Source organism: Ambystoma mexicanum, chromosome 12, assembly GCF_040938575.1.
Source record: "Ambystoma mexicanum isolate Mex_15411 chromosome 12, UKY_AmexF1_1, whole genome shotgun sequence".
NCBI lineage: Eukaryota > Metazoa > Chordata > Amphibia > Caudata > Ambystomatidae > Ambystoma > Ambystoma mexicanum.
The window spans coordinates 41,300,398-41,444,576 of NC_090936.1; the positions used below are offsets into that span (position 1 = coordinate 41,300,398).

The window sequence follows — 144,179 nt, forward strand, 5'->3', positions numbered from 1 at the left end:
AAAAACATCTAGAAATGTTGTAGATGTGGCGGACGCTTCAGCATCTCCCTGAAAGACACTACTTGCATTAGTATGGATAACACTAATTATAACTGAAAACAAACACCAGTGGACGATAACTAAGGTGTATATCAATTGGAAAGCAGTAACCAAACATTCGATAAAATAATTACACGATAGAATAAAACTATTACTTGACAAAGTATGTAGCGGATTAGCCTAGCAAGATTACCTGATAGTTGCTAGAAGTGGTTGATAACTGCGACCACATCAAGGATGTAGAATGTTCTTGCTTCAGATTCAAGGGATAGTCAAGAAGTTGTAAAGGTCAATTAATGTTTGATAATGAAATGCCAATATTAAAAATAGCCATGTAAGCCGACAGAATACTTGAAAAATGCTCAATACAGCACAGTTCCCTGTCCCCATATATATATATATATATACACATTGTGTTTGTGGGTTATGAAATCGAAAAAGAAATATTGATAAATGTCATTATTCAAAAAACTATACACTCATATCAATATCGAAATTATTACAAGGGATAGAACACCTACAATATCTATTAATCCATTCGGCTACACACTACCGCAAGGCCAAAAGCTAAATCCGGACACTTGACTCACCAGTGGCGGAATGTGGACGAATAGAGTGGGAATAGCGTTTTCGCGCAATTTCCGTGTCGTTCGCCGTTTATTCTTCTTCGTTACCCAAGAAGTTGTGTACATGTCCAAGGAAAAGTGCCGGCTGTAGATGCGGTATCGATCACCCCTCTTGTCCTCTAAGACTTGTTGGACTCTACTTTCCAGCTCATCCAGTGGATATCCGCAATGTCTGACCCATTCTCTTATTCGATCAACAGTTTTCGGGAATACATGCATTGTAGTTCCTTCAGATTTCGCATGGGTCTTCGAAGGGCAACCGCTAATCGAACAGGCAGGCATTGTTGATAAATCTGAAAAGTAAATATCGACATTATTATACAATCTTCAAGAGTAAAGATTTGATACAAAAGTAAATGAATCATACAATGATCAATGCAAGGTTTGTTTTGGTCGCAGGAACTATACCAGTTCATTATGTGCTGCTTAGTATTTGCATAAGTTGCAGAAATGTATAATCGATGTGACTGAAATCTGAACATGTGACTCGTCCCTTGGATGTTCTGTCTTGCACGAGAAGGAAACATGCTTACATTATTGACTGGACCCCCGAAGGATGCAATTCAATCACAATAGTCACAGATGAAAATAAATAGATCTATTGATAGCATAGCAATGGAAACTGAAGTCAAGACCAATGAACATCGCACTATTGTGTACTCTACTCGAAAATATATAGAAATTTAAAAATCTGCGAAATATGACTAGGATACATGGCCTTACCTTGACCAACAAACAGTTGGATTCAGCAAGCAGAGCAGTGTGTTGCAGGAGAATAGGTGGATGGCCACAGGTAGCGCACTGATGGGTATGCTCGAAGCGGTCACAGAAGTTAACGGATAGCACGACGACGAGCAGATTAGCATAGATGTCAGTGGTTCCCAGGTAGCACTTTCAAGAGTTGACTTGCAAAGCACAAAGATGTTCTCATGAGACAGAGTGGTTTTTAAAGTATTAGAAACTGGGGTGTGTTTGTGAATGAATGACGTATGTATGTCGTGGTATTAGGGGGGCAGCCTGCTTGAAGGGGAGGCCTGCCTGGAGACACGGGGTCTGAGGAGGCCATGTGAGCGATGGCCCCTTGGCGTGGGATACCTTTTGAAGTGTACATGCAGTTTGGCACCTTGGCCGTTTGCGCCCGTCACAGCCCCCCATGCCAGCGCTCATCCACTGGCGCGAACCACCTTTGATAGAGGGGGGTGGGATGGATGGGCCTGGGGCGTGCAGATAAGGCACAGGAAGACTGCTGAATGGAGACACTTATGTGGATTGCAGGGGGACGGCCTGCTTCAAGGGGAGGCCTGGCTGGAGACACGGGGTCTGAGGAGGCCATGTGACCGATCGCCCCTTGGCGTGGGATACCTTTTGACGTGTACATGCAGTTTGGCACCTTGGCCGTTTGCGCCCGTTACAGCCCCCCATGCCAGCGCTCATCAACTGGCGCGAACCGCCTTTGATACAAGGGGGTCGGATGGATGGCCCTGGGGCGTGCAGATAAGGCACATGAAGACTGCTGAATGGAGACACTTATGTGGATTGCAGGGGGGCGGCCTGCCTCAGGGGAGGCCTCCCTGGAGACACGGGGTCTGAGGAGGCCATGTGAACGATGGCCCCTTGGCGTGGGACACCTTTTGAAGTGTACATGTAGTTTGGCACCTTGGCCGTTTGCGCCCGTCACAGCCCCCCATGCCAGCGCGCATCCACCGGCGCGAACCGCCTTTATATCAATTTACAGTATATGAATGATAGTATATTGTTGCTTATCATTAACAAATGCCACATACCGGAGATTCTTGTGAGCACAGACCCACACTTCCACCGGTGTATTATAGTGGTCAAGACTGTATAATCCAATGGTAAATGTTAGTATAGATATATGTGTGACTTTTATTTAGACATAACCTACTGAAAGACTTTGAACAAGTGTGTTTTAGTGCATGCTTTATCGAGAATATGTTATGTTAGCTTAGATAGATAGTGACCACCCTGCTTCACAGCAACCAGACCTTTACCCATTCGGAGCACAGATGTCTGACGTCCATCCTTGAATGGAGACACACTTGATTCATTTAAAAAATCGAGACAACCGTTGTTAAAATATATGTGGTGTTTTATTTTGTATCTTATTTTCATGACACAAAAATACAAGACTTTAAAGATTATACAGGTCAGGTTGCAGCACAGCGAGAGAAAATCCCCTGTACTGACCGCTGTCACTCGGGAACGTTTCTCTAATGGCACGAACGGCACAGGCGGGTATCACTCTTCGAACGCGGTGTCCAAGCCTCCCGTGGAGCCACCATGTAAAGGAACGATAGGCCACCAGCCTGTACCACCTGTGAAAAGGAATGAAACAAACTGTTTTTAAATGACCAAGATAAGTTTATTAAACGTTTGTTGTCAATGACAATTCTTGTAACTAATGGCATTTTACACGGGCAAATGCTATCTAGACAATGCACACTATTCAACGACTTACATGCGTTACAATGATATGTAGATGTCATTTTGGATATAGTAGAAGTCCATGAAATAGGAGTGGCATGACAAGCAGAGTATACTTACTCGTTACTCGGATTACGAGGACGAACAGTTGCTCGAAGTTCGTGCATAAGCACCATCATTATTCTCAACACGGCCCGTGTGAGGCAGGCTGCCCTGAAGTCTGGCAGCTCGGTGATGCATTGCGGTCGTGGCTCGCCTTCCGAAATGTAGGCCAGGCATCCAGAGTTTTCTCGGCAGCAGCAGTTCTCGTCCTCAGTTTGCATTAGCTCTCATCGATTGCATGTGCACCAGGTGGAGACGCCGTCCATTCGACTAGGCCCAGGCTCTTCATCTGTTGATTCGTCCTGCCAACTGCCGTCCGAATCCCCATCATTTTCGCGTGCTTCCCTTTCCAGTAGTTCCTCCTCAGTATACTCGGGCTCGTACATGTAGGGCATTATTGTAGCCATTGTGTGTTAAACAAACCAAAATAATTTATAGCGGTGGTACTGGTATCTGTTCACCCGGGCTACAAGCAGCGAAGGTAGCTGACCAGAGCACTGAAACGAGTCACAGAATACTCAAAGTAACACAGAGAGAGGAATGGAATCGAAAATCTGCTGCTGTGTGTTGTGAAAAGGTCTGTTTATACTTATTGAGGAGAGAGGCGTCCTGCCATTTCCATGGCAACACGTCATTAGCTGAAGCGCAGCGAATGTTGACACGAGACGTGCTTTGGCGTTGGGAAATGGGCGGTACGAGTCTGCTGATGACAGGCTCAGGGGCGGGGGAATTGATTTAGTGCCGCAAAAGCAGGTCAGCCAGGGCGATCGGGGAAAAGATAGGATTATCAGAAAATGGCGGCTCCCTGGTGCTTGTTTTCACGTGCGTTTAATGGACGAAAACTCGGGTAAGGTCCATAGGAAAGTTTTCAAAAATCGAGCCACTTAGGCTTAAAAAAACATGGCCAACCCGTAGGGACAATACCATTTTTTACTAGACCATGCCTTTAATGAATATATAGCTGTCATTGCCTCTATGTCTACTCAAGGACAATCATTTCAGAAACATAACAGCCACCATAGAAGTAACTACCTCAATAGATCTCACTAGACCTCTCCTCTTTCCCAATGTGATTAATAAAGGGTAAAATAGGTTCTCATCTTTGCTACTATCCCAGAAGTTAGGGAGATGAGAGATGGAAGGTGGATGCCTGGAGCCTTGGTGGTCTACACAATCCAAAGATCTAAAAAAAATAAATCAACTGGAAAAAAACTATCAAATCCCCATAGCTTCTTTTATGAAAAGCAACAATAGGACAACATACTTCAAAAAGAGTCATTGTCAAATGGGATTGACCATGGTGCCAGAAATAGTCAATTAAGAACATGGTCTGGTCGAAGGTGGTGAATGGATCAACATGGACATGGATGATCCACATACAGCTCAGTCACAAACAGTACTTCCCAAAAGCAAAGCGAATAAGTCCTTCTGAATCTCAAATATCCAAATTCAGAGGCTTCACAAATCAGACAGAAAAAAAGAAAAGACTACCCCCCCTCCCCTCCTAACCATCCTCTATAGGGTTTCCATGGAGAGAGTGATTCCAGTTTGCTCCTGGGCCGAGTGGTCCCCCAGCTTCTGTCTGCCTCCTCCATTCATCAGCTCAGCTCTATCAGAACAGCTCCCAGACCCATCCTGAAGCCAGCCTTTTTTTTTTTTAGTACTGGATTGTCTTGCCTCACTATCAGCAGGAGCAAGTTGCGTGTTTATGTCTAACGCAAGGCCAACAGCAAGTTACCTCAAACTTTAACCCAATGGGGAGTTGCTTTCTTCTCACTATTACTAGCTGCTAAATAACGTATGTCCTACATTTACCCGTTCTCTCTCAAAAGTTATTAGCTACAACATTTAGCTTTACTATAACAAACGGGACTATTGGAACAAGTCACAGATTGTTTGGAGTGCATTCCAAAAGTATTGTTTACGCAATGCGCTCACATGTTCCATAAGGAGCAAGTTACTTATCTGTAACTCTTGTTCTCCAGCATGGGTCTGGCATGGATTCACATGCTCATGAATATTCCCCGTCAGGCCGGGAATCCTCGGAAAAGAAAAAATCAGTATCAGTTTCGTTTCTGATCTGTCTTTCTCAGTAGTAACCAATCACTGGTCTCTGGGTCATACTGCCCCCAGCCAATGAATGCCCTCTCCGTAAACCCCGCCTCTGGCAGCCATCTTCACATTTGGTAGCACGCAAAGTGGCAGTATGACCAAGTGAAGAGCCGTAGAGGGGCAGGAGGGAGGGTTTGCATGTGAATCCATGCCAGACCCATGCGGAGAACAACAGTTACAGGTAAGTAACTTGTTCCTTCTCCAGCTGGGGTCTGGCATGGATTCACATGCTCATGAATAGCAGTACACACATGCACAACCAACGGGAGATGGAAAAAAGGCTCAACATTAAGCATTACATAAAACTCAACATTAAGCAGTTCTTACCTCCTCACCAGGCTCACCTTGAGCGAACAGGTTGCGCAGCACTGCCTGGCCGACTCTTGACTCCTCCCTGGACTCTCGGTCGACGCAGTAGAATCTTGTGAAGGTGTGCGTCGACCTCCACTTAGCAGCCCTGCAGATGTCCAGCGGGGGCACTCCAGACAAGAACGCCATGGTAGCAGCGATCGCTCTGGTCGAGCAGCTGGAGAGCCATTTGGAAATGGAAGCCTTCAAGAGAGCCTTCCCTTGGTTCACAGGTCCAAAGTTCACAAACAGCTGTGATGTCTTCCGAAAACTCTTCGTTCGGTCCACGTAGAACTTCAGTGCTCTAGCCACATCCAGCGAGTGCCAAGTCCTCTCGGCCGGAGACAAAGGCGACGGGAAGAAAACACTTAACACCAAGGGCTTGTTAGGTTGAGGTCCGACAGCACCTTGGGCATAAACGAGGGGTGCGTCCTCAGCACCACCCTCGTGTCGTGAAAAGTTAAGTATGGAGGCTTGCAGGATAGGGCCTGGATCTCTCCCACTCGCCGTGCGGAGGTGATGGCCACAAGAAAGGCAGTCTTTCACGACAGGAATTTCAGCAGCGCCAAATGCAGGGGCTCGAATGGCACCCCTATGAGCCTGGTCAGCACCACGTTGAGTTCCCACGCCGGGGCAGGGGCCTTCACCGGCGGGAATGATCGGAACAGTCCCTTCATAAATTCCTTCACCAGGCGATGGGACCACAAGGACGCCCGTCCTGTGGTTCTGGTGTATCGGGAGATCGCAGCCAGATGTATCTTGGAGGCGTGAGCCAGTCCAGCCTTGGCCAGCGACAGTAGGTACGGCAGCACTTGAGGGGCCGTAATCCGTAGAGGGTCAATCTTCTGTGCACGGCACCAGACAGAGAACCTCTTCCACTTATGTCCACAGCACTTGAGAGTTGAGGACGCCCTGTCTTTTGCAAGGACCTCTCTGCAGTCAGCCGGGATATCGTACCCTCCAAACTCTAGCGCTGCAGGAGCCAGGCCTGCAAGTTCAGCGATTCCGGGTCGTGGTGAAGTATGGCGCCTCCTTCTCTGGAGGGGAAATCCGCGTCCGTCGGCAGCTTGACTGGTGGGGACGCTGACAAGTCCAGGTGGTCCGGGAACCAGATCTGCCTCGGCCACGCCGGTGCGACCAGGATCAATCTGCACTGGGACCTCTTCAGCTGGTTGACGAGTCGGAGCAGCAACGGCAATGCATAAAGGAACAGGCCTTCCCAGGGGAACGAGAAAGCATTGCTTCTGCTCCTCAGCTGGGGAAACCTCCTGGCGAACCTCTGGCACTTGGAGTTCGTCGCCATCGTGAACAGGTCGATCTGGGGTTTTCCCCATCGTCGGAAGAGTCGATCCACTTGATCCTGACGTAGTTCCCACTCATGGCACAAGTGCAGCTCCATGCTGAGTGAGTCGGCGATGGCGTTTTTTATCCCTGCCAGATGAAAGGGCACCAGAAACATCCGTTGGGCAACAGCCCAATGCCACAGATCCTGGGCTTTCTTGGAGAGGGCTGGAGATCTGGTTCCTCCCCGATTCCAGATGTAGAACATCGTGGTGGTGTCAGTGAAAATTCTCACCACCTTGCTCTTGAGGGACAGGAGAAAGGACCCGAGGGCCCAGAACACTGCTCGGAGCTCCAGGATGTTGATGCGGAGCTTCTCCTCTGGGAGCCAAAGGCCTCTTGCGTGAAAATCTCCGGTGTGTGCTCCCCACCCTTCCAGGGAGGCATCCGTCGTCACCGTTATCTGGTAGGATGGGGCCTGAAAGTCTGTGCCCGCCGTCAGATGAGCGCGGGTGCCCCACCACCGTATCGCACGTCGGAAGGTCTCGTCGAGCGGAATCCCGTCCTCGAAGCTGCCCGTTGCTTGGATCCAGTGGGAGTCAAGGAACTCTTGCAGAGGGCGCATCCGAAGCCTGCACAGGCGCACGATATATATGCAGGAGGACATCATCCCGAAGGACTTGGACCTCACCCTGGCAACGTCCGTGGCCAGCAGGCGCTGCACCTTGCCCAGGATGGCCTTCGTCATTTCTTCTGATGGTGAGGCCAGGTGCGCCACTGTGTCGAGCTTTGCTCCCAGAAACAGTGCGACTTGCGACGGGACCAGGTGGGATTTGGGAAAGTTGATGGAGAATCCCAGGTCCGAGAGCAGCTGGACGGTCTTTGCTGTGTGATCCCTTGTCCCTGCTCGGATGAGCCAGTCGTCCAGGTAGGGGTAGACGTGGATCCCCTGCAGGCGCAGACGCGCCGCCACTGGTGCGAGGCACTTGGTGAACACCCTGGGTGCCGACTTCAATCCGAACGGGAGGGCCTTGAACTGGCAGTGCCGTCCTTGGACCACGAACCTGAGGAACTTTCAGAATGGGGATGTGGAAGTACGCATCCTCCAAATCCAACGACGACAGGAAATCGCCCTCCTCCAGCTGTCCCAGCACGTGCTGGAGGGTAACCATCCGGAATTTCTGTGCCTTGATGTATTTGTTCAGCCGTCGCAGGTCCAGGATGGGGCGCCATCCTCCTGTCTTTTTTACTAGGAAGTACCTTGAGTATACTCGAGCCCCGGAGCCTCGTCGAGACAAGCTCGATGGCACCTTTTCTGAGCAACACCCTCACCTTCAAGAGTAGTTGAGGGACGTGATTTACCTTCCTGACCACGGGTGGAATGCGGGGGCACTTTTTTTTAGAAATTCGAGGGCGTGCCCCTGGGCCAGGGCATCCAGCACCCAACGGTCGATGGAGATGGACTCCCACACGCTGACAAACTTCGCCAGCCGGCTTCGGTGGGGGCCCGACCCTGCTGTCGGTTCAATCTTGCTTGGCGGACGCCTTGCCCTCCCTGGCGACGACCGCGGTCCCCCCCTTCCCCTCCAACTTGCCTCGTCCTCTATAGCCTTCATGCGACGAGGAGCGGGCCGCTTGGCGGTACGTAGAGGAGCCACCACCGAATCCCTTGGAGGCACCCTGCTTGCCTCCGGTGCTCCGAAAGGACGGCCTCCGTTGCCGGAGAACGCCTAGGGCCCTAGCAGTCTGTGTCCGCCTTGATGGCTTGGAGGGACTCATCCACCGTTTTCCCAAACAGGTTGTTCCCGTCGAACGGCATGTCCAGCACCTTGGCTTGCACATCCTGGCGGAAATCCGTCGCCTTGAGCCAACCTCGTTGCCTAGTTGGCGGAAACCGGCGTCGACAATGTCCGTTGCTACCGTAATGACGTGATCCAACGCCACTTCGCCTTCTTGCAAGATCTCCAGGGCCTCGGCCCTCTTGTCATCCGGCAGGAAGTCCAACAGTGAGGCGATCTTGAACTATAACTCCCTGTCGTAGCAGGCCACGATCGTGAGGGCGTTAGCCGCCTTAATCGTTGTTGCCGCAGTGATAACTCTTCCCATTGCGTCCAGCTTCTTCCCTTCGACGTCCGGCGGGAAAGTTGACGTTGAGACAGACACCACCCCCCCGCTTTCTTCTTGGCCGCCGCTGAGACGACCGAATCTGGGGTAGGTTGTGCCCTAAGGCACAGAGGGGCTGCGTCGGGGACCTGGTACTACTTCTCGTACCAATCCTTCTTGGCAGGCGTCGTAGAAGTGTTCTTGAGAAGGGTGAGACCCTCGTCCCAGATGTCATGCAGCAGAGGCACGAGAACCGACTTCCTCCTGGCCTTGCGCCGTTGGTAAAGGAAACCTTCCTTCTCGGGGTAGAGCTGAAAAAGCTCGGATGCCCTGGCGATCATTGCGTGGAAAGATCCGATCTCATCGGACGGGGAGGCCCGAGCTGGTGATGGGAGCTCCGTCCCAGTCGTCACCACTGTCGTTGTCGGTACCCGTCGTGGCTGGTACCCATTGTGGCCGTGTCTGTTCCTGTGTCATCCCCAGGGACGGGGGGACGTGGGTAAAGGCCGAGCAGGCCGCGAGGGCCGAGAAGGTGGGGCTGGGTGGATCAGTCTTCTCTTGTTCGGGGGGCTTCCCGCTGGGACCGGCTCTGGTTCCTCCGCCGGACATGGTACCGGGTCCTGTCAGTGGTAAGGGCAATCTTGTCCTTATCTTTGAACGTAAGGATTGTATCGCCAACAAAATGGCCGCCGAGTTATCTTGCGACTCCGGAAGCGGCAGCTGCCTAGGACCCTCGCCAGGGCCGCCGTCACTCATCGTCACCCTCGTCGGGATCCCTCCTGTGCGGACGGGCCTTCGACGCCCTCATCGAGGCCCTCTAGGACTTCTGCCAACTCCTCCTCGGATGTTGTGTCCATGTCCACAATGGCCACCGCCCCCCCCCCCTCTTTCCGCCGGGGTCTTCACGGGGGTCTTTTCGATGGGTCTGAAAGAGGCTTCCCTCGGCGGAGGCAGGGAGACTGGGCCCCGAGGTCGCCGTGACTCCCTCGATAGAGGCCTTGGCTGGGTGAATCAAGGCCTTCACCGCCTTAGGCGCGCTTGAGGCCTTCACCTTGGGGGGAGGGTCAACGCCTCGCTCCCCCTTGGCCGAATCCGTCGAGATCGACTGGGGCCTCTCCAGAGGCTTACCCGGGTTCTCGGATTTCCTCTTCCCCGAACCAGAGCGTTGGCTCGTGGTTGATGGTGCCAGGGAAGGCACGCCCTGCCTGGCAGCCAAAGAGCCTGACCATTCGGCACTCCTGGTGCCTGCGGACTCTGTGCTTTGCCTTCTGTTGGGCCCCCGTCGCCGGGGTGCCCTCACAGGACTTAGAAGACCGCTCCGACTTCTTCTCACCTGACGGACTCCTTCGTTCCAGCCAGTTGGAGAGACGAAGGTGTCCGTCCCTGATGGTCCGTTCCGACATGTTACTGCAAAACGCAGTCCTCCACGTGCGTTTTGTCCTCATGAAGGCAGTAGAGACATTTCGAATGCTTGTCCTCTTTGAACACATTCTGTAGCTGGAATCCAGGGCAGACCCTGAACAACTTTCCGGGCGTCGAGCTTCCTTTCTCCTGGGCCATGTTCGGGTAGGCCGCAGAAACCTCTGGAATCCTCTAAGAAGCGTAACTCGACAATATCTTCACCCTTGAGGGACGTAGAAAAATCCGACACGGATCCCCGTTAATCGGATGTAGAGACGGTGGAGCTTGAGGCTCTTTTTGACCAAAAAATTAGAAATTCTCTTTAAAAATGCGTGAAAACGCAGCAAAAGCTCGAAAGCTAAACACGAGGACACCCAACACTTGAGCGTGCAGTAAAAATCAGAAGATGGCTGCCAGAGGCGGGGCTTAGGGAGAGGGCAGTCATTGGCTGGGGGCAGTATGACCCAGAGACCAGTGATTGGTTACTACTGAGAAAGACAGATCAGAAACGAAACTGATTTTTTCTTTACCGAGGATTCCTGGCCTGATGACGGGGAATATTCATGAGCATGTGAATCCATGCCAGACCCCATGCTGGAGAACAAAGATAAGGTTGGCGCACAGCCCAGACTGTCATGCGTCTCGCCCCGTGGCACTGGTGGCCCTGTGTGAGGTTAGGCAGCCATTCTAAATTCCACCACGTAGCTCTAAGCAGTGGTCTACTGTTTTTTCCCACAGCTTCTCACGAGACTTATTAGCCACGCCTCCCCAGAGCCTGGCGCGTTGCAACCTTTCGCGGTTAGCCTTGCTGCTGCTTGTTTTGGGTCACCAACGCTAGTTTTTCGCTGTCCCGCTTTTCTCGGGACACTCCTCTCCCCTTTTCCTTCCCTCTCCACGACATCCCTTTGCGGTTTCGCCGTGACACCTCCTGCCTTTCCCTTTTCGCACGTTTGTCTGCCACAGACCTTCTGCATCCCCCTCTCTCGCTTTTCCCTGCTACCATGCTCCTACCCTGGTTCTCCAGTGTTCGTTTTCAGTGCTCTGTAGGCAGAGCTCCGTCTTCCGTTACTTTTACAGCGGACTTGTCTCTTTGTGGAACTTTCACCTGAAGCCTCTTTTGGCTCTTCTGCTTGTGTCATTGGTAATTCTGCTTACCGGAGCCTGCGGAACCCATCTTCCAACAACTGCCGTGGGAAGTCGGATCACCACTTCAAATTCAACATCCAGTGTTTTTTGTGCCTAATGAAGGCTTTTTCCCGAAACAGTCCCTCTCGGGAGGGGAGTCCCAGGTTGTGCTGTAATCCACACAATAAAAAAGCAGGATTATCGAGCCCGCAGACGCTCGATACCTGCCAGTTCTGACTTCAGTCTAACAGGTGAGGAGGAGGGGAGCCAACGAACTGGGGAAGATCAGCCACACAGGGTTGACAGTTTGCAACGCCCTACTCCAAGGATGGCTACTGCAGAACAACTGCAAGAATTAGTAGCTGCTGTCCAGAACCTCTCCATGGAGGTGCAAAATCTGAAGACGGACAACAATATGCTGAAACAAATGGTATCAACCAGAGATCCCAGACATGCTGATCTGCCTCCCATGGCTCTTGCCTCAGGTAAATTCGATGGTACTCCAAAAAGATTGAAGTTTTTGGATGCCTGCAGTAGCCATTTCACGTTCCGGGCAAACACGTACACTACGGATCATGCCAGAGTGGGGTTTGTAATCTCTAACAGGATGGGCAATGCCCTGGCCTGGACAACCCATTTGGTCAGAGGTGCTGACCCGGTGCTTCAGGACTATGGGGCCTTTGAAGCCCAGTTGAAGCGAACTTTTGAAAGACCTGAGATCACCTCTGTATGTGAAGACCTTCTGGACATTCGCCAGGGGCAGGCAGATCTTACCTACATATCAACTTTCAAGAGGCTTCCCACAGACTGGATGGCCTGAATAATCTCAGTTTGTCATATTCAGGCGCGGACGCTGTGAAGACAAAGATCAGTTGGCCAGGACTCCTCAGCCTTCCTCCTTTGCAGAGTTGTTGGCAGCGGCCCTCTAGATTGAATTCAGAATGCAGGAAAGACGACATGAGGCGCGACGTTTCTGAAATCCAACGCATACCACAGATGATCCTCCTCTCTTGTCACCTGTTGCGATGCAGATGGACAAACCAATGCAGATTGGCACCGCACGACCCTCTCTAACTTCCGAAGGATGGGAACAAAGAAGCAAGAAAGGGCTATGTGCCTATTGCGGACCGGACCACCATCAGATCAGGAACTGTACAGAACTTCCTCCTGTATGCTCGGGAAACGAGAACCCTCTGTCCTAGAAGGGACGGGTTATCGAGGGCTCTCATTCAGTGTCTCACTCAATTGGTCCTACCAACACACCCGATTCCAGGCTCATGGTACTCAAAGTCCTGCTCAACATGGATCAACGTCAGATTGAAGCTTTGGCTTTATTGGACTGTGGTGCGGCGGGCAACTTCGACAATATGGGACGATAAGGTGGGTCTGCATAGGATCAACCGCAAAGAGGACCAGAAGGTCGACGGAAGTCCTCTTAGTTTTCGACCCATCACACAGACTACAGAAAACTTGAGACCAACTATCCAACAGCATACTAAAGAAATCCAATTTGATATACGCGCTGCACATTTTCCGTTGATTCTGGGAATCACATGGTAGCAGAAGCACAACCCCCAGATCTACTGGACCACCAACCAGTTGGGTTTTGATTCCCTGTTCTGTCAGAAGAACTGTCTTCACTGACTATTCATAGGGCCATAAGGTCACAAATTTCATTGTTGACATTAAGATAGGACCACTAATCTGTTTACAATTTATTTTGCTTTTGGAAACATTGAATACAAGGCACCAATGCACATGTCTACTAATGGGTATTATTTAAAAATTCTTCTTGCAGATATTAATATGGAAACTAATTGTGATTTGCCCCTGAAGAAGTGATTCACGAAACATGTTGGGCCAACAATAAAAGAATCAAGTTTTATTAAATAGTTTGTGCATCTTAAGTCATTTGGATGTACATTACAATTTGCATGTGTATGTGTATTCAGGTTTAACACTATATATTTCTCAAACGACTAGAACTCACATGTGAGCCTTCTGATAGCAGAGGACGGGAGTTCCCATATACAGGAACTTGTTCGTCTGATATGTCACAACCCATATACCAGGGTTGTTTATAATCTCCTCCGCACCTAGAATAAAATAAAAATGCTATGCAAAACCTCAGAATCGCTGAAAATCATATTCACATGGAGTGCCGATCAATGTTATTTCTTTCTTCACTGACTATTTTATCAGGAGGCGCAGGCTCTTCCGGTCTCCTCAGACAACACTGTCTGGGCACATTCCATTCCGTTAGTCCTTACAGACTTCGATGCGGTCTTCGCCGAAAAAACCCTGCTAGAGCTTCCACCTCACTGACCCAAAAACTGTCCGATAGATTTGGTTCCCAATGCATTGGTGCCTTTTGGAAGGAGGTTTGCTTTGTCCCAGGTGGAAAAGGACCCCCGAAACCTACCTAGATGACAATTTACACAACTGACTGATCTGACAGTCAAAATCCCCTGCAGGGGCTCCACTCCACTTTATCTCTGACCCTACATAGACTTGCGAGGATTAAACAAAGTCAACATCTGGGATCGCTTTCCAATATCCCGGACATTCTGGAGGCGATGCAGGGAGCTAAAATTCTCAAAATTGGATCTCCACAGTGCATACCACTTGCTGAAAATCTGCTTGGGCGATGAGTGGTAGACAGCATTTAGAACACCTTTTGTTCTAGTGAACACCCCAGCCGTGTTCGAATGGTTCATGGACTGCATGTTTTCAGCCCTTATGTTCATTTCAGTAACAGTGTATCTGGACGATATACTGGTGTTCTCCCAAAGCCCACAGGAACAGATTCCATCTGACTGAAGTTCTGAACCGTCTCAAGAAACACTGTCTCAGAAATTAATTTTCAGGCTCAGCACTGTACCATACCTCGGGTTCATCTTATCACTACATGGCATACAGATGGTGGCAAGAAGAAAGGCATTATTACATTGGCCCACACCCACATCAGTGAAAGAAGTCCAGAGATTTTTACGTTTTATCCCAAAGTTCTCTGAAGTTGTATTGCCCATCACACACCTACGTAAGAAAACCTTGATGTCCTTCTGGGGCTACCAAGCAGAGGAAAGCTTCAAACACCCAAGAGTACTGTTCTGCAGTACTGCCATATTGCGCCACCTGGATCAGAGGAGACCCCTCCTCCTGGAGACTGACACCTCAGCCGCTGCTATAGGAGCAGTGCTTCTGCAAAACCAAGATCAGGAGGCACCCCATTGCCCGTCAACAGAACTATTCTGTGATAGAAAGAGCTTTTAGCCATGAAACTAGCCTGTGAGGAGTGGAGGCATTTGCTACAAGGGAGCATACACACTTTTACCCATCATAACCTCCAAGTAATCCAAACCAAAGACTGTAAATTCACGTCAGGGGCGATGGGCTCATTTCTTCGCACAATACGATTTTCGCATTACCTATATCCCGGGCAGTCAACTTGGCAGACGACCTGTCGCTCATGTCAGGGTTTCCAGCTCCGTACCTTCCTCTTCCAGAAAGTTTTTTTCAAAGAAAAACTCATCGGCCAGGTGACATCCTTTCCGCAACAAGTCAGAGGCCTTGGTCTCGCAGGGATCACATTAGGAAATGAACTCAAAGCGGGAGGGCCTCTTATTCCACGAACATTGGCTATACATACCCACGGACCCTCTCTGCCATAGGGTTCTGACGTGGTGCCATGACCATAAGACAGTTGGACACCGTGGTCAAGCTGGGATCCTGGACCACCTCAAGAGATCATTCTACTGGCCTGGTCTACAGGTGAACGTTGGACATGTGCAATCCTGCAAGGTCTGCGCGAGGAGCAAACATAAAACCCATAAGCCTGCTTGAACAAGGGCCTGTACCCTACACGCCCCTGGAGTCACATATCCACAGGCTTTATTGTCGCTCTCCCAAATTCGCAAGCATGTACCCGTTTGTTTATTGTGCGCGCCAGATCCAAGGGTATCAGGGCGCAGAAGGTAAGAAGGCATACAACTTATTTACAAAGGTTGAACATATTAAGTAGGTTTTACAGCTTGGTTACAACAGTTGAGGATCAGAACCAGTAAAACAGACATGACATGTGGAAAATAACTGGTAAGGTATGTAGGGAGTTACTTATCCTTCTCTATGAGCCATTCGATCAGATTCTGCCTGAATTTGGTGAAACTTTGGTCCGTACTTAGTGTGGAAGGTAGGGAGTTCCACAGTTGTGCCGATCAGACTGGGAAGCTAGAACCTCCAATAGTGGATAGTTTGAGGCGTGGCACAAAGTCAGTTGGAATAGGCTAGCCTTGTGGGTCCGATTGAGGTCTTTTCTGGAGATTCTTTCTATTAGGTAGCAAGGAGCCTTGTTTAGGCATTTATGGATGAGAGAAGGAACAAGTTACTTACCTGTAATTGTTCTCCAGCATGGGTCTGGCATGGATTCACATGCTCATGAATATTCCCTGTCAGGCTGGGAATCCTGGGTAAAGAAAAATCAGTATCAGTTTCGTTTCTGATCTGTCTTTCGTAGTAGTAACCAATCACTGATCTCTGCGTCATACTGACCACAGCCAATGACTGCCATCTCCCTAAGCCCCGCCTCTGGCAGCAATCTTCAGATTTGGTAGCACGTGAAGTGGCAGTATGACCAAGTGAAGAGCCGTAGATGGGTAGGCGGGAGGGTTTGCATGTGAATCCATGCCAGACCCATGCTGGAGAACAACAGTTACAGGTAAGTAACTTGTTCCTTCTCCAGCATGGGATCTGGCATGGATTCACATGCTCATGAATAAAAGAATACATAGCAGTACACACATGCACAACCACGGGAGGTGGCAACAAGCTCAACATTAAGCAATACAACAACTCAACATTAAGCATCTCTTACCTTCTCACCAGGCTCACCTTAGGCGAACAGGTTGCGCAGCACTGCTTGGCCGACCCTGGACTCCTCCCTGGAATCCCGGTCGACGCAGTAGAATTTCGTGAAGGTGTGCGTCGACCTCCATGTAGCAGCCCTGCAGATGTCCAGCAGGGGCACACCAGATAGGAACGCCGTGGTAGCTGCGATCGCTCTGGTGGAATGGGCTCTCGGACGGCCGGGCAGCAGTTGGTTTGCCAACCGATGACAGTACATGATACAGCCGGAGAGCCATCTGGAAATGGAAGCCTTTGAGAGAGCCTTCCCCTGATTGACAGGTCCAAAGTTCACAAAAAGTTGCGACGTCTTCCGAAAACTCTTCGTGCGGTCCACGTAGAACTTCAGCGCTCTAGCCACATCCAGCGAGTGCAAAGTCCTTTCAGCCTGCGACGAAGGCGACGGGAAGAAAACAGGCAACACCAAGGCTTCGTCGAGGTGGAAGTCCGGCGGCACCTTGGGCATGAAGGAGGGGTGCGTCCTGAGCACTACCCTCGTGTCGTGAAAGGTCAAGTACGGGGGCTTGCAGGAAATGGCCTGGATCTCTCCCACCCGTCGTGCGGAGGTGATGGCCACAAGAAACGCTGTTTTCCACAACAAGAACTTCAACAGAGCTGAGTGCAGAGGCTCGAACGGAGGTCCCATGAGCTTGGTCAGCACCACGTTGAGCTCCCATGCCGGGGCCAGAGCTTTCACAGGCGGGAACGATCTGAACAGTCCCTTCATGAATTCCTTCACCAGACGATGAGACCACAAAGACGTCCGTCCCGTGGTTCTGGTGTATCGGGAGATCGCAGCAAGATGAATCTTGATGGAAGTGTGCGCCAGTCCAGCCTTGGCCAGCGTCAGTAGGTACGGCAGTACTTGAGGAGCCGTAATCCTTAGAGGGTTAATCTTCTGTGCGTGCACCAGACAGAGAACCTCTTCCATTTGTGTCCGTAGCATTTAAGAGTTGAGGACGCCCTGGCCTTTGCAAGAACCTCTCTGCAGTCGGCCGGTATGTCGTATCCTCCAAACTCGAACGCTGCAGGAGCCAGGCCTGCAAGTTCAGCGACTTTGGGTCGTGATGGAGGTTGGCGCCTCCTTCCCTGGAGAGAAGATCCGCGTCCACTGGCAGCTTGATTGACGGGGACGCTGACAAGTCCAGAAGGTTCGGGAACCATATCTGCCTTGGCCACTCAGGTGCGACGAGGATCATCCTGCACCGTGACCTCTTGAGCTGGTTGATGAGCCGGATCAGCAACGGCAATGGAGGGAACGCGTATAGAAACAGGCCCTCCCAGGGGAACGAGAAAGCATCGCCCATGCTCCTCGGCTGGGGAAACCTGCTGGCGAACCTCCGGCACTTGGGAGTTCGTCACCGTCGCGAACAGATCGATCTGGGGTGTGCCCCACCGTCGGAAGAGGTGGTCGACTAGATCCTGTCATAGTTCCCACTCGTGGCACGAGCGCAGCTCTCTGCTGAGAGTCGGCGATGGTGTTTTTTATTCCTGCCAGATGAAACTGCACCAGAAACATCCCTTGGGCGACGGCCCAATGCCACAGATCCTGCGCCTCCCTGGACAGGGCTGGGGATCTGGTACCGCCCTGCTTCCTGATGTAGAACATGGTGGTGGTGTTGTCGGTGAAGATCCTCACCACCTTGCCCTTGAGGGACAGAAGAAATGACCTGAGGGCCCAAAACACTGCACGGAGCTCCAGGACGTTGATAATGGAGGGACTTCTCCGTCGGAAGCCAAAGGCCTGTCGCGTGCAGATTTTCGGTGTGCGCTCCCCTCCCTTCCAGGGAGGCATCCGTGGTCACTGTCTTCTGGTGGCCCGGGGTCTGGAAGTCCATGCCTGCCGTCAGATGCGCGCGGGTGCCCCACCACCGGATCGCTCGTCGGAAGCTCTCGTCGAGTGATCCTGTCCTCGAAGCTGCCTGTCGTCTGGATCCAGCGAGCGTCCAGGAACTCCTGTAACGGGCGCATCTGAAGCCTGCACAGGCGGATGAGATAAATGCAAGAAGACATTCCGAGGAGGGATTTGATGGACCTCACCCTGGCCGCGTCCGCAACCAGCATCCGCTGCACCTTGCCCAAGATGGCCCTCGTCCTTTCCTCCAACGGAGAGGCCAGAAGCGCCACTGTGTCGAGTTTCGCTCCCAAAACAGTGCGTCTTGCGCGGGCACCAGGTGGGACTTGGCGTAGTTTATGGAGAATTCCAGGTCCGTGAGTAGTTGGACGGTCCTCGCTGTGTGCTCCGCGGCGAGCTCCCTTGTCTTTGCACGGATGAACCAGTCGTCCAGGTAGGGGTAGATGTGGATCCCCTCCAGGCGCAGCCGCACCGCCACCGGTGTGAGGCACTTGAACACCCTGGGTGCCGACCTCAATCCGAAGGGAAGGGCTCTGAACTGGCAGTGACGCCCTTGGACCACGAATCTGAGAAACTTTCGGTGTCATTTTAGGATGGGGATATGGAAGTAAGCATCCTCCAAATCCAACGACAGGAAATCGCCCTCCTCCAGCTGACCCAGGACGTGCTGGAGGGTGACCATCCGGAACTTCTGTGCCTTGATGAATTTGTTCAGTCGTCGTAGGCCCAGGATGGGACGCCATCCTCCTGTCTTCTTCACAAGGAAGTATCTTGAGTAAACTCGAGCCCCGAAGCCTCTTTGGGACGAGCTTGATGGCGCCTTTCTTGAGCATCGCCTTTACCTCCAAGAGAAGTTGAGGGACGTGATGTTCCTTCCTGGCCACGGGGGGGACGCGCGGGCACTTTAGAAACTCGAGCGCGTGACCCTGGGCCAGGGCGTCCAGCACCCAACGGTCGGTGGAGATGGACTCCCACAAGCTGACTAAGTTCGCCAGCCGGCCTCCCACCGGGATGCTTCGGTGGGGGCCCGACCCCACGGCCGGTTCAGTCCTGCTTCGACGAGGCTTTGCCGCCTTGTTCTCCCTGGCTGAGGACGGCGGGGTCCGCCCGACTTGCCTCGTCCCCTGTAGGCTTCCTGTGACGACGAACGGGCCGCTTGACGGTAGGTGGAATATCCGCCGCTGGAACCTTTGGAGGCACCCTGCTTGCCTCCGGTGCTCCGAAAGGGAGGCCGTCGTTGCTGGAGAACACCAAGAGCCCGGGTCGTCTCCGTTTTGATGGCTTGTAGGGAATCTTCCACTGTTTTCCCAAACAGGTTGCTCCCGTCGAACGGCATGTCCAAAACTCTGGTCTGCACATCCTGCCGGAAGTCCGTTGCCTTGTGCTATCCACGCCATCTAAGGCACACCCCGTTGCCCAACTGGCGAAACCCAGTGTCAGCGATGTCCGCCGCTATCGTAATGGCGTGGTCCGACGCCACTTCTCCTTCCTGCAAGATCTCTAGGGCCTCTGCCCTCTTGTCGTCCGGTAGGAAGTCCAGCAGGGGGGCGATCTTGTACCACAACTCCCTGTCGTAGCGGGCTAAGATAGCCAAGGCGTTGGCAGCCTTAATCGCCGTCGCTGCCGATGAGATGAGACTGCATCCCACCGTGTCCAATTTCTTTCCCTCGCCGTCCGGGGGGGGGGGGGGGGGGGTTGACGTAGAGGCCGAAGCCCCCCCCGCTTTCTTCCTGGCCACCGCGGAGACGACCGCGTCCGGGACCTGGTACTTCTCGTACCGATCCCTTCTCGCAGGCGTTGTGGATGGGTTCTTGAGGAGGGCGAGACCCTCAACCCAGATATCGTCCAGTAGAGGTACAGCGAGGACCATCTTCCTCTTGGTCTCGCGCCGTTGATAAAGGAAACCTTCCTTCTCTTCCGGGCAGAGCTGGAAAAGCTCGGATGCCCTGGCGATCATGGCATGAAACTATCCAATCTCGTCGGGCGGGGAAGCCCGGGGAGGAGGCGACGACGGAAGATCCTCGTCGTAAACTTCGTCGTCTGTACCCGTCGCGGCGGTGTCCGTCCCCGTATCATCGCCACGGGTCGTGGACGGGGAGGAGGGCTGAGCAGGGCGCGATGGTTGAGGAGGTGGAGGATGAATCCTTCTCTTAGGAGGAGGGCTCCCAGAAGGGCCTGGCTCTGGGTCCCCCGTTGGGAGTAGTTCCTCCGTTGGTGGTAACAGCAATCTCGTCCTCATCTCCGAGCATAAGGACTATATAGCCTACAAAATGGCCGCCGAGTTGTCTTGTGGCACTGGTTGAGGGGGATTCCGACGGGCGGTCAGGAACCTCGTTGGCACCCTCGACGTTCTCGTCTCCTTCGTCGGGGTCCCTCCCGACGGGCTGGTCTTCGATCGCTCCTCTTCAGAGGTTGAGGCCGAATCCACGATGGCCTCCTGACCCCCCTTTTTCTTCTCCATCTGAGGTTTCACGGGGGTCCTGTCGATGGGCTTGAAAGAGGACTCCCTCCGCGGTGGCAGGGAGACTGAGCCCTGAGGTCGCCTCCACTGGTGTAGCCTCCAATGGCTGAGCCAGGGCCGCCGCGACTGTCTCGATAGAGGCCTTGGCAGGGTGGATCAAGGCTTTCACCACCTTAGGTGCACTCACCGCCTTCTCCTTGGGGGGAGGGTCACCGCCTCGCTCCCCCTCTGATGGGGCCTTCGAGCTCGACCGGGGCCTCTCCAGAAGCTTCGCCGGGTGCTCGGACTTCCTCTTACCCGAGCCAGAGCGTTGGCTCGTGGTTGATGGCGCCGGGGAGGTTGCGCCCTGCCTGGCAACCGAAGAGCCTGACCGTTCAGCGCTCCTGGTGACAGCGGACACGCGGTGCTTGGCCTTCTGTTGGGCCCCCGTCGCCGAGGTGCCCTCAAAGGTCTTAGAAGACCGCTCGGACGACTTCTCGCCTGACGGGCTCTTCCCTTCCAGCCAGTTATCGAGACGCAGATGGCGGTCCTTCATGGTCCGCTCCGACATGTTGCCGCAAAACGCACAGTCCTTCTCCACGTGCGTCTTGTCCTCATGCAGGCAGTAGAGGCAAAGGGAGTGTTCGTCCTCCTTGAAGACATTCTGAAGCTGGCATCCAGGGCAGACCCTGAATAGCTTTCCGGGCGTCGAACTTCCCTTCTCCTGGGCCATGTCCGAGATGGGCCTGAGAAACTTCTGGAGTCCTCCAAAAGCATGGCTCGACGAAATCTTCACCCTTGAGGGGCGTAGAAGAATCCGACACGGGTCCCCGTTGATCGGATAAAGAAACGGTGGAGCTTGAGGCACTTGACCGAAAGAATTTTCCTATGAAAAAGCGCGAAAACGCACTAAAGCTCGAGAGCAATAGCACGAGGATCCCAACACTTGAACGTGCTGTAAAAATCTGAAGATGGCTGCCAGAGGCGGGGCTTAGGGAGATGGCAGTCATTGGCTGTGGTCAGTATGACGCAGAGATCAGTGATTGGTTACTACTACGAAAAACAGATCAGAAACTGATACTGATTTTTCTTTACCAAGGATTCCCAGCCTGACGGGGAATATTCATGAGCATGTGAATCCATGCCAGACCCCATGCTGGAGAAGTGGTTTTTAGGCTAATTTTTTCCTGTGTAGATAACCATTTGTTTCTCCTTATTTCAAGTGCGTTATTTTGGAGTATCTATTTTATTGATCAAGTAGTTATTCACACCAATATTTAAGGCCTTGTAGTATTATGGTTACAGTGGATACCCTATCCAAGCATGCCCATTTTTCCCCTCTTCACGGTGTCAATACGGCCGTGGACATGGCAGAAGTCTTCATTAAAGATGTGTTTTGTCTGCACGACCTTCCGGACAAAGTTACCTCCGACAGGGGTAGTCAATACATCTCCCGTTTCTGGAAGTCCCGGTGTCAACTTGTGAATTGAACGTGCTTTGTCGTCTGGGTTTCACCCCCAGACGAATGTGGCTAGGTTATCATTAAAGGGTCAAAGTAGCCCTCCGCATTCCATCTCCATTAAGGTTTAACATGTGCTTCGCATTTCAGGGCGGAGCAGATGCTCTTGGTATAGGGAGGGGATGGTTCATTATGACGTAATAGGTATAGTGTTTGTAGTTCCATATATCCTAGAGTATTTGAGAATTACATAGATTTTATGTCTACTATACAGGTGTGACTGACCTTGCTCTGTTTCTCTTGGTCCATTATTCTCAAGGGATCGGGAGAGAGTCTTGTATGGCGTTCGGCAGGTGGTTTGAGTTGCGGAACCTAATCAAAGCGTGTGGTACATCTGAAGTCAGCAGCGATTATCCCACGCAAGGTTAATTGCCAACCGGATGCTGTCTGCCGCCATAAACTGCACATAAGACGCAGGATGTGGCATAATGCACTCCAGCCTTTTATCGCTTTGATGCATTATGTGGACTGCGAGGTCTCCAAGGGAACTACCATTGAATTAGCCCAAGAGTTTGAAAATTCACAAGGAATAAACAATGTTCCAACTGCACATACAGTGCAGTGCTCCCTCACAATCTTTGCACCCGCACTGCCATTTTTGAGCCAAGGGTAGTTGTGTACTGCCACTAGTGTAGATGGACATTCATTGCTAGGTCAAATGATAAGGAATAGTTTTAAAGCAGGCAGCAACTTGGACAGCTCCCATATAGGCATGATTTAACATCTCATACGTCACACATGATTCACAAAGTACATGGACACTGCAGCCTCGTGGATTTGTATGGTTTATTACAATATAATTCATCCTATACACTGCGTACATCTAATAACGAAATTGCGGCATACACGTTGGTTACAAATTCAAACCCAAAATGGTACTTCAAATAAATACAATTATGTTCCTCTGATCTGTATTCAAATAATTATTTTGCTGAAATTCGCTTAAATGTTTATATACATATATTTTAAAAATTATGAAAATTAGGGTTGTTCATACAAAAATGTATGACTAGAAGAATTCTCCAACGTCTGCTGCTCTCTTATCTCGAAGTTTGCTTCGGGCCTTCGTTCGAGCTTTGAAAGCTGCCGAATTGTACAAGTGCTGAAAAGTAAAAACAGAATCTGATAAGTGTTCAATACTCAAGGCCAATTATTCCATTGGCCAACATCTCTTCTGGTTATAAGCACAATCACTGAATTAAGTGCTCTTCAGCAACAATAATGCTTATGCCCAAATATCAGGAGGCTAGCGATAATGTTGCAAAAGTCTTAACATATTCATGCATGTGACCAACACAGATGTGTATAAGTCCCTTTTCAAAGGCAGATCTGGAACTTGGCTCCAGTTCCTTTGGCCTACGACCCCCATGACACGCCACCATTGAATACACAGGCTAGGGTTAATGGGTGTAGTCCAAAAACATCTACAGAGCTAAAGGATGCATGCCCCTGCTGTAAGGAGTGCAGTGCTGACTTAACAGGTGCCGCGTTGAGGCTGCCACCTCAATATTCCTGTGCCATTTGCTGTACAACCTCAACAATTGCCTCACTGACAGCTGGATTACAATCTTTCCTCACTAACCAAACTGAAAGAACTTACCCAACGCCATTTACTTCTAACAAAAAATCTCCTGTGGTGTACCACAAGGTTCTGCCTCTCACCACTCCTCTTCAACATCTACATGTCCTCAATGAAAATCATTCAAAACCACCTACAACTACGCAGATACGAAAGTCATCGTTAAGATGGCCTCAACCCAAGACCCAAACACCACCCTCAACAAATGCCTCACTGACATACAGCTGGATGACAACCAACCACAAGCTAAACCCCAATAATGATCTCAACCCCAGAGGATAACGCAACAGACAACTGAGCTGGGCAGCTGGCATGAAACCAAACAGGAAGCGACGGCAGAGAAAAAAATCTGGGAATACTCATGGACAACTGACTCCCTAAAATCACAAGTCAACGCTATAGCAAAGAAATGCTTCTACCTCCTGAGACTCCTACGAGGGATGCTCCCCTACCCCTTGTTCCCACACAGAACCATTTCAATCATCTCCCTAATATTATCAAGTATCAACTACACAAATGCTACTTCGGAATGCCGGAACGGCTCACTAAAAAACTCCAACCCATCCAAAACACTGCAGCAAGGATACTATTTAGACTAAACCGAAGAGACCACATCACACCAACCCTGAGAAGCCTAAACTGGCACCCAGTTAAAACAAAAAAACACATTCAATTCAAAGCCCTCTGCATTGCCTACTAAATTACTACACTGACAAGGAGCCGAATTCCTCCAAGCAAAGATCAACCGCTACCAACCAGGAAGAAGCCTAAGATAAGAGACAACCAAACCGAAATACAAAAATGGAAATTCAGGTAGTATGATGTCGAATTGCCAATCTATGGAACTCAGTCCCGAGGAAGATAACACTAGACCACTTCACCTTTAGAAAATGATTTGGCTATTCAACTCACAAGGATTAGCACAAAACACGCACAAACAGCAAGATCACAGGGGACACGAGATAATCCAATGGCAGTACTGCTTCTGTAACCAACAATAAAACAAACTGTACCAACCACTAACTATCCTTGCTGCGCTCCAGCATATCCAACACATACCTCACACGACCTAACAGGCCAGTCTCACCCCACTTAAACACAAAACCCACACCACCATAAGAACTAATGCAAACATCCATCCCAGTCATTAGACGTTGGCCTTCCAGACAAAACCCCAGTGCGCACAATTCCAAACACTCCTTGAAAGCTGACTCGCACAGACGTCAGTTTCTGCTGGTTCTACAAGCACCAACAGAAAAGCACAACCTCCATCCTACACCCTATTCCCTCACTAGCCTACTCAACCCACTTTCTTACAGATCTAGATGAGCGCCCGAAGACCACATTAATGGTAACAGTGTGTCAGCTTAAACATTGCCTAAAAAGCATTTGGTTTTAGGAGGTAATGATGGTAAATTATTCTGTAATTCTATAATGCCGACATAATAGAAAAACACCTGAAGAACAGATCGAAAATACGATTGAAGCAGGGGGAACCAACAGTCTCCCAGCAGGATAGGACAGCAAGGGCCACTGGAGCATAGGGGGCTCCCATAATAGCTGTTCTTTGCACTCTCTAGTTGTCCCTCACCATAGTCAATGGGTTAAAGTTAAGAATGACTCATTACCTTTCGTGATGTAAGTGAACATACATTGCACAATACCACTGACCTGTGGCTATTCCAGGCCATATTTGGCCACTAGTACAATATTTCAGCAACACTTTATGTACTTGTGTGCTGTCGTATGCAGCCTATATAAAGCAGCTGTCTGTACATTTCTTATTTCAGAGCAGCGCTAGAGGACTCATTCGCCACTCATCCACGTCTACCAATCTTTTCTTAGCAATGGCATTCATGTAGCGCAGGACCCAAAGCGGCTCTTCGTTGAAACGTGGATGGATTAGCGAACAAGTTCCTCTAGCGCTGAATGAGATTAGCTGTTGGCTACAGTTTAGTAAATGGCAAGTTGAAGCTAAAGTTTGATTGTAAATCGTAAAGTTCAGCATGTCGCTTACTTTGCCAGATTCTGCCCTGATGAAGGACTTTCCTGTCCCAAATGCATTGGCACACTGGCAATTGCCTCAAACGTTACAAACATTTTACTTTTGATAATATGAATGAGTAGTATAATTGTAGGATTGACAAAGAATTGTTGGCCCAAGATTGAGGTAATGTTATCTCGCTGTCTTAGCTAGATAAAGGGAGTGCAACCCTCACTGCTGGCTTTCGAGCATGGGTCCTGCTGTATGTGTGCTAGTGCCCAGTGCGGAGGAAGATTTAAAGGGTGCGCACACCATGTGTTCACGATTTAAGCATAACCTTGCAAATTGGAACATTCTTGAATTTAGGCGGTGCCCTCAACGTCCATTTTGGAAAACCTCTTTGTGCCAGTGATTACTCCACACCCATCTTTGCAGATGACAGGACAGCAGAAGCCACACGCACACATTTCAACTGCACGATCGCCACAATTATGAGCCACAGTGCGGCCGTTACCACCACAGAAGGGGTAAGGCTCATTTTCTGGCCATTGTTAGGGTCATTCGGAAAGGCAGTGCTGAAGCATCCTGAAGGGCATTGACTGGTGGAAAGGGGATAATGGCGGTCCTACTCCCAATAACACAGTGAGACTGCCAGGCAGTGTCTCGCTAGGAAGGGAACAATGAAAAACAGGTGAGGAACAGCGTTCAACTATACTGGCGGTGTTACAGATGACGCATCGCCATAGACATTAACCATTCAGCCATATTGAACTGATCCGAAGGATGCCCAATAATACAGCTCCCATTATCCACGAGTTAGAACTTCAAGGCACTACACTTGCACAACACGCGAGATGCCATATCATGCTAGTGTGTGGTAGGATACCTGCTGGCATTTTAGTGACACTGCATCTCTCAGTTGTCTTTAGGACTTTGCATTCAATAATATTGCTTTGAACCCTCAAGCTCCAAGGAGAACACAAATCTTACTTAATCCTACGTCAGTGAACGGCTCCCACCAGGGCTGTACCAGTCTGAGGTATGTCTGGAGATGTTTGGCATTGTATGCAGTGTTCATAATCCATGGTATGTCCTCGAGAGCTGCGATCATCCATCAATGTTCTGCAAAGCCTAGAGAAGCACTAATAGAAGCCTGAGCTCAGAGGGCCTCCATGGACTCAGCTGCCCTTCAACTTGCATAAGAAACTCAATGACTTCTAAACAAGGAGCAGGAGGGCGGAGGACTCGTGGTAGTTCAGTGGCAGCTGCGTAAAGTGAACGAGTAATGAAGGGCTTGACAAGTAAAAGCATTGGCTGCCTGTGAGAGGAAAGCTATGGATGAACACCAAGCACACTAGTGAAGGTTACTGCCAAGTACATACCCTTTCAAAACGCGAAATCTTCATGGTTTTCAATGTCGCAGCATCCAGCAGCACCGGTGGTCCAAGTTCAAACACACTTCGAAGAAACTCATTGGTCTACGGAAAGATGTGTATTAGCATTTCAAGCAACAAGCAGGTCACTTTAATTACACATTTATTGAAATCGAATGCTTAGAGCAGACTGGACACAGCCTAAAAGCACTTTTGGTTCAGTTGTTTGCTAAGTGCAAAGGGTGACAGTCCACGGAATCAGAGCAGCTGTCTGAGCACTAGCAAAGAAGCAGAATTGAGAAACCAAATGGACAGCCACCCCAAACAGTATCCAAGACATGGAGACTTGGACATGTCCTGCATATGCCATCAAATCTCAAAGGTAGAGCTTTCATCACAGCCAGCGCCAAGTTCCAGAGGGAGGAGGCGCTTTGGATTCTGTCCATAAGAGAGCACACAACTGCTCCAAGATAGTGGCTGCTAGAATGCATCTTCAAGCTGCTATGCTTGTACATGGGAAAGATTAAAGAGCCACGACCAAGACCATGAGACTACGCCTCAGGCATCTACAACAGAATACTTCAGATGAAGTTACACCCTGAGGCATCTTGCTTTTAGTTGGGTTAAGGAGTGGTCGCAGAAATGAATAGACATACATTAATAAGTAACATTACCATTTACTTGCAAAACGGACTTGCACTGAACTGGAGAATGGTTACGGATCCAATTGAACTTCCACTGGACAAGCAACATAGCTTTAGAATGGCTCATTCAAGTAGTAGGCTATATAGTTTCAAAACTTCCCTACACCTCTCCATTTACAAGGAGGAATGTCTCCAGGTTTTCTCATGGTCACGCTGTGCTCCAGAGAGCCTTCAACTCTGAACAGGGCTACTATGGAGGACTGGACAGCTAACATCTCCCATAAGCAGCTACAGATGGATCCTGGTTGCTCAGCACCCAATGGCCATCTGTCAAGTGTCCTTGGCAACCGCCAGGATACTGTAACATCAAGTTACACTTGGACACAATGCTCCAAGGGATTACATATCTGGGTGGGCCTGCATTAATGGTAGCGGGGCGTTCGGGGGACAGGAAGGAGTGAGCTGGTAGTACCCTGCCCAATTATGGAAAGCACATGATTTGGTGGAAAAACACAATTTTATTCGATCACATGTTTAGAAACGTACATGCATAGCTTGGAATTCACTAAAAGAACTTGCATTCCTGCAGGTTCCATCATTTACATAGTCAGCCTCAAAAAGGCGCCATGTATCAGACACGGACTGCTGGGACCAAAAACATGCACCACACACTTGAGACAGCATTCCCTCCGGTTGGTCTCAATCGTCGTGTGACGCGTTGCTGCCCTCAAAATTGCAGATCAGGTACGAGCATGTGCTGTACAGAGCCCCCCCCACCCCCTTGGACAAACAGTCCACTAAAAGGGAGTGCCTCCACAGAGTCCTAGTACTCTTTCCTGTCCTCGCTCTCCTGGACCACGCCCTCCACTTGTCTGCTCACACCGCGCCTGTCAGCAGCACAGGAAGTGCAGTTTACAGAACCCGCCTCCCCATACATAGCAGCATGCAGGTCGTGCTGCTATTGCATCCAGCAAAGCCTTATTTTCTGCCAACCATATCGGTTTCCAGGCAGCAGCAGACTAGGAGTTGCCTCACCAGGTGTCAAGTTTAAATTAACAGGGGGCAAAAAGGTGGTCCAAACTGTTCCAACCTGCCTACATGGTGGAAAGGATTTCAGGAAGACCTGGCTCATATGGTAGCTGCAGGTCCAGTCTTCATACTCCATCAGCTGTACACCCCAATACTGCCCGTCTGGTCACTTGTTTAGGGTGATTACATCGGCTCTATTTGATCGTAGGAGAATTGGTCTATTTTATTTGACACTTTTACGCATATATATGCAGGTGAGACCCCTGCAGGCCCCCCCCCCCAACCGCCCTAAAAATAATCTAGAAATAATTTCCCTAAGCCCACCCGCACATATGTGCAGCAAAATGTGTCAAACTATCTGCGGAGCATTCTCCTGCTAGCAAACCGGCTGCAGAGCAATCTGCCCCAATGCCTGGTCTTGCCACAAAGCTCTGCAGACAGCAAGTTCCTCCGAGACTAAGCCCTCCATGTCCGACAGCAGCTAGATTTATGGACTACACAAGCGTTTGCCACTCTTTTGGTCCCATGAGCTCATAAAACAGACGACCAACACATACTATCCCCTCCTTCTGATTTATTACAAGTAACTATCTCACGAACATTGTAGCAGTCAGAACCTCAATCACTGCACAAACTATGAATATATCAAAATCCAATTTTTGATCTCATTTTAACTTGCCACTGAGCCAAACTCCCAACAAAGGATGAGTACTACCCTGCCCTTGATCCAAACCATTTCAGAACATTTGCACCCTCCCATAGAGTGCGTATAAGGTCTCATTAGATAACTACATAGCAATGCCAGCAGGTCTCATTAGCTTAACCCATTCTCTACCCCTTTGCGCGCTTTACTTATTCCATCCACTGGTGATCCCAGAACCCATGGCAAGGGTTAAGTCTTGACCACACGTAGCTGAAGGATTACTGGACTATGCATGCCTGACGTCAGCTATAGATTCTGCGCCGATTCCTTGGAGGGAGGGGCAATCTCAATGCACCATAGACCATTTGCTTAAACATTTAGTGGGCATCCAGCAGCCCGATATGACAGGCCTTTTATGCTTTTAACTTCATGTTATGAACTCTCAGCAATTAAAGTGCAATAGAACGTTTCTGCAGTTCACAGGCTGAGCATTACACACTGAACTGAAAAGGCTCTAGTTAGACTTCTCCCCCCCATCCCCAAATAAAACCCACCAAAACAGTGGCATGAAACTAGCATTAAGTGGCTGGGACTCAACAACTAAGACCTTTATAAACTTCAAAGACATTCCGTCAAGTTGGAACATGAACATTCCCATCATTTAGAGGGGATGGGGCCTTTGGCAACACCACCTTCCTCCCAGAGTCCGAGGGTCCCCTAGTTGAAGCTTGTTTTGGCTGTTTGACACTACGCCTGTGGGGGAGGGTGTATAAAGGCACAGTGGCGCGTGGGTGCTTTCTGGGAAGCAAACTCCCACTCACCTGCAAGTGGTACTGCATCCCGGATCCCAGGAGCTCCTTAAACGTGTCATACGTGCGCTTTTTCACCCAGCAGTCAATATACATACGCTCAGGCCCAAATTTAACAGTCTCTGTAGGAAAGTCGCGTTCCTATAGAAAAACATTTGTAGGATGAAAGTAGTATGCATTATTCCCATTTGTCTACAAACACTATGCCTGAAAGTAAATTACCTATTTAAAAAGTGCCAACTACCCCTTGCATAAGCGAAGATCTAGCAAACAGCAAAAATATTTTCATTATTGCATTTATGGCAGCGCACTAAGCCCACGGGCATCCAGGCACTAGTTACAAAGGTTTAGAGCAGTTTAGAGGGGCGCAGAAGTTACGGGAACAAGTGGGTCTTGAGATTTTTTCTGAACGAGCGGGTAGGGAGGGTCAGAGCGAAGGTGAAGTGGTAAGTTGTTCCAGAGGGAAGCAGCGCAGGCTGGGAAATATATGAAATCTAAAAAAGAAACAGGCTCCTTTTTAAGGCATCCTCTGCAGTCACACATGCTTTCAAGCAACATTTCAAAGACTTTGGAATTACATTTTGAGTGCCCAGTGTGCAATGTATCCTGTAAGATTCAAAAGAAAATGTGATGTTCTGATGACTAAGTCCAAGATTTTGAACATGTTCCACAGAACACAGCCGGTCCATGTGTCCAAAACCATGTTTTGACAGAGTCCATGCAAATCCCTTTAAAGTATTTCACTGAATCAAACAAGTTAACACTTAATGCGTTACAAAATATGGACACTAAAGATTAAAGCATAAGTAATACTAAGTCACAAAAAGATGAAGATCAAATTATTCCCAAGTAAAATTCGACCCCAAAGAACTGCAGCAAACGAGTACAGTAAAGGACCATGTAATGTGTTTCATGTAGCCTTGCATGAGATGGCCGCCCAGTCCTGTTTGGGATTCGGGGAATTGTAGCTGGCCTACATTTTAGGATGGGAAGAAAAAAGTCCCAGAAGAGAAAAAGGGAAAAACAATGGCCTAGAAATGAGCGCGGGTGATTTTATTGGCAGCCAGAAGTATTAGAATGGATCACATTTAAACATGGAGGTAGTACGCCATCTGCAAATTACTGCACCCACCTGATCTTAGAATCACAAGCCGCAATAAACCAGCCATTACACTGGGTTTACTATATTTATATCAGAGGGCCAAGCAAGCTCCCTCACTCCCCACCCCAGTCACCCCCCCGATTAACAAACATGAACTTCAGTTAACACAGCAATGGATTTTTCAAGGGAGGGGAATTGCTCTCATAGGTTTACCCTGAAAATTGACCTTTGGTTTGACCCATTCTAGATAATGTGAGGGGGTTGACGACCTTAAAAACACATTGATGAAGAGATGTTTTTTAAACTGCTTAATATATGATGCCAAGTACTCCACGCAACCAAATATGTACCCCGAAAATAATGTTCAAACAATGTGGACGCTGTACACCACTGGCGAAACAAGACTGCATTTTGAAAATATGCAGCGACCTAAACTGTTCCATTTGAAATTAAATTTCTTAAAAAATTGGGCTCTGCATATTGGTCAAGTTTTTAAATCCAAGAGATTTGCAATTGCTGCCTAGATGGGATACAAATATACAAATGACAGGTTTACAATAAATGGACTAATCCCATTACAGAAGCAGAAATATGTGAAGACACAAACTTAATGTCTAGTTTGTGTGAGCACATGGATTTGTGGACAGCTTGGATGAATGCTTAGACTAGGGCAGGTAGATTTCCTTTCTAACCCCTCCCAGCAGCCAAGAAGAACAGTTTTGGGGGATACTAAATGTCCCACAGTTGTAGAATGACTCCGTCCCGGCCCTTTCCTCACCAACACTTCTTTTTGCTGCGTGGAAACACAAGCGAGTCCTTACCCTTCACTACAGTGTGAAGAATTGCACACATTGTTGATGTGATGGGACTAGTGATGGAGAAAGCACCAAGGGGCAGTCTTGGGATCCTCTCGGGTAAGGCGTGCTCTTGGGCACGGTGCACCTTTTAATAGGCACCGCCTGTTCTGTTGATGTGATGGACTAGTGATGGAGGAAGCACCAAGGGGCAGTCTTGGGATCCTCTCGGGTGAGGTGTGCTCTTGGGCACGGTGCACCTTTTAATAGGCACCGCCTGTTCTGTTGATGTGATGGACTAGTGATGGAGGAAGCACCAAGGGGCAGTCTTGGGATCCTCTCGGGTGAGGTGTGCTCTAGGGCACGGTGCACCTTTTAATAGGCACCGCCTGTTCTGTTGATGCGATGTGACTAGTGATGGAGAAAGCACCAAGGGGCAGTCTTGGGATCCTCTCGGGTGAGGTATGCTCTTGGGCACGGTGCACCTTTTAATAGGCACCGCCTGTTCTGTTGATGTGATGGGACTAGTGATGGAGAAAGCACCAAGGGGCAGTCTTGGGATCCTCTCGGGTGAGGTATGCTCTTGGGCACGGTGCACCTTTTAATAGGCACCGCCTGTTCTGTTGATGTGATGGACTAGTGATGGAGGAAGCACCAAGGGGCAGTCTTGGGATCCTCTCGGGTGAGGTGTGCTCTTGGGCACGGTGCACCTTTTAATAGGCACCGCCTGTTCTGTTGATGCGATGTGACTAGTGATGGAGAAAGCACCAAGGGGCAGTCTTGGGATCCTCTCGGGTGAGGACTGCTCTTGGGCACGGTGCACCTTTTAATAGGCACCGCCTTTTCTGTTGATGTGATGGGACTAGTGATGGAGAAAGCACCAAGGGGCAGTCTTGGGATCCTCTCGGGTGAGGTATGCTCTTGGGCACGGTGCACCTTTTAATAGGCACCGCCTGTTCTGTTGATGTGATGGACTAGTGATGGAGGAAGCACCAAGGGGCAGTCTTGGGATCCTCTCGGGTGAGGTGTGCTCTTGGGCACAGTGCACCTTTTAATAGGCACCGCCTGTTCTGTTGATGTGATGTGACTAGTGATGGAGAAAGCACCAAGGGGCAGTCTTGGGATCCTCTCGGGTGAGGCGTGCTCTTGGGCACGGTGCACCTTTTAATAGGCACCGCCTGTTGATGCGATGGACTAGTGATGGAGAAAGCACCAAGGGGCAGTCTTGGGATCCTCTCGGGTGAGGCGGGCTCTTGGGCACGGTACACCTTTTAATAGGCACCGCCTGTTCTGTTGATGTGATGGGACTAGTGATGGAGGAATGCCAAGGGGCAGTCGTGGGATCCTCTCGGGTGAGGCGTGCTCTTGGGCACGGTGCACCTTTTAATAGGCACCGCCTGTTCTGTTGATGTGATGGGACTAGTGATGGAGAAAGCACCAAGGGGCAGTCTTGGGATCCTCTCGGGTGAGGCGTGCTCTTGGGCACGGTGCACCTTTTAAAAGACACTGCCTGTTCTGTTGATGCGATGGACTAGTGATGGAGAAAGCACCAAGGGGCAGTCTTGGGATCCTCTCGGGTGAGGTGTGCTCTTGGGCACGGTGCACCTTTTAATAGGCACCGCCTGTTCTGTTGATGTGATGGGACTAGTGATGGAGGAAGCGCCAAGGGGCAGTCTTGGGATCCTCAAGGGTGAGGTGTGCTCTTGGGCACGGTGCACCTTTTAATAGGCACCGCCTGTTCTGTTGATGCGATGTGACTAGTGATGGAGAAAGCACCAAGGGGCAGTCTTGGGATCCTCTCGGGTGAGGCGTGCTCTTGGGCACGGTGCACCTTTTAATAGGCACCGCCTGTTCTGTTGATGCGATGGACTAGTGATGGAGGAAGCACCAAGGGGCAGTCTTGGGATCCTCTCGGGTTAGGTGTGCTCTTGGGCACGGTGCACCTTTTAATAGGCACCGCCTGTTCTGTTGATGTGACTAGTGATGGAGAAAGCACCAAGGGGCAGTCTTGGGATCCTCTCAGGTAAGGCGTGCTCTTGGGCACGGTGCACCTTTTAATAGGAACCGCCTGTTCTGTTGATGCGATGGACTAGTGATGGAGGAAGCACCAAGGGGCAGTCTTGGGATCCTCTCGGGTGAGGTGTGCTCTTGGGCAAGGTGCACCTTTTAATAGGCACCGCCTGTTCTGTTGATGCGATGGACTAGTGATGGAGGAAGCACCAAGGGGCAGTCTTGGGATCCTCTCGGGTGAGGTGTGCTCTTGGGCACGGTGCACCTTTTAATAGGCACCGCCTGTTCTGTTGATGTGATGGACTAGTGATGGAGGAAGCGCCAAGGGGCAGACTTGGGATCCTCTCGGGTGAGGCGTGCTCTTGGGCACGGTGCACCTTTTAATAGGCACCGCCTGTTCATGTGATGGGACTAGTGATTGAGGAAGCACCAAGGGGCAGACTCGGGTGAGGCGTGCTCTTGGGCACTGTGCACTTTTTAATAGGCACTGCCTGTTTCTGTTGGGGATACAAAGGAACAAGGGCAGATGCTACTCAAAACAACATGTGTGATTGGGTGCTGCCTTCACTCAATGCTTCCCCCTAGGGGCATAAAAGCAAACCCTGCTCGTCTGTTGGAACAATCTTGACTACTCAAGGCCTGCTGCAATCTGGAACGATGGAAGTTCTGCACCAGCATCTTTAATGCACCGCAGAGTTCACTCCAGACAACCACAAGGAACCTACTAGAGCGCTTTTTCCACTAGTCGTGGGGACAACTGATTACTCTCCGGCTTGAAGCCATCATCTCCCTGAAGTCTGATTGTGCCTGCAACACCGAATCCAGAAGCGGTTCCTTCTATCTGAAGCTCCAGTGGCCTGTGCTGCCTTACATGCATCGGGGGATCCAGAAATGGTTCCATTTCCGTATCTGAAGCTCCAGCGGCCTGTGCTGCCTTACATGCATCAGGGGATCCAGAAGAGGTTCCATCTCTCTCTGAAGCTCCAGCGGCCTGTGCTGCCTTACATGCATCGTGGGATCCAGAAGGGGTTCCATTTCCTTATCTGAAGCTCCAGCGGCCTGTGCTGCCTTACATGCATTGGGGGATCCAGAAGTGGTTCCATTTCCGTATCTGAAGCTCCATCGGCCTGTGCTGCCTTACATGCATCAGGGATCCAGAAGTGGTTCCATTTCCGTATCTGAAGCTTCAGCGGCCTGTGTTGCCTTACATGCATCGGGGGATCCAGAAGCGGTTCCATCTCTCTCTGAAGCTCCAGCGGCCTGTGCTGCCTTACATGCATCGGGGGATCCAGAAATGGTTCCATTTCCGTATCTGAAGCTCCAGCGGCCTGTGCTGCCTTACATGCATCGGGGGATCCAGAAGCGGTTCCATCTCTCTGAAGCTCCAGCGGCCTGTGCTGCCTTACATGCATCGTGGGATCCAGAAGGGGTTCCATTTCCGTATCTCAAGCTCCAGTGGCCTGTGCTGCCTTACATGCATCGGGGATCCAGAAGTGGTTCCATTTACGTATCTGAAGCTCCAGCGGCCTGTGCTGCCTTACATGCATGGGGGATCCAGAAATGGTTCCATTTCCGTATCTGAAGCTCCAGCGGCCTGTGCTGCCTTACATGCATCGGGGGATCCAGAAGCGGTTCCATCTCTCTCTGAAGCTCCAGCGGCCTGTGCTGCCTTACATGCATCGTGGGATCCAGAAATGGTTCCATTTCCGTATCTGAAGCTCCAGCGGCCTGTGCTGCCTTACATGCATCGGGGGATCCAGAAGCGGTTCCATCTCTCTGAAGCTCCAGTGGCCTGTGCTGCCTTACATGCATCGTGGGATCCAGAAGGGGTTCCATTTCCGTATCTGAAGCTCCAGCGGCCTGTGCTGCCTTACATGCATGGGGGATCCAGAAATGGTTCCATTTCCGTATCTGAAGCTCCAGCGGCCTGTGCTGCCTTACATGCATCGGGGGATCCAGAAGCGGTTCCATCTCTCTCTGAAGCTCCAGCGGCCTGTGCTGCCTTACATGCATCGTGGGATCCAGAAATGGTTCCATTTCCGTATCTGAAGCTCCAGCGGCCTGTGCTGCCTTACATGCATCGGGGGATCCAGAAGCGGTTCCATCTCTCTGAAGCTCCAGTGGCCTGTGCTGCCTTACATGCATTGGGGATCCAGAAGTGGTTCCATTTCCGTATCTGAAGCTCCAGCGGCCTGTGCTGCCTTACATGCATCGGGGGATCCAGAAGCGGTTCCATCTCTCTCTGAAGCTCCAGCGGCCTGTGCTGCCTTACATGCATCGTGGGATCCAGAAGGGGTTCCATTTCCGTATCTCAAGCTCCAGTGGCCTGTGCTGCCTTACATGCATCGGGGATCCAGAAGTGGTTCCATTTACGTATCTGAAGCTCCAGCGGCCTGTGCTGCCTTACATGCATGGGGGATCCAGAAATGGTTCCATTTCCGTATCTGAAGCTCCAGCGGCCTGTGCTGCCTTACATGCATCGGGGGATCCAGAAGCGGTTCCATCTCTCTCTGAAGCTCCAGCGGCCTGTGCTGCCTTACATGCATCGGGGGATCCAGAAGGGGTTCCATTTCCGTATCTGAAGCTCCATCGGCCTGTGCTGCCTTACATGCATCGGGGATCCAGAAGTGGTTCCATTTCCGTATCTGAAGCTCCAGCGGCCTGTGGGGCCTTTTGATCTTACACCGCACCACCCATCTCTCCTCCAGGTCAGCGTGACCGAGCAAATCCTTCCCTGCAGTCTTTCAGCAGACTCCATCCTCAGGTGCCAAATCTTCACTGCATTGCTAACTTCACCTCTACCCTGTTTTAAACAGTACTTCTGAATCCCTTTGCATTGTGCTCGCCTTTCCTTCTCAACTCTGAGCAGGCTTAGACCCTTGAACAGCAAACTGAATCTTCAATAACCGTTCATCCCAAGGGTACGTAGTTCTTCCTGTAGGCGTGTGTCACAGCTGAAGCCATCTGGATCTTCAACTGTGTGCAGTGACTGCAAATCCACCCGCTGCAGAAATGATTTTAAGGCACAGGATATTGATCTCCTGACTGTCCAGCGCTGCTGGCCAATCCTTTTCTCAATCTCACAGGGGTCCCAGCGTGTCCCCAGAACTCCAGAAACTGCACCTTTAGACAATTTTCCCACAAAGGCCTACCCCAAATCTGTTAAACTAGTTTGCTTTTTCCTCTGTATAACTTTACTGCCCTAAGCAATAAAAACATTTTCCGTACCCGCAATTTAATTTTCTCATCTAGGAAAGATCTTCTACTGAACTGACATTTCTTTAAAATGTTCTGCTTAACTCATAGTTTTGCATGTCATTTGTAAAGTTTATTTACTCATCAATGTAGTGTTCTCTGGTGTGTACTTTCCCTCCTTTAGTGTGTCATATGGGTGTACTGTACATGTTCTGCACCTTCCACCTAGGAGTTGAGCCTGAGCTGCTCCTCCACGCTACCCTCGAGAACCTGGCCAAAACTGGTCCCTAACGAAGGAAGTCATAACCAAAGCCCCTGACTGCCGGGATTAAGGATGTGCAGACTTAACCTTAGAAGGGAGGGTGTCCGAGTTATTGATGGGCTATTGGAGCCATTTGGGTCGTGATTTTGCTTTTTCATTGGCATGCATTCAGAGTCATCCACAAAAATGCACAGTATCAAAATCTCAGCATGGAGAGTTGTGAGGCAACACATGGGTAGGGCAGCGCGGGGGTAAACGGGAAAACGGAAATTGCTATTCTGCATGTCGAGTGCGTAGGTTTAGTTGGCTTGCCCAAAATCTCCTGCAGACATTCTCTAGTTGACAACCAGACGGGGAAGTAATCTCAACATGTGCGTTCACAGCTTTGTCGGAGGACTGTCTACCTGGCCCTTATCACGACTGAGAATTGTACCTCTACGGCAGCCAACACAAGCTTGGTTCCCAGCTTTGCTCAAACTCCCAACCAATTTGCCAGTCAAGCAGAGATTCGCAAAGTTCTGAAGGCCCAGGCGGGGCTCGCTCATCCACGGATACAGAGCAATGGGAAACTGGAGGTTTTCCGGAATCCATGGAGCATAGGAGGTAAATAGACTCATGGGCACAAGCTACTATGGCTGCAACAGGGCGGCGATTCCAATACAGCACTTGTAATCAGGGGAGAGGCTAAAGGGCCATCATATGCAGAGATGCCCCCATTTTAGCGTGGCAGGGCTCTGCAGAAGGGAGACGGCCACAGGACATACATCCAACTGGGCTTGCCAAACTGAGTAGTGACTGCATTACCAATAGCATTTTTACAGCTTGGCCGAGTGAAAAAGAAACCGATTTAACTCCTCCGCATCAGAATCTTGTCTTCCTCTGCTAAGCAGCTGGGCAGTCATTGCATAGTTCTTCACAATAACCAAAATGTATAGATTTTTCACACATTCAGTACTTCAGCAAAAATGTACCTCAACACCTCTAAGAACGTCACGGAAAACAGAGCGCTGCTTTCGTTTGTCCACTTTCGCCCGATGCTTGTTCCCATCGGTTGCCAAAGATTTCAATTTTTCAATTAGGGGCTCCATGTCTTCATATAAAAAATCCTAAAGGCAGAAAATAGACGACAATATATGCTTTCCTTTCAAATGATTAGATCTACAGAAACTTTACAACAGTTAAGGTATTCCATGCATGTTGCCAAGTCACCCACAGATTTCAGAAAGATACCCAAAGAGCTCAGAAGAACTCTGCATGCTCTGGCAGAAAGGACCCATTGGGAACAGTGTTTCCCACTGTCTCTTCATGACCCACTTCTCAGCCATTGCTAGTCTCTGGCCCTCTTCCAGCAGACCCGGCTCTGTAGAATGCTGCATCCATGGCTTTAGATTGGTCAGCGCCCCAACCCAGCACTGCAGGTGTTATTTTATCAAACGGCACCATGGCTCTGCTTGCTGTAACGCCACTGCACTTGCTACCACACTGTACATACTCCAGGTTCCCTAAAAGCTAAACCCGTTACAGTTCAACCCCATCCAATTTCAGGGCCTTTTACCATCTACCAGCACTCCCGAATCAAGAGCAGGGAAAGGTTTCACTTGATGTTGACACCAGCCCGGTCCTCTGCCTTAGGGTCTTTCCCATTGCCAAGGGTGTGTGACCGCTTCCAACAGTGGGTCTAATAGCAATGTTTGCAGAACTACAATCAGTGCTCCAGATAAGCTATGTTGTGGCCTATTTTACTCCCTAAAATCTGAAAAATACCTAATTTACTAACACCGTAGCAATCCCTTTGCAACAAACTTCACAAAACAGAGGTAAGACATGCATTACTCACCGTAATAGCATTTCTGATGTATCTGCTTAGATTCACATGCTGTGCATATGGTCCGACATCCAGTGGTAACCGCGGAGCATTGCGTCTAGTCTTTTGAGGATCGAAAGGGGACATCGCCATAGGTGTGTCTAACACTATCCCCAACGTGATGTGTAGTGTACTCAAAATCGCCAATGCTTGGGGAAATTGGGTGACGAGGCGTGTGGACCGGAGGCTGAGCGGTGGATTTTCGGCGACACCAGGGCTTTGAGCAGCGTCTGCGTTTCCTCCTTGAGTGTGGTTTAGTGCTAGCGCCCTTTACTTTAGAATGCCCAGTCGCTGTCTTCTGCTGCTGAGGTTGCAGGGAAGGCTGCCGATCAAAAAGATCAGTGGATCCCATCGAAGATTGCGATGGGTCTGCTGGCACTTTGGTACACTGACGGTACCACCAAAGCAGAACCTTGGGTTGTTTTCCCCATTGCAAGACTTGCGTCATGACTGTCGGGGCCGGGGACGGACACTGCGGATCGAGAACTCTCCGCCGTTAGGTCAATGGCATCCAAAACAGAGGCCTGGTCATTGCTAGTCCCACCCATCACCATCGGCGGTGGGAGAACAACTTTTGGCCTGTGACATGCTGCAGGCCGCCCACAGCTTCAGACGGCGCTCCTTAATCGTCTTGGGACGCAGGAGTTTACAAGCCGCACACGCTGCTTCATTGTGGTCAAGGGGAAGACAGCTGGTTGCACCTCCGGTGCTAGTCTTTACACGGATATCTGGCCCTACACGATGGGCAAAATCTAAATGGCATCTTGTCCATAGCGCAAGACAGATATAGCGATGACAAAACCCAGAGAGCAGAGGGTGAAAGAGGACAGGCATACTTGTAAAGAATATGGCCACCCCGACCCCACTCTCCCTACCGTTTGGCCCGGCCAGAAGGCCCGGCCATGTGGACGGCAGCGCCGCCGAACAACAGGCATCGAAAGTCCGCAGCAGTCTTCGGCGCTGCACAGGATTCAACCAAAGTGACTTAACGGGAACAACCAAAGTCAATAGGTATGACAATAACGCTCTATGTAAGAGCTCCGCATTAGGGCAAGCAGTAATCGGGGAGGAAAAAATCTGAGGGACCTCGACGCGAGAGGGATTTTGGGTACACTACACGTCAGTTGTGTTAGACACGCCTATGCTGACGTCCCCTTTCGATTCTCGAAAGACAAGATGCAATACTCTGCGGTACCACTGGATGTCCGACCATAGGCACAGCATGCGATTCTGAGCAGATTAACAAGCATCAGAAAATAGGGTTACCTAAAATGTGTGCCTGCAGCCCTAATAGACTTGAACATTACGCTTAGCATAGCCCTTAAACAGGCCATTCTCTGCTAATCTGTCTAGATGCCTGAAATCACACCCATTCTAAAGTGGTTGTCTATATTTAGACGGCCTTTACTTACATCACCACTTTCTCTTGCCAGTTCGAAAAGCAGTGCCATTGTTTCACCAGCAGCAATCCTCATGTTCACATCGTCACAAGACAGCAGGCTTGGAAGCTTGTGTAAATGCCTTCAGGAAAAACAGACCGCAATCACTTTCCACAACTGATGCATCAGCCCCTTCGACATATCAAGAATGAAGAGAACTCCATGAACCCGCAACATACTGCCAAGCTCCTTCAACTACACAGCAGATTCATCTCACATCTGCTAAAAGTGACAGGATTCTAAGGCAACACAGAAAAGTAGACCACTACAATAACCCCCTGAAAACACCTGGGCTCAACTGACGCCATCAAACATGATCAAATAATGCAAGAGTGGACCTTAGTGTGGGATAGACCAGAGTTGCGTGTTAAATAATGGGACACATGGTTGACAGGTCACATCACATGCCCTATTTTGCAAAGGGGGTTGGGCGATCTGAGCCACACTATGTCCAGTTTACTCGTGCCTTTACATTACAATTACAGGCACCCACTTAACATTAGCTACACGTGGGGTCTAGTTGGTAAAGACGTTGCTTTTGCCCTCAAACGAATTACCTCCTGGACACGTACGTGCCTAAGGTATGAGCTATATTTTCTAGTGGAAATTAATATTAAAAAAATTGAGCTACCAAGTGCAAGGGGTGCGCCAAGCAAAGAAAGGGAACTGTTCCGTCGCCATTATTACCAGCCTATGCTTCAACAGCATTCCCTTTTCAATCCTCAAATCTTTAAATTCCTGATAAATCTGCAAGCCGAGTAACAGTTTACCTACTCTAGTGTATAAATGCGATCGGCCCCTGGTGACAAGTGACCCATTTTACCTGCACGCTTTAAAATGGCGCATGTCACCAGAGCCCCACTTCCTACTTTGGCGCACTACTGCCACCTAGAGGCCAGCCAAGCACACACAAACGTGCATTTGTCATTTACTGCAATGTTCGACTATGCGAGTGGTCATGTAGATTTTGCAAGTACGTTTATGTTCATGAAGTCTACCAGTGTTCAACAATTTTGCAAGTAACTCATCCACTTGTTCGCTATTCGCAAAACACCTGTTTCGACAAATGTATCAATCCTTTCCCTCCCACTCGGAGCAAGTTGATAAAATCGCATACTTACAATTTAAACGTATGTAAAACCAAGACACTGTGCTGTTTTGTACAGACCCGATCGCAAGGATCCAATACTGCATTTAATTCACTTGATTGCAACTTCTAACAAAAGATAAAACTACATTTCAGAACCCCCCCCCCCCCTCTATTCTCTCCATGGGCAATGTTGGAGGGGCAAATGCAGGCAATGTCCGAGTGATACGTACATTTCAAGCTTCTTCCTGATTTCCGAGATTGGACAGATGGTGAGCAACAGTGCCCATATCAGGAGAGCGTGAATGTGGAGTGACGTGCTGTTGCTGCCGCTGAAGCCGTTACACCAGGTGTCTTTCTGATAGGATTTGCTGAAGAGGTTTTCTAAACACTCCATGGTTGTATACAAATCCTGGTGCAAAAGAAGATTTCATTAAAGGGACTGAAAGGCGAGCAAAACAATCGTATTTACGGGTTTCTCAGTGAAGGGAGTTCTGTGCAAAATTGTAACTACTAACACCGTCAGGCAAATTATACCAAGGCCAAGCCAAGAGAAAAGTGGGAAAGACTTCAATGGATGTCTGGATGAAAGAATCCAGTGATCCTCTGTCTTGTTGCTAAAAACAAAGGCTACGGGTGAAGGCAGGCAGCAAATGTGCAACTAGTTGTGCTGTGTGTATTGCAAGTGTGCAGAAGTCTGACCGTGCAATGTTTGTTGACAGACTTATTTATGAAAGAAAATCTTGCCCGCTCTATGAATGGCCCTACCTCAAGACTCAGGATGTTGTGCAAAATAAAGTGTCCACCGTCCTGTGTCCAAAACCATTTCCATCGCTTTCATTCTAGACTAGGACAACTGGGTATCTTCTTGATCCAAAAGGAGGCTACGCGCACTCTGGATATGGTTCGACTGTTCAGTTCTTGATGAGAAAACACAAGGAGTGATTCTTTAACTTAAGTTCTTGCTGTTTTTTCAGATGTATAAAAAACAGTGTTCTCAAATGTCAGAAGGGAGTCCCTTCCTCTCCGCTCTTACAAATGTAGCAAAGCCTGCTTCACTGTCCTGTCAAGACTCCACTGTAACACAAAACAGTTCTCAAGTATCCGGGGAAGTCTTTTACTGTTCCTTCTCCAAGTTATAAATGTCACCTCAAGTCTGCTTCACTGTCCTGTCAGACTCCACTGTACAATTCCAGAAATTCTCTTTTACATACACTGGAGCCTTGACTCCTTTCTCTGACCTATTGCACCTTTTAGTTACCATAGAATTCCCAGCTCTCTGGGCAGTTTCAGGGTTTGCCCGATTCACACTGCAGTTTCTCTTCTATGTGGGTCCGAGGCCCCTTTGAGATTATCTCAAAGATTCCCTTCCAATTCTCTTCCCCCTCCCTCTTCTCCACCTTTCATTCACTCCCCCCTCTAATCTTCCTATCTGTCCACGCTCGCAACTTAGGCATTCACTTTGACTCCTTCTCCCATCATATTTCTCTTACCTCTCGCACCCGTCGCTACCACCTCTAACATTCGCAAAGTCCGCTCCTTTCTCACTTTCCATGCTAAACTTTTAATCTCCTCCCTTATCTTCTCTCGCCTCTTCTACTGCTCCTCCTTACTCTTTGGACTACCTACTTCTCACCTCGCCCCCCTCAAATCTATCTACCATTCTGCTGTCCATACGCTCTGTCTCCATACCTCCCAAGACATTTCTACTTCCCTTGGCTGGCTTCCCTTTCACTCCCAACTTAATTTCATTTCCTCTGTTTAGTCTTTAAATCTCTCCATGACCTTGCTCCCCCTTATCTCTCCTCTCTTTCTACACTCCTTCCTGCTCCCTTTGTTCTGCGGACCACTTCGTTCTCACTTACTCCTTCCCCGTGTGCCCTCTCCCGTTTCCGCTCCTTCCACCTCCTAGCCCCCTGCACTGGAACTCCTTACCTCTCAATCCGTTCTATACCTACCTTCTCCTTCTGCACTTCCCTAAAATCTCTCCTTCTCCATCCCCGTCAAGAAACCCTCACCGCCTCTCGCTCCCTCTCCTTACCTTGTCTCTTCCCTATGATCCTCTACCTCCTCTTCCATCCACCCTCCCCCATTCTTGCCCGCATAACCCTTCTGTTTCCCTACTCCGTCCCCTCCCCATCCTTCCCTTACAGTTTAATCGCTCTTACTGTTTTGTTGGTTTGATTCATAATTGTAAATTGCTTCTACTGTTATGTTGTATGTATCCAGTTAAAATGTAAAGCGTTTGTAGTAAAGCGCTATATAAACACAATACAATTTCCGGACCTCCGACTTGGTTTGGGCCTCAGACCTGTAACTTTGCTTCTTCTGGCTTGTGTGGCTCCTTGACCCTTGTGTACTGCTTTGGCGGGCCTCACCAGACTTCATGTGGGTCCCAGATCTGGTTACGCTGTTCTGGTGGGGCTTCCCGGACTTCTTAAGACTCCCAGACCCAGGGGTATTGCTTCTGCAGGACCACCGTCCCAATTTCACCCAATGACCAACTGAACCAACCGGGTGTACTCTCCTGCCAGTCTGTTCCATATAAATTGGGTCTTAAATTTCTTTCCGACTTTTGTAGTTTTCTCCCCTTGTCTCCTGGGATATTGGCATGCGCCTTTCCTTCCTTTGGCCCGTGTCCCACCAGTCGGCCTGACTGTCCCTACATTTGGGAAATGCCGTTGCCATCTCTGGTTTGTCCCGAGAGTAGAGCAGGGTTTTGCTGTGGCTTCCATGGTCAGCTTCCTGTTCTCAGCAGCTATGCAGCAGTAGGCTCTCGCGTCAACTTCCCGGTCTTTCTTCCGTTTCACTGGTCTGGTTTTCTCCTACCCTGCCACTGGACAAGGTCCTGCTCCAAGGACCTAGCAGTGACGCTCGTGTCTCCGCAAGAGTGCCTTGTCCTCTTTTGCATGGGTCTCTTGCCATGGAAACAGTTCTGTTCCTAGCTCCAAGAGGGCTGGCTTGATGAGGTCCTTTGGTTTTTATCACCTGGGCAGCCTCTAGTAACCTACACTGCATATGCTGGTTCCACAATGGGCTTTGGCCTCTCTGGTTGATCATCTTCATGCCAGTGATTGTGTGCACGCCACATAGGTAAGCCTCCTATTCCTCGTCCCAGTATGACTGGAGTGAATAGAGTCCTCTACAGAGAGGTGTAGGGGACCACATGGGACTGGATGGGGGAGAGGCGAGAGGGTACTTAAATGAAGAGGTGAATGCCACGCTCTCCCAATGCCATCACTGGTCCCATGGAGGGCTTCCCTCCACATGAGCCACCCGCTGAATACCACCCAGGTTGCAGCCTCACTTCCCTGACCTCAGGGGAAGGGCTTCCCCCCATGTGTGAAGCGACAACACCCTGACACGGCATAAATTAGTTTTCAAAAATTGATTAGCAGAGTTTGCTAACAAAAATGTTATTGGTTAGCAAACAGACCCATTTGATTAGCAATCTTGTACTAATATTGTTAATGTTAACAGAAGTTATTTGTACTGTATACATGAAAGGAGCAACAATACAGAATGTTTGCAAACAGCTGAAATGTTAGGACTTGCAAATTCATTAAAATTCAGCTAAACCTGCGGGTCGGGTAAATTAGTTTACCTATTCAACTTAAGAGAAATGCACTCAACCCATAGAAACGTATGAACCAATGTGATATCTGTAAAATGGTGCATGTCACTACAAACCCGCTTTATGGTTGGCACACTGCTGCCACCCAGATGCCAGCTATGCACAGAAACTTATTTGACGTTTACTGCAAACAAAGTACATGTTAAATAAAAGTTTCAAACATCCCTTGCAACTCACCCTTCATAAAATCTACCAGACTATGCAAGTGGGCGAAAAGACTTTGCGAGCCGTGGATGAGTTTTTGTAAAGGGTTAGCTGCATAAAGGGACACAGATAATAAAAAAGCTCTGAAAACAGTTTGGCCAGCTGTCTCCTCAAGGTGCTAATATATGTTATCATACTTATAAAGCACATTGAGCTCTGGATGCTTACTATGGTGTATGGTAGTGCAGTATATATGCAGATGTAGCAACTGGACGGAACTACTGATCACTACGTAACATCTAGTTCGCTTTGTGTATTCATTATGTAAGAGAAAAGAAAGTAGGAGACTACGCAGAACGGATGGTGTAGCAAGCAGAGAACTGGGCAAACTAGGTGTAGTATTGTAGTTGGTGGTCGTCTCGCTGGTAAAAAGCAAAAGGCTGATACAACAGAAAGTCAATGAGTATGTATCAGCTCATGGGTCAAGCAGCAATTCACAGATTTACGCAACCAGCAATTTACAGAACTAGGTTTGCCATTAAAAGCATTTGATCATGTGATCATGAAAAACGTGTTCACTTGTCAATAAGATGCATCTTCCATCAACAAAATACAGTATGAGATTTAGATACACTAACCTAATCTTTACTGTAATGCATGGAGACAATGCAGTGTTCAGTGTCAATACTATAATTATGTAACAACTTACATTTTTAGGAATGGAATTGCACGACTGTCTTTTGAAAAACAGTTAACACATACTGGTCTTTGCCAGACATGATATAGTTGGCTTAATAAGTACTACTAAAACTATCATCCAGATTACTTCTGGTTAATTCTTGCCTAGCACTGCCATACAGGCCTTTGGCACGAGTGGAGGTGATGATTACTGCAGCACTTTCTCTCCATTAGCACTTGAAGTGAATGGAGAAAAGGGAGGGGAAAAGAGCACCAAGGGTAATAGAGGAATACTGAGTTAGCTGTGCTTTGAATGAAGATGGCAACTTAAATAGCAAGCTTTGCTACACAAGTGTCAATTTGATTAGCAAACCTAAAGAATTGCATAGCAAATTGCTATGAGACACTGCTCATTTTATGCATTGCCTGGGATTCATCACAGTATGCATGTGGAAAAGGGAGCTATGGACTATGCCTGGTCAGTAAGCCTCTATTGGTGACTAGATCAAACCCTAGCAATGATAATTCAAAATGGAGCAGAGGATTAGAGCACTGCGTATGCTCCGAGACAGCCTACCCAATGTTGTAAAGGAGGTAGAGTAAGGAAGAAACAGGTATTTTATGGGGTCAAATGAAGACCAGGATTCTAGCAAATAGTTGCAGAGAACCTCCTGACCAAAAGCAGTATCCTTTGGAAGATGCTTCGCAGGAAAATTCTCACAAAATTAAAGAGCTTGTCATGTCTAGCCAACAAAGCATAAAAAGCAGTAAATGCAATTTGGCCTGGGCAAGCTAAAAGTCCAAGGACATTTTGCACATCTCGGAACATTTAGAAATTCAGAACACCATGCACCTGGCAATAGCTTTTACATTTGTACCTGCAGGAGCAACTACATTTGTAATATGGCATACATTGCTTACCATAATCTTATTTCCGATGCTTGCATCTGCTTAGATTCACATGCTGTGCATAGGTCACCATCTAGTGGAAGGTGCGTAGTATTGCATGGTTTTTTAGTTTCAAAAAGGGACATTGACTGGGCATGCTCGTGTGACGTGTATTGCGAGGTCCCTCCGATTGACAAGAGGAAGCATGAAGTGATGCGCGAGTACAGAAGGTAAGGTGTAAGACGTCCATGTACCTTCAACTCGAAGAGGGGAGGAAGGCCAGGCACATGTGAATCTAAGCAGATACAAGCATCAGAAATATGATCACAATAATTTATGCCTTTTGAGGCTTGCGGGTCTGCTTAGAATCACATGCTGTGCACAGACTAACAAGCAGTACCAGGAGATGGTGGAATGTTAGGGTACAGCGGCAAAGATGTCTTAGCAACACCTGAACCACATGTGAATCACTCTTAAAAGGTGTACCTAAGCACTAGTGCTGTGTAAAGGTGTGACTAGAACTCCAGTTAACTGCTTTGCAAATGGCATCAAAAGGTACATTTGCAATTAAAGCTAAAGTAGCTCCTGTGCCTCAAGTAGAATGTGCTCTGGGCGTAAAGGGTAACGTTCTCTTTGAAAGCCAAAACACAATTGGATGCATTTCACAATCCAATTTAAAATAGCCGGCAGGATCCCCTTCTCAAGTGGCTATGGAAAAAAAACTGGTCTGTTTTCCGTAGTGGTTAGTTTTATTTAAGTAATACATTACAGCTCTTCTGACATCTAACGTACGGAGGCTTCTCTGCTCAATTTTTAGGGTTCTGAAAGAGAGCCAGATGTAGATTGACATGGAACTTGTAGGAGAGAAGTGTGGATGTGTGTGTAAAACTGTCCTTGTGAATGCTTACAAATGGATCTTGAACTGAGGGCACCTGCAGTTCACGCACCTTTATAGATGTAATGGCCACGAGAAAAGAAGTCTTAGAAGTGAGGCACCCAAGACTGGTTTTATACATTGGCTGAAAGGGGAAATGCGTCCCATCCAGGAGTTGGATTTGAAATGCAGGGTGTCATCTTTTGACCCCTTCCATAAAGGCTTCAATGACAGGGACTTTCCACCAAGAGACTTTTCTGAGAGGTGGTCTAAGCACATTTCCCTAACCAATTCATCCACAGGGCATTCCCCTTGGATTCTGTTTGGCGATACCTGGAGGCAAAGTCTGGGCATTGCACGTTCTCCAGTGTTGCGAAGAGGTCAATAGGTGGATGACCTCATTCTTTTAAGAAGTTGATGTGCAATGTCGAAGTTTAGTAGGTGGATTGTGTACCCTGAGGTGTGTACCAGGAAGAAGACCCTGATGAAAACCCTGTATGAGTGGGTCTGGAAAAGGCTTGGTTACGAAAGCAACAAATGGTGTTGAAAACTACAATGGACATACAGCTTATTCGAAATTTGATTAAGTCTCAAGTGTTGCGTTCCTTCTCGGCCGTATCCAAAGCCTCATTCACAGCCTTGCCAAACAAGACAGATTTTTCAATGGGCTTGTTAATTAAGGTGGCCTGAGTCTGGTTTGAATCCAGAGTTGTGCAGCCAAGAGTGCCTCTTAAGTTACCTGTGAAAGGACTGCCTGCTGTTTCTGCAGAGTCCAGGGTATTCTTTAAGATATTGTGGGTAACTTGCCTACCCTCTAATGTTACGTAGTTGGGACTTGGTTGGCTCAGGGACATCCGTTAAGTTATTTTGGAGTAACCCCCATTGAACATTGCTGTAGCTTGCCATCAGTGTAGTATGAAAGTGTCCAGAAGTGGCTGAAGCAGTGACCCTCTTGCCTAAAGCTTCTTCCATTCTTTGTCTGGAGATGCCTTTGTATTGGAAAGTGGCACTCGAGCAAAGCTTCCAGCAGGAAGTGTTAGTAACTACCAGCGAGACAGGTGTGGCATGATGCCAGGTATATAGCAAATCAGTGGGAGCAGGTTTGAACATTTTCTACACCTGTGGATTAACTGCCCATGTGAGGGAAGGTGTAAGGAGGGAAGGTGCAATCCTTAGAGGGGGATAGACTGGCTAACCGCCTTTTCCTCTTTTAGGATGTCCTCTACAAAGTCAGGATCAGACAGTTTCCCAAGTTTGTATCTAAAAATGCTCTGCCCTTTTCAGTAAATTGGTAAAGTATAATGAGTGGGAGAGGTTGGCCAAAACCCCCGAGCAGCATCCCCTTGCCAAATATTTTGAGCATCATCCCCCTTGTCTGGGATAAAGTCTAGATCATCCTGATCGTCTTGAAAGCCATTTCAGCTGTCTTCAGAGACACCCTGTGGTGGAGAGTGAGGACGTCTAGGACTCTTGGTAGGTGGCTCCCCTCATATGAAGCGATTTTGGTTTAATTGGGTACTTTTTCATAAAGGACAAATTCAGACACCCGATCCATAGTCTTCTCTAACTTCTTTTGTCCATGCCCTGTTCTATGTCTTCAGGAAGGGGAAAGACTATTCGATGGATGTACCGATGTCTTACCCTGCAGGGACTTGGATGTAAAAGATGCTTTACCCCGCAGGGACTTGGATAAAGTATCAGTAGCTGTAATATATGTAGAAGAGGTTACTGATGTAGTGACAGGGATCCTAGACGGCTGTGTAGGTGGCTGTGGTGTTGGTTTGGCAGGTGTTTCCCCATGTTTGTGTTCGGATGTATTTTTCAGCCATTTCAACGTGTATGAATCTGCGGTGGATGGGCGTTTATGGGCGGCAACCGATTTCACTGTGCATTTAGAGCAATGTAGCCAGCACAGATGCGCCGCAGGCTTTATGCAAGGGTTCAATTGCTTTCGACCACATATTTGACAAAGCTTTGGTTGCCGTTGGAGCTCCTTTCGACGATCCAGTCAAAGGTTGGCTTGGGGTTGTGCGCATTTGTGAGAGCACGTGCGCATCTTTTTTCACTGACTACTTCCCCATAGTCTGGTTGGGGATAGGCACGCGGGATTCTACTGACTCCTCCAGTAAGTCTTCAGCCTCCGAAACCAGCGTAGCTGCCGAGGTCTTCCTCATCCGACTAACAGCGGGGGAATGGGATTCGGTTGCACGGCATTATGCTGCCAACCATTGGAGCGCCTGTCTAAGCGTTTTTTGCTTTAAAAGTCAGGAATGCTTTTGGCATTATCATGAGGAAGACAGCTGTTACACTGTGTGCATCTCTCCAGGAAAAGTTGTTGCAGGAGGGACAGAATTTATAGGGTGTCCGTTCCATATTGTATAATTTTAGCTGCAGCTAGACAATTCAGTATAGAAGAATGCAGAAAGGCATTCTATAAAAGGATGTAAACGTAGAGGGCCCCCTCTCACTAGTGCAATGCCAAAGTCTGAAGAAAGCTGCAGCTGGCCCTCAAGGAGAAGTCCATCAAAGCTTCAGATGGTAGTCACCGGATGTAGGAAGAGATAGTTGATAACTGTCTCAATTACAATATTACTATTCTTAAATTGGAATCTCAGTAACAAGGCCAAGAGTTCTGCATATGTGACCAACCATTATAGTGTAAAAAACTATCCGAGGGACCCCGATGCGTGAAGGATCATGGGTAAAATACACAGCGTGCTCACAGGAACAGCATTACATGCACACCAAGTCGACATCCCTTTTTGAAACCTGAAAACAAGAATGCAATACTCCACACCTACCATTAGATGTCGGCCTAAGCACAGCATGTGGTTCTAAGCAGATCCACAAGACTCGGAAATTTCATTTAATAAAGATAGAGGCACCTAAGAAATGCACCTGCCATATCAATAAAGAGAAAATTGTTTTCTACCAAATTGTACAAAAACTCAAGGCGGGTCAGTTACCGTTCCTTGGACGATGCTCAAACAGAGGGCTGAAGTGGGTAGCTCCCAGGAGTGAGTACGCAGCGCAAGTCAACTTTCCACAGGCGATGCAGAGTACGCAGCGCAAGTCAACTTTCCACAGGCGATGCAGAGTACGCAGCGCAAGTCAACTTTCCACAGGCGATGCAGAGTACGCAGCGCAAGTCAACTTTCCACAGGCGATGCAGACCAACCTTTTGCCCATTATCTATGATCCACTGTGCATATGTGTCCCAATTTGTCTTTAAATTAAATTCTCAAATACTCAAGTTAATGTCACATTCGTGTTTATAAGGCACCAATTGGCCTGGGGAGACAAAAGTAGCTCCTGGTTTCAATTTAACCACGCTCTCTCCTACACTAAAAGGCTCCAAGCAATTTTGAGCCCTGCTAAGTAACCAACGGAGTAGTGGGATGCCGAGTTAAGGAATGAGTAGTTAGAAAACTGCACCACTGAAAAAAGAATGGCACAGATCAGGCACATTACATTGGAAAGCCTTATTATGTAGATCAGTAAAGGTATTGGAAATCTTTGTTACCTCTGCTTGTTGCCTAGGGTGAGGAAGGGGTGACTTGTATGGTGGGGGAGGGGGTGGGGGAATTGGGAAGAAAATTGTCTGCAATGATTCATAACATGTTTCACGTAAAGATAAGGACACTTGTTATTGCAATAAAAAAATTTGCAGAAACAAAAAAGCATGGTGAAGCATAATGAAAAAAGCCCTTATACCCAAGAAATAGGGCATAATGACAAATCTAACAACCTGGCCTCCTTCATTCAGCTCCTCAGATTCACAGCACCCTTCCTTTTAAAACTATGGGTGCGTGCAATGTGCACCGCACTTCCTACTATCCATAAAATGACTTCCCCTGGGCTGTTAAATCCCGCCAAGTACCATTTGCCCACTTTTGCAATTAGCTTGTCACGAACCAACTGACAAAAATCACAGTCCGACGTTTCTCCAAGAGCCATCACTTGTAAAACATGAATGACTACATGCAAGTGCAGATGCTAAACAAGTCATGTTGTGATGTGGGCCAGACCAGGAGTAAGAAATAGCCAGAAATATGTATCTGTTTACAGGCCCATGCTATGCATATTCCACCATTTAGTACTAGTTCCAGAGTAGTACACATTCTCTAGAAGTCAAAGTGCAGACAGAAATGCACTATCCATAACTTACTTTTACAGATCCCCATACTGCCCTTCTGCACACCTATGCTCGAGCTTAACGTACCAATCCACAAATCCAATCTTTTTTTCTTCATCAAGTATCACTGAAGCATATAAAAAACAACGTTGTAATGGAGCGGAACAGAATACAGAAATACATGTACTTACGGTGATGTCATCAGTGGCAATAAAACAGCAGAGTCCAAATGTGTGCACGCACTAGAAAGAAAACAAGGTTTAAAACACATTGCATAAAGTAAAACCCTGCAAGTTTATCCCTTTACACTCCCATTTTGAAATCTGCCCACTTGAGCCTTTTTTCAAGTCAGCCCATTTTGTCATTTGAAATCACCCTCGTGCCCCATGGCTAGTTTAGAATATCGAACACATTAGCACACTGTTAAACCCAAATGAATACTCGGTGATTAAATTCATGCTAACAATTGAGAAACGTGGTCTGCGCCACCTTCTCTGAAAAAGAGAAAGGGCTGCACATTCACTCGCCCTTCTAGCCAACAGGCCACTAAAAGCACCCATCAGACAACCCCATTTTAAGTCTGAGCGTGGGCTTGAATGTTCATGAGCAAAGGCCAACAACAAAATGATGACTGCACTGCAGGTAGGACTGTTCCACATGGGAGGCAGTGGACTAATGAGCTAGCTCATTGCAAAGATGCTTAAAAAGGTCAAGCAAACAAAAAAAATCCGGTCCAGTGCAAATAAGCAGCGTGGGCTAAGGTTTGACTGGCAAGCAACGTCAACCCTAAACCTGCCACTTCAGTAGCAGTGATGTTCAATGGGCATGACAGGAAGGCAAAGGTCCAACCTTGCCTCCAGGCGCAGAACACTCTAGTGTTGTCTGTAGTAACCCTAACCAAGGGCCAGCTCATGGGTCACAGTTCACAGATGGAAGCCTGTTGCATGCCAGTTGCCTTTTAAGCTCTGGGGCTGTCCACTGGATCACAAACGGATCCTCATGATTGACGCGATTCCTCCACCAGAGCAGGTGCTTCCTAGGGGTAGTCCAGATGGATCTCTACAATGTGAGGCATACTCAGGTCAGAGCTGACCCCTCTGTGCATTAAGAATAATGGACAGTTGCAGTAGGATCTGAACCTTCCCATCTGCAAGATTAAAATGTTATGGATTGGTGCAAATTTACCAACATAACCAGAAGATTCTGAAAATGTCCAAAGTTCTGAGATGCAGTATGTGATGTGGGTGGGAGCTCGGATCACTAGGGGTAATCAAGAAACCTACTGTGCCTCCTGAAATGAGGAACCTAAAGTGGCATTTAAATAATTAAATCAAGCCTCAAAATGTGCACTCGCCACTAGCCACTGGGTTAGTGATCATGAACGCTACGAGTTTAAGAAATAGTGCGCTATGTACTAGCGGGGAATGCAAGTGGCAAGTTAGTTATGCATGGGCAGTAGCTTGCAAACTCAAACCTTTAGCCCTCATCAAATGTGCAATCAATATTATTGGACCAATGTAATTTGCAAAATATTTTCTGGTAGTTGGAAACACCAATGTCATTTTGAAATAAAGTATTCATTTATTGGGGAGCGTAAAAAAATGTGGGTTGTAGCTAGTGATCAATACAGCATCTGGAGAAAAACCAAACGTTTGTGCCCCCTAGACAATGTGTCAACACCCCAAAATAGGTAGTGTTCCGCAAAAGCGTCAACCTTTTAATACATTTATACACGTGCTAGTGAATACATGAAAAGCATACTTACAGCCTGCCTGGTTTGCATATTAGCTGTTCCATCACAGATTATGGTTTTCAGAAGTGGTTCTAGAGTCCGAAAAACCTCCTCACTTTCTATTCCTGGTCCAAGCTGGGCACAAAGAAGGCACGCCAGTGCAGCCGCCGCACACTGCTCTTCACGCTTGCCTGAAGGTGAACATGGCAAACCAAACCCTGGTTAGCGCAAGTAGGAAAAAGTCAACGAGTAATGGTTTATATACTAAAGCTACGGTTCACGATTTATGCAGCTCGACAAGGTGGCGGGCCGACCCTGTATGTAACGGACCACCGGCCAAGTTAAGTTGTTGTTACCGAAAGGGTCGGCCCACCACTGAGGGGCATAACCCCATTGGCACCCATGCGTTCTCTACACGGGTGCTAATGTTTTTTAATCGTACTTTTCTGGCACGGCCCAGTGCTGCTGTCAGCTAAGTCCAAAACGGACTTCCCCGACAGCAAAACTGTGCAGCAACGGGCCGCAAAACAAAGGTACGTTTGTTTCTTTTATGAGAGAGAGACATCATTAGCACCCATGTGGGAACTAGACAGGTGCTAAGTGGTGGAGGGCGGGAAGGAAGGGAAAGAAAGCACCCCACACCACTGAACCTGCTCGCAGCGCCGGATTTCCTTGGTTAATACAGCCAGCGTTCCAGCATTTTCACTGGTTTGCTAATGAACAATGTCCTGCTTTGTTCATTGCATGAAGTGCGCCAGAGTTTGGCGCACAGTCCAGTAGCTGCCCACAACATTTCAGTCCAGCCAAAACAAAGTTTAGATAAACGTAAAAATATGCTCGTAAAAAAAAAAAACAGCCGAAGAGAGCAAGCCGTTCAAAGTACTGCAGAAGTTCATGTCGTTAATGTAACGTACCCTCCACCTGACAGAGACCTCTTCAACAGCATGGCCGCCATCACAGGTCGCAGAACACTTGCCTGCACAAAAACCCAAGCCGCCGCCCAGAAATGATAAACCCCATTCTCAGACCCAGCAGCCACTGATATCCACCCCACTCCAAGTGGAGCAAAGACTCAGCTGACCTCCGCCCAACAGTTAGTGTACACCAACAGGACAAGTGCCAAAGGCCCTCTAACATTCTATGGTCGCATTACAGCAAAACAAATAGGTAGGATCCCAACAATCCACACTGCATGACGCAGTACACACCGCACAACTCCAGTTATGCAGAAGGAACCGCCACACTAGCCATAGATCAGTCCGGATTCAGCTGCCTTTCTACACTGCGTCAGGAGATATTCTGCGATATGGAACGCTGCAACCAAAACACACTTTACAGCCGATCTGGTGCAGCCTTTAATATTTGCAAATCATCTTTTCACCACGCCCACCCTGCGGTCACCTCTGAAATAGAAGGGTTTCACCCACCGAACCACCTTCAATCCCGCGCCCTCACCCTGCACCAACTGCCCGACCAACCCCTCACACATAAATATACACAATCACTCCCCCCCAGCACCCTCCCCTCCACAAAAGCAGACCACCACTTCACCTCACTGCCAACTTCGTCTTCACAGCGGGTCCCAGCCACGCTCATCAGCCCCTGCGTGTACTCATGTGCGACAGGGGCATGAGAGTTCGATTTAGAAAGACCACTGAGCAGCCTCAGACCAGTCGTTCCAAATCTTTTTTTTTTCCCAGTTAAAAATAAAGTGATTTTCACTCTATACCTTCTACATAGTCTTCAACAAGTATTTCATGCCTTTCCTCAAATAATGAGGTCTGATTACACCCAAAGTGAACAGCTAAGAAACCCATTCTTCAAATTAATTCCCATAGAGAGCAGAGTACTTCAGGGGTCTCCCATATCTACTACACAAACCACTTCAATTCCACTGCTCCATTAATACACAGATCTCCACAGGCAAAGAGCAATTTGGGAGCATGCAACAGACATCCATAACCATAGAGAAGTTGATGCCTGAAAACATCCTCTAGCTCATTGGTGCGCAAGGAAATGAGTCCATGGTCCATCTCACATAAATCCTTTATGCCCCCCATAACGAACCATACGCAGTCAGACTGCAGGATAACATTCAAAGGGTCTTTATTTTAACTCCAAAGGAAAATGCTCATCTGTCCCTCCTGCCAAGAGGGGTTTCCCTGCCTACAAACTAAACTAACGGTGCTGGTCCATTGTCAAAACCAAAAAGTAGTCCTCACTCCAAACCCTATTCACTTTCTGGCCCGACCACCAACCAAAAAACATAATGAGCCAGAGTCGTAACATCTCAGCTCTTGCTTCGTACGGCCAATGATAGTTGGATCTCTCTCAAGTACTGCTCCTAGGACAAATGATTGCTCTCAATCCACAAAAGAAAGGTTTTCAGGTCTCTAAATTCCTCAGGAAAAATTCCAAGTCTTTACATAAACCAAATGTCTCAAGTTCTTCATGAGGAGGGATTATACACTTAGTCCGGTTCCACCAACTTGGTCCTTTTGTTCCCCCAATAGTCGGCCCTGTATAGATTCTTTTAGGGCTCTCCAGGTACCTCTGGATTACTTATTTCTCTCTGAACCTTTAATTTAACTTGCCCCCTTTACCCCTGTGCAACCATGGTACATCTGCCGTCAGGTGTGCTCCGGCCGGGTGGCGTCTCTGGCGTACGTGTTCTCCTGCTGTCTCAGCAGTTTTTGGTGATCCTTGCATGGAGAGCAAAGGATTGGTTGTTCCTCAAAGTTGTTCCTCTGATGTTCCCTGGTGTCTGCATCTGTTTGCGTGCCCCAAAGCCACCACAGCTGCAGCATGATGGTCACGCCACCAGGTAAGAGTCCTTCCGCCCGTCTCAGCAGTTTATGCACTCTCCAAACTACAAGTGGAGGATCCGTTCCTCCATTGTCCCCTGGTCTCAGCGTCTGTTCGTGCGTCCCAGGCCAACCAGAGCTGCAGCGTGAATGAACACATTTTTTGCTAATTGCTCAATACTGGAGACTAGTCTCTAAGCCGTGAGCGGGATTCGAACCTGTGTTGCTCTGCGTTCACTTGCTTCCAAGACAACTGCGTTGCCCCTGTGGTATCCTGCCAACCCGTCCGTTCTTCCCCCGTTTCAGTCTCGGCAATGTCGGCATTCTCAGTGCCAGCCTTCCAGAATCTCGCTTTCCTCTCTTCATAGGGAGTTCCTCATAGGAATGGAAATCACTCCTCAGGTCCCACTTTCAAACCACAACTTTAGGGAGGCTCTTAGCCGGATCGCCTAGCTAGCCTCGCAGGGGGTGGCTCACCCTAAGGGGGAAAGGGACGATTTTCCCAGATTCATCACCACCCCCTACTCTCCTGCCATCACCTTTTGAGATCTCTGTATAAAACCCCTGGATCTAGGCTTCATTAGGGATGTAGTCCTCTGCATGAATTTACACTTCATCTAAAAAGGCCTGAAAAAAATCCTACCGCTAAAAATGGTAGTAGGAGCACTCAAACTCCGGGCTGGAATTCCCCCACCAGCAAGTAACAAGGGTTGCAGAGCCCATCAAATCAAAAGGGTGCAAATAGTCCAGCCGTGCATGTAGGCTTATCCAACATAGGGAGAGGCCAGACGGCAACTATTGGCTTCCAGTGCAGGCCAGGATCGCCAACAACGACCTGCGCCTTTCATTCAAATGCCAGAAGGCTCCACACCATATGCCCAACAGGAAAAGATGCATACCCAGCAGCTCTACACGCTGCACAGGCCAACTAGGCGCTAGTCAAAAACGCAGCATGCAAGACCTGGGTGACGGACGAGTCACTGCAAAGGATTCACTTCAGACAAGCTGCCAGCCCCTTCTTTGAAGTCCAGTCACAAGCAGCCCAAAACAGCCCCCTGTTGGCTGCTGAAAGAGCGAGACTCGGGTATCTGCTGTGTGATTGGCTTGTCTGGTGAACTATGTTACAGTAACAAAGCAAATGACGTTTGTTTGAGGTCGTGCAATTTCACGAACTGTGGCAACAGTGGCCGTTTTCTGTATGGATGAGAAGCTTTGAGGGCACTAGTTAGAAAGCAAGTTCTGCAGCGCTTGCTTAAGGATACAGCTGTGCTCAGAAGGTACAAGCCCAGTAGCTCATGCACAGTATCTTACGAAACCTATGAACCTTTTGAAATAGAAACATTTCTTGTGTTTACTATTTCATAGACTGGCATTTAAAAACGAGTTATATTCACTGTACAGACATCAACTAGAAAACTATTAAAACTAACATTTCAAGAGTACCATCGAGGAAAGTAATGTTGGCAAAAATGAATGTGTGTAAGTCAGCATAGGGTATAAAAAGTGACCAAATGGGGATGGGTTGTTGAGGGTCTGGAGTGGGATTGTGCACGTGAAACCCATTTCCCGCAATTAAAAAAGGCAAAGCCCATTCTCATTAAACAATTCAAATTCATGACAACCCCAGCTACATTTCACAACCTTTGGTGAGATGCACTTGTGAAAAGCTACCCAATTAGTTGATTAGGAGCTGGGAAAAAACCATAAACACCACGAGGCTAAACTGAGATTCACCATCGATCTGGTGATTGCATAGCCCTAGACGTCTGCAGCCAGGCCATTAGGACACTACATCCCTAGCGCGTGTATCGCGACCGCAGACAGCTGTAGCCTGACTGGCCAGCCCACATCAGAACTGCTTTTCTGTCTTAGCCAAAGCTGGTTTTCTGCTGCAGCCCTAGGCCACATTCTCCTCTGTCTACAGCCACTTCTGGCCCAATGTCAGACTGGTTTCCCTGAGGGTACTCTGATCTTCCATGCCCTCAGGTGGTCCTGCCTGCCTCTCCTTCCTGGCTCGCGTCAGGCAATCTTTCCTGCTGGCTCTCCCTTGGCCCCAGTTGTAGATCAGGCCAGCCTCTCACATCCGAGCTTTGCTGGCAATGGAAAGCCAGGATTGGATATCACAAGGCCTGGTCTACATGTGCCTAATGAGTTTGCATTGCTTTCCGTGGTCCGATGGGGAGACTTCGAATGGGGGTCATGCCATCTTGGAATCAGTAGCCCCTTTTGTAGCCACCAGGAGAATCAGTGTTTTCTTGAGCCCGTGTGAATGTCGCCTGCATTGCTGCCTTTGGTCCGCAGCTCCCGTTGCATTCATTTAAGTTTACAGCCACACCACAGTTTGACAAGGGGGCTGCACTAGTTCGGAACCTCCCCCTCCATTCTCTGGACTCTGCGCTATCATGGTATGCAAATATAGGTGGTCTTGGCGAGGCTGTGGGCAAATTCCTGTATATACCACCTCCAGGGTCTACATCAAAGACTGCCTTCGTACCCCAGTTCCCAGAATCCCTCCCCCACAGGTCGAAGCTTCTCACATGGCAATCCGAGGGATGTTGCCAAAGTTCACAGCCAGAGATGACACTATTCTCTCCCGCACCACCACCACCGGTCCCTCAGTAGGTGGATTTGCAGGCATGGCACTCCCGAGTGCCGGCACACATCTCTAGTTCCCGTGTAGCCACCTCTCACTTTGCACACGTCACTGGGAAAAACCAGATCTCTGGGCTCTGTCCGGTTACTAACCCCAGACACAGCCAAGAGTACCCTTCAAGCCCACAACACCGCTTACTGGCTAGTTTCAGTTCCTGCATGCTCGGGAAGCTGCCCACAAGGCTACACGCTCACACTAGCATTAAGCAGCTTTCTTTTCCTGATGAGCTCTCTGATAATTTTACACAAATTATCAAACACCACTCTTAACCCCTCTATTTTCTTGCACAATTGCTGTATGCGCAGTTTAACTTTCCCAGTGTACAGTTCCTCTCCTCTGCTCATTTCTAGTCTCTCAGACCAGGTGTGGAATCCCCTTGGCAGAGGCACAATAGACCACTTTCCCGATAAACCAACACAACAAATGTGACTAGAACCGACCCAGCAGCAGAATCACACACTCACATCCCACCACAGTACATTCCCACAGTTACTCTGTTGGCAAATCCCAGTAACAAAGCAGGACCCTTGGCACAAACTCCATACACTCGCAAACAGACCGTGGGTCAGCTGCGTAGCGAGGATTGTCCAACAGATGGGGCCTGAAGCTAATGTGGTTGGGCCCACCGCAGTGGCATTAACATCTGTAAAGGCCCACACAGGGCTGCAGATTTTGGGTGGGCCTTGCCCCTCAGGCCCTGCCCTGTCTATGCCTCGGACATGGGTAATTCTGATCTTCCCACAACACCTGCTTTCTCAACCTTCCGTTTCCTTTGCTCTCACCAAATGCATCCCCCGCCCCACCTTAAAAAAAAACAAATGACAATAAACCAACAAAATGGGAGAGGTGGTACTATGCATGATCCAGTTAGTTACATTAGAACTGGTTTTCTGTGCCACAAGCAGTCAATGGAACCTGGCACCCGGTATGTTACATAGTCACGAAGTTCTTAGGTACCGGTCAGCAACACAACTTTCCCCTTACCTTTCTTCAGACAGCGCTCAATGCTATCGGTTAAAGTCATTCTTCTTTCCAGAATGAATTCATGAAGTATCTTTGAGGCCAGGGCGCTTCGCAGACCTTCAAGAGCTGCCTGCCTGGTCTTGGTACTGTGGAGATAAATGAACACTTTGAAATCATCTTACCACAACCTGCTGATTCGACAGAAAGGTCTGCTTAAACACGTGGGTGAGAAGGCTACCACAGGGCTCCGGGACACCTGAAGATAAGAGACTGCAATAGGATTTACTAATAGTCAGCAGTTACCCAAGGAACCTGGCGAGACTTACAAATACTTGCAGAAATACCTTGTTTAGGGGGGGCTGGAGTGGGGAGATAGGGATGCATGTGAAGGAATAGCCTTCATGAGGCGAATTGCTAGATCTGCCTTCAACCTAAAAAGCAGATGTAATCTGAACTTTGTGGGACACAGAGCTGTGAATGTTAAGTCGAAGCAGAGGCCACTCCTGGAAACCAAGCCTACAAGTATTGAGGACAGGTTGAAACAGTGCACGTAGGCAGCCACATCAAAGGATTAACTATTTAAAAAAGTAATCAAAATGTACTGTATGAGTTTGTACGTAAATCAGAGACCAATATTTTTGCCAATTTTTTGAAAACCAATTCACAAATTAGATTGATGCTTCTTTAATTGCATTTTAGGCGTCTCCAAAATATACATGTTCCCAATGACTAAGATATCACGTCCTACCGTATGAAATGCAATGACTACGCTATCTCACAGCCTACCGTATGAAATGCAATGACTAAGATATCTCACAGCCTACCGTATGAAATGCAATGACTAAGATCTCACGTCCTACCGTATGAAATGCAATGACTAAGATCTGACAGTCTACCCTATGAAATGCAATGACTAAGATCTCACGTCCTACCGTATGAAAGATATCTCACGTCCTACCGTATGAAATGCAATGACTAAGATCTCATCCTGCCGTATGAAATGCAATGACTAAGATCTCACAGTCTACCCTATGAAATGCAATGACTAAGATCTCACGTCCTACCGTATGAAAGATCTCACGTCCCACCGTATGAAATGCAATGACTAAGATCTCACGTCCTACCGTATGAAATGCAATGACTAAGATCTCACGTCCTACCGTATGAAATGCAATGACTAAGATCTCACGTCCTACCGTATGAAAGATCTCACGTCCTACCGTATGAAATGCAATGACTAAGATCTCACGTCCTACCGTATGAAATGCAATGACTAAGATCTCACGTCCTACCGTATGAAATGCAATGACTACGCTCTCACAGCCTACCGTATGAAAGATATCTCACGTCCTACCGTATGAAATGCAATGACTAAGATCTCACGTCCTACTGTATTAAAAGCAACAGGAACATTTACAATGGGTCAGGGACAATTTCCACCTTCACGACCTTCCCAGAGGTGGTAAAGTCCAGATTAATTTAGGTAGAGTCTAATGCACCAAGTCCAGACAGTTCATGTTTTCCCCAATATAAGATAGCTAGGGGGTGCAGTCAAGTCTTTGGCGAAGGACAAGTGCCCCCTTTAAGAACACTGGTTAACATGTAATCAGCTGCAGCATTTGAATTAATTTCTCTACCACCACCCAATGATCCTACTCTGGTGTTCGGGATAGGAAATCAACTTGCAGCTTAGCACCGACATTTCCCATAACACCAAGCAACTATGCCTGGTAAATAAAGTGGAAAGAACGTTTTGTCCTGACACATTGGATTTGCGGGGTGAAGGGTAGTAGGTACACAGTGTTGAACCGAAATGTGCGTATCTGGAGCGTATGAAAGGAATCAGGTCTCAAAGTACTAACAACAATCTCACCGAAATTGCTTACACAACGGCCAATGTTCTTCATAGAAACGTACAAAGCAATCTTAAATTCTTGTCTGCAGCTACCCAAGGCCATCCAAGTTCTCAGATCCACCAGGAATTGAGCCCCTGAATACCTTGGCAGGATCTAATTTAGGAGGATAAAGCTGCCTTTACCCATAAAGGCTTCTTCACCCATATCACATTAGATTGAAGGTAATTTAATTGGCAGTACGGACCAATTCCATCTACCACGCATCAATATCAGAACTGCACTGAAAGTAGGCAGGTGAACCATTGGACGTGGTCTTGGAAGAGGACAGAGCCAGCTTGATAGTTCAGCATATAAAAACTACTGCATACCTCTTATCAAACGTAAGGTCAATAAATCCTTTCAACCTGTACTCCAAATCCTCTCGAGTTGCTTCTTCGTCAACTTCAGGTCCTGCAAACAAAAAAATTTAAAATTCAATCCGGAGCATCTAAACTACAGCAGATGTTATTAACGCACACAGCTCAGAATCGAAATGATTTGAAGCATGGTTGTCCAACTGAAGGTGTCCAGCAGCTCAACAGAGCTGTGTTGGCTTTTAAAATGTACCCTCCATGTAGAAATAGCTCTGCCATCGTTAGTAGGGTACAGTTTTGAATTACCGAAGCCATCTCTAACAGTAAGTTTAGTCTCATTTAGTATCTGCTCTAGCATCGTAGTTGAGAGCAGTTGCTGGCAAAGTTAGGGACAGGTTTTCCAAGAGGCCACACTGCAGATTTCTGGAATAGAGAAGCTAAGTGGCTGCTGCTGCTTTTTCCGTAAGAAAAAAGCAATAGCTGCTCGGGTACGTGGTGTTTACCTGGGTCGTGCTAAAGCCAGAATGAAGATGCCAGAGGATGCTTTTGTCTAATGCAAGACTGGCATTTCCTTGAGAGGAAGGATAAGCATATGTAAAGCAACCCAGTTCTCATGGATACAGATTAAGGCTCAAGAGCACAGTGTACATCACGCCTGGCTGAAGAAATGGCCACTTTCCAATGCGTGCCCCATGATTTTGATAGAACAAATGAGTGAGGGACTAGGGACACTAAAAAGTCATGCGAGGCCAAATGACGGCTTCAGGAGCGGATGCCAACAGTGATCTACAGTGGAATACAACGCTGCTCATCCTAGATGGATCAGATCTGCAAGGCGAGGCTCTTAGGGCCCATCAGCATCACTGCCACCTGGGCCGTCACATTTAGGGGAAATAGGAAAAGGAGTTCATCAAAGGGCATTGGAGCTCGAGTTTGGATGCCTAGATGCTAAGCCTGATATTTTGCATTGCCCGGGGGGTGCAAAAATACTAGGTCAGGTTTTCCTCATTTGGGGAAGAGTCAGCTTAGGACCCGCTCTTTAGAGAATCTGCACAGTGCATCCGCTGGGACATTTTGCACCCCTTAGCAATGGACTGATGTTAAGTTCCTTGCTACGAGCAAGTGCTTTAATGTCCGACCTTCGCTTGGGAACTTCCCAGGAACTTGTGACACCCTGTTTGGATTAAGCAGCAGTCGTGGGCATTTAAATAACAATGACATTCATTTTAATAGCTGCCAGTCAGGGGTTAATGTTCCATCCCTGCCTAAGCACAAGCAGCAGAGAATAAAGCTTAGTAACGTTGCATTCTATATTAAATGCAGGTGGAGATGCTAATTTGGATGGCATTGTATAATGAAGTACCTCAAAGATGTGTTGGAGGTTCACGCCAACGTAAGCTACAAGGTTGATTGGCTTATGAATACATACCCTAGTTGCCCAAAATGGGTTGGCATTAAGAACTTTAAAAATAGTACAGCCCAGGGGATGGAGAGACACGCTCTCCTGTTTTCTGATGTATGCGCCTCATGAGACAATGCCAACATTTTCAGAAAGTATTGAGCCTCTTGTTATGGGAAGGCAAACACGTATTCATACAATTCCAAGTGTGTTTAGTTATGCAGAGTCATGGGGGCCACAGTTTGCTTCACCCACTGTATGCTGCAATGAGCCAGTCATTGTTCTACATTAATCAGTGCAGCAGACATACATGGGTACACCCCACTATAACTAGCATCTGAGGCAATGATAGGCTAGAAACAGAAGGTTCCTCAGACCGACACTTGGGGCAAAACGAGCCACACATACGTACCCTCCTCCGCAAGGCTGGCAGCATCGCTGAAGCTGCTGCTACAGTGACTCATGGTTTCGATGGAGGCGTCCTCATCGCTGAAAGGTTGCATGTTCCTATGCTGGCCACCTACGAGAGAGATCAGCATGAGTTACTACAATGCGACCGCGGCACTATCCGAGGGTGCTACAGTGAGACGATTACAGATTGCTGAAATTCAAGGACACCCCTTACATTTATTCCAAGAAGAAACGTGTTCAAACAGGCATTCACCCACATGCACAATTAATGGCTCTAGTAGAAAGAAGTTCATACCGAGCAGGTCTTGGTGTAACGCGCCCAACAATGATCCACCCAGACAACATTCGAATATCTTTGAGAGTCTAGGAAGATTAGACTCATTACTATCCTCTTACTAAACTGCCTACTTCAACTGAACACATTGGTTAACTTAGCTCACTCGAAATATTACAGCTAGACAAAATGCGTGTAAGCAGCATGTCCTTATGGGGTAGATTTGAACTAGAACGTGTACGCTACGGTCACCACGTTGTGCATTCAAGGTATTTCTGAAGAATTGGGCTGTAGGTATTATTAATAGGAAACTTAGCTGGCAAAGAAGGATCATGGGAGTTGTAGTCCAAACCATTAAGAGGGACAGATGGTAAGTAACCAATGTCACAATTGCTAAACATTCCTTGGGCAAATAGACGTTTATCCAAATAGGATTGCCCGTGGCCAGTGTCAACTGTGTTCGACGACGACTGCAGCCAACGTGCGAGTCCCTCATCTCATTTAAGGGATTCGTATCTATGCAAGGACCCAAGGTCCGCAGCATCAGCTGGTACTGGAACGTGCCAGATTAGACCAGGAATAAGGAAGCGTGTCTTCCCAAACACTTGGCTACCACCAAGTACAGGGGTACATTGGAGTACGTTCCCACTTTAGGAGGAGCTATAGATGACTTCATTGCATAGATATTCACAGTAAAGGTCATGTCTCATCCCTGGATCAGATCTCCTAGTTTGGGTGGATTCTTAAATGGCCTGCTCCACATATGCTTACAAAGGTATGCAGCCAGCCTTGGAGCCAAATACATGGGGGCCAATACATGCTTTTTCCTAATAATACGAACACGGGTTCAATAGATTTCCACTGACGGTTCCAGAACTTATAGGGTTAGACCTTTCAAGTTGCAAGCTACTAGCCACTCACCAACAGTCAGTAGCCACCTCACTTCTATAAACAGACAGCACACCATTTACTTGCCAAGAGTCTGTTTTCACTAGCCAATGACTTATGCAAATTACTGAAGCAAAGAAGGCCAAGCTAATCTTGCACTCGAGTCCCCAATAGCAGCTCTAACACAGAAACCAATCCAGAAATGAGTAGCTTGGGTCTGCAGTTCAAATAGTCATTGTCAAATTGTAGACAGCTGCAGTAACATACGTCCTTTACAAGACCAGTGTGTGATACGTCGATCGAACTCCACATCCACAGAACAGTGGGCGGAGTTTAGGCAACCGATATTCCTAAATGTTTTCTTGTACATATGGTACATGAAGTTAACGGCCTTCAAACAAGTGCTCAAGGAGTTGCCTGAGCTACTGTCCAGCCGATCCTCTGCCCACCATTTCATTTTCATAGCCAGGACATCTGGGCACTTGCAATTTAGGCTTCACATCTGCTTTCAGGTAACGATTTGCGGGATGGGAAAAGAGACTTTGAGTTAGTGTGGACGCCAGTTCAAGGTTGAAATACTATTCTAGGAATGGAAACATGAACTTAAGGTGGCAGAACAGAAAGAGCTTGCTGCCACTATCATGCACCAAGAGGCCCTCAATGGTGGCGATAGAAGGTACTTTACTCAGAAAGGTATCAAGTCATGAGGTCAGGATAAATCGTGTCACGGTACCTGGAGATCTTGGCAGCCATTTCACGGTCCACGACCAGAAGAATGTTTGGAGGAAGTGTACAGACTTAATGCACAGATGTAATTCGATGTAATTCTGGAAAGTGTACAAGGCTATCAGTGAGTGGTATTTAAGAAGTTATATCCAGTTCAAAGAGCAGTAACCAGGCTCATGTTGATCGAATTTGGTTAAAGGTGGAGCGCGGAGCTTTAAATTTGGTTCCAACGCTAGTAGCGTGAAAGGTGGAGCACCAATCTTTTAACTTTGGCTCCAACGCCACCTCCATTGAGACGAATTCAGAGCACTGTTTTGAGCATCCAACTATTGACACCGAATGCTATGGCAGAAATCACTTGAATTTTGAGAGTTCTACCCACCTACTGAAATGAAGGGATGTTCCAAGTCCTGCGGCTATGGGCAATTCCAGTACTTAAACCATTATTCAAACCATCTTGTTTTTAGGATTGTCCGATTTAAAAGTTAGAATTGTCAATGTTTTACTAAAACACTGAATTTTAAAATGTTGAAATTAACATGAAGCAGACATAAATGCAGTCCTGGGAACAGATTACACGAATTAATCATAAAAGGACGAATACTAAAAAGAGCTGGAAAATAAAAGCAGATGACCCTAAGTCGTGGCATAATAAATGCACAGTAATGTCAGAAACCTCCACACCCATTCCAAGAGTGCTGCACAAGGCAGATATGTAAAGGTTCTGGCACCACACCCATGCAGAACTGGCCCGCTGTGCATGTAGTTTAAGCCCCAAAAAAATCAGATACCGCGTGGCTCAGGGAGACCATGATGGGCCGTCTACTCCTTGGTGTACAGAGCCAATTGAGTTCTGTCACTCGGTGCTGGCAGAGCTAGAGTATAACCACCCTGGGAAGTGGTGCTGCCGACAAAAAGATTGATGCACAGGCTTGTACAAAGCAAATATCTCGGCCAAGAAGCTCGTCTAAGCGACCACACCTACGTTAAACACAGGCAACAAACTCAAATGGGCAGAATATATTTAGGCCAAATTTGTTGTGACCAGAAATCTAAAATCAGGTTGAGTTTGACCCAAACATTGGTGGGGCAAAGGGCTTCCATGTGCAACTGCCCTCTAGTCTCGGCTACAATGTAATTGAGGTAAAGTCTTGTACTAGAGCAGTACCACAACCATTGAAGTGAATGGTAGCCCTCGAGTTGTAAATCAAGGGTCCTTCTTGATCTCTGCACCTTGTGTACATCTCCCAAGCATTGGGCATAGAAAGACGCCAATAGAAAAATACTCCAGTTAGAAATCCGCTGTGGTGAAGGTTCTAGAGTTTCTTGAAAGGTTATCAAGTAGTACCTCTGAATAGTGTGGCCAGTGCAGCATTAACTGGACCACAGCGCTACCTCCCTGAGCATGGTGCCTAAGGCAACAGTAGCTCAGGCGCTTTGGGATGAAAATTAAATCACGATGCCTACATGTGGGTACGCCCCTCCACTGCAGTAAGACCCTATACGTGCCCAAGAGCAGGTGGACTGGATCACACTCCCCTCACCAGCAGAACACCGTGGCATCCTGCTTCCAGACAGTGGAAGTGTCAGTGCTGCTCTCATCACACTACAGGAAAGGTTACTCCCTATGTGCCATGTAGGCAAGAGATCAAATTTGGAGGCCGAATAACTAAATTGGGAGGCCTATAGTTATGTTTTATAAAAGTTCACATTATGCAAGATAAGTGGAGGAAGGACATGTGAATCCTGAAAGAATAATTATGAGGGGGTCTGTGCCAGCACAGACTTTCTACTGGATGAATCCCTTTCCCAAGGTTCTACAGCTCACCTCTTTCGGTGTTCAAAAGAACCACCACATCAGAACTTACAGAAAGGAGGAGTCTAAGAGGGCCCGGTGACAAATCCCAATATGTCGTCACTGCTTCCGAAAGGGGAGCCCCTCCCCATAAGGCCAGGGTGGGGAGGCCGCCAACCGATAGTCCCCCTAAGGGTGGTACTCAGCAGGTGGATCTCATGGGAGAACCCCCTTTAGATCAGTGACAACCACATCAGGAGAACTCTGTATTCCCACTAATCGATCCTAACCCCCTTTCTCAGTTACCCCACCTTTCCTTCACCCCCTCCCTCTTCAGTCCTACCCTCATACCCTATATAACCTCATACCATATATACTTTTCTAAGGTAGTCCAGGTAGAAAGCACCGAGACGAACATCCTTAGTGAGTTACCACATCAGCACTCACTGAGACAAGGAGGAAGTGCAAAGCGATGCCGAATAACCATCAAAACCACTTTGGTTTGTTGCAATTGATTGGAAGAATGACAACTGGAGAGGGACTTGATAGGTTGTCCTGCCCTCCTAGGAGGAACCGCAAGAGCTAGCAGAGTCCCGACATGCAAGCGGATGCTGACCAGAATGCCAAGAACTGGGAGAGAATCCAGGGCCAGTGCAGGAGGACCACACAGCCCGCAGACTGCTTAAGACTCTGGGTGCTCCAGAGAACCTGGAAAGCGCGAGAGTGCAAAACCACGCTGTACCAGAAGGAGAAGACTACTGAGCCGCCAAAGAGGAAGGGAAGTTCCTGGAAGTTACTGGAGCCCCACGAACGAGTCCAGCTACCTCAAAGAGGCAGACACTCTCGCAGACCATACCACAAGGTACACGGGTAGCCAAGATGGTGCTGAAGGCTCAAGGAGGTGGTGGCACAGATGTGCATGAAGAGGAGGACAGTCAACACTGAAGACTTGGTCAGAGCTGTGGAAACTCACAAGCGACACTTGGAAATGTGAATGGTGGCATCTGCCATGTCTGGATGGGATTGGAGATGTTGGCTTGCGACGCATCTGTTGGATGTTTGTCAGGTATCAAGCCTTATTGGAGTTGTAAGGGTTGACAAATGACATCTAGAGTTATGAATGACATGTGCAGCACTGGATGGAATGTTGAATGTCCCTCTGCCCATTAGGCAGAACTCCCAAGTCTGGATGTGCCCCTGTCTGTCCGTTATATGCTGAAGCCACCACAGTGGAGCCTAGACCTTTCTGCCCATTATGGAGGAATGTCGTATCTAGGGATAGCCTCCTCTTTGCATGCTTTATGGCGTGTCTTAGTCTCTCGTGAAGTCCAGAACTCTCCACAAAATGACGGGGCACTCGAACCAAGGTGTAGTATACACACACCTGTCCACTGTATGCTGAAACAGAGGCTATCAGACCAGGGCCTCTCCATGAAGGACCAGTGAAATCATGGCATTTAAGCATACTGTGAAGGTAGTTCTTAACCATTTAACCCACCAACCAAATAAAAAGCTCAAACTCTGCATACCTAACTCACTCAAAAAACTCAAACACCTCTCGCACTGCAAAAACATAAGCCGCACCAACAGCACGCGAGGACTGACATTGATCCGATACTCGCGCCAAAGCTCAGCACACGGTGTATAACAAGTTGAAGCTAATAGCACACAACCCGTCTCGCTACCCTACTCCCTTTTCGCCTTACTAACCAATACCGCCTTCTTGTTTGCAGATCCGCCAGAGCATCGGGGGACCAACTATGTTGGTGATGTGTGCGTATCAAATCCCTTTAACATTTTAAGTGGAAGATATCTGTGCGTATTGGTTGTCTGAGCGGCCATCCAAACACACTGCTGCAAAGGGTTAAAAATACCCAGGTCCACTACCACGTTTGGGTACTGCCGAAGATAGGGTGTATTAACCCATGTTGCAATAAGCACACAGCCAGACTGCTTTGGCCTTCAAAGTGCTGTCGACTTCAACTGCTATACAAACGGGAGGGGCTCAGTGCTTTACACCCTTCACCAACTAAATACAGAGTTCCATGTGTTGAGGGATTCTCGATGCTTTGGCATACTCTTCTAGAAAAAATGGTGCTCAACGTGGCTGTATTCTCACTTGTCAGTGGTGGGTCAGCACACCACTCAGACTCCAACCCTTCGCCAAGTCGCATGGTACCACTGCCAAGGGACACCCAAGCGCTACTTCCCCTACCAAGTGTGCTCGCCTCTTTCTGGACAAACCCTCACTAGAGGTTTCATAAGGGAAACTTAAACGGGTGTCAGTGAGCCACCAAGCCCTGGAGGGTACCCTAAGAAAACCAATTTCTTTGAAAGCCTTCTCACAGCTAACAGAGGGCTACAACCAAAAGACCCGGGGCTATAGCCCCCTTAGCCTACCCAGCAACACCTCTGACTTTCTGTAAACTATTGTAACCAAGCCTAAAGTTTACTTGTAAGTAATCATTTCCTATATATCATTTCTGTCAACCTCTGTGTAAAGTTTTCTTGGAACCTTTGATACGCAAGGCGCCCAGTTACCCCTGGGTCGGGTGCAACATACAAATAAACAAACTCATGGTTCTAGAGTGGGACAGCCTACCATCCACTAAGGCTGACTGTTTATGGGCAATGGGAAGCGAGATACCACTTGGCCATATATGGCCATGTTAAATAGCTGCCTCAGAGTAAGGGGAGATTGTAGATGAAACGCAAAATAATCTTGTAAATTGTATTTAGCAGAGCATTCATACTGGAAGATATTAAGTAATAACGATTGAAGCAGCCGCCCATGGATTTAGGAGCTACCAGATAGCCACTGCCTAATGTCCCGGCAGAATAGCTCAGCGGCAACGCGCTCCCCTTGGAAACAAGGGAACACTGGTTCGATCCCCGGGTCCGCACTTAGAAACCTCCTAATATATACACATGCAACTAAGGGACATATTCCATTAACAGCGCCTCGATGCCCCCGGGCTGTGTGAGGGGCTGTGTGAGCGCTTTAAAAATGCTATTGAATAAATAAATAATGCCCTATATATGAGGAAGCACTGCTCCCGCAACCTCTAAAGGCCTAGCTACCGGGCCAGCTGATCCGGGCGGCTTACCTGCCTTGCTGGCGCCGCTGCTGGCTCCTGCCCCACGGCAGCCGCCGCCGCCACCGCCCGTCTTCCTCTTGCTTCTAGGCATGATCCGGCGCGCTGGGCCGGGCGCCCCCGTGTGTCCGAGCTTAGATCAGCCGATGGACGAACACTTTTTACTAAACCGCCTCTCGGGGATGAGGTTCAGATCCCCGAGCGGCAGCGGCGAGCAGCGACGGGCGGGCGAGCAGCGGCGGCGGGACCAGGGGAAGCCGATGAGAGCCTGTGAACGGAAACGATACATCTTCCCTCTGAAAAACCCCAGGGCTGAAGGCGAGGCGCGCGCGCGCGGGGGCCTTTATAAGCGCGCCACGCGGACGTGGAGGTGGGGGCGCGGCCAGTGACGCGGCCGAGGGTTCCGACCAATCAGCGCCCGCGCTGCGCCCGCCGCCCAGCCGAGCTCTGGGGAGCTGGCTGTCAAACAATGTCACTTTCAGTAGCCGTGGACAGAAAGGAAGGACTACACCCGATGCCAAGGTCCTCGTCTCCTGACCTGCCCCGCAGTCTAAAGCAGCCCCATATCAGAGAGCGCGTCAGAACAACATCTTCTACTTTCATAATACTTGTAACACCGTTCGACGATGTCAACAAATGCAATAAAAAAATGTTTAACGCCGTTCTCAAGTTTTCCATTAATAATTCACCAGTTCTGTACCATTCCAACATGGCCGACAATCGTGTACCATTGTTTTACAGCCCATCCTTGTTAAGTATCTGACCATTATAGATTTGGTGACTAGGTACGCTTGTGACAGTTGCATAAGCAGCTAGAAAAAAAGATTGACGAACTGTGGAACTACCTGCTATTTTGTCTATGTTCTACTGTTGTATAGAAATATTGTGTTGCTCCTTTTGCACAGATTAGCAGATGCCAATGCTATATTTTGCCTGAGAGGAGGTCAACCTCCAACTGTGAGTCCCCCAAACCACCCACCGCCCTCTTGAAAAACTATATTTTTCAAGGTTTTTGTTGTGCCCTGGGGGAGGCCCTGTGGTGGTGTGCGGGCCCCCCTGGATCGGGACACCAGCGCGCATATGCGGCGCGCAAGAACACACACCGCGAACTGCCCCGGGCACCGCCTTTATTAAATGGCGCGCATGCGCCGGCCCGCTGGGCCGCGCATGCGTGCTTTGTGTACCACGTACACAACATCCCTCCTTTTCCCCCTCAAACAACAAACACATTAAACATGGGGAGCCAACGTGGCTCAAAACAAACTATACTTAACAGACTTAGTTACTCAGGCTGCCGAGTCCATGATGAAATCTTGGAACCTTTGCGGGGGACGGCGCCCTTCCCTGCGCGGGTACCTGGGCGAGCCTCTCTCGAGGTTCTCTGGCCGTTTAAGGTGTTCACTTTCCGACCTGGCGAAGACCAAGATGTCGTCGGACATGTTAATGACACCCTTCAGACCGGACAAGGCTCCTCTGATGGCATTCTGGAAGACCTCAGCCGCGGACGAGATTCCAAAGTTAAGTCTCTTGTACTGGTACAACCCCTGGTGAGTAGTGAACGTTGTAATGTACCTCGACTCGGGGTGCAGTTCCAACTGGTGGTACCCAGACCTGAGGTCCAGTTTGGAGAAGACTTCGGCGCCTTGAAGTTCTCCGACGATGTCATCTAGAGTGGGTGTGAGGTGACGCTCCCTTTTGATGGCGGCATTTGGGAGCCTCATGTCCACGCAGATGCGTACTGCCCCCGGCTGTTTCGGCTTTGGGGCTACTACGATGGGCGAAACCCAAGGGGTGGGGCCTTCCACTCTTTCAATGATGTCCCGGTCGACTAACTGTTGCAGCTCCTCCTCCACTTGGGCTCTTAAGTGAAAAGGAATCCGGCGGTGTTTGAGGGCTGTCGGCCTCACGGACTTGTCGATGTGTAGGCGAATGGGCTCTGCGTTCAGTTTGCCAATGCCCTTGAAGAGAGTTTCGAACCTGTGTAGCATGCTTTTCAGATCGGCGTGGTATACCCCAAACGTGAAATGGACAATGTCGAATGCTTCTGACGCCGCACAGCTCAACAAGGAATGTGGGCTGACGTTGGTGACAAAGAACCTTGCTTTGATGGTATTTTGTCCTTGAGAAACTGGGGCAACGAACACACCTTGGATGGGTAGGGGTGTTTCCCCCCCGAATGCATATATTCGTGCCATGGACGCTGACAGTTCCGGTGGGCCTGGCAGGGCCTCATAATGTTTGGTGGCTAGCACGCAGACCGAAGCCCCAGTGTCGATGAGAATGGGGGTGGGAACGTCATCGATGTTGACAGTGCATGTGGGTTGGCGCCTCGTGCCAGGACCTTTTGCGATGCCGGAGATGAAGAAAACCTTTTCCTCCTCCTCTTCTTCTTCCGCGATATCCAGGTCCTGCAGGCCCTGATCGATCGAAGAGATGCCTCTCACTCTGCGAGCGCCTCCTCGTCCAACTCTCTCCGGTCCCCTTCCTGCTGCAACGGGGGAAGCAGCTCGGCACATCCTGGCATAGTGCCCCGGTGTGCCACACCGGGCGCATGTTCTCGACTTTGCCGGGCAGTCCCCACTGTGGGGGAGGTCATACCCACAGTATGAGCACGATGGGGCGTTGCCTGGTGTGGGCGTGGTATCGGGCCTTCTCGGCGCCCATCTTGACCTTCCCGCTGCTGACCGTCCCACTGCAAATGCATCCTCGTCATTCCTTGGTCGCGTGGCAGCATCCATTCTCGCACCTCTGGCTTCCGCCAGCTCATGTGCTCTACCCAGGTCCAAAATTTGCTGGATGGTCAGGCCAGGCTCTCTCAATACCTGCCTCCGAAGTTTTCCGGAGCTGCACCCCTGCAGTAATTGGTTGCGGACCATTTCTTCCTCATTGACCCATCTGCAGGAGGTCGCCAGGTGTCTCAGGCGGGCGCAAAATTTGTCTAGGGGCTCGTCGTCCAATTGTCTTTCAGCGCCTATGACAAACCTATCAAAATTCACGTTAGCCATGGGGAGAAAATGGTCTTTGAGTGCCTGCTTGACTGCGTCATACGTGACCACGGGGATGACGAGGGAGTCGTAGATCTTGTGGACTTCTGCGCCTGCCGAGTAGATCATGGTCGCGATTTTGGTGTCATCATCGTCCACCCCAGATGCCCTGAAGAACATATCTAGTCTTTTGACCCACAATAGCCACTTCGGGCCCAGCTTGAAAGGGGGGCCAGTAGTATCGAATTCCGGCATGGGGGCTAGGGAGTTGCGAGCTCTGCGGGGGATTGGGGCGGCGGCACCCTCATCGTCAGCTTCTTCACCCATGTCCGCGCCACGTACTCACAGTTGTCTGTCTTGAGAGAAGGGCGGCTTGTCCTGGTCTCGTGGTAGTGTTGGGGTGTAAAAACCCACTTCTTTCTTCTTAATTGCCACAGCCCTGCGCCTGCAGGACTGTGGGCTTTCCAAAAATTTTCAGTGTCCTCCAACACAGCTGGCGAGTGGCGCACGAGCACCCTTTCGGGCCGCAACCACTGCCGCCACGCGTGAAGGGGGAGCGAGTGAAAAGAAGATGGCCGCCGGCGCTCCGCGGGTCCGTAATACGGCAGACTTCCGTCTCTCCGAGGTTGTCGGGGCACGGAAGCAGACCGTACCTCCTCATCGCCAGTGTTGTGCCCTGGGGGAGGCCCTGTGGTGGTGTGCGGGCCCCCCTGGATCGGGACACCAGCGCGCATATGCGGCGCGCAAGAACACACACCGGAGACGTCTGCCTGTTCCGGCACTCCGGCGCGAACTGCCCCGGGCACCGCCTTTATTAACTGGCGCGCATGCGCCGGCCTGCTGGGCCGCGCATGCGCGCTTTGTGTACCACGTACACAACAGTTTTAATCTTACCTTAACTTGCATAAAAACATTTCAGGGAATACAGCTTTTCCGTTTAAATGCTGAATGAACGGTGAATACGTAACTATACACACATCTAAACACATACAAATTACAGCTCTTGTCGAGTTGGACCCAAGGGGGTCCACTGTGTTGCATGTGACCCCTCCTGGGAGCATTGTAGCTCCCAGGACTTGTGCCTGCCTACCTAATAAAAGGAACAAGCCAGTTCCGGCTCATCAGTCGATCAAGAGCTGACTCCTGCGCCTTTTGTTTAATGGCACCATGCTGGTGCCGCGCACTTGCTAAGGCCCTGTCCGCGTGGCCCGGCATCCAGACGATGCCCCTGCTGGGCAACACCGTCCCAATGGACTTGTACTGCTATGTGTTGAGATGGTATGTGGGGCCCCCCAGTGCTTGACTGAACTTTTATCTGTTGCGTGCCCCCTCAGCTTCGTGTTGCTGGGCTTTGAAAATGGCTTTGTTGTCCATGTGTGCAATCTTCTGCTGCTGGTTTTATCTCTGCCCACACATGTGCATTCAGGGACATTCTCAAGAGTCCGGACCGCCTCTATCACTTTTCGTGCCTTCTCCGGCACCCGGATTTTGTGAAGCAGGGCTGAAGGGACTGCCGCGCCCACTGGAATCCTTCTGCGCAGCTCTCCGCTGCGGTTGATGCTCACGCTTTGTTGGGGCGGTGGTAGGGCTAATGGGACTTCCGTACCCACGATTTCTCCCTGCGCGGGGCAGAGGAAGGGCCAGCGGGGCTTCCTCGCCCGCAATTTCTTGCGTGCTTTGTGAGGGACACAGGCAGGGCCAGCGGGACTTCCGCGCCCACAATTCCTCCCCTCCCGCCTTACTTTGACTGGCCGCACTGCTGCAGACTGGGTACACAACACACGTTGGTCGACCCTCTTCATCGGCAGTGTCGAGTTGGACCCGACGGGGTCCACTCTATTTATTTATTTAGTTATATTTATAAAGCGCACAAAGCGGCCCTTAGGCATTGTGGTGCTTTTACAGTAGTGCTTTCTTAGTTACGATAGGAATTGACATGGTGGCATTTCCAGCTGGTTCCATGGTTACAGATGAACCAGTTCCTGGCATTTAGTACAGTAAGGACAGCTTACTTGCAGGGGGAGGAAAGAGGGAGCAGTGAGAACAGGCAGAGACAAGAGAGTTACGTGGGAACAGCATGATGTTTTGAAAAATGGTTCCATGGTTACAGCGGAACATCAACAGGTGAGCAGTGGCCATTACATGACAAAAGCGATACTATGGATGAGATCAAAACAGAGGGAGTGTAGCTATGACTAGTAGTGACAAGTATGCATTGAGTAACAGGGACACTAAAAAACATGATGTATGATCCAATGGTTCCATGGTTACAGCGGAGCAGGGCAGATGTAAAGGGGAAAAATACTGCAGATTGATACTATGGTGGAGGGCGAGGGCCAAAAGGGCTGGCGCTACTGGCCTAGTACAATTGTTTTAGTTAAAGAGTTTTGTTTTGAGAGCTTTACGGAAGACAGCGTATGAGACTTCATTCCTTAGTGACGTGGGCAGCGCATTCCAGTTCTTGGGTGCTAGACATTGGAAGCTGTAACCTCCCGCTTTGGCTCTTTTAAAGGAGGGGTCGGAGATCAAGTTGGAATGGTGGGCCTAAATGGGTCTGGTGGAGGTGATAGGCAGTATTTTCTCAGATAGGAATGGGGGGTACTGTACGGGCAAGACATTTATGCGTGATACCCAGGGTTTTAAATAGATTTCTCTCTTCAACTGGGAGGCAATGGGCATCTCTTCATGCTTGTGGGAGATGTTGCCTTCTGGAGATACTCAGTGCAGCTCTGAGTGAATTATTTTGGGTGACTTGTAACCTGTGGAGGTTTTTGGCTGATGTGCCCTTGAGTAGGGCATTGCAGTAGTCCCACTTGGCCCCAATGGTGGCACTGTCTATTGTGAGGCAGTTTTTGGTCGACAGGTAGGGTTTAACCACGTTGATGATTTTGGTGGTAAGAGCTGCTGGTGACGCAATGGCGCTAACTTCGTCGCTGCATTGAAAGAGTGGAGTCAATGAAGACCCCCAGAGTTTTGACTGCAGGTGACACTGTGATGGTGGTGTTATCAACGTTAAACTTACTGTATTGCAGGTCCAATTTATTTAGAGTATCCTTGGAGCCTACCAAGAGGATCTCTGTTTTGTCCCCATTGAGGCATAATCCATTAGCTGCCATCCAAGCATGGATGGTAGCGTAGATGTTAGCAAGTGCAGCTGCATCATGTGCATAGGAGCCAGTGAGAGGGAGAAGGACTTGGGTATCATCAGCATAGTTTGTGTATGCTATGCCGTGATCATCCAAGTCATTGAAAAGGGGTAAGGTGAATAAGTTGTACAGTGTAGGTGCCGTGCACGAGCCTTGAGGGACACCACAGTGGATGGTGGTGGGAGCGGCGCATGCATGCTCCGAAAACACTCTCATGAGTCTCCCTTTAAAAAAGGATGAGATCCATGTTGTGGCTTCTGAGGAGAAGTATGCAGAGCTCGTAAGTTGTTTACATAAGGTATCGTGGTCAATGAGATCAAATGCCGCTGACAGATCTAAGAATAGGAGAAGTGCCGGCTTGTCTTTGTCCATTATATCACTAAGCTGGAGCTTGAAGTCAAGTAGGGCAGACTCTGTCCCATGGCCAGGTCGGAAACCAGATTGCCTCTTCCCCAATATATTGTTTGCTTCTAGGAACTGCTGGATTTGAAGATAGGCAACTTTATCCAGAATGTTTAAGAGGAATGGGACCGTGGTGATCGGTCTGTAGTTGTTAGGATTTTCTGGGTGGAGGGATGGTTTTTTTAAAAGTGGGCCTACCCAGGCCTCTTTAAGGCAAAAAGGCACAGTGTTGGAGTCAAATGAAGCATTAATAAATGCTGTGAAAAAGGTGTCAGGGTATCAGCAGACTCTTTAATGAGGTTAGCTGGGCAGACATCACCCTTAAAGAAAGTGGGTTTGATTTGCTGGATGATGTGCAGTACTTCGTTCTCTGTTACTTCTCTGAAAGAGAATGGGGTTTTCTTATTGATTTCTGCATAGGTTGTAGGAGATGTGGGAATGCTGACTTTGGACAGGGCTTTGGCATGGGCATTAATGTTATCTTGCAGGAGTTCAATTTTATTTATCATAGTTGTTTGTACACCCGTGCACCAATGGGAATGGCTCCCTTCTCCTGGTTCAACATGTTCCTTGAAACAGTTCCAGTTCAGCACACCATCCTTGTTAATCTTTTACTTTAGCTCCTGATACAACAACTTCAGAGAAAATCAGGAGAATTGACCTCCATTGAAGGAGGGATTCAATAAATGTATTTCCTGTGAAAAATCAAAGGGTGTCTCACTCACTAGTCCTCAGGAACTTGTCATCCAGGTGGCGAGGACACGGCCATCACTTTTGAATCCAGTTCGTGGGGGTGGACCAATGCGGGAGGATCACCTAGGTGGGGGGTCTTCGGGGCGTGGGGGTGAGTCAGCCGATGGTGAGACACAGTATTTCCCCCTTTTTTGTTCATCTACCCCATTCTGTTTTATAGGATTTTCCAAAGTCCCAACTTCCCCCACCCCCTTTTTATAAAAACACTGGGCAGAGGAAGAAAGTGACTGAGAGTAACCAGACTAACTCTCGCACATCATACTGGACATGTCCTGTTAATCGGGTCAGGCAAAGTCAGGCACTTTACACTAAGTGCATACACCTGATACCAGTTAGCTCTCCTCATACGAATAAAAGGCAACACCTACAGACACACTCTGAGCAAGGCAGAACACGAGTATGAGCAGAGCTTCTGGGACAAAGGCACACCCACTGGAGCAGAGCAACGGACCAAGGGATGAGAGCAGCAGGCCAAAAACCCCAAGGGTTCCCTACTGGAGGTCATTGCCTCCGACAGACTGTGAAAGACCTGTGGAGAAGGCTAGATCCCACAAGTGAAGATTGCATTGTGTTACAAGGACACCAGCGACCCTCCTGGGTGAACGGCAGAGTTGGGGAGGGGAGGCCAGGCCTGTGGTACTAACCTTGACCCGTGAATTTGAAATAGCAAAACAAGAAAGAAGCGCACACAGCCGGTGTGTCAAAGCGAATGGAGTAGCAACATTATATCACAAGTGAAGGCGTGTGAAGGAAACACGAAGAAGGGCATACCTGTGAATGAACTTTGAAGTAAAAGGCAGCTGTGACATCAGCGATACTAAGTAATAGAGTGTTCCCTCAAAAGGAAGTTATCCATTCGAAAGTCTCTGTGAAAGGTACATTGTTTGAAGTTATAAAGCAAACAAACAGCAAGGGTAAATTAAGCGAGAGTAAACATCAACATTGATGTCGAAGTGGTCCTGCGGTGGTCGTAAAGAGAGCCATGCACAATCAAAAGTCTTCGACATCCAAAAGGGGTCCAAGCCCGACAGAGGGAGAACCGAAGTACAGTAAGCTTGGGGAAGGGAGCCCCGACAAGTTTGTGTTGAACTGTAACATGAGAGGCCTGAGCCCGACAGAAGGGGACCTATGTGATCTGTGTGCTGTCTCCCTGTCTAAACCTCAAGGATCTGTCATCCAGGTGGCCAGGACACAGCCATTACGATTGGATCCAGTTCCTGGAGGTGGACCAGTGAGGGAGGATCACCTGGATGGGGAGGTCCTTGTGACTGGGACAATGACAGGTGAGACGCAGTATCCCCCTTCCTTTGACACCTTTTCCCCCTCCTCTCACGTAGGCCATTCCAAACCTGTACCCCGCCTCCCCCCTTTTCCAACACGAACACCTTTGCACAATACAAAGGACAACTGACTAACAACAGAGCCGGTTACCTGACATGTCCCAATACAAGGGTCAGGCAAAGTCAGGCAATTGATCAGAATCACACACACCTGATTGCCCTTTTCCTTGCCCACAGGGAGAAAAGGTGGAGCCAGAGAGCACTGTACGAGCACGGCAGACAGCACAACGAGACGGCTAATCAGACGTGGCAGTTCAAATGAAGGAGAAAGACGGCAGGAATCAAGATGGTGGCGAGAAGAGAAGTGAACTTGCCCTTTTCATCCCAGACCCACAGAACCTTCATGGAGGAGAGCTTAAGACCGCGAACAATAGCACAAGTGTCATGCAGCAGATGTCAACGTTATACGAGGCAAGCTTACGCCGATAAGCAGGAGCGAGGGAAGCTCCTGCACCTGTGGTACCGGCCTTAACTCCAGAATAAAAGGCCAAGCGGTTCATCACAGCCGGTGAGTCGAGGGGAGAACCGATAAGAACCGGGCTGTGTAGAATGAGAATCACAGGAGTGGCAAGTTTGAACCATGTTTAACGAACTTTGAATGAACGGTAGAAAGTGTTAAGGGGAGACCAGCTACAAAGGGAAACCGGCCCCAGGTGGGTGCTGAACTCAAGAGGCTCTGGTCGATCCCCATCTGAACGAAACTACGATTACCAGAAGGCGGTAGGAGAGCCAGCGAAATAGGTCAAAGTGGTCATATAGAGGGTCAAGCAAAATCCCAGCACAATCGAAATACTTTGATCTACGAGCACGAGAAAGAAAGAGAAACGAATCCCACCAACATTGAATTCTGAATGTGAAATCAGCAGGAGTGAACCCAACAAAGGGATGCTGGTGAGAGGTGCAAAGTCTAAACTCAAGAGAAACAGAGTGTTGACAGACATAAACCAGACAAAGGGATGTCCACTATGAGCTGATTGAGAAAACAAGGGAAGTGAATCCGGCTAAAGCGAAGAAAAGGGTCCCAGCCGACCGAGGGAGATCCGGCTGAGATGTAAGAGAGGTGAAGCCCTCACCCAAGTATTGGCAGTCAAGAGGGGTCCGAGCCCGGCAGAGGGAGATCCAGGGGTGAAGCCATCACTCGAGTGCCGCCAGTCAAGAGGGGTCTGAGCCCGAACGGGAAAGATCCAGGGGTAAAGCTATCATCAACCATCAAGTAAGAAAAGAACCGACAGATAGTTTCGGAAACACCATACGTGAAGGGTCAGCGACCAGAAGAGGGGAACTCAGGGGTGAAGCCATCACCCTACGTGAAACTGTGGATTACAATTGAGAAGGGTCAGCGTCCAGAAGAGGGGGAACCATAGGTCAATCATTATCACCCTAACAAACTTTCATTTGGTTAAAGGAACTTTTGTTTTTGTTATTTGAACATGTCAGGTCCTCGAAGGCAAAAGACTTTCAAGTGATACGAGACTTGGCCATCGCCTGCCCTGACAGCTGAAGGTTTGAGAGTGTGTCCTGAGAGTTTCCATTAGAACTGTCATCTCATGCAGATGAAGCCAGAGACTGTACTGTGCTCCAAACTCCCATCTTACCCTGTGCACAAAACGTGGCAAAGGAAGGCCCATGCTATCGCATCCTGACATATTATTTGAGAACACTTCTTTCTTTTTTTGAGCTATCCCATACCCCTTTTTGTATTAGTTGTGAGGTTTGGCAATAGGTTTCATAGTATAGGCCTTTTTATTTTGACACAACGCCACTAGGACTGCCTTATTTTTCATTTGATGGTTGACGCTTGCTCCCATCCTAGATTTAGGTTTAGAATAGGCATTTTTCCAACCTGCATACAGAATTCATTATTCAATAAACACCCTTGAACTGTCATCACTTGTGTCTGTCTTACTTGTTGCCACCATGAGTTCCTCACAGGTCTGAGTCCGACAGAGGGGGACATTTGTGAAATTTATGTTGGAATACAATTTTGAAAGTCAAGAAAGAGACTTTAACATGGAAGGCCAGGCGGGCCTCAACCCACGATTTGGAACTGCTTAGAGTGCTAGAACCCTAGCCAGAGTGTGTCGTCCTGCTTGCAAGGACATCCTTACTCTCTGAGGTTTAACGTGAGGAGGAGAGCTGGTTCAACTGCCTTTATTCTTTTGAACACTGATTTATCCTTTGCATACATTTCTCCTTTTTACACTTTTTGTATAAGAGATAGGGCAGGCATTAGGTTTTTGTTAGCATAGACCATTTTGATTTGACATACTTTACTAGGACTGTTTTGTTTATCGATTGATGGTCAAGACTACTCCCATCTTCGTTAAATGGCAAAATGGGAGTTTCTCCGACCCCAACATTTTTCAATAAAAGTTTTACAAATTTTGTCCATTGTGTCAGCGTCATATTGTGATACCATGCCTTCCCTACATTCCCTAGTTCTGTTTTCAGGAAGCTTGATTGAAAAATGATAGTGCAGCCATATGACAATGTAGTAGTCGCAAATGGAGCTGGAGTTCATATCGCTACAATGCAATGTTTTAATAATGTAGAAAAGTTTCATTATTGATCCCTCTTGCCATTAAGTTAAATAGGCATTAGAAGGCGGTCATTAGAGAGGCACGCCTTTTTTATTTACTGTGGTTTGGCCGAGAATTCAACTTTTCACATTACATTACAAAATACACATTATGTACACATAGCATTCATTCAATACCTGTGAGAAACCTGAGGGTGTCCTTTCATCTAGTTCCCTTAGATCCTTTGTGCAGGTGGCCAGGCAAAGGACATCGCTATTGGATCCCGACTCTGGGGGCGGAGAAGCAAAGGAAGATCACCTGGTTGGAGGATTCTTGGGGAAAGGGAATGGCATATCCTCAGGTGAGACATAGTATTTCCCTTTTCCAAACCATGATAAAATCATAGTCCCAGAAGCCTTTGTGGGGTACGGCTACCCCATTTTCTTTGATCAAGATAACATTAGGAGATAAAGTCGCAAAGATGCAGAAGGAGGGGGAGAAAGTGTGGGGTACCCTTTGGCGAGACATGGTATCTCCCTTTTCCTAGTGACAACCAACCCAACCCATCTCCAACCTTTATGGGCTATTATAAGTCAGTTCCCTCATTTCTACACCACTAACACTTGACAGTACCGGGACTAGGAAGATGCCTGCTAGGAGTAGCGAAGGTCATGGATGTCCCTTTAATTGTGATCAGGCAAAGTGGAACAATCATCCACATCTGCAGCCTGTTAAAGGACTGCAGGTTGAGAAATGGAGCCCAACCCAGTGGGGAAAGGGAATGACAGGAGAAGGACCAGGAGGCCGGTGCAGGAAGCAGAGGAGCCTCCAATGTGGCGTGGGAGTAGGGACTCCCTGGAGCAGAGCAGGAAAGGTGAAGGAAGCCGTGCTGGAAGGCTGCCCCTTTCAATTCAATTCAACATGCTCGTTCCCCTGTGGTGGAGGACAACCACAGGAGTGTCTGAGGGGCAGGAACTGGAGCCCTGATACGGAAGAGAGAAGGCTGTGTGATCTGCGCTGCAGAATCAACTTTCAAAGCGACCAGTAAGTTTCTGGAAATGGAGAAACCAGGTGCGCGTGTGTGAACTTGAACGTTTATTGAAATACTTTGTATCAGAGTGGTCGCCTCTAGGGAGATACCCATTATCAAAGGTCTCTGAATATTAAATAGCTCATTAAAGTGAAACAAACAACTATATTTGTCAATTATTTAATAGAAGGAAATACTTTGTGTCGGAGTGGTTGTGTGTGGTAAAGCACACATTTTTGAAAGTCTCCAAACGCTGAACAAACCAATTAAAGTGAAACAAACACTTTATTTGTGAACTATTAAACAAACAGGGAATATTTTGCATCGGAGTGATTGCGTGTGGTAAGAAACACATGTTCAAAGGTCTCCAAACATTAAACTATTTAGTTAAAGTGAAGCGAACAATTATTGAATCACAAAATGAAGGGAAAAGAAACCCTAAGCTAAAGACTTCATTATTGAATAGCAAATTGATTTAAAACCTTGCTACTAACCAGATGAAAGTGAATAAGAGGAGAAGAACTTTAAATCCATACAAACCATCACATCTTGAAGTGCTAAATTGAACATCATTCTAAACCAACCACAGTATGCTGAAATAAATGTGATTTGAAAAGAACAGGCAACCAAAGGATACTGAAGCCTGATTTACAGTGACACTTTTTGAACATGTGTGAAAGCTACAAAATACAAAATTATTCAAACTGTGTTTTTGACAATAACATTTAACTAAACTGTGGGAGACGAGAACATTTTGTGTTTCTTTTTTAAGCGTGTTTAGATCTTGTCTGTCCAGTGCCTGGCATTCTATTATCAAATGTTTAGGAGACTCCACTTGGTTCTCCTTTCCACAGAATCTGCAATGCGCCTCCTTTTGGGCCAACTGTTTCCTTAGGGCCATCATTTCTCACGTTGGTAAAGTGTTCAGTCTTAATCTTATGAATAGCTCTCTCACTTTCGTACATGGGAATTTCCTCAGGTATAGTGGTAGTTGATTGACCGCTCTAGTTTCATGGGTGAGATCAAGAGCCATTTTCTATCCACAAAACTACGGACTGCAGTGATTGAAGTGCCAGTTTGTACCTTATTAGTACTATAGGGAAGGTTTCTGAAAGATTCAGAGCTTGGCGCCAGAAAATGCCCTCCAAGAAGTTCCAAATCTTCCATGTCAATGTCAGTAAACCTTCGGCACCAGATGTTATCATGGGTATTACCTTCCGCTTGCAGAAGGTTATTAGAGGTTGCATTGTGAACTTCCCATATTTCCTTTGTAGACATTTGGTCTGCGTTGCAACACTTTTTACTCTTGCTCGCAGTTCTTCCTGCCATATGTATTCACGAATGCTCACATTCACTAGTACTCCTAAGTACCTCATCAAAGACACACATTACAATTTTGTATTTGCAACTTGCCATTTAAATAACTTTTTTCCCCTGTTATCTTAGCTCCCCATCCAAAGCACATAGCTTTGTTTTTTATCGTGTTTATCTCCAGGAAGTTGTTCTTCGTGTAAGTTTCCAAGGCTATGAATCTTCTTTGTAGGCCAATAGGAGTCCGATCAAGGGTCACCAAATCGTCTGCATGTATATATGCAAGACACTTCTTGGCACTGAATCCTCTGTGGAAAGTTTAGAATATTTCTCTGTTTGGTATTCATATCTGAGATAAAGAGATTGTATAATGCAGGGGACATTGGACACCGGTGTTTTAGGCCACGGTAAGTCCTGATTTCCCTGGAAAGAGTCTGTTGTTGTGATAGTCTTACTTGGATTGAGGTACCCAAGTACAGGGCACGCATCGTGTTTATTAGGCCTCCAGGGCACTCCCAGCTCCTTAGTTTATGTCATAGATGTTCCTTGTTAATGCTATCAAAGGCCTGTTTTAGGTCTATGAATGCAGCATACAGTTTTGTTTACGCTTCATGACTTCGAATTTAAACAGGTTGATTATGAACAGGTTGAGGCCCGTCCCTATCCCCTTGCCAAATCCTATCTTTCATGGATCTATTTTGTTCTCCTTCAGGGCCCATTGCATTAAATGATCCAATAACAGGGAAGCAAAAACCTTGCCCATAGATTTTAATAGCACACTTGGGTCATAATTGCACAGGTTAGTTCTAATTCCTTTTTTAAATATTGGAAGGATTATGGTTGTTTTCCAGGATTGTGGCACTTCTTTAATCCTCATAATGCGATTAAATAGCAGGTTGCAGAATGACACCCACTCTTCTGGATTGGCCTTTAAAATGTCATTAGAAATGCCATTCGGAGCTATTCAATGTCCCAATTTTCCTTAGGATGCCTTCTTTGTCCATAGATATTGCCCATTTCCCCTCTACGGACTCCTTCTTTTCATTGTACTCTGTGCCTTTTGTTTTTGCGAAGAAGGCCAAGAAATGGTCGATCCATGCGGACTCCGCAACCGAAGAGGTCTCCATGCTGTCTGTAGCATTTCATTGTTCATCATTGCCCAAAGGTTCCGAGTGTTCTGTCCACTAATCGCTTTCAGCACATGTTCTGCACCCCTCTGGTATCTATGCGCTTTCAATGACATTAGATTGTTTGTATACCTTTGTTTCCTTTTTTTCTTCCATTTTAACTGTTCCCTCATATGTAGTTTACCTAGTTTCCTGATGTCTGCTCGATATTTGTTTTTCAGTTCCACATCTTTTGGGTTGTAAGCATGTCTCTGCCTTTCCCTGAACTCCACTAGGACCCATGAGTAATCTAAACTCTATGATATGATATATATGATATGATATGATATCTTTTTGTATCGCGCTCGTACACAAGTGTTTCAGAGCGTGATTAGGCAAGAGAGGGGAACAAGGGAGAACACAGCACAACTTAAAAATGATCTTACTAGGCCCAGTGACATTGAGAACGTGCAAGTGCATGGGAAAGGGAAAAGGGGAAAAGTGCATGGAAGGGGGAGAGTGGAAAGTGCAGAAGCCGAGGAGCGCAGATAAATAAAATAAATAGAAAATTGAGGCAAACTGTGGTAGTGCAGCCAGCAAGTGGCAAGTTCTGTGTTTAAGGCTGCAGACTGGGTAAATCTGAATAAGTGCAGAAAAAGAAGAAAAATGGGGGGGGGGCTGTATGGGTACAGATACAGTCCCCAGTGCAAGGTTTGGCCAGGAGGCAGTACAGGAAGGTGGCAGGGTGAGCAGGTACCTGGGCCCAGGGAACAGAGGGTGGCCAGGTGCACAGTGCCCAGAGAGCAGATCAGCAGGGGAGAAGGGGAGCGAAGGCAGAAGCAAAGAGGAAGGTTTTGAGGTGCTTCCCGAACCGGAGATGGTTCTCCTCAAGTTTTAGAGTGGAAGGGAGGCTGTTCCAAATGGAGGCCCCAGCCAAAGATAGATATCTACCCCCAGCTCGTTTCTTTGAAAAACGACTGACCCTGGGGGAGTTGAAAGTAGGGGAGCGAAGAGCTCGAGAGGGGAAGTATTTGCTGAGGGATAGCTGAAGGTATTTTGGACCCAGGCCCCAGAAAGCCTTGTGGACAACGGAGAGGGTTTTGAATTTAATCCTTGCATCCACTGGGAGCCAATGGAGAGATTTCAAAGCTGGAGAGATACGATCCCAGGGCTTGAGGCCAAGGACAAGTCTCGCAGTCCTGTTCTGGATAAGTTGTAGAGGGCGGAGAGTAGAGGCAGGTAGATTTAGGAAGAGGCTGTTACAATAGTCCAAGCTAGAGAGAACCAGAGCTTGGGATACCATGAGCTTCTGGGGGGAAGGAGAGGAAAGGCAAAATACCTCTGAGGAGGTGCAGCGCAGAAGTTTGACTTTTTAGAGACATCGGAGATATGGGCCGAGAAGGAAAGTGTGGAGTCAAAGATGACGCCAAGGTTCTTAGCCTCGCAGGTAGGGTAGGAGGAGGGCCAAGGGAGGCCAACCAGAGAGTGAGGGAAAAGGATGGAGATGGTGTGCCGATGAGGAGGATCTCCGTCTTGCTGGCATTCAGACAAAGATCATTGGCAGCACACCAATTTTGAATGGCAGTTAGGCAGTCAGAGATGAGAGAGGGAGAGGAGGTGGCCGAGGGCAGCCGGAAAATGAGTTGAGTGTCATCAGCGTAGCACTGGAAAATTTGAGCAGAAAATGGCAATGCAGTGAGCGAGAGTTGCCAGGTATTGGTTGAAAAGCCAGGGTGAGAGGTTAGACCCCTGGGGAACCCCAGAGGTGGAGAGGAAGATAGATGATAGGAAAGACCCCAGTTGGACCTGGGAGGGTCGATCAGAGAGGAAAGATGAGAATCCTCCACCCAACCATTCATCCTGTTTTCGTTAATACCCTTACTTCTATAAAGGCTATTTTTAGCTGATTTCTTCCTTGCAAGATGTGTAGCTTCTCCTTTAAAGTTACCTCCCGACTTATTAGATTAGTCTCATATTTAATCGAGACCAAGTGGTGGTCACTTTTGTCATTTTGCCACACTGAAATGTCTTACTTGGTTCAGCATATTCTCTGACACAAATATATAGTCCAAACAAGATTTTTTTTGCCCCTCTTGGCCAGGTAATCTTTGCCGGGGTATCACTTTTTATTTGACCATTGATCATTAGCAAACCCTGGTCGGATAATTCTTTCCTCCATAGTATTGCTCTGCTGGAAAGGTCACGCTTGGACAAGGATTCCACTATAATGTTAAAATAGATAAGATTGAGGTCCCCGCACCTTATTTAATGCGTGGCTAGTATTTGTTAATCCATCTCATCTATTAGGTGTAATATCTGATCTATAAAGACATCTTCTTTGTTTCTGCTCAGATTCCAATATCGATTTATAATTTTCATAAGCTTAGTGGCTTGTTTTCGTTTGTCCCACCTCTCTATTGTTAATGCTTGGGTGTAAGGATTAGGATTCTCTTCTCTCACCACTGTCAACCTTGATCATCATCATCAGACCTGCTTGCGGCCGCCCCCTCTTGCCCATCTGTGCAGGATTTAGATGTACCGTATATCCATGGCTCAAATGGGTCGTCCTCAACCATGTTTCTTGTAGGCATAACATGTTATACTCTTTCAATCTCTCATTTCCACCTAAAAATAAATTCATAAATCCTCCTGTGTTCCAAGAGCCAAACCACATGGGTTTCCAGTTCGTTTGGGTTCAGTTAATTGCTGTCAATGTTTGACAAAGTGTTTAGGAGCCATTGCCATTCCTCTCCCCCTTCTTTCCTCCCAGGATTTGAGCGAGGGTACTAGCATATCTTCTGCTTCTGGCAATTGAGAGCTGACTTTAGTAAAGTTCCAATTGCATCCTGAAGGGCAGTTTTTAAGAACTTCACACTTAGCTCTTCCAAATTTGGATTGCTCCTTTGTTCTTTGCACGATTTATATTTTCTTTGTGAGTTATTGGTCCATTACTACTTTATTGAAGTTTCTGGGTTTGGAAAACTCCTACTCTACCCTATAACTAAATTGGGAGTAGTCTCGACCATCAAACGATAAACTAAACAGCCCTAGTAGAGTCTGTCAAATAAAAATGGCCTATGCTAACAAAACCCTAATGCCTGCCCTATCTCTTGTATAATAAAGTGTATAAAGGGAAAAATCAGTGTTCAAATTAATTAAGGTATCTAAATCAGCTCTCCTCCCCAAGTTAGACCCCACGGAGTAAGGCGGTCTGTGTAGGCAGGATGACACACTCTTGCTCAGATTTGCAGCACAATAAACAGTTCCAAAACGTGGCTCGAGGTCCGACCTGGCCTTCCACGTTACAGTCTCTCGTTCAGATCTCCAAAATACTGTTTCAACACATAATTCATATAGGTCCCCCTCTGTCGGGCTCAGATATCTTCAAACACAGTTCACGAGAGTCCCCCTCTGTCAGGCTCAGACCTCTTCAAACACAAAGTTCATGTAGGTTCCCCTCTTTAGGGCTCAGACTTCTTTAGCACACAGTTCAACAAAACCTGTAATGGGGCTCCCTTGCCCAAGCTTCTTACACTCTGGGTCTCCCTCAGCGGGCTCAGACCACTCTCTGGTGTCAAAGACTTTCAAATGTGTGTGGCTTTCTTTACAGACCTCTGCAGGACCACTTTGACTTATATTTCAAAATTCAACTTCGACTCTCCCCTTCTCTAGGAGGTAATTCGTCTTGCTTTGCTTTTGCACTTCATTTGTTTTATCGTTACAAACAATGCACCTTCCACAGAGACTTTTGACTGGGCTACTTCCTTTGACCGGACCACTCTGTTACTTTGTATCGCTGATTCCACAGCTGTCTTTTTACTGCAAAGTTCATTTACAGGTCTGCCTTTCTTCGTGTCTCATCCACACGCGTGCACCTTCACTTGCGATATAATGTTGCCACTTCCAACTTCCTTTAACACACACCAGTCTCTCAGGTCGCTTGCCAACTTAACGGCTGTGTGCGTTTCTTTCTTGGTTTTACGATTTCCAATTCACAAGTTAAGGTTAATACCAGAGGCTTGACCTCACCTCCCCAACTCTGCCATTCACCCAGAAGAGTAGATGGTGTTCTTGAAACACAATGCAGTTTTCACTTGCGAGATCTGGCCTTCTCCATGTGTCTTTTGCGGCCTGTCGGAGGCAACGACCTCCAGTAGGGAACTCTTGGGATTTTGTACCTGCTGCTCTGCTCCAGTAGGTTTGCCTTCACTCCGGAAGTCCTGCTCATACTCGTGTTCTGCCTTGCTCAGAGTGTGTCTGTTGGTGTTGCCTTTCATCCGTTTGAGGAGAGCTAATTGGTATCATTTGAATGCACTTGAAGTCAAGTGCCTGACTTCACCCGACCCGATTAACGGGACATGTCCAGTGCAATGTATGAGAGTTAGTCTTGTTACTCTCAGTCACCCTCTTCCTTGGTACAGTGTTTTTATAAAAAGGGGTGGGGGATTGGGACCTCAGAGAATCCTACAAAATAGGATGGGGTAGATTAACAAAAAAGAGGGGAATACCACGTCTAACCATCGGTTGCCTCACCCCTAGTCCCCGAAGACCCCCCACCCAGGTGATCCTCTCGCACTGGTCCACCCCCAGGGTCTGGATCCAAAGGCGATGGCCGTGCCCTGGCCACCTGACAGAGAAATCCCAGGGGACTAGCGGGTAAGACACTCTCTGGTTTCTCACAGGGCCCTATACATTGTTTTCCCCACCTCTTGGGGGGAGGGGGTCAAAATGGAAGATATTAAATAATGGTATTTCACCTTGTGATCTGGGGGTATTTTCATTGCCTCTAAGCCTGTGATACAGTGAACAGAAAAAACAAGCAGTATGTGTATAATATTGTCTGTTTTAATGTTATTTATTTATTGTTAGTGTTATACACATCCTTGTGTGCCCAATTCCATTTGGGGATGGTATTATAGACCTGATTGTTTTTACATTCTGAGACTTTAGACCTTGATGTACAACTGGAAATCAAGGACTGCACTCCCAGAGTAAAAAGAAACGAGCAATGGCACAGCCAACGGTTTGTGCTTTTGTGTAGGCATGGATGGGATGGGCATTCGGCAGCATTGCCATAATGGTACTAGGTAGCCATAACATGGCAACAGCTGCAAAATGGTGTGACTACCCGGGCGCATTATAGGAATGCCTGGCAAATACCTACATGCAATCATCTAAATCTATTAACATTGTCAAAGCATTTTTTAACACGACTGTGAGCAGGAAACAGATACAAGACAAGTGGCTGAAGGAACACTTGTTTAAGATACATTTATTTATGCCGCAGATTCACCCAGTAATCATTGTTGGCAGTTCACCTCCAGTTCAGAATCACATGAGCAAAGGATTGTGGGTATGCAAATTAGACCTAATTGCCTTTGTCTTACAGAGCAGTGTTATTTTATACATATCTTAAAAAACACAAGACAGACATTTCTCAAGACTGCAGGCAACTGGATACCAATGTCACCCATGTTAGGAATCATCAGTGCAGTGTAGTTGACAGCCTTGTGGTTGCAGTATAGAGCATGTAAAAAGAAAGATTGCACACATTGAAGCAAGCTGTAACTGGTTTCCATGGTAAATTGTGATTAACCGCCTCTAAAGCAATTGTCCTATATTGTTGTGTGCCTGTCCTAAACAAAATGTGCCACTGATATCCTGCGAGAAGCATATCGCCTCACAGTCTGCTTGCTTCATACGTATTTTCTGTTTGGCTCAGACAAGCGTGTTTTAGAGCACCGCCTAGCCTGGCGAGGTGGCTACAACATAGAGAATTAGCAGCATTGAGTGGACAAGGTCAACCATACCATCCTGTTCAAACGTCTCAGTGAAAACCTGGGTGTCACTGATCAGGCTCTGGCCTGGCTGACCTCTTTCCTCTCAGATCGACCCTCCCAGGTCCAACTGGGGTCCTTCCTTTCATCTATCTTCCTCTTTACCTGTGGTGTTCCCCAGGGGTCTAACCTCTCGCCCTGGCTTTTCAACCAATACCTGGCAACTCTCGCCCACTGCATTGCCATTTTCTGCACAAATTTCCAGTGCTACGCTGACGACACTCAACTAATTTTCAGGCTGCCCCCTGCCACCTCCTCTCCCTCTCTCATCTCTGATTGCCTAACTGCCATTCAAGTTTGGTGCGCCGCTAATGATCTTTGTCTGAATGCCAGCAAGAAGGAGATCCTCCTCTTCGGCACACCATCACCATCCTTTCCCCTCACTCTCTGGCCGGCCTCCCTTGGCCCTCCTCCTACTCCCACCTGCGATGTTAAGAACCTTGGGGTCATCTTTGACTCCACCCTTTCCTTCTCCACCCACATCTCTGAGGTCTCTAAAAAGTCAAATTTCCGACTGCACCTCCTCAGAGGTACTCTACCTTTCCTCTCCTTTCCCCAGAAACTCATGGTATCTCAAGCTCTGGTTCTCTCTAGCTTGGACTATTGTAACAGCCTCTTTCTAAATCTACCTGCCTCTACTCTCCGCCCTCTGCAACTAATCCAGAACAGGACTGCGAGACTTGTCCTTGGCCTCAAGCCCTGGGATCGTATCTCTCCAGCTCTGAAATCTCTCCACTGCCTCCCAGTGGATGCAAGGATTAAATTCAAAACCCTCTGCATTGTCCACAGGGCTTTCTGGGGCCTGGGTCCAAAATACCTTCAGCTATCCCTCCGCAAATACCTCCCCTCTCGAGCTCTTCGCTCCTCTACCTCCAACTCACTCAGGGTCAGTCGTTTTTCTAAGAAACGAGCTGGGGGTAGATCTCTGTCTTCGGCTGGGGCCTCCCTCTGGAACAGCCTCCCTGCCACTCTAAAACTTGAGAAGAACCATCTCCGATTCCGGAAGCACCTCAAGACCTTCCTCTTTTCTTCTGCCTTCGCTCCCCCTCTCCCCTGCTGATCTGTTCTCTCTTGGCACCGTGCACCTGGCCACCCTCTGTCTTTTCGGCCCAGGTACCTGCTCATCCTGCCACCCTCCCGCACTGCCTCCGGGCCACCCCTTGCACTGGGGTCTGTATCTGTACCCATACAGCCCCCCTTTTTCTTCCTGCCCTTATCAGACCTACCCTGTCTGCTGCCTTAAACCTAGCACTTGCAAATTGCTGGCTGCATTACCACTGTTTGTTGCCTTTATTATTTATTTATTGTTATTTATCTTTCTCCTCTGCTTCGCACTTTCCACCTTTCCCCCCTTCCATGCACTTTTCCCCTCCCCCCTCTCCCATGCACTTGCGCGTTCTCAATGTTACTGGGCCTAGTAAGATCGATGTTTTGTTTTCCCCTGTTCCCCTCCCTTGCCTTGTCGCGCTCTGAAACTCTTGTGTACGAGCGCAATAGAAATAAAATATCAATAAAAAAAAGGCACTACCTGAGCCATGTGAGGACAATAGTTGTAGTAGAAATGCTGACTTGCTATAAATGTATCAGAAACTGCCTGCTGCATGTTCTAAAGTGTACTCCTCAAGGTGTGAGAAACTCACTGAATGCTTGTATGCCCCATTGTGGGAACCATGTCTTGCAGGGCAGTGCTTTTTTTTTACATATAGCTTCACCATCCAAAGGCAGAAATTTCTCAAGACACTGATGAGTCCTAATAAGGGTGAAACCAGGTATGCTGCTGTGTGCAGCATTGAGAAATGTCTGTCTTGGGTTGATTAAGCTATGCATAAAATAGCACTGCCCTGTAAGACAAAGGCAAGTTTCTGGAGCAAAAGGCTCTAATTTGTGTTAATTTGCATGCTGTGACGATTCACTATGTCGTCAGCTCTCCCCAGGGGAGAGCCCCTTCCCATGAGATTAGGGAGGCGAGGCCGCTACCGGACAGCCCCCCTAAGGGATGTGGGGGCACCTGTGAGATGCCAAAAATGAAAGAGAGTCACAAAGTTGTCATGTTTTTGGTTAAAGACTTTTATTAACATAAACGGGTTGGGAAAATACCTCTTTGACCCTACTCTAAGAGGAATTTCCCTACCTAAAACCAAATACTAAGGAACTGTCTTTGTGATGATGTCAGAAATCAAAACCTCCTTGTGTCCAAACGTTGTATCCTGACAGTTTCTCTTTACATCCAAAATTGCCTATATCTTCCTTGATTTGGTATATTTAGTTGTTTCAGTGTTTGCTTTAAGTTTTCCCCATATCTGCATTCCATGGACTCATATTTGTTAGGGGTTGTGTTTGTACTCTGCCGTTTTGACTCGCAAACATCTTCTTTTTGTTGCGGTCTCAGCAGCTTTACAATCTGTGAGGCGTCTTCGGGTCCTGTTCGCGCTTACGAACATTGATGCCAACTGATGCATAGTACTTTGAAAGTCTCGCTCAATGATTCCATATGGAAAGCCAGTTCTATATAGAGGGGAATTAGAACTGAAATATATATTCTTGGAGCTTTTACTTTTTAGACCAGGGATGGGAGTTTGGCCTAAACGTGGTTGGGAAAAGGTTTCTCCGTTTTCCCTAAAGGGGGGAACAGATGCATGCCCATTAGGGTTTTGGATATTAGGGGGTCTTTTCCATGGGCAGATGGGGGATGCCATGTCTTATCCAATGAAGCCATGACATCTCCCCGGTAGTTGACTCCTCCCATATGATACTCCCTCATATAGCCGCCCCCAGGGTTAGGATCAGGTACGGCTGCCGTCCCCATGCCACATGGGAGGAGGTTACCGCTGGGGGATCGGTAATGACTCCACTGGATTCATCTCAGTCCTCATGGGCAGGAACTCCCTCCTTGGGGACAAGGACGACCACATAAGGTGCAGCCCTCTAAGTCACATCACCCCCACACATTCCCTAGTTCTACATCCCCCTATAACACTTTCTTCGAGAACAACTACATGTGTTATTGTAAAATTGTAGAAGCCAATCCAATAAGAAAGCGTAAAACGAGGAACACCAGAGGCATAAAGGTTATACCATCACGTACTGACACGAGGTGGCTCAACGGAGTTGTGAAGAGTGCCCGCAATCATACACTGCAGGTGTTGACGATAGCCGGAGGCAGGACTAGTCCTATATAAAGAAAACTGAAAACTGACTCAATGTTGTCCTCTAGTAGCGAGGAACCCGGGAGATTTGAATCTCGTCACAAGAAGAAGCAGGAAGAGCAGCAGACGCTGGAAAGACGCTGCAAGAGTCAAAGGGGACCCTGTAGGAGCAGCTCCCATTGCATGATCTGCAGAGAATAGTATGACTCTGGTAAGGTGGACACAGAGACTGCAAAGGTGGGAGATCCGCAGGGATGCAGTGGAGCCCGCCGTCCAAAGGGAAAGATGCCTGGAAGCAGCCGACCGGATAACTCCTCCCTGAAAGAACCAGAGCAATGCCTGACCCCATGTGGAGGTAAAGGGGGACACAGGAGTCCTGGTGGGGACACAAGGGGACCCACTGACCCAAGATGCATCTGGGGAATGCTTCCCCATCTCAGTGGAATCCATAAGACCACTGACCACCAGTGAAGGGTCGAGGACACTAAGAAGTGTGAATATACTGGAGGACTCTATCCTCACCTCAGTCCCGTAACAGGAGTAAATGAAACCCTGAGAAGGACTTGGGACATTTTTTAAATATGGAAAGAGAGCCCAAATAAAAGCCAGAGAGTGAGGGACAAGCAGAGGGTACACCTCCTGTACCAAAACCAAGGGGAGGGAGTCATTCCCCCTGGTGTCTACTTTGTTGACATGGTTAAACCTTCAGGAAAGCCAGGAGAAGAGAGGCATTCTCCTGGCAAAGAGGACACCAAGTGTATTAATGATAATAATAATAATAATAATTTGGCATTTATATAGCGCTACGAACCCTCAGGTGTCTGAGCGCTGCTTATTATTACCCACGGTGTGTGGTGCTCATTTATCGACCTCGGAAAGATGAAAGGCTGAGTTTGGAACTGCCGGGATTCAAACCTGCGTTAGCAGGCTCTGCACAGATATCAAAGCAAGCGCTCTACTCGCTGTGCCACTTGACCAGCATATTAAAGCCAGGTCATGAGAATAGCAGGGGAAGGGAGTCATTCCCCCTGGTAGAGTTGGGTTAGCAAAAAATCTGAACAAGACAGGAGAATGGAGGCATTCTCCTGTGCCCAAAAGGACTTGGGCCTATGTCAGGGGAAGGGAGCTATTCCTCCTGACAGACAGAGGCTAAAAAGGACCTTTGTTCAACACCAGGGTAAGGGAGCCATTCCTCCAGCCTTTCATGTTACAAGAGAACATTTGTCTGAAATCAGGGGAAGAGAGTAATTCCCCCTGTCCAACATCTGTCAAGAGGACTCTGTTGTGACTTCATCATCCATCCAGGAGGAGGGAGTCATCCTCCTGGTAAGGGAACTTTATGTTTATTTAGAGTTATCTTGACTTGTAGAGTGTAAGGGATAGAAGTAAGTTGTGGCACAGGATGGTGGAGTTTAAGTTTTGGACGACATTCTGACAGCCTCTTTAGTTTATGTTGAGGCAGGGAAAAGCCCTCTAGAAACACTTGTGTACAGGCGCATTATAAATGCCATATTATATCGTATCATAGATACGTATCATAGTATCACCTCCCTGTCACTCTCCTTCTTCTGCACCCTGTGAGGAACCCACAGTGGCTACAGTAAAGACAGACACCAGTGATCACAGTTCAAGGGTGTTTATTAAACTGTGTATGTAGGTTGGAAAAACGCCTAATCTAAACCTAAATCTAAGATGGTAGCAAGCTTTGACCATCAAATAATAATAAGGCAGTCCTAGTGGCATCATGTCAAATAAAAAGGGCCTATACTAAGAAAGACATATTGCCAATCCTTACGCTAAATACAAAAGAAGTGTAGGATAATGTTCATAAGAAAGACATAAGTGTTGACAAATAATAAGTCAGGATGCGGCAATCTTGGTCTTCCTTCCCCACATTTTGAGCATGGACAAGGTGGGATTCTGGAGCACAGCACATGCTAGAGCTTTCCCAGCACGAGACTAAAGTTCTGTTCTCAGTATCAGGTCCTTCATTGGTTAAGTCTCTTTTCTACAAAAATTCTCCTGCCGCCGAGGACCTGATGTGTTCCAAAATAATAAACAAAAGTTCCTTTCTGCTTGCACGTTGGGTGATGCCTTTTCACCCCTGCATCCCCCTCTTCCGTGCTCAGATCTACAAACAGTTCCTTTCAAATAAATGTCTGTTCCGACATTCACAAATCTTAATGGACCTCATTACATGGTAGGCCATGGCTACCCCCTTACCGCATTCCGGGTCCGTGTTCCCGGAATAGGGACTTACCGGGTCATTCCAACCTTGGAGGACCCGGTAAGTCCCCATTCCGGGAACCATTCCCCATTCCCATTTGAGCCCCCATAGGGCTCAATGGGAATGGAGAAGGAGCTAATAACGGTACCGCAATTGCGGTACCGTTATTAGCTCTGAAGTCCCTTAGCGGGTCCCTCCTATAACCCGTTAAGAGACCTTGTAGTAGGGGGATAAGGGATTACCGGCACTGGCGCCCTTACCGGTGCCAGTAATCCCTTACCGCCTACGGTGTAATGAGGCCCAATGTCTTTTTAAACAGTTTACTGTGGACATCCCTCTGCCAGGTTCACTCTTGTCAACACACTATTTATCAGCACTTTTGGCTTTGCCCCCTCTTTATCGGTTCCCTTCGTCGGATTCACTCTTGCCAACTTTGTCAATCACACAATTCCTTGATCAGTTCTTATGATGCAGGTTTCACTTCCCTTAGCTTCACAATCATCTGTCGTCAAAGACTTTCGACTGTACAGAGGAATTTACTAGACCCCCGCATGACCACTTTGACCCCTTTCTCGCCTTTCCCAAGGCCTTCTGGTATCAGTAGTTTCAACAATAGGGTAATCGCCCAGAGTTTCCCGAGTGAGCACCCATCTGGTGCCTGACTCCTCTATAGCTTGTTTTCCCCTTTCGTGTCAACAGTTCTTTGTACTCTTTGTACTTTCTTCAATTAGCCGTTTGTTACTTTTGTTCAACACAGTTCGGTTTCTTATCGGCTCTCCCCTCGACTCACCGGCTGTGATAAACCGCTTGGCCTTTCTTGTTTCTGGAGTCAAGGCCGGTACCACGGTGACAAGCGTCTCTCCCCAGCTTGGTTATCAGTGGAGGAGGGCCCAGTGTATCATTGACATCTGCTGCAACACACGCTGGCTATTGTTCATGGTCTTACGATCCCTTCCATGGAGGTCTCACGGGCCTGGCTCGGAAAGGGCAAGTCCCTTCTCTTCTTGTCACCCTCTCGGCTTGCACTGTCTTTCTCCTCCTCTTGAACTGCCGTGCTGAGTTAGCTCTCTTGTCGTGCGGTCTACCTGGCTCATATTGTGCTCTCGTGCCCCACCTTTTATCCCTGTGGGGAAGGGAAAGGGCCGTCAGATGTGTGTGATTCTGGTCAATTGCCTGACTTTGCCTGACCCTTGTGTTAGGACATGTCAGGTAAACGGCTCTGGTGTTAGTCTGTCGTCCTTTGTGGTATGGGAAAGTGTTTGTGTCGGAAAAGGAGGGGAGCAGAGTGTTTGAGTATCCTATGTGGTAGGTTGGGGAAAAGGTGTTATAAGAAGGGGGATACCGCGTCTCACCCTTCGGGGTCCCACTTCCACTCCCTGAGGACCCCCCATCCAGGTGATCCTCCCTCACTGGTCCACCCTCAGGAACTGGATCCAATAGCAATGGCCGTGTCCTGGCCACCTGGATGACAGATCCCCGGGGACTAGTCAGGGAGACAACTTCAGGTTTCTCACATACCCTTCCTCCATGCGATGTAGCCACATTTGTTTCACAGGGGAACCGGGAAAGAAAATATACATTTCCCTGGTCTTTTCCTTTTCGGTGTTCCACAGTGAAACAATAGGGTTGTAGGTCTAGAAACCATTGCATGACCCGAGGTTTGGAGTCTTTGCGTTGGGTAATCCAAACTAGGGGTGAGTGATCTGTGATGCGTGTGGACTTTCATCTTAAGAGGTAGTATCTAAAATGGATTATGGTGCACTTGATGGCCAGGGCCTCTAGTTCCAACACAGGGTAATTTTTTTCACGTGGAAATAGTTTGTGGCTGGTGAATAATATGGGGTGTTCCAATACATCGCAAACCTGGGACAGGACTGCTCCTAACCCTGTAAGGGAGGCATCCATTTGTAAGATGAACTCTTTAGAAAAGTCAACTACCTTTAGGATCGGGTTCTGGCGCGCAGAGTCTGTTTCAAGGTGTTGTAGCATATCTCATCCTCGTCATTCCAATGAAGTTTCTGGGGTTCGGCATTCTTAAGTTTATCTGCTAGCCGGGCTGTTTTATCCAAGAAGTTAGGGATAAACCTATGGTAATATTGTATTAACCCGAGAAAAGCTCTAAGATCGCTTTTGGTCTTGGGGGTTGGTGTATTTAAGACAGATTTACCTTCTCATGTTGGGGTTGTACATTCCCATTCCCTACGAAGAAGCCTAGGTATTTTACGGCTGATTGAGCCAATTGACACTTAGCTGGATTTGTAGATATGCCAGCATTTCTGAGGACTTTCATGATGGTATAAAGATGGAAGAGATGGTCCTCCCAGGTTTTACTATAAATGATGATTTCGTCAATGTAAGCTCCACAGAAATCAGAGTAGAGTTGTAAAATGTGATTCATGAGGAGTTGGAAAGTGGCTTGCGTGCCGTGTAATGCAGGACTTTAAAATCGAAATGGTCCTAGAGGCATGAAAAACACAATTATTTTTTATTTATCTGGCCCATATACAGAGACTTTGCCAGTACCTTTTAGATAGTAGATAGGTAGGTAGAAAGGTGGCTGCTCCGAGTTTATCAATTAGGTCATTGATGCGAGGCATGGGATATGCATCGAAGTCCAAGATGGCATTAACTTGCCGGATGTCTATGCAGAATCTTCAGGAACGGTCAGGTTTAGTGACCAACACGATAGTAGAGGACCATGGACTTGAAGATGTTTCAATAATATTGGCTTTCAACATTTTGTCGACTTCCTCAATCACTATCTGCTTACGGGCTTCTGGGAGTCAATATGGATTTAAATGAACCACTTTATTTTTAGGTGTTCTAATATAGTGGTATGTGCCTTTCACTCTTCCTGGTTTTTCTGAGAATACTTCAGGAATTGAGACTACTACGACTTTTAAATCTTCACGTTGTTGGATAGATAGCTCGGGAGGGATTAATTCAAAGTTATCTATCTCTTCGGGAACCAGACAGGCTAGTACTTTGACATGGGTGGCTGATGGGTTCTCTTTCCACTCTTTCAAGAGATTTACGTGATACAAATGGACTTTATGTTTTATGTCTGCTCGGGCTACTTTAGAAGTACAGGTTCCCGTTCCCTCTACGATTTCATAAGGTCGTGCCTCTTGGAGACAAGTTTGTTTTCTGAGGTGGGTAAGAGAACCAGTACTTTCTGTCCTATGGAGAATGATCTTAAATTCACTTTTTTGTCATAAGTGGATTTTTGTTGGCTCAAGGCCTTTTCCATATGTGTACAAACCAAGGCTCGAACCAATTTCATATGTTCTAGCATTCTGGTGGCGGTTTCCGAGATGGGAATGGGGGCCTCCTCTCTTTCTTCCCAGGTTTCCGGGAGCATGTCCAGGACATCTCTGGGCTCTCTACCATAGAGCAGTTCAAAGGGAGAGAAGCCTGTGGAGGCTTGGGGGGTGAGGGGTTCGGCACTGCAAATAGTGCCCACGGGACCATTCGATCCCAGTCTTTCCCGTCCTTGTCTACCAATTTTCGTAAAATCAGTTTCAGGGTTTTGTTGAATCTTTCTACCAAGCCAACGGTTTGGGGATGGTACAGAGAAGTCTGTAGGGTGGTAATGTGGAATAGCTCTTTGACTTCGGCCATAAGCTTACTCATAAAGTTTGTACCCTGTTCTGTTAGTATTTCCTTGGGAAAATCGACCTTGGAGAAATACGGTAGAAGATGTTTGAGGATCTGCTGTGTGATATTATTTCGCATCGGGAAGGCCTCTGGTCGCATAATCCACAATCACAAGGGCATATTTATTGCCTAATCGGGATGTCTCTAGAGGACCAATGATGTCCATACCGATTCTTGAAAAGGGGATTTCTATGATGGCAATGGGTTGAGGGGCAGGTAATGGGATGTGTGTGCTGGTCTTTTGACAGATTTCGCATGCCTGGATTAATGTTTTGATATCAGTGTGGATACCTGGCCAGTAAAACTTCCCACTAATATGTGCCTAGGTTTTTGATTGTCCTAAATGCCCCCCGGTAAGGTGGGAATGCGCAATCTCCAGTACAACCTTTGGGGGGCTCTTGGGTATTACCAATTGTGTTTTTACTAGACCTTCGGTAGATGTCTCTCTTCTATAAAGCAATCCTTGTTTTAAGAAGAAAAAGGGACTTCCTTTCTCTAAGCCTTCTCCTTCAGGGATTGACTGTAGAAAAGCTTCAGCGAGAGCTGGATAATTTTGCTAGGTGAAGGCTAGGTCTGATAGCTGGTGGGCTCTTCTCCCTTCCTTTCTTCGTTGTTCAGAGATTTTTCAGCTTCCCCAAAGCCTAAGTTGCCTTTGTCTGTTTTATCTGTTCACTGTCTTTAAACTGAGGGAATAATTCTCTTTCTAAAATTCCCTGAGCAATTTGATCTCCCCGAAGTATCTCAAAAGGGAGCTCACCATAATTCTGTAAGAGAACCTTCACATCTCCCCGGAAGTCGGGATCATTAAAGCCTGCTAAGACGTCTATCCCGAACTTCCATGCTTGGCCAGATTTTGGGGCCAATTGTATGTAACACCCCGGAGGGGGAATCAGGACCAAGTCCATAGGAATCATTCCTCTTTTCCCAGGAGGGATAATAGCTTCCCTACTACTGCAGATATCAAACCCTATTGATTCCTTAGTGGCGATGGAAGGGTTACGGGCTCTCTGACTAAGTTTTTGAAATCGTAGGGTTCCCCAATTAGTTTCCATTGAGTCAAATCCCACGCCTGACACCATATATAAGGAACTCATGGTGGCAACAGTAAAGACAGACACAAGTGATCACAGTTCAAGGGTGTTTATTAAACTGTATAGGTAGGTTGGAAAAATGCCTAATCTAAACCTAAATCTAAGATGGGAGCAAGCTTCGATCATCAAATAATAATAAGGTAGTCCTAGTGGCGTCTTGTCAAATAAAAAGGGCCTACACTAAGAAAAACCTATTGCCAATCCTTACGCTAAATTCAAAAGAAGTGTGAGATAATGTTCATAAGAAAGAAAAAAGTGTTCACAAATAATAAGTCAGGATGCGGTAGTCTGAGTCACCCTTCCCCACGTTTTGAGCATGGGACAAGGCGGGATTCCAGAGCACAGCACACGCTCGAGCTTTCCCAGCACGAGACTACAGTTCCGCTCTTGGGTATCAGGACCTTCGTTGGTTAAGTCTCTTTTCTACAAAAAGTCTCTTGCCTCCGAGGACCTGATGTGTTGCAAAATAATAAACAAAAGTTCCTTTCTACTTGAACTTTGGGTGATACCTTTTCACTCCTTGATCCCCTCTTCCGGGCTCAGATCTACAAACAGTTCCTTTCAAATTAATGTCCGTTCTGACATTCACAAATCTTAATATCTTTTTAAACAGTTCACTGTGGACATCCCTCTGCCGGGTTCACTCTTGTCAAAACACTATTTATCGGCACTTTTGACTTTGCCCCCTCTTTATCGGTATCCCTTCGTTGGATTCACTCTTGCCAACTTTGTCAATCACACAATTCCTTGAACAGATCTTACGGTGCGGGATTCACTTCCCTTAGCTTCACAATCATCTAACGTCAAAGACTTTTGACTGTACAGAAGATTTTACTAGACCCCCGTATGACCGCTTTGACCCCTCTCTCGCCTTTCCCAACGCCTTCTGCCATCGGTAGTTTCAACAATAGAGTAATCGCCTAGAGTTTCCAGAATGAGCACCCACATGGTGCCTGACTCCTCTATAGCTGGTTTTCCCCTTTCGTGTCAACAGTTCTTTGTACTCGTTGTACTTTCTTAAATTAGCCGTTTGTTACTTTTGTTCAACACAGTTCGGTTTTTTATCGGCTCTCCCCTCGACTCACTGGCTGTGATGAACCGCTTGGCCTTTTTGGGCCTCATTACGACCCAGGCGGTAAGTTACCGCCTGGGCCGTGACTTTACCAGCATGGCGTAAACTACGTTTACGCCATGGTGGTTGGCGGATTTACCGCCCCATTCCAACCTTGGCGGGGCGGTAAATCCCCATTTTCCCATTTACCCTTCCCCATTCCCATTTTGCCCCATAGGGCATAATGGGAGTGGGGAAGGCGTTAATTACGCCACCGTAAATTACGGTGGCGTAATTAACTCCATGGTCCCTTAGCGCCATGGATTTTAACACCTGCTAAAAGCAGGTGTTAAAACCTCCATGGCGCTAAGGGACCTCGTACTCATGCGGTAAGGGTCGGCGCTGTTTACGCCGCCATAAAACCCTTACCGCCTGAGTTGTAATGAGGCCCTTTGTGTCTGGAGCCAAGGCCTCTACCACGGTGGCAAGTGTCTCTCCCCAGCTTGGTTATCAGCGGAGGAGGGTCTTGTGAACTGTTGACATCTGCTGCAACACAAGCTGGCTATTCTTCGCAGTCTTACGATTTCTTCCATGGAGGTTTCACAGGCCTGGATCGGAAAGGGCAAAGTCGCTTCTCTCCTTTTCACCCTCTCAGTTCGTGCTGTCTTTCTCCTCCTCTTGAACTGCTGTGATGAAATAGCTCTCACGTTGTGCGGTCTGTCTGGATCATATTGTGCTCTCGTGCTCCACTTTTTATCCCTGTGGGGAAGGGAAAGGGTTGTCAGGTGTGTGTGATTCTGGTCAATTGCCTGACTGTGCCTGACCCTTGTGTTGGGACATTTCAGGTAAACGGCTCTGGTGTTAGTCCCTCATCCCTTGTAAGGGTGAATCTAGCTAGGTATGCTGTTGTTTATAACCGTGAGAAATGTCTGTTGTGGGTTGCTTAACCTATGTGTAAAAGAAAATTGCCCTGTAAAACAAGGACAATTTTCTAGAGAAAAAGGATTGCATTCGGTGGCGCCTTGCATACTCATGATGATTTGATCGTGTGATTCTGAAGTGGAGGTAAACTCCCAGTGATCTTTACTGGGTGGTGCTGTGGTAGGTGGGACTTGGCTCAAATGGCCCTGGCTGCTTAGAAAAAACCTGATGCTACTTGATAAAGGTTGCTCAAAGAGATATGCGAAGGGTGTCTTTTTGGCAGGGAGGACAGGTGGTGGGTACTTTGAGATTAGCATGGCAATGGGCAGTCAAGGGGTGGGTAAATAACCAAACAGCCACACACTGTGTACCTCTCTTTACATGTCATCTCCCTCTTAGCTGTAAACCAACGCAATGATTTTAGGTTACGCACCAGCCAAAACTAAAAATAGAACTTAACAACTACCTCCCAAAGGGAATGAGACATGGATGGCGGTTACTACCATGGACGTATTACGGCCCCTTGAGCGCACCTCTTATCACAGAAAAGTATTAGGAAAGCAAGCAAGCCAGTCAGACAAGATCAGTTGCCGATAAAATTTTGTATTATTAGTTATTTTCTGTGCAGACAAGGTTCACTGTAAACAGACAATAATTATCACCATAGACAAAAACACCTAGTGAAAAACTGCTAGCTTTAAATAATGTACATCGCCATCATGTGCCTTTTAGGGGAAGTATTACGGCTTCCTAGTCTGATTTACCCCATGATTTAAGTGGGATAAGAAACCGGGGGGGGGCTCTAATGCATTGTGATGCAATATTTGGGGGTGGGGCCTAAAAAGGGTATCAGGCAGCCTCATATCCCAAGTAGCTAATAAAGCTTTAAAAGAGGAGTGGCCTGTGTAATTAAAGGAGTGACCTAACAGAGCCAATCAAGTTTACATATGTCCAATGAAAGGGCAGATATTCTGGTTTAAAAGATATATTTAAATAAATATGGTTAATTTCTGTCAAACCTTTGACCAAAATAAATATATTCAAATATGAAACAGAACATCAAATCAAAAGAGGTCAGTGGAGCATTGAATCCCACAGTTCATTTGAAAGGAATCCATTATACATACATACTAATTAAAGGCATTCAAATGATAATACTTTAACACAATGGGCCTCATTACACAGACGGCGGTAAGTGTTTACCGGTACCTGTAAGGGCACCGGTACCGGTAAACCCTTACCACCTTACTACAAGGTCCCTTTGCGGTTAGGTACTTTAACACCTGCTGTTTAGCAGGCGTTAAAAACCAAACCGCAAAGGGACCAGGGTGCTAATTACGGTACCGCAATTTGCGGCACCGTAATTAGCACCTTCCCCATTCCAATAGAGCCCTGTGGGGCAAAAATGGGAATGGGGAAGGGCAATGGGGGAAGGGGGAATTACCGTCCCGCCAACCTTGGAATAGGGCGGTAATTCCCCTTTCCACCAAGGCAGTGCGGGTATTTTACAATGTATTCTCTTATAATTTCCCTTTTGAATAGGGATGGTTGAATCCTACCCCTGCTGCCCTCCCACAAGATACATGGCCCGGAAGAAGAACGGCAGATATTGCGATCGCCCATACCATTTTGGACCAATTCCTAGTGCTCCTATGATAGGCAAGTATGTCGAGAGGTACCCGCTCAGCCAACCATACAGCCCAGGAGCAGCGCAAACGCAACCCAGAGGGGATGACGAGCCTCAGGATGCAACTACGGAGACTTCCATTGACAGTATCGACTAAAGCGCCAAGAAGCTACGCTACTGACGTCATTAGAGACACCATGAAATAGCAGTGTTAGACATGAAGCACACGTGCCATCTGCACATCGGACACAGAACACGCACCCAAATACATGAAGAACACATGCGTAACAGTTCTATAAGTTAGAGGACCAATAGATATACATACTGCCCTTGCTTTATTATTTTGTCATTAGCTTAACTGCAACAACGTAGAAACCACAAGAAGCAAGAGATCCTGAGCAAGCTTGCAGATGCTTGCATGCAAAGAATCTTATGGAACTGTTGGAGCACCTATGGGACCTGACAGGGCCAATGTATTACTAACATATGGAGAACTATAGAATAACACAGACATATAGAAGCTTAGGAAAATCACAGTAGGCCACAAACATCTCAGCAAGAGCTGAGCTGAACAGAATTCAGGCTGAACAGGAGAGCAACTGTGTGGGACAGGGCTGGCTGCCAAGGCCACCAAGATACGAGCGACATTCCATTCCCAAAAACGGCAGTAAAACTAGCTTGATTGATTGATTGATTTGTTTATTTATAGAGCGCTTTATGCCAAGGCGCTGTACAATGGAACAACTCATACAGTGAACAACAATAAACAATAAACAAACAATGTGAGCAAAATTACATGATGAATCATTCGACAGTAAAACAGTGCAAAAAGCAGTTAACTGTGGAGAAGGGGAGGTAGAGAGGAAGTAGGATTGGTGAGGGGTAATAGAAAAGAAAAGAACAAGTGAGGAATAGGAAGGTGGGAGAATGGAGGGAGAGAGGATTAAGGAGTCAGAAGAGGGAGAGGGGGAGATGAAAAGAGAATGGGAAGATCTTCAAGGAGGAGAGTGGAGGAGAAGGGATTTAAGGGACGTGCGAAATGAGGGAAGGGTAGTGGAAGAGCGGATTGAGAGAGGAAGTGCATTCCAGTGACGAGGAGCAAGAAGTTGGAAGGAACGAAACCTGGAAGAAGCACAAGGGGAAGGAGGTACAGTAAGGAGGAAACTGTCAGCAGAACGAAGAGGGCGTGAGGGGGAGTAGAAGGTGAGAAGTGAGGAGAGATAAGGAGGAGCGAGACCACATAAGGATTTAAAAACAAGGCAGAGAAAGCAGAATTTTAACTGAGAGTGGAAAGGTAGCCAACGAAGAAGAGAGAGCGAGGAGGAGATGGAATCACGGGAGGTAAGGAGACAAAGGGTACGAATAGCAGAGTGGTAAATGGATTTGAGGGGGGTAAGCTGGGAGGCAGGAAGTCCAAACAATAAAGGGGAGCAGTAAAATAGCCGGGAAAAGATGAGAGAGGAGATAAGGAGTTTGGTTGCATGGAAAGTGAGGGAGGGACGGATTTTGCGAATGTTGTATAGATGGAAGTGGCAGGAGCGAGAGGTAAGTGAAATGTGTTGTGAGAAGGAGAGAGAGGACTCAAAAATAACACCCAGATTGCAAGCCTTGGAGGAGATAGGGAGGTCGGAGGGGGGAAAGTGAATCAATGGGGGAGGAGAGGGAGAAGGAAGTGAGTTAGACGGGAAGAAAAGGACTTCCGTTTTATCAGTGTTAAGAGAGAGGAAGCGGGAGGACATCCAATAAATGTCCTCATGAAAGCTGCAATAAATATGAATAAATCCAGATATATCAGAGTAATTCAGAGCTCCAGAAGCCCGAAACACGGTCTCTGAGCATGTGACTCGGCAGCGTGGATGATGAATCGAAACCGGCGCTGGGAAAGAGGAGCAATCTCACGCCTGCAGACAGAAGCTTGCAATAAAGTTGTTACAAGGAGAGACGAGGGTTGCATGATGTGAACCCGCACTCTCATAGACTTTGGTGGTGCACACAAGTTACAATGCAGACACATAATTGTTCTTATTATCTTGAGAAGGTACACCTCGAGCTGAGAGTCATTTTGGGTCCCAGTCCTGGGGACGTCAGCTTTAGCCAACCACAGTTCAATATCCTAGGGGTGGATAGCAATGGGCAAGAACCAATGGTAATACCCTCACACTGAAACATTGTTTTGTAACAGCAACATTGGGATGGGCCAGGCCTGACATCTGACAAGGGAGAGCCAGTAAACTAAAAAGTATAGGGTCCACTATAGGTGGACTATCACTCAACGCCCAATCGAGTTGCATGATAGGTTTACTGGAGAGGGGCCCAGGTTGTGATGTCTGTGTGATGAAATGTTCCCTAAAATCTGGCCTGTGAGCCAGAGATCGCTGAGAAGTCCCAGGATTTTCTTCTATCCTTGTACTGATCCCTGTTGGTGTTGGCTGTAATAAATTGCAGTTTGAACTTGCGGTTTGCCTGGGCCTGCGTTCCTTTTTGGGGGAAGGTGTTGGGCCTTCCATGAGTTCAGAGTCTGCAAAGTCCTAGTAGCTCTCAAACCTACCTGGGAGTTTGTCCAAACACTTTCCTGTTTGAAAAGTACTCAATTTCAAATGTCTTTAACTGATGTTGTGATTCTAAACATTACTCAACTTGGCATCTACTGGCAAATAGCAGTATTGCCACTCATAGTTTTAAAGAAATTTGTTAAGGAAGGTTAGTTCGTAGAGTCTGTGCAGAGCTCTGGATCAACAGCAATAATTGGAGACTGCCAGTGTTGAGCCCTGGCTAGCCCTGGCTCACTTAAAGCCCTGGATTTACCCCATTCGCTGTATGTTTTTCAACAACTGAAGCTTTCGAGTTTTCCCATTTCATGTGTGAGTAGGTCACCCAGTCCTGGTCCGTCCCACCTTTCCATTCTGCTTCTTGCAGTGCTGTTCCCTTTTAAATTCAGCACTTTCCTCATCCCACCAGTAGCCCACCCTTCCACTTTCAGATCACTAGAGCTCCCGGAGAGCGTGCACATGGTAACGGCACGAGATACAAATCTATCAGTTACATAACATAACAGAGCTCTCAGGTTTCCTGAGGCCATGTGTGAGAAATCCACCCATTCCTGTGAAAACGACAAGCCCCAGAATTGCAAGCAAAAACTGGACTGGGTGGCCTTCTTGTGCATGGCCACAGGAAACGTGGGCACAAGATATAAATGTATCAGTTACATAACATAACAGAGCTCTCAGGTTTCCTGTGGCTACGTGTGAGGAACCCCCCCCCCATTCCTGTGAAAACGACAAGCCCCAGAATTGCAAGCAAAAACTGGACTGGGTGGCCTTCTTGTGCACGGCCACAGGAAGCTTGAGCGCTCCTACAAAAGGAGCCTTGAAACTACTACTGTGGGGATTCAGCGCAGTACAAAAGCATGATAACATAACATAATTACAAGTGCCCGAATGCAAACTAAGAACCAGAACAGGACCACTTGAGAGCTGTATTTTGTCTCCCGGCTTCCAGCTGACACTGTATCCACCAGCTCTTAAATGCAAGCTCCCGTTTAGCTAAAAAAAAATTGTAAGGGTAAAGGGCTTAAAATAAATGAACACCTGCAGAGCACTGTTGCAAAGTGACCCTAAATGAACCGGCAGAGTGAGCCGGCCCCAAAAGGCTGCGTCTCTCCCAGCATGCGCTTGCCCTGGCCCGTCTTTACTCGCAGCTCCAGCCTGGGGCGCAGCTCTGAAGCTTTCACCGATGCCAAGGCAACCTGCGCCCGCTGGGATCAAACAGGTGGCAAAACAAACGCACACACATTGTGCAGAGAGTGTGTGTGTGTGTGCACAAGGACGCGCGCCTCGCAGCGGGAGCCCTGCGAGCCCGGGATCCACCTGCGGTCTCTCGCTCCCACCACCCGGTAAGGGGCTTCACGCTGCTGGCGGGCAGGGGCAGGCCCATCCTTATTTCATGCAATGTTAAAATGAGTGCATATCCCAGGTTTCTGCCTATATCCCGTGCAACTGAAACGTACTTCACACATCTGATACTAAAGCAAGAAAAGAAACTCCAAAATATCAAAGCAAAAACATATATGCCCATTCCAGATTGTAATTTATGCATTGTAGAATTGTACAGGCCCACTTCTTGCGGGGTGGCGGGGAGGGGAGGCGTGCGGGGAAGGACACATGTGCGGGCAAAGGGGTTGAAGGATGGCGTTGTGATTGTCAGAAGATAAGCTATCTGGCGCATTCAGGACCAACCCCCAACGCGCAAGCTATGCTATGCTACCATGTTTTATAATACTCGTTCCTTTATAACGCGCTTAATACCTGAGACCGGTTTCTAAGCGCGATACCGGGATTCGGACTTGTGTTGACCCGAGTCGTCTTGTTTCCAAGACTAAGGGCTTTATTACGAGTTTGGCGGCGCCCCGCCAAACCGGGCTCCTTTACCGTGTTCCCTGAATGGGGAATTACCGGGCCATTCCGAGTTCGGAGGGCCCGGTAATTCCTCCCTCAGGGAGCCCGGACCTTCCCCATTCCTATTTGAGTCCCAATAGGGCTCAATGGGAATGGGAATGGGAGAGGGAGCTAACAACGGGCGATTACGACCGGCCCGTTGTTAGCTTCCAGGTCCCTTCGCGGGCAGTGGTCGAAGTGTACGAAAAGAAGTAGTGAAACTATGTTCCCTGCTGGCCTGCACCCACTCCCCACAAACCCCATTGCCACAACCCCTCCCACACACAATACATCCCCCCAAACATTTGCACCTGCTGTTTAAGGGAACGTTCAGTGCAGTGCACTGAAAGTGAAGGTTTCAACTTCTTTCTACACTTTTATTTTAAAGCAAAACCATTCCGGAACGGTTTCTTTTTAAAATAAAAGTATAGGAGCTGTACAAGGTAATTAAAAAAAGTATAGGAGCACTGCTCCCAACCGCTCCCACTCACTTCGACCACTGCTCGCGGGACCCGGTAACGATGCCTGGTTTTGCCAGGCATCCTTACCCTGTCCTTCGAGAGGACCTCGTAATCGTGCGGAATGCTGTTAGCGGGTCCGCATCCCATTCCGCACGGGTCAAAATGAGGCCCAATTAACCCGTGAGCTATCCTCCCGAGCGCCTCTGCTGATTTTTCCTGTCTCTGGGCGTTCGTAATGGAAATTAAAAACTATGCACCTTCTAGAAAAATGTAACAATACAAACTAAATCATAAATGGGAGGTTACAGGTATTAGAATGCAATTTAACGAGACTCTAAAAGATCTCATGTGTTTTACTATGCTCTTAAAAGACTAGAAGCGCAACAAAATCAATTGTGCTAAGGTCAGATCACATGCTCATAATCATTGTTTGACCCAGACCTGCAGCTTGTTATTGATGATGTGAAGAATCTTTTATTCTGAAAAACTGAAGCTGTATTTTACATGTCCAGTAGACAATGTGGAAATAAGAAAAACAGTTTGGCAACAGGGTTATTTTGTGATTCAGTTGTGCTGCTGTGCAGAAAGAATTCATGAATGTGTTAGTTAAATAGACCTGTGGTGGGGTTTTCTGATGCAGTTATGCTCCTTGGCAGTTGTTTTGAGATTAACACTAGCGCTTATGGAGAAGACTTCCCAAAGACAATGGTCACTCTAAAGTTCCACCCAGAAGATGAGCCTATTTCCGAATGGATACCAAAGTACTCATTGGGCTAGCACAAAGAGTCATTCTGCAATTGTTTAGCCGGTGTAAGTGAAGTAAGGCCACGTGACCTCCGCTTTGCCAATCACTGCATGTGTGACTTAGTACAATTAAGAGGGAAACAAGGACAGGAAAGAGGTTTCCTTAAATCATGAAAATAAATTAATAGTGTAAAGCAACCTGGAGATTTCACGTTCAATGTGGATATTAATGTATATTTTGTTTTAATGTTTTGTATTGTGAAAATTGCACTTTAATGGAGATTTATCTTCCGAATAAAGTTAATGATGATGATGAATGAATAATGTAAAGAAACCTTGAAACCGCAGGGTGAATTCTAAAACAGTCATTATATGCGTACGGCATCTCCGTTAGATCAGGAAATTCATTTGCGCAGTCCGTGTTTTTCCTGTTTCAGATAAGTTGACAAGATACATTCTGGTGGGTTTAAGTTTGCATACTAGCTTATTAAGTGAATCATTGTAGGACTTTAAATTGTCTACGCTTTCTTATGACCAATAGCAAGCCCTTTCTCCACAAATTCCAGTCAAGTAAATTAACCCATTCCCAGAATAGGTGGGAAACGCTTTTTGGTATCAGGAAATACATATAGTTTAAAAAAACGGTATTTTTATCTGTTAATATTATACCATAGAACCAATTTTTAAGTTTTGTCTTAATCTAACCCTCTTAGTAACCTATTTGCGTGATCTGTCCACGTTGTCTACCCTCAAGCCAGTGCTAGGCTGGGTCTAGAAAGTGACCGTGGTGGGGGCTGTACTAATATTAAGGGCCTTCAAAATCTTACAGCTGGAGGATGCTGAACTAGAGAGACCATTTATTGCCAAGGGAACCAAACTGTTGACACAGATGCAGAGAGAAAAGGTACAGCATCCACGGGGAAGCAGCTCAGGGTCAGACTCAGAAGGTTTGGAGATGTCAGGAACTGAATGTCAAGAATGGACCTCGGGAGGCCACCAGGGGCTGCAGACAAGATGGCCGCAGCCCTGTGAAGCTCTGTGTAGCCTTCCCCCTTCACCGTTGCGGAAGAGGGCCCAAAACACCATGCTACGGTGGGTGCAGGATAGCTGAGCCCCCTGCAGAGCCCTGGAGGAGTTTTGCACTGTAGAGATGGCGGCGTCCATGGCTCTGGCTGGCGGGGAGGCCTTCCCTCACAGGAGGTGACAGGGACTCTTGTCGTTGATGGAGTTGCCCGCAGCCTACCCGTGATGCTGTGGCTCTCAGGCGTGAGAATGAGCGGCGGACTGGTGAAAGGATGTGAAGCCCAGTCGAAGGATGACAGCTACGACTACCATATGACTCCCCTATGACCCCTGATACCTCATGAGGCTGATGTACGGCCAGTTGGCTGTGAAGCTGGGGGAGGAGCAGTGAGCCCTGGATACTTATTGGAGCTTCCCTACATAGGCATAGAGGGGCCTATTGATTCTCTCCAGGTGGATCCAGTACAGCACAGTGATCTGGTGTCTCTGTGCTGGATCCAGTGTTTTTAGACATGTACATGAACCGGCATGGGGTGAAGCCCAGACCCACCCTGATGAACTGGAATGGGGCCCTCCAGCAGTTTCATAGACAATCGGCAGAGGGGAGCTCTGTTGTGGTCATGCAGGCATCCAAACCCTCACCAGGTGATTAGTCGGACCCAGTGGCAACGAGGAGTGACATTGTGGCGATTCTGGAGGAACTGAAGGGTATACGTGCTAATGTAGGAACCCGGTTGGACAGAATGGACAAGAAGATGGAGCAAATGGAGGAAAGGGTAGTCAGTCTGGAGACGGCGCAGATGTCAGTGGACGTCTTGAAAACCCAATTGAATGATAGTGTTTTGGCTCTGGAGAGGCAGAGAGAAGAAATGAAGCTGCAAATGGACGATTTTGAAAACAGGGAAAGGCATAATAACTTGAATATTTGGTCTTCCAAAGCTGGACGATGAATCTATCTCGGACCTGGAGGAGAGTGTGAGAGAAGCTCTGAGGGTTCTGTTTAAGGAGGAAGGTGGATTCACAGTCACAATCGATAGTCCATAGAGCAGGAGGATATGGAAAGGACCGGCGGTCGGTTCTTGTCCGTTGCCACTACTACGCAGAGAAATTGAAAATCCTGAATAGAATAAAGTCCCATGGCTCGGTTGTCCTAGGGTCGTCCAAAACCACCATCTTTCAGGATCTCTCCATACTCACTGCAGCCTGACGAAAGCAATGTTCGAGCCTCACGCAACGGTTTGCATAAACAGGGATGCGTTATCAATGGGGTACCCATTTTTCATTGTGTTCGAATGGGAAGGCCTGAGGTACTCCTTGACTACTAAGGATGACTTACTGGGAGTTAGTGAGGAACTGCTAGGGTCGGATCGCAGTATTGACATGGAACCGTGCCAAATGGACCGAGTTAATGGGCCTCATTACACGGAAGGCGGTAATGGTTAACGGCCACCGTAAAATGGTAACGGTGACCGTTAACCATTACCGCCTTACTACGAGGTCCCTTAGCGGGTTGGTGCTTTAACGCCTGCTTTTTGCAGGTGTTAAAAACCAACCCGCTAAGGAACCTCGGATCTAATTACGGCACCGCAAAATTGCGGTGCCGTAATTAGCGCCTTCCCCATTCCCATACAGCCCTATGGGGCAGAAATGGGAATGGGGAAGGGCAATGGCGGAAGGGGGATTTACCGCCCCTCCAACCTTGGAATGGGGCGGTAAATCCCCTTTGCGCCAAGGCGGTGCCGGTATTTTACCGGCATGAGCCATGGCGCTAATAGCGCCATGGCTCACGCCTTCCGTGTAATGAGGCCCAATGTCTCTGAAGGGAGAAGCGGGCAAAGAAAAATAAAAGGGGCTAGGAAATTTAAGAAACAGAATACCCCATTGCAGAAGAAGTGACTTTGGTGGTGTGAAGAATCATGGGATTCAGAACCTTTTCTTGTGAGTCTAGGGAGCTGAGCCCGCTAAGCAACATTCCCCTTAGGGGCGGCTCTAAGCGGGACCTCAGAGGGAGAGACTCGCCTCTTGGGGAAAAGGCCCCCCGTTCCGAAGAGAAACTCCCTAAGGCACTTCCACTTGGACCAGCAGTAATATCAGGGCTTAAGAAAGAAACAGCCGATCAAGCCACTGTTAGTTACTGTAACACAAATTCCAAGATCCAATCTGCAGAAATGTCTAGTGAAACCACTGTGAAGCAGAAGAAAAATGAGCAAGTAATAACGATTGCTCAGAGGACAATACTGTGACGAGGAAGCATGGGTGAGTATGAAGAGTGCTCAACTAGAAACGAAAGAGGACTGTAGTTCTCTGCTGGGGAGGACCCAGCAATGTAACCTAAAATGGAAAGAAGGACTACTGTCAGGGAGATGTGAAACCCAGGAGTTTCGAATCAGTAGCGTGGTGAAAGCAGAGCGACACCGGGACATCCTCCACAGAGACGAAGGAACCAGCTGGTGTGTGCGAGAGGCACTAAAGGAGCAGGAAGAAGTAATCAGGCTAAGAGAATCAGCAGGGAGAGAGCCAGTTGTGAGTGCTGGTGTGACCCAAAAGAGGTGAACTGTGAAGTCCAGCAACGATGCAGAGACCGCTGTAACGGTGGCCCTGCAGTGCCACGGAGAAGAAGCAGGGAGAAACAGTGTGCAAGGGGAAGCCGTCCTAATCAACCTAAGCGAGATTCCTACACTGAAGGCAGGCCCGGTGTCACCGACCCGTAAGAAGCAAGGTAACGGGAGAGGCATACTCATCCTAGTAAAGAGAGAAAAATATATCAAAAGACTTCTCATAATCGTCCCATTGATATAAAAAGAACAGAGAGAGAGAAATACACCACGGGATGTATCCTACTTGTTCCAGTAACATGAGAAAGATCAGAGATAGTGAAATACATCAAAGGACTTACCAGACTCAGCCCATTGACAAAGGAAAGAACGAAGAAGGTGAAATACATGACCAGACTAATCCTACTCGTCCTGGTGATGTGGACATAAAGCAAGAGACTGAAACTCATCTAGGGACGCATCCTACTAGTTCCAGTATTACAAGAAAAGGCTAAGAGAGAGAGAGAGAGAGAGATACTTATTAAATAGCGTATCCTACTCGTATCAGTGATACAAGAGAGAATCAATACAGGGAGAAGATAACGACTCATACGATTACGAAGAACAGGAAAAGCATAACAAGGAACTCTATTGCCCGGGAGACTTTCAGAGACACTTGAGAAAAACATAAAAAGAGAAAATCTACAGCCAAGAGCACCAAGGAGGAGAAGATTACAAAGCCAGGGCAGAGGGGAACCAAAGAACTGGACAAATCCCCTAAAATAACTGAATAAGCTAATGCAAGAAATAGCCAAAGAATATTTAAGGATCATATATTGAGGCTGGAGGAAGCCTATCCAGGAGACGGGAGTCATTCTCCTGGCCTTTTTGATATTTTGTCTTGGTGGTGGGATCAGTGTAGCGTAGCTTTGGACTGAGGACAGACATATTGCCTTGGACTTCACAACAGACAACGAACACCCTACTTAGTTGTGTCATGCAGGGAACCCCACAGAATAGGGATAGTGATGCCTTTTCACATAAAATTTTAATAAAACATCGTCGAAAATACCAAAAATGGTCTGTCTCCTTCTGCTGACCTACCACAGTGGTCAGCTGGGATTTGTTTCTGGGGTTCTTGCTCTGCTATGTTTCCGTCCTAAGTCTAGAGTATGTGCGCTTGGTGTATGGGGGGCTGAAGTGTGATGTGAGGGTCTCCCTGGGGTTATGAGCTGAACCAGTTGGGCAGGGAAGTTTGTTGTGGTTGCCTACTCAAACGGCAGAGTAATGTTGGTAGAGGGTTCTGGTGGAAGAGGGGTGAAGGGGGGGATGGAACGCTAGTGGTTTGACACAGTCTCCTTGATGGTGATAGGGGGGAGTTGAAACCCTTGGGAGGGGGGACGGGCAGGGGAGGTGTATTCTTTGGGGGGGTTTATGTTTGGTTGGATTTTATTGTGACAATTTAGCAGGTTTTATGTGTTTCTTTTTTCTGCAGATGTTATGGGGAGGTGAAATGCAAAGGTGGTGTGGTCTTGCTGCACATATTCTGCAGGGCTTTTTGAGAGATGTTAGTGGTGTGACGTGATGACAGAAACAAAACGGGTCTCCATATAGGCTGCTTGAATATTAGAGTGCTCAATTCACCAACTAAAAGATCTTTGGTTTTGGGAGAGTTTAGGAGAATAAAACTGGAGGTGCTATACCTGCAGGAGACCCACATGCTTAGGCATAAGGAACCCCCAATGAGGGGTGGTTCACTGGCAGGGCCTTTTTTTGTAATCAGTGTCACATGTCTTTCATTAGTTCATTTTTCCTCATTTTATTTTGTTGAACCAGAAATGGGAAGTGGCGCATCCAAAGACATGTCGCAGAAAGACTCTGTCTATGAACCAACTCTCAACGATGCAGTCAAATCGGGTTGGGTCAGTGGGGATAATCCCTCCAACTACCACAACGGGACTTCAACTGGATATCCAGTGTCAGACGCCAGGTGGGAGGATGATGAAGCTGATGAAGAAATTGAGCAAATTGTACAAGGAATGTGCAGGAAAGACAATTTCCATGATGATGTAAGTCGATTCAGTTAAATAATATATTGTTGTATTATTATAGATATTAGTTTAGGCCTTCCTGAACTATTGGTAGTGTAAGATGACACAGACATAAATATATTTATCGGTTTCATAAAGTGCAAAATTTTCTGGGAAACAATGAAGCGCTGTAAGTATGGGATGCACCCAAGGGGTTGCAAGTAAGGTGCGAGGATATCAGTGGAACTGGGATGGGTACAGTGAGCAGAGGAGGTGGGTAACCCGCGCATCTCTTTGGGACATGGGTTATGTGGATGCATTTTCTTAGTCCTGTGATATGGGGTGCTGTTCGACTTTTAGACAGTACATGGTGGGATGTAGGACTCCTGCAATCAGACATTGCCGCTATCGCTGTGGGAAATTTCCTTGGCCTCGACAACTGTTCTGAAGCTCTGGGCAGGGATGAAAGGCAAGGTACCATAATGCTTGTCTCTTCTTGGTGATGTGTGTTTTCAATGTGAGGTCACAGTTTATTGTAAAGCCGAGAAATGTCTGCACTAGGTAAGAGTTGAGGCATGAATCTATCGAACGTCATGGCTCTCAGCCAATTCTGTACTTAGGCATGCTTGGTGGGGTGTCTTGGGAGAATTAATTCAGTCTGTTGAGCTACAGGTAGAGCCTTGACACCTAGTCTTGAATGAAGGGCAGACAGTGCTTGAGTTGATAGTTGTTGATGCAAGTGGTGTTTAGGTAAAGCTGGTATTGGTGCATCTTGGTATCGTTGTTGGCGAGGAGTTCCCTTAAAGGTTCCATGTAGAGGATGAAGATGGTTTAGCACAGGGTGGGTTCCTGTGGAATTCCCCAGATATGAACTCAAAAATTCATTTGTACAAGATAAAAAGAACACACAGGATTTTTAATTGATTTTGGTTTACAGGATATTACTATTTGCGGATAATTTGAGTAAAAAGAAATTGGATAGAGTAGGCTATATTAAATGAAGCATGGACGAGTCCTACCCCTGGCCCATCAGTAGCCTCCTATTAGCCTGCTAGCAGTTCTGGTGAGATTAGGTGCCACGGATACTCTCTGATGTCCACGTGTCAATCATGAAAGTAGCATAGTGTTGGCTGCAGGAATGAGGCTGCACATGTGACGAGTCATGTTGACTCACTCTCCCTAGCCACACTGGCGTCTGCGCAGGGGTTCCTTAGCCTCCTCCTTAATGTTTCCTTCACTATGGAATTGCTCAGTATGTAGGCATTGCTCTTACCATGTGCTATACTTATATTTATTTGATTAGTATAGTATCGTAATAGTCTAAGACAAATCGAAAAGGGCCCACTAAGGGCTGTTCCTCTCTCTGTCGTTCAGTGCGGGTGGTTCCCTCCCTAGCACAGGAATCCATCAACCCCACGACCGTCTCTAGTGATTGAAACCCTACCAGTCTGTCTGATGATGGCCTAAAAGCAAACACCCTTTCTAACTATCTCCCTCTGGGAACAATCTAGGTAGTCCCTAACCTAGATTCCACAATGTAACTCAGAGTAAGGCTAGGTGCCTTTCAGAAACTCTGGCCCCACTTGTTCCTTCCCTTTGGTACCTTTGCCCCCTCACCTTGATGTTCAATCCTTCCTTTCCCTTCTACTTTACTCACCTTCTTTCTCCCACTCTCCTTTCTCCCTCTCTAAAGCTCTTCCAGTTTCTACCTCTGATGTTCTCTCTCACTCCGTTCTCGCTTTCTCCCGGCTGTCTCTCACTACCATTCTCCCCTCTCCACACGACTTCTGCATTCCTGTCTCCACACTATTACTCTCCACTCCACCCTCACCTTTTCCCACCATCACTCTTCTTTTACGCTGTCACCTTCTCATTTACCCCGTACTCTGCTAGTCTTACTCTTACTCCTTGCATGCACACTCAAATTCAAGTACCAATACCTGACCTTGTACACTCCTTCAGCAATCCTTCTCCACTCTTTTCTGCACTGTCTTCCTCTGCTGGAGTTCCTCCTTCTTCTCCCTTGACCTCACCCGAATAACCCATGTCTTCATGTTTCTTGTGCCCCCCTTTATCATCACCGTTATCCCTCACCTGTTACCTGGGCCAACCACTGTCTTTCATTTCCAAGGGGAGTTGTTACAGACAAATAAATACATAAGGCGGGGCTTAAGCCATGCCCCCTTCGAATACGCAGGTCTGCCTTCATTTGGAAATGGTGGCCTGCTATCATCATAGTCAATGTACCAGTTAGTGTTAGGGCTTGCAGAGCGTTTGGTGTGGCAGTTTAACATGGGAACTGCTCTGCAGTCCCGTTGCAGGTAAAGCAATTGTCTCAGTGAGTTTTGTGTCTTGCCAGAGCGTTTTGTATGCTGGTCCGACATGGAGACCGCTATGCTGCTCAGTGGTCGAAGTGGGTGGGAGCGGTTAGGAGCCGTGCTCCTCTACTTTTTTTAATTAAGTTTTACTGCTCCTGTACTTTGATTTGAAAAAGAAAATGTTCCAGAATGGTTTTGTTTTAAAATAAAAGTGTAGGAACCAGTTGAACTTTGCACTTCAGTGCACTGCACTGAAAGTTCCCTTAAACAGCATGCCCATTTGTTTGTGGGTTTGTATTGTACGTTTGAGGGGGCATGGCGATGGGGTTTGTGGAGAGTGGGGCAGTCCAGCAGGAAACATAGTTTTGCTACTTCTTTTCGTACACTTCGACCACTGACGCTGCCCCATAGTAGGTAAGGGAATTGTACCTGTGGGTATTGCATAGACTGCTGGGATTGCCGGTTTGCTGCACAGACTGCTCTGCTTGCTTATTGATGGTGAAGCTGCTTTTCTCACTCAGGTTCGTGTTGTTTGTTGGGCCTACCGGTCTGCAGTGCGGATTGCTCTGTGCCACTGTAGTTCTGCACAGTTGATCTACTCGTTAGGCTGCTCACTCGTTCTTTTGCCACCTGTTATACTGGACGTTGAAGTCCTGCAGGACAAGAAGGAAACTGGCCAATGATGTGCAGTGCAGGCATGAAAAGATGGTACAAATTTCATGCAAACAGGGACACGTAGAAGGGACAGTGACTGGTGCCCTCCGAACACCCTTGCCTCTGGCAAACACCCTGGTAGGCCTGCCACACTAGGTTTAGAAGGGATCCCACCCCCTCTTGAGTGGGTCAGGCTTCTACGTCCTCTGGGAGGCTCTTGCAACATTGTTCCTGCAATAATTCCCTTATTCCTTTTGGGAGATTTTTCTACGGGGGGGTCTCACCGTCCACTGCCTGCTTTCCCGGTTGGCCAGGGTGTTCAGTGTGATCTTGCCACTCTGATTGGTTGTACATGTGCCCACCAGGATGATACATTGGACTGCCTCAGACTTCATACTTTGGCTCCTAATTCATTGATTCTATTTTATGTCTTTTCTGTTAACATGTATACGTGTTATGATACTTGTTCATAATATGTCCAGCGGTTTGACACCGCCTCAGAGGTGAATGTATCGCTCTTTAGAAATAATAAACATAAATGTGACTTCAACGTATGCCGCAGCATTGACAGCAAAGATCTTAGGCAGTGGTCCAGTCCTAAAAAAAAAAGTGGTGACGTCAACAGAAATGTTCTTATCAAGTTGAAATATGCAAATTTCAATTGACTTTGCAAAACCGTACAAATTGAACAGGACGAAGGGCATTTGCCTTTTATAAAATCAACAGAACAAAAATCCAAGGGAGGAGATTTTCTTCTAATAGCGTTTTGAAAACGCTAAAAGGTTTGCATGTTTGAAACTCCAAGAACCAATATCCATGATTTCCCTGGAACTTGCAGCCCTGAAATATGACATGTCACCTTTAGTTGTGTGTTCTTTTTCATCAGGTTATAAGGTGCAGGGGTCAAGTGCCCTGCCTGCGAACTTGTCGACTACACCAGCATACAATATGCCAACATTCTGGAGCACCTGGGAGGGAGATTTGGCGACAGAAAGCGGGATACAGGAATTTCCAACCTTGGATTGCATTGGGGATTTAAATTGAAAAAAAAGACAGTAAATGTTTCTCATTTTACACACAGCTCTAATATACCCGGGAAGACTGCGTCCACCCTCTGAAAAAAGTGGGTGAATGCCGTCCACCTGCGTGTGCCCTCGACTTGAGCCCTGCTTTTAGTGTACTGGTTGAGTGTTTTAAAGCGTGCACGTTTTTGCATTTGATGCAGAAGAGATGTTTCAGTGTATCTGCTAATAAACCACTTTCTTGTTATTTCCTTTAAGTTTTGTTCATCTGGATGCAGCACTGTGGAGAGGGATGAGGAGTCCCTGGCATTTCAGAGTTTCCTACACTGGGATGGCACCCTGTACAGCTGTTTTACTCAGAATGGCACAACATTTTACTTTCATGACCAAAGAGTAAGATCGATTAACGTACATTTTGTTTGTTGTGTCTTCTTGATGTTTGCCTGCATCTTCTTGTCATCCAATGAAATGGCATTGCACTTTAAAAAAAAATGTTTTAGATCAGGGGCCAAATTATCTAACATTTGCACTTGTGCTAAACATTGAGCAAATGCGTTGATATTACAAAATGGAGCAAAGAGGTTTTTTTCCCCACAATCTATTACAAACTATGTTTGCATTAAGGCAAAAATGAATCAGACTTATTGTTTGTACTATGTTTGCTGCTTAAGACAAAAAGACATACCTGTACATTTCTTTCCATGTTATGCAACACACATTGTAAAGATTGTGGGTGAGTTTGCTCCATTCCACATCATCAAAGAAGCAAAATTCGTGCTAAATTCTTTTTTTTTTAATGTTGTTATTTGGCAAAATATGCTTTTAACAAAAATGTATTTGCTCATTTTTTTGCACAAATGCAACGTTTTCATAATTTGGCCCTCTGGATTTTGTATTTGTTCATTGGTGCTGGTTGGGGAAAGTAAAACATACATGTTTTATTAAAAGAAATCACATAAGCAGGGAACCCTCCCAACAGGACTTTTCTCAAAGGGGCCACAATTAGTCCTCGAGCCGAGGGAATGCTGACGAACGGGGCATGCGCAAAACAGCAGGGCAGCGTCGGAGCGCGTGCGCAGAGAGATAGCACGTGCGCTCTGAGTAATTGCTGTCCGTTACCTCAGGGACGGCAGTTCCCGCCAAATGGGAAGGTGCCCCCTCGCCCCGTGCTACCGGAAGGAGCTAAAGCACCATTCCGTGAATGTCTTTGGCTGTATTATTTTATTGAGTGCAGCGGGCCTACTTGTATGGGCGCCACTCGCAGTGCCGGGCGGATGGGGGTCTGCAATTAGCAGGCGAGGAATTCCGAGGAAAGGGGCATGCGCACAACAGCGGGTCAGCGTCGGTGCGTAGGGTGAGACCACGTGCACTTTACGCATGCGCTGTACGAGCATCCAGGGCCGCAGTTCCCGCCAAATGGGAAGGTGCCCCCTCGCCCACGTGCTACCGGAAGGAGCTAAAGCACCTTTCCGTGAATCACGTGCGCGTTAAGCATGCGCTGTCAGAGCCTCCGGCAGTTCCCGCCAAATGGGAAGGAGACCCCTGTGGGCGGAAAGAGGTAGCGCATACTTGTGGAAATACCGCAAGCTTTATTTTTTTTTTATCTCGAGCTGTTCGGGTTGTGTTTTTCCTCTGTTGAAGGAGGTACCCCTATTTTATTTAATATTTTCCCTTTTATCACGAGAGAATACATAGTATATTTACTGTCTAGGTAATGGTTCAACACCTTTATTTTTATTTTCCTCTGTACAGGGGCTGATACCATTCCCAGAAGAATTATACAACCAAGGAAGATTTATTACTGGACAGAATGAGGTATTGTGTACCGGGTATTTTGTGTCCATTCCATTAGAGTTTTCCCACATGTTTAGCAGAATTGCTCCACCAGTGAAGAATGTGGTAATACTTTTCATGTTGGATTCTGACTGAAGTTTTCCAGGACACTAGGGGTTAAAGCTCTGGGACCACACAGAAATAAGTAAAGAAAGTGTGTATAAACTAGCATATGCTAGCAGGAAATCTTTCCTCCTTTTTTTCTTGACTTTGATGTTTTGGTTTTTTTTTTTAATTCGTTTTTATAGAACGCGCAGAGTGATGCTTAGTTACAGTCATACAGTTTTTAAAAAAAATGTGTACAGAGAAAAATATATACAGTACAATGAGGTTTTATACATTGAAGGAGGGTGGGGGTCTTATGTGATTACGTGCGCCCTGATGCCTGCAGGCTTTCAGTGCGTTATACATATATAAATAATATATACATTTGAGCAGTGCCAAGGCATTTCTGCAAAGGGCGCTATACCATAACTGCCAACATTCCGTCGCACCTGGTAGGGAGATTTCGTCAGGGAAATCGGGAGATGCAAATTTACTCATATGAATACATTGGGGCTAGAATGTTTACAGGTGGGAGAATGAAAAATGGATACTTTTTTACTTAAAAGTCGGGAGTCTCCCGCCTAAATCGGGAGGGTTGGCATGTATGCTATACTACAGTGGTGTAATTTGACAGAAAAATGTTGCGGTGGGGGCATACCATCTGAAGGGAAGGAAAGGGGCGGGTGAAGGAAGGGCCGTGGCAATGGAGGGCACCTTCCCTTACTGCACATTTTGGAATAAAGTGCATTTAGCTTGTCTCATATGCTGTCTCTAGAGTAAATGTAATACAACATATAGATATGCAACATTTCTTGCCATTCTTCTAAAGAAAATGTATAGTTAAAATATCATGGTTGCACATTTATTTTGGACTCAAAGATTCTAATGTCATGAGCAAATTATACACTTCATTGTTACAATTGATCAGTCAAGCAAGCAAAACCTTGATGCATCAGTTAGCATCTGAACAAGAACCTTTTGTGGTCTTGAAAGCACCATTTATAGCATTATGTGCTCATTTTCTCGGCCTACTCGTAGGTCTCCCTGCCTGGAACTTGACAGGTGAAGGTCCTGGGGTGCCCGCTTGGGATGAGGCGTTGGATGCACCGTGAATTATTCTAGGCCCATAGAAGGCCTTGAAACCTCTGAGCTCTAGCCAAAACATGTGACAGCAGTTGGGAATTTGATGATGCACTTGTCAATTGAGGGCATCATCTGGTCATATATGGTTATACCTTACATGTGATTTCTACCAAGCAACTGGATGTTTAGTGCCATGGGAATGCAAGGCCAGCAACTGGATGTTTAGGGCTCTTTCCGATGGTGACTTACTAGATATAGGAGTGCAATGTTGGTGGATATGAGGCTGCCATGCCCTTTCATCAGGATATGTCATACAGGGATAAGGTTGCCTTTGGTAAGACTGGCATGGCACTGTTGGAACTGCCATAACCTTCATCATATGTGATTAACTGGAGTAGTTTGAAACTGGCAGGGAAGTGTTTAACTGGTAGACAGGCACATTGAGCGGATGTCTGTAGGTTTTAACACTACGATAATGCATTGAAGGATTACCCCATGCAGATTAGTTTCATGTTATGGCTGTGCCCTTGCTGGACCCATTGACCGAACATGGCCTCGTGGCAGCATGGTCCGCTGTACCCCTGTTATCAGCTCTGACAAGCATACTTAGGGATGAGATAGGGAGCTACAGTCTGCTGAACTCCACAATCTCACTTTGGCCTCTAATCTCTTACCAGGCTTCTCTCGTCATCTCGCAAAGCTGGGATTTTAGACCATTCTGCCATTTAGGCACTTAAACACATCCTTGCAGCTAGAGGTTGTAGAAATATTGTTTGCAACACGTATTTGGGAGAAACATTGTTTGCAACAGGCCTTTTTGCATCTTTGGTTTGGGAACACTGTGTAATGTAGTGAAAGCAATTGTGATTGTATTTTGGTAACTGAAGTAAAGTGCTGTTTTTGCAGCAGTTTGACACTAGCAATAATCTTTTAATTAAACAAATACAGGTGAGGATTATTTTGACTGTCAAAAGAAATGAATGTCCAAGCAACGCTTTTATTCTTTTTTAAAATATAAAGAATATTTCCAAGTGTGACCACAGATTCCAAGGATGTCAGGGCTGGGATTGGGCCTGGCTCAGACTGGGCAAAATTAATCTATTGCACGATTGCTTTATAGTGTGATCAAAGCAGAACCCATTTACCAGGAAGATCCTCGAGCAGTGAAAATAAGCTATTTCGAAGGTCTTCAGATGTTAACACTATCAGGCAGGACGACGTGAACGCAACCTCTCCGGTCTCCAGGAAATCAACCTTTATTCCCATATCCCTAACAAATCATCATGACTCACACCTTCTTTCACAAACTTTTGACTTTAAACAGATCTTTCCTTTATAGGCTTTAAAAGCATACAAATCATAATGAAGTACTTGGACGAATATGGAAATACTTATAGGTTGAGAAAAAAGTAACATGTTAGCATTATTTTTCTCCATCTTGAAAGGAAGGCTACAAATACCAGAATACAATCAATCCAGTGGCAGTCTAAAATGGCCTGTAGGATTTGTAAATGTAATTCCCCAGGCTTAAATACAACACAAAGTAATGTGTGAAAAGGTAACCTGGTTGTTTTCATCGTTTGTCAAAAGCATACTTCATATATAATTTAAGGAAAATGTGACATTTTGAAAATAAGGGCAATACCTTTTTTGGAAGATACATTTTAATTGTCTTGAAAGGCATACATTTGAGAAACTAACTAGTGCTTTGTATTTGCTTCCAATTTGAAACAAAGCCCCTTTTGCCATATCAAATACACTTTCTGGACATCTTGCCCAAAACAAAGGTTACTTAAATGAAACATGATTTATAGGTTGCACTTTAAATGCTTTGACAAAACAAAGAGTGATATATGGTCAAATATTAGTGTGACCCCAGTGTGGGTATTTGTCTCCAGAGCATTACAAGGAGTGAGAGGTGAGAGGAGCCTGGAAGCAGCACAGCCCCTGCCACCAATTAGTTGTCCTATTGTGAAGGAAGGAGTTGGGCAGAGGCTCAGGAAGCCTGTGCTGTTAGCAGCAATAAAATGCAAAGTGTGCGAAGCATGACACCATTTGCGACTTGTAAATGGCATTGTGCTGCTTTAAACATGCTGAGCATCGGATAATGGGGCAGGGGTATTTTTCTGCGCCACCAGCGTTGAGCAGGACAAACACTCTTGTCCCCCTCCTAAATTAGGCACATTGCTATACACCCCTAAATCTGGTAAGGCACCAGTCCCATTACAATGACATTGCTATGCAGCTTCATTTTCAGTTTTGGCAATTAGGTGGGGTTGAAAGAGCTGCCTATAAGCCGGCACTTTCGGCAATGGGGGTGAAGATATCAGAAACATGAGATGTGTAGCTCCCTGCTTTCCAAAAGGTAATTACTTAATCCTATATAATAAACAGCGAGGTGTATGTTTGTCTGATGCAGTCATACGCAGTAGAGACTTCCCGCTTCGCCTTTTGTCACCGCTAGAGGGAGCTGTTGCTTTAGGAAAGACATACGGCCAGATGTGTGTTTGTCCGATGTTAACATTTCACTCCTCGTGCTCTTTGGCCCAAGTACTCAGACTTTCACACTAGTTAAATCTGTAAACCAGCTAAACTATCTCCTGGTGTTATAAATGTTTCTTAACAAAATGTGCCTTAAGTCACTTGATTTATAAGTAGTATATGCCCTTGTTTCAGAATTCCTGTTAAAAAAAGCATTGGCAAAGTAAACAGTTTTTGATCTTTTATAAGCATTAGAAGATATGCATTGGACAGGCACTGTTATAATTTGGCCAGGTGTTAGCACCATTTACCAGCTGTTGCCTTCTTATTGCCAGGTAGTACCCACAGCAATGCCTGAAAAATGCAGATCCCATGCTTTAACAAAAGCCAACACTATTGGTGTTGCCAATGCTTGTTTCATATGATAACATGAGTGTTGATTCACTGTTCATGTTAGCTTGATCGTTAATTATTCCATCATTTCAAAACAAGGTGGCTCATAATCATTTTAGGCATCTGTGTAGGCAATAGGGGAAGTGATGTAGCCGCAGGTCAGACTTAAGGGCCTGAGTTGAAGATGACGGTATGTAAGGAGAGGTCAGAGCACATAATTGCCTGTATTGCTAGCACGGGTCAGGCCCACAGGGCGATGCGCTTTGCCTCAGCCTCTGTATTGTAGAACATACGGCTAAAGACTAACGAAACCACCAAAAGATGTCGCCCAAGCATTGTCCACTATGCAGCCTTGTCCTAGTAGTCCTACAACTGTTACTGTAAAATCGTGTAGGACTGATGGCATATATTGGGGTCTGCAGTTATTGGGAACAGCAGTCGCAAGAGTGAGGAAGGTGCCAAACATGAAAATTAACAGACCCAAAGCATGAAAGGGGCAAAAGGAGGGAGCAGGATTTAGCCAGTAAAGTGGCAGACATCCTGTGGGCCATCACAATGCATAGCCATATATGCATTGAGTGCCTGGAAAACCTGGATCTTGATGGGCTGACTTGATGCCAACCTCACCTCTAGGTGCCAATACGCATTTGTGCAATCCTTTTAATTGTAATTTAAGGCAACCAATACATCTGAAAACTTGCATTTACCTGGCAGGTATATGATACTGCAGCTGCAATTAAATTCCAGGCTTCATAGAAGGGAATGCCAGTCCAGCATTGCGGAAGCATTCACAAGCTGCCAGCACTGCAAAGGCAGCCTCATAAATGTATTAACTGCTAGTTCATAGTGCAATGTATTTCTGAGGTCCAACATCAGTCCTATGCGATTATTTTGGAAGGCACCCATTGCAAATTCATGTTCACGAGTCCCCTCTCTCGCAACGTGCCACCCTATTTCTTTGTACATACTGTCTCCTTCCCTCACGGCTTTTTTGCAATCTGACGAGACACCCCAGATCTCGTCCTTGTACTCTCTCCAACCTCACCTGTCCCCCTGCACCCCTTTGCTTTGGCTCACTCTGCCATTGTGACTCATCCTCCCAGGGTATTTCCTACCTACCTGCCACTTCTCCGCTTCTTTATTTCTCTCTTGTACATATCCGCTTTGCCCTCTTGCTGTCTTACACTCCCCATCCTCACCCTCCATTCTGTACCATTGCCCTTTTTGGCCACCCGCCACTTTTGTCCATTCCCTGCGGCTAATGCCCTGTGCATGCCGCATCGCTGTCCGTTTAAACTTCTCAATGCGCTGTAAGGGTTCAGAAGGAGGAGATTGGCACACAAGTGGCATAGTGATTGCTATAGACTTTTATTAGTCAATAAAATAAAGAGAACACCTACATTTCCATATCTCTAAGAGGGGTTTCCCTGCCTCAACTAAAATACTAAGGGTGTTGTCAGAATCAGTGGCATATTTAGGCTTTCTGCTTCTCTAGGCCCAAATAAATGAATTTGCCCCCGCCCCAGCTTTACTCCACCTCTGCCAGACAATGCACCTTCACCAGATTCCGCCCCTTCAACATACTCTCCCGGTTGTCCAAACTATGCCCCTTCACCCCCATGTTGGCTCCATAACATTATAAGAACATTTTTAGGGTTGCAGGAATTAGAAAGTTCGGGCTTCGTCTATATTAATTCAAGCCTGTCATCTTCTATGTTAATTGAAAGAGTGTTTTCAGATCTCTGTTGCACAAGATTTGGAGTAGGCAAAAGTGTGTTCTACAGTTGAGTGCAGTAGAGGTAATTGTTACGGGTAATTGTCTACTTTTAGTTAGGTCCGAAAACAATCTTTTAGAGGAAGTGATTAGAACATTAGCTGTCTGCCAACTGGACACAAGTGAGAGAAGGTTGGAACGAGGAATTGTGGTTTCAATGCTAATATCTGGTTTCTCTCACAAATTGCCTGCTGTCACTCTATGAGAAGCACTAGACTGGTCTCTAATATGAATGCAACATAACTACATTTCTACATCTAGTCTTGTCAAATGGTAAAGTTTACATCTATCTATATAAATATTTGTGAAAGTGTGTTTGTATGTTCGGGGTTGGCTCCAGTCCCATAACAGTTGGTGGGCTGAAATTGTTGCCGGGGTTGGCATACCAGTCTGGGGTGTACTGGCGATAGTGAAATCTGACCAATCCCATCCATTCGTCCTGCACAGGGATGGAGCGGGACCCGGCCATGTGCTATCTGTATAGGTGATTTCGGGAGATTGCCGAATTTGCCATTTAAAAAAAAATAGGAAGTTATAACATACACAAGGCTATAGCAGGCCCACACGTGCATGCCATCTACAGACCTGTGCAACGCTGGGTGGTACCACTAGTATGAAATATATGCAAGGGGTACAGGCACATCTTATACAAATGTTGAATAAAAAGAACTCAACTTCCTTCTCATGGTTACAGCTCTGGTGTTAGCAGGGGTCAAAAAGGAAATAAGGCAAGTTACCTGCTGCAGCTGATCTCTTGTGCTGGAACACCATTAAAATATGGCAAACTCACAAGTGAACTCTGTAAACTCTGCCTGGGCATAAACACCTCAGTAGAGTAAAGACAGTTGGAGAAGGTTCTTGGAATCTTTGGCTGTGCATTCTCACAGTGGAGTAATGGATAAGGGCGACCCTGAACATTCATGTTGTGTAGGAAACAACAGCATTCCTCGTAGCTGCACAATGGAGGCACCTTTTATAACAAATGAAGTGCTACCTACATACCATTTACATCATTGCTGTTTGTGCAATTGTTCAAAATACACAAGACTCTAAGAGTAGAATTGAGCAATGGATCAGGCGTTCCAGCACAATATTACCTTTGTGGGTGTGGTTTAGTCTATGGGTCTTGCCAGCTTGTGTTTAAGGTAATTTAAAATGTTTGTTAACTCTGTAGAGTTGGTTGGAATTTACAATACATAGGAACATTTTGAGATGTGTGGGTATAGATATAGATGTCCTGCTGCCGTTTGAAGTATTGTTTCACAGTAAAGTCCTATCTTGTATTTAAAATATAATTAATGTAAAGATGGCTAATAAGCATCGCAGTTATGCACTGTGTGACCTACTTTGCGGTTGGTTCTCCTGGTAGTACTGAGCGTGCAGCAGAATGTCATAAAAGACACATGATAAACCCAACAGAGATGCGGTTTACCTGCTTAGCACTGAGCAACTTCTGTAAAGATGGCTGAATGGATATCTTCACAGTACACCTTTACAGCTGTGAAACAGTGTGTACCTTTGGCACACCGTTTTTGTTCCCACCCTTCTATGTCTTAGTGTATCATTTGACAGGTTTCTTGATGCACACGCGCATTCAGATTTTCAGACGCAGGCAGGGGAGTGAAATTAGTGCTTGCTTCTGAACAACATTTTAGTGCCACTCTGTGCATAGGCATGTATTTAATATTGTAAAATGTTGCATAATTTTTAATCTTTACTTTTCTGAAGGAAAACCCCTAATATTTGCAACGGTTTAAAAAATGCATGTCATGTATTTGAATGCAAAAGTGATTGCTTAACACAGTGTATGTGTGTATTGATTAGAAAGAACTCCAAAGATAATGTGAAGGGGCACAAATAAAACCAATGAGGGTTTGGTTGTTTTGCATATTAAAGAGCATTTTGGGAAGATAAGAATGACCAAAGAGCTTTATATCTGTCATATATGTCTGTGAGAGTTGTATGACTGAATCTCTAAATACCTAAAGCACGATGAGTTTGGTATGCGTTTCCGTCAAAAAAAAAAAAAGTCACCCTAACAATAAAGCTTTTGCAAATATCAAGCAAATATACACGTTTGGACATCAAACAATTCAGCTGTCGGAGTGTAATGACTCACAGTGTTGTGGATCAGTCAGACTTGGAGAAACAAAATTGGCATTATATTTAAAAAAGCACTACCAGTAAATTGAAAGTGAAACTGCACTGAAATGCCGCTCCTTTGGGAATCTCCGCTTTAGGCCTGAGCCTTGTTATAAATACGTGTATGGTCAGAATGTCCACGTAAATCAGTAGTCCACTGTTGTGTAAAAATCCCTGCTTCTGTCCCTTATGCTTATAACTGAACTAAAGGTTGTGCCAATATTCTTGGTCCAGGAGAATGACTCCCATCTCCTGCTCTAGGTATCACAGTTCTGGTGGTGATCTGCCATACAAGTTCTTTGCCGGGGGAAATTTCCAAGTAATTCACAAAAGGATTAGCAATCTTGTAACACTCTGTATCAGAAAAGTCTCTTTTACTCAGTCCAGGGGGATGGATTCCCTTCCCCTGGTTCCAATATTCCCAACACAATGCTTTTCCTGCCAGGGGGAATGACCCCCTTCGCCTGGCCTCTTGGTTTGTTATCTGGCTTTCACTGTTTCACACACAACACCCGGGGGAACGACTCCCTTCCCCTTGCTGAGGGTTCCGTTGTAACCCGGGGGAATTACTTCCTTCCCCAGGCTTATTTGCCCTTTGTTGCAGATGCAGCACTACCAGGAGAATGACTCCCTTCTCCTGGTATATTGGTTTCACAGTCAACTTTACACTCAACTTTCCCCAGGGAGAATGACTCCCTTTCCCTGGTTTCCTTTGTTCCACCCTTAGGTTTCTCAGCAATACAGTTCATGCACCAGTAGGGTCCTCGACCCAGCTTCCCCACTATAGCCCACTTGGTTCTCTGGCTTGCCAAGTGCTGCCACAAGGAAGAGTACTCAGCATTCTCTCTTGCTTTCTTTTGTTGCGGGTCCCAGACCTGAATTTCTCTATTCAGTTCACTGGTCAGGCTTGGTTCACTTGCCTGCCAAGTACTGTCACGAAGAAGATGACTTGTAGTGCAATTCTGATGTGGATCGCAGACCCTTCTGTGGTGGTCAGTGGGTTTTCCCTCCCCACTGACTGTTGTGGGTCCCAGACCTGTATTTCTCTATTTAGTTTGCTGGACAGTCTTGGTTCACTAGCCTTCCAAGTACTGTCATGAAGAAGATGACTCATAATGCAATTCTGATGTGGGTCGCAGACCCTTCTGTGGTGATCAGTGGTTTTTCCCTCCCCACCAACTCTTTTGGCTTTCACGTTCGGGTCCCAGACCCGTCTCTGGTGGCCCATGGTTTTCATCATGCTACTGGGCCGAGGAGGTGCTCCTCGAATGCAAAACTCTCTTGTCGCCTGCCTCGTATCGCTACCAGGCTTCCTGAGCTGCCCTTTATGTGTTACTGGGATCGGGCAGCGCTACGGTTCCTCTGGGATCGTGTGTCTTGGAGGCAGCTCTGTCGTTCCTTCTCCTTCGGTCCGTCGGCTGCTTAGGTTTGCGCTCAGCTTCTCTGCTTTGCGGTCTCAACGCTGTTTACCAGACCGACCAGTGCACCTGGTCACGGTCGTGCCACTGCACTGTTTGTCAGGAGTGGCGGGGAGGTTGCTTCTAGCTCGATCTCCTCTGGACTTCCACGGCTGCTCGCCGCTTGCCTGCGTCCACCATTACACCTGGTTATTCTCTGGATGCGATTCGAAACTCCCAGGTTCGTCGCGGCCTTAAAATCCTTCTTTGGTTTTCTTTTTATAGTGCCGTGTCCGGCCTGGTGCAAAGTCTACTCCTGTGACTGTGCGGGCCAACTCGTCCCAGTACCTGGATCAGGCAAACCCCCAGGGTTCTCAAATATCTTCTTCACCCAGTATATTTGGTTATGTCAATCTCACATATATTACAGAAGTACATGGGCCTAATCTCAATATAAGAGTGTATGATCAAAGAGGGCCTTAAGGAGTAAAGGAGTGAGGGTTGGAATACTGCGTTCTCCGAAGATGTTTGCCCTTGTCCTCATAGGGGAAGTTTCTTCCCATGAGATCCTCCCGCTGAGTACCACCCCAGGGGGGGGTATCGGGTAGCAACCTCACCTCCTGCCCTCATGGGAAGGGGCTCCCCCTCGTGGAGAAGTAACGACATCCCAGCATTCATCACATTCATCTTTTTTCACAATAATTATTGCGGGCCACACCATCAGGGTGCGCATATGTTTTTGTGCTGACATTCGAGCTACTATTTTTACATTGGTACTTCCTGAAGGATGTCTTGCATCCAGAGTAGCCAATGGCAAGATAATAGTGCTGACAGACCAGCCCTGGTGTAACCCAACCATTAATATATGCCAACAAAGTAGATAGTAACTCTCTCTAGTTCTTTATGGTCACTATTTCACTTTCTTTGTTGCTCACTTTGTTTCTCTTTCTTTAGTTCCCACTGTTCATCGATCTCCTCTACACATGCAAGCGCCAAATGAAACTCCACACCTTTATTACTGTCGCAAAAGAGAAAACTATCAGCCTGGGTTGCAACTCTGACCGAGAGCAATTACTTTAGAATGCCTGCATCAATCAAATGTTGAGGATGACCCCACACCCCTCACCAAGAGCAATATGCATTTCCGTGCTGCAAGTTCCCTTCTTGTCATGGAAGGCATATGGTCCTTTCCGGGACAATGCTCATTTGAGATACTGGAGGTTGAGTTTCCTTAATCTAGTTCCTCGCCCAATGTCAGCGAGTTACTATAATAAGGACTCTGACATAAGGGACTACTAGTAAGGAACAGACAATGAGGCAGAGAACACCCTTGAGTACAATTTGCAGACTGGTTAAATCAGTTCTTTCCTCTGTGAAAAGAAGCTTCTGGTGTCCATGTTTGCCAGGAGACCCTTTCTATTGTCTGCCCTGGCCCAAGGACAGTTGCCAACTTCAGTGTCTCTTGAGTGGCTAACAAAGCTGATTCTAGTCTTACAACCCTTATGAGCTAGTCATCTAGGTAAGAATATATATACGAGACCCCGCTGGCATGCTGTAGCCATTTCCAGTACCTTCGTGAATACCCTGGGGGCAGAATTTAATTAGAAGACAATTGGGAAATCTGCTCTTTTGACATATACATTAAAGCAACTGATGATGTGGGTGGGGAATTATACAGGAATGGACGTGTTTCTTTTCAAAGGATCTAGTACAAAAAACGAATCCCTTTCCTAAAGAGCCAACAATATATGAGCCGGGAAGGCCATCCAGATTCTTTTCTTGTTCATAAAAGTGTTACAATACCAGAGATATCAGAGATCCGAAATGGTTACTAGCTAAAATCATAATATCCAACATGATTTTTGAATTGGGATGTTATGTTTGTATTGTTATGCACAAACATATTGACAAATCTCCTGGTAGACCTTTTGCCTTGTTGCAGGGCACCAGGTGTGAAAAAGTATCAGTTGTTATGTAATGTTTATTTCAAGAGGCCACTGCCTTTCCTACATATTTGAATGAAATTAAATAGGTTTTGACTAGGATCAATATTATACCTTGGAATAACATCCTGTTGCTGGTCTCTCTGGATGCTACATCCCTATATACCAGAACTAGCTGTTCCACCCAGAGTTTTACGGGTCGGTAGCTGACATGCACATGGGGGTCTGCTATAGTCTTGTGAATGTTTGATTGTGTCATAACTTCCTATTTTTGAAAAAACGCAAAATCGGTAATCTCCCGAAATCGCTTATACTGATAGAACAGAGCTGGACCCGCTCCACCCCTGTGCAGGGCGGTTGGGTGGGGTTGTTCAAATGTCACTATTACCAGCGCACCCCAGACTGGTTTGTAGACTTTGGGTCACAATTTCAGCCCACCAACTGTTACGGGGCTGAAGCCAACTCCGAACATACAAACACATTTTCACAAATATATGTATAGACTAGGGGGGCTCTGCCCCCGAGGGACATCCCAACCCCCTGAGGGGCTCGCTTCTCTCAACCCCCCTGGCGACTGCTGCGCATTGAACTCAGCGGCTTGGTCGCTTGTAGCGATACTCCAGCAAGGGCTCGCTCTGTTCACCACCCCCCCCCCCCTTTGGGGAATTGGAAAGTTGCACAGTACCAGCAAAGTTGGAGAAATGTGGGGCGGAATTACAGCAGACCCATATCTTTAGGGCATAGGATGACGACAATTTAAAGCATTACGGTATCGTCACTTATCACTTACACAAGTTCATCACAAAGCTTCATCAGTTAATGCTAGTTTATAAGCTTCAAATGCCTTAGGAATTGTAGATTTGTAAAGTATATCATCAACGTTGGATGCATGTGGAAGGAATGCCACCAGACTCCTATGAAGCGTTACACAAAATCGTCACTTATACACAACTTCATCAGTGAATTAACTCCAGTGAATGGACTTCAAACGCCTTAGGAATTGCAGTTTGCACAGTATACCATTAAAGTGAGCGAAATGTGGAACAGAATGACACCAGACCCATGTCTGTAGGATATACAATGACCCCTATAAAAAACAAAAAAAGTTACACAAAATCGTCACTTATACACAAATTCATTAGTGAATAAACTTCAAATGCCTTAGGAATTGCAGATTTGGACAGCATGCCATTAAAGTGGGCTAAATGTGGAACAGAATGACACCAGAACCATGGGCCTCATTATGAGTCCGGCGGTAACCCTGCCGATTCTACTGGCAGGTTGCCACCAGACTTGCAACACTTTACCGGCACCTGACTTCCCGGTGCCACTGGGACATTACAAGCCCCAGCGGATTGGGAGGTCAGGCGCCCGCATATGTTAATCCCCATTCCAATGTAGCCCCGTAGGTCTCCATGGGAGTGGAGAAACGGAAGCACCAGCACTGTTGCTAACGGGGATGGTGCTTCCTGTGAATACTCTGCAGGCGGCCACTCACCCGGCAGGTCAGACCTGCCGGGCGAAACGGCCCCCGCCCGCAGACTTGTAGGGTGGCGTTGCAGGATGGGTGCCAGTATGTTGCTATGGCACCTTTAACTCTGGACCGCCACACTCGTAATGATCCCCCATGTTCGTGGGACATACGATGACCCCAATTTCAAGCGTTTAAAAAATCGTTACATAAAAACGTTAGACAAGATCGCCACTTATGATTTTATATTATAGGGTAGATTTGGTATACAGATGGACAAATTGCAATACATCCTACTTTCCTGACAGATGGGTGAGTCTTATGAATCATGGCAGTGCACTGCCATGGATGAATGATATCTGCTTGAATAGCAATTACTTGCTCTTACAATTGCAAGCATTATAGAAAGTTACAAGATGCGTTGATGCAGCCATGTTTTTCTTCCCACTAGTGACAGTATGTTGCGAGAAAGCATGGGCCCTATGAGAAAGCAGCGACAAATGGTTAGATACGATCTTGCTCTTCATTTTATACATCAATGTATTCATTATCTGAGAAACGACTAAAGATTAATGGAAACACATACATTGATCAAATGAACAGTAATCAAATTCCAAGTCTGGCATATGAGAATTAAGCCATGGAGAAAGTGAAAACCGTACCAAGACATGACCTGTTCTGACCTAAAATGTCTATTGTGAACATGGATGCAAGCAGGAATTTCCAAGGTTTGTTTCCTACCAAAGAGCAACAACCAAACTAAAGAGACCTGGAATGTTTCAGAAATATTGGAATGTATTAAAATAAGGCCTGGAGGTTGGGCACAATATTATGAATCTTTCTAATATTTCATGTAAGAGGTCACCAAATTTAAAGGATATCTTAACATCTAGTAATCATGAAAGTAAATCTGCCAGAGCGATTTGGGTACATCAATAAGTGCAAGGTTTCTTCATATGCAAGGATGTCCCAATGTGTTAATTTAGTTTGAATGTGCAGACAGATTTTGCAACAAGGAACATCATTACAAAAAAATGTTCACTCAGTTTCTTAATTGGAAATGTGTGTGGCAAACTATTGAAAGAAGCTTACCAAAAAGCTGTTGTTCATTTTAATGCAAGTTTTATTTATAAGTGGCCAGAGTTGAACTTCAATATCATTTTCACAATATCATTTCTTTAAGTCTCTTGGAGAGTCTTCGTTTTCTCAGAATGCAATATCAAATATTTTATTCTTCACAGAATGTCTTTTGTATGCTTTGGCCCTTTCATCACATTCTCCAGACTTCAGTACTAGAGTTCTCTTAGACAACACTTGTTTACTTTTCGTAGAATTCAGTGTCTATTGGGCCGAATCTGGACAATTCGTCACTTCTCCCCATAGGTAGCCATCCCGCTTGAGGCTAGGGAGGAGAGTCCGCTCAGCAAGACACTCCCAAGGGGTCTGGACAAGTAGGACCTCACTTAGAATGACTCCCCTCCTGGGGACAAGGATTCACATTCCAGGGTAAAACCTTGTCTGCATATGTGGATGTAGAAAAGACTTTAATATCTCCTGCAACGACTATAATTCCCAACAATCCTTCATTTCATGTATTGGCTACAGGCAATGATAAACAGAGCTGGAACGCCATGAACAGCGAAGAAGGACACTGTTCATTTTATTCTTGTGATGTGTATAAGAGAGGAAAACCCTACGGAGACAAGCCTCCACATCATTGACGTCATGGAGTGGCAGTGCCACGCAGGGCCGCAGAGCCTGTGGCAGCAAGGAGGGCGAGCAAACGGCGAGCCGAATGCCTGATGGTTGGCGTTCTACCCGACTCAGGGACCACGGTCGGAGAAGGAGCAGAGATGGGAATCCCTGCGCCTGAACTGGTAGCCCGACCCCGAATGAGCAGTGGTGGGTCGGAAGGCCGGTAACGGATGCCGAGGTTAGACCGCTTGAGGGAGCCCGAGTCTGTGAGCATACGTCAGACAATAGCTACAGAGACAGGTAGCTGCAGGGAAAACCGATGAGGTTACAGGGGCCTGAGAAACCAGAAGGAGAGCCTACCAGGTACTAACATTGTGATTAACGAATGTACAAACTATCAAGGTTACGGGAGCCTGCAAAACCAGAGTGTGCAAATACTCTATGAAAAGGGGATCGAAAACAATACGAATATTGTGAGTAAGAGCAATAATCAAGGTTACTGGAGCCTGAGTAACCCAAGCGTGCAAATACCCTTCAAAAAGTGGACTGATAACAATACAAATATTGTAACGGCTGTGGAAGCTATCAAGGTTACGGGAGCCTGAGGAACCTGAGTGTGCAACTACCCCGTGAAAGGGGGAATTGATATGAACACTTTGAATTAATGGCGAGAAAATTCCAAAAGTTATAAAACCTTGACATGACAGGGTGAGAGCCGTCCTTGCTGGAGCAAATTGTGCTGACAAAAGTTAATCTGTCTGAGAAACACAAAACGTTAGGGGAGAAACCCAACACTTCGAAGGAAGAAGCTTTTTTTTGTTACTTATGTACATGACATACTGTCAAGCTGGGATGTACGTGAAGACTGCGTACCTGTTTTCTTTGATGTGGATCTTGTTGGACATGGATGCAAGCAGGAATTTCCAAGGTTCGTTTCCTACCAAAGAGCAACAACCAAACTAAAGAGACCTCTGGAATGTTTCAGAAATATTGGAATGTATTAAAATAAGGCCTGGAGCTTGGGCACAATATTATGAATCTTTCTAATATTTCATGTAAGAGGTCACCAAATTTAAAGGATATCTTAACATCTAGTAATCATGAAAGGAAATCTGCCAGAGCGATTTGGGTACATCAATAAGTGCAAGGTTTCTTCATATGCAAGGATGTCCCAATGTGTTAATTTAGTTTGAATGTGCAGACAGATTTTGCAACAAGGAACATCATTACAAAAAAATGTTCACTCAGTTTCTTAATTGGAAATGTGTGTGGCAAACTATTGAAAGAAGCTTACCAAAAAACTGTTGTTCATTTTAATGCAAGTTTTATTTATAAGTGGCCAGAGTTGAACTTCAATATCATTTTCACAATATCATTTCTTTAAGTCTCTTGGAGAGTCTTCGTTTTCTCAGAATGCAATATCAAATATTTTATTCTTCACAGAATGTCTTTTGTATGCTTTGGCCCTTTCATCACATTCTCCAGACTTCAGTACTAGAGTTCTCTTAGACAACACTTGTTTACTTTTCGTAGAATTCAGTGTCTATTGGGCCGAATCTGGACAATTCGTCACTTCTCCCCATAGGTAGCCATCCCGCTTGAGGCTAGGGAGGAGAGTCCGCTCAGCAAGACACTCCCAAGGGGTCTGGACAAGTAGGACCTCACTTAGAATGACTCCCCTCCTGGGGACAAGGATTCACATTCCAGGGTAGAACCTTGTCTGCATATGTGGATGTAGAAAAGACTTTAATATCTCCTGCAACGACTATAATTCCCAACAATCCTTCATTTCATGTATTGGCTACAGGCAATGATAAACAGAGCTGGAACGCCATGAACAGCGAAGAAGGACACTGTTCATTTTATTCTTGTGGCGTGTATAAGAGAGGAAAACCCTACGGAGACAAGCCTCCACATCATTGACGTCATGGAGTGGCAGTGCCACGCAGGGCCGGAGCCTGTGGCAGCAAGGAGGGCGAGCAAACGGCGAGCCGAATGCCTGATGGTTGGCGTTCTACCCGACTCAGGGACCACGGTCGGAGAAGGAGCAGAGATGGGAATCCCTGCGCCTGAACTGGTAGCCCGACCCCGAATGAGCAGTGGTGGGTCGGAAGGCCGGTAACGGATGCCGAGGCTAGACCGCTTGAGGGAGCCCGAGTCTGTGAGCATACGTCAGACCATAGCTACAGAGACAGGTAGCTGCAGGGAAACCGATGAGGTTACAGGGGCCTGAGAAACCAGAAGGAGAGCCTACCAGGTACTAACATTGTGATTAACGAATGTACAAACTATCAAGGTTATGGGAGCCTGCAAAACCAGAGTGTGCAAATACTCTATGAAAAGGGGATCGAAAACAATACGAATATTGTGAGTAAGAGCAATAATCAAGGTTACTGGAGCCTGAGTAACCCAAGCGTGCAAATACCCTACAAAAAGTGGACTGATAACAATACAAATATTGTAACGGCTATGGAAGCTATCAAGGTTACGGGAGCCTGAGGAACCTGAGTGTGCAACTACCCCGTGAAAGGGGGAATTGATATGAACACTTTGAATTAATGGCGAGAAAATACCAAAAGTTATAAAACCTTGTCAGGACAGGGTGAGAGCCGTCCTTGCTGGAGCAAATTGTGCTGACAAAAGTTAATCTGTCTGAGAAACACAAAACGTTAGGGGAGAAACCCAACACTTCGAAGGAAGAAGCTTTTTTTGTTACTTATGTACATGACATACTGTCAAGCTGGGATGTACGTGAAGACTGCGTACCTGTTTTCTTTGATGTGGATCTTGTTGGGGCCGCCAGGCTGTAGCCAGCTGAATGACGAGTGTGTGACTCGGGGAACCCGCCTCTCCACCACCCAAATGGTACAGGGTGGAGGATGGACAGACTCCCAGCGTCACGGAAGGCACTCTCCTGATTAACGTGACGGTGGGACTGTGCAAGCACAGACAGGAGAGGCAGCAGTCAGGTTGAAGATTCGGAACAAGGTGAAGTCCAAGGTGAACGCGGGATCACACCAAACAAAGACTAAGTCGGGGCACCAATCCGCAGGAAGACACTTTCAGGCGAACTTCAGGTAGCTGGTCTGGAGATGGCTGACTAGCCCGATGGTCTGTAGATCCAAAAAGGACGAGGCACCAGACAGGACCAGACAGGAAAAGGGGAACCAGATAGGGAAGGGAAACCAACAAGGGAGAGCCCAAGGTATAGGGAAAAAGACAAAGGCCCAATTGGTCCCAGGAGAGTCAGAGGGGAAACTGGAGCCAAGGGAACCCAGGGCGAGAACAAGGAACCCAGGCGACTGGAGGTGAAGTAGGGCAAGTGGGACCAAAGAGACCCTTGGGCAAAACTGGGCACCCAGGCAGGCAGAAGGCAAGCAGGACAAAAAGGACCCAGGGTTGAGCAGGGCACCCAGGCAGGCTGGAGGCAAGGCAAGGCAAAAGGGCCCAAGAGGACCCAGGGTTGAGCAGGGCACCCAGGCAGGCTGGGGGCAAGGCAAGGTGGAAGCAGGAACCACAGGAAACCAGGAGCGAGCAACACGAACGAAGCTTCCGCGTTGAGACGCGGTTAGCTTCTGCTTGCGGTTCCCTTTTATGGGCCGCCGGCACCCGCGAGGCCTGAAACGCAAGCGTGACACTGTGCCCCCTCCCAGGAAGACCCGGGGCCCCTGGTTTCCAAGGAAACCGATCATAGAACTCTCGCACCAGGCGGGGAGCGTGCACATGCTGATGAGGTTCCCAAGTACGATCACAAGCCGGGTACCCTTCCCAATCCACCAAGAAATGAAGCACCCCCCTGCGATAGCGGGCATCGCAAATCTCCTGAACCTCGAATTCTGGGACCCCTTGGACGAGGACAGAGGCAGGGCGAGGGCAGGACCGACCATAGGGATCGGCCACATAGGGCTTCAAAAGGGAGACATGGAAAACAGGGTGTACATGCCAAGAGGGAGGCAACTGGAGACGGAGGGCTACGGAGGATAACCGTTTGGTTATCGTGAACGTACCAAAATACCGGGGAGCTAGTTTAACCGGTAAATTGCGAAGTGGCAGGTTTTTGGAGGACAGCCACACCTTATTCCCCACTTGAAAATCTGGTTCCAAACTCCTTTTCCTGTCAGCCTGGGCCTTCATCCGTTCCTTGGCTCTCTTCAGGATCTCAAGTGCCAATTCTTGTTGTCGTTGAATGGTTGAGACCAGGACATCAGCAGACGGAACAGTACAGGATGAAACGGCACCAATTTGGGATGTTGACCAGTAGAGCAGAAGAATGGGCTGATTCCAATGGAAGCATGAACAGTGTTGTTGTAGGATACTTCTGCGAGATCTAAGCATGCCTTCCAGTTGGACTGAGTGGCGTTGGCAAAACAACAGAGGTACTCCTCCAGGGTCTGATTAGTCCTTTCAGTAAGCCCGTTGGTCTGCGGGTGATAACCAGAACTCAATGCTCTACGTATACCCAGATGACTACACACCTTGTTCCAGAAAGCTGAAAGATATTGAGAGCCACGATCCGAGATTATCTTTTCTGGGAGACCATGTAATCGATAGATTTCGTGGAGAAAGACTGAAGCCATCAGAGCAGCCGTAGGGATCTTGTGGAATGGGATGAAATGAGCATATTTGGTGAAGCTGTCGACCACAACCATGATGCAAGTATACCCGTCAGAGGGAGGTAGATCAACCACAAAATCAGTGGCGATAGTATGCCATGGGTATGGTGCTAATTCAGTTGGTACCAGCAATCCCAGAGGCCGTCTCCTTAGGACCTTACATTGGGCACAGACGGGACAACTCTCGATGTATCTCTGAACGTCGGTAGCCCACCTAGGCCACCAAAATTGTCGGGATATCAGTTCACGTGTAGCTCTCATCCCTCGATGCCCTCCAATGGGTGAATCATGAAACCCATGCAATATGCCCTCTCGAATCGTACCCTCGGGAATGTAAAGCCTCTTCCGAAAAAACAGGAGTCCATCATGTTCCGATACGGACTCATGCCGAAGAAGGGCCGATCTTTCAGGATCCGTCCAGGTGGCGTCAGCGATAGACTGTAGATGAGATGACAAAGTCAATAAGAAATGTTGAGGGGAAATCAGTGGCTGATCCAAGCTGGGCGTTTCTTCCTCTTTTTCCAGGGATCGAGAGAGAGCGTCCGCTTTCAAGTTAGCAGTTCCTGGAATGTATGTAACGTGAAACACAAATGGGGAGAAAAAGAAGGCCCACCTAGCCTGTCGGGGCGTTCGGCATTGCAAGGAGCGTAGATACTGCAGGTTGCGATGATCAGTACGAACCTCCACCGAAAAACGGGCTCCAAGTAGATGATGCCTCCATTCCTCAAACACGGTTTTTATAGCCAACAGTTCCCGCTCCATAACCGCATAATTTCTTTCACTGGGACTCAGCTTGCGTGAGAAGTAGGCCACCGGATGTTCAACGGAAGTTTCTGGATCTTTCTGCAGAAGAACTGCACCAACAGCAAAGTTTGATGCGTTTGCTTCTACGATATAAGGTAGATCATCCTGAGGGTGGCGCAGAATCGGGGCGGCCATGAAGGCCGACTTCAAGGTGTCAAACGCCTGAGAAGCGAGAGAATCCCACCTGAAAGTGATCTTACTGCTGGTCAGCCTAGTAAGGGGCGCTGAGATTTGAGAGAACAGTGGGATAAAGCGCCTGTAAAAGTTTGCGAATCCCAAAAAGCGTTGTAGAGATTTTACATCATGGGGTTGTTTCCACTCCTGAATGGCTTGTACCTTCTTGGGGTCCATCTCTATCCCATCCTGATTGATCACAAATCCCAAGAATTCAATACTGGATAGGTGAAAACTGCATTTCTCAGCCTTTGCGAATAGGTGGTTGAAAGACAAACGTCGAAGGACCTCACGTACATGTCTCACATGTTCTTCGATGGATCTGGAAAAAACCAAGATATCGTCCAAATATATCCAGACTGACAAACCAATGAGATCACTAAAGATGTTGTCCATAAACCGTTGAAAGATGGCTGGGGCGTTGCACAGACCGAATGGCATGACTCTATACTCAAAATGCCCAAATGATGTCTTGAAAGCCGTTTTCCATTCATCCCCGTTCTTGATGCGTACCAGGTGATACGCTCCACGTAAATCCAGTTTGGTGAAAATCCGGGCAGTATGTAGGGTTTCCAGGATATTGCGAATCAATGGAAGTGGATATCGGTCTTTAGCTGTTATGTCATTTAGTTCTCGATAGTCAACACAAGGTCTCAAGGTGCCCTCCTTTTTCTTCACAAAGAACAAGGGAAACCCTGCGGGAGACTTAGACGGAACTATGTATCCTTTCTGTAAACAATCCGACAAGTAATCCTGAAGCACTTGTTTCTCATCCCGTGTTAAAGCGTATAGTTTCCCATGGGGAATCACGCAGTCTGGTAACAACTCGATTGAACAATCAAACGAGCGATGTGGTGGTAGAGGTATATCGCCCGGTTCAGAAAACACGTGCTCAAAATCGGCGTACTCCTGAGGAACATGAGAGATGGAACACACACCGACCCCACTACCATTAGAGTTCAAGGGGGTCGAAGGAGCCCGGGTCGGAGCGGACAAACAGCACTTCTGAGCACAAACTGCAGAGGAAAAGGTCAGGGTGTGCGTTCTCCAATCAATTACCGGATTATGGTGTTGCAGCCATGGTAAGACCAGAACCACCTTGTAGGTGGGGGACTTAATGACGTCCAAAGCGAGATCTTCAAGATGGTCGGCAATCTGAAGAGGTAGACCCACTGTGAATTGTCGGATAGGCCCAGAGGACAAAGGAGTTCCGTCGATGACTTCCACGGGCAGAGCAGTGGATCTGGACAAGAGTGGAATCCGATTCACAGAGGCAAATGTTTCATCAATATAATTGCCGGAAGCCCCGGTATCCAACAGAGCAAACACCTCCAAACTTCTGCCAGGCAACTTGATTCGGATCTTCAGAGTCTGTAGCACCGCGGGTTGCATGGGATGTAGAACTGAACAGAACGTGGAAAGGTCTGAAGAAAGAGGGGGACCTGTCGCTGCCTTCCCAATACACGACAGGCCCTCTAGTTTTCCGCCTTCTTCTTCTGGGATCGTAAAGGGCACGTACCCAGAAAATGCCCAGCAGCTCCACAATAGAGACA

The 144,179-nt window shown here is 47.3% G+C and overlaps 2 protein-coding genes across 2 annotated transcripts; one reads left to right on the forward strand and one right to left on the reverse strand.

The window, feature by feature from the left end:
- The first annotated feature begins 11,910 nt into the window (after positions 1 to 11,910).
- On the forward strand, positions 11,911 to 12,402 carry LOC138514453 (protein LDOC1-like). Its single transcript, XM_069629960.1, has one exon. It carries the CDS (start codon positions 11,911 to 11,913, stop codon positions 12,400 to 12,402), a length of 492 nt encoding a protein of 163 aa, XP_069486061.1.
- A 10,661-nt stretch (positions 12,403 to 23,063) lies between these two features.
- Positions 23,064 to 71,779, reverse strand: IFRD1 (interferon related developmental regulator 1). Its single transcript, XM_069627911.1, has 12 exons — positions 71,424 to 71,779; positions 64,635 to 64,742; positions 62,839 to 62,920; positions 60,636 to 60,760; positions 54,228 to 54,385; positions 52,654 to 52,704; positions 42,343 to 42,521; positions 40,996 to 41,104; positions 38,691 to 38,825; positions 30,369 to 30,497; positions 27,241 to 27,336; positions 23,064 to 23,397 (listed from the first exon to the last, which is right to left on the reverse strand). Exons 1-12 carry the CDS (start codon positions 71,503 to 71,505, stop codon positions 23,305 to 23,307), a joined length of 1,347 nt encoding a protein of 448 aa, XP_069484012.1. The 5' UTR covers positions 71,506 to 71,779; the 3' UTR covers positions 23,064 to 23,304.
- Between the last annotated feature and the right edge of the window lie 72,400 nt (positions 71,780 to 144,179).

Bases quoted from the DNA above. Each gene is read 5' to 3' on its own strand.
- LOC138514453 (XM_069629960.1), top strand. From the start codon at position 11,911: ATGGCTACTGCAGAACAACTGCAAGAATTAGTAGCTGCTGTCCAGAAC.
- IFRD1 (XM_069627911.1), bottom strand. From the start codon at position 71,505: ATGCCTAGAAGCAAGAGGAAGACGGGCGGTGGCGGCGGCGGCTGCCGT. The intron at 62,921-64,634 runs GTACGTATGTGT...TTTTGTTTGCAG, and splicing joins TGCCAGCCTTGCGGAGGAGG to GACCTGAAGTTGACGAAGAA. The intron at 23,398-27,240 runs GTATGTACTTGG...TTTACTTTTCAG, and splicing joins AGATTTCGCGTTTTGAAAGG to CACTTGTACAATTCGGCAGC.